At 33.2% G+C, this 104,942-nt stretch overlaps 4 protein-coding genes across 6 annotated transcripts in view; 1 reads left to right on the forward strand and 3 right to left on the reverse strand.

The window, feature by feature from the left end:
- Positions 1-4,261: 4,261 nt before the first annotated feature.
- Positions 4,262-22,265, reverse strand: LOC124541116 (serine proteinase stubble). 2 transcript variants are annotated; one of them, XM_047118953.1, is made up of 9 exons: positions 21,978-22,265; positions 10,734-11,018; positions 9,478-9,670; positions 8,545-8,668; positions 8,200-8,329; positions 7,496-7,616; positions 5,897-6,144; positions 5,511-5,618; positions 4,262-4,725 (listed from the first exon to the last, which is right to left on the reverse strand). In XM_047118953.1, the coding sequence occupies exons 2-9, from the start codon at positions 10,948-10,950 to the stop codon at positions 4,547-4,549; spliced, it is 1,320 nt and encodes a 439-aa protein (XP_046974909.1). In that variant the 5' UTR covers positions 10,951-11,018; positions 21,978-22,265; the 3' UTR covers positions 4,262-4,546. The 2 variants fall into 2 exon arrangements, with proteins under 2 accessions (XP_046974909.1, XP_046974908.1); XM_047118952.1 differs by having other exon boundaries at positions 4,263-4,725; positions 22,018-22,265.
- A 10,026-nt stretch (positions 22,266-32,291) lies between these two features.
- Positions 32,292-93,139, forward strand: LOC124541205 (coagulation factor VII). Of its 2 annotated transcripts, XM_047119074.1 has the most exons (8): positions 32,292-33,217; positions 57,925-58,479; positions 84,445-84,556; positions 86,649-86,708; positions 89,097-89,256; positions 90,340-90,433; positions 91,607-91,774; positions 92,643-93,139. In XM_047119074.1, the coding sequence occupies exons 1-8, from the start codon at positions 32,518-32,520 to the stop codon at positions 92,873-92,875; spliced, it is 2,082 nt and encodes a 693-aa protein (XP_046975030.1). In that variant the 5' UTR covers positions 32,292-32,517; the 3' UTR covers positions 92,876-93,139. The 2 variants fall into 2 exon arrangements, with proteins under 2 accessions (XP_046975030.1, XP_046975031.1); XM_047119075.1 differs by lacking the exon at positions 86,649-86,708.
- LOC124541204 lies at positions 48,710-51,735 on the reverse strand. The gene is made up of 2 exons (XM_047119073.1): positions 51,605-51,735; positions 48,710-51,483 (listed from the first exon to the last, which is right to left on the reverse strand). Exons 1-2 carry the CDS (start codon positions 51,710-51,712, stop codon positions 49,054-49,056), a joined length of 2,538 nt encoding a protein of 845 aa, XP_046975029.1. The 5' UTR covers positions 51,713-51,735; the 3' UTR covers positions 48,710-49,053.
- A 2,661-nt stretch (positions 93,140-95,800) lies between the features above and the next one.
- LOC124541139 (angiotensin-converting enzyme-like) overlaps positions 95,801-104,942 on the reverse strand; it is an 11,052-nt gene continuing 1,910 nt past the window's right edge. The window contains exons 2-10 of the mRNA XM_047118985.1: positions 104,746-104,942; positions 102,432-102,808; positions 101,503-101,691; positions 100,532-100,638; positions 98,710-98,858; positions 98,307-98,415; positions 97,707-98,215; positions 96,980-97,135; positions 95,801-96,027 (exon numbers count right to left, since the gene is read on the reverse strand). The exon at positions 104,746-104,942 is cut by the window's right edge and continues 175 nt beyond it. Of these exons, the coding sequence (XP_046974941.1) occupies positions 95,865-96,027; positions 96,980-97,135; positions 97,707-98,215; positions 98,307-98,415; positions 98,710-98,858; positions 100,532-100,638; positions 101,503-101,691; positions 102,432-102,808; positions 104,746-104,942 (1,956 nt within the window). The 3' untranslated portion in view covers positions 95,801-95,864. The remainder of the gene's footprint in view (positions 96,028-96,979; positions 97,136-97,706; positions 98,216-98,306; positions 98,416-98,709; positions 98,859-100,531; positions 100,639-101,502; positions 101,692-102,431; positions 102,809-104,745) is intronic.

The raw sequence follows: 104,942 nt of genomic DNA on the forward strand, positions 1-104,942 counted from the left end.
TCCTCAAAGAGACGCGATTTGTAAATATGATACCAATAATTATGTTTTGGTAAAATTTCAAGGTTCATATATCAATAAATATAATATATATGTATATGTTAAACTGTATCCTGATATTGTATTGAATAACATATAAATATATCTTAACCTCGATTTAATGTGTTATTTCATTAATATTAAGCTAGATACCGTTATACATTGAACTAATATACGTATAAATAAACGTATTTTTTTTATTCAATCATTTTATATGGCAAATGAGGCTTTTAATGACGTTTGAAGTTGATACTAGTCGATGATTTGTAACGACATCTAGTGATGAGTTACACATGTATAAAGAGATAGCACACTGGTTAGAATTCGAGCATCTTAACTGATGACTACAGGTTCAAATCCAGACAAGCGCCATTGAATGTTTAGTTGCTTAATTTATATTCTAAAACATCGTATCAAATTTCATTGAAATTCTGCCACATCAGTATTCAACGTTGGTGTAGCGTGCTGGAATAGGCTACAAAACCTTTTCTAAACGGAAAAGGAGAATATTTAGAGTCTGTAACTTTCCTCTACAATAGTATAGAATTGTATTATTACTTTCGAAGATGACCTCCTATTTACAAACAAACAACCCTGCGTATATTATTAGTATAGACTAACTGCGCCCGCGACATTTTACGCATTTGAATTTAACAAAGAAATAGTATTATACCCTAAGTTACTTCTTATTATATCAGTTATCTGCCAGTGAAAGTCCCATCAAAATCGGTCCAGCCGTTTTCTCCACTCAATACAAATGTATACAAACATATGTATTGAGTAAAAAGGGCCATTTTAATATTACAAGCAGACTCCAATTTTATTATATGTATATTGAAGCCACGGAAGATCATTCCTGCTTTGTGGCTAACACAATTAGCAATGTGAAGTTATTATAGTACGTTGTTTTATCTAGATTTCTAATCCAGCATGTCCACGCACTGTATCAAATGCTATAAAATTGTAACATTCATAGCGATTGTCAGTTGCGTTAGAATGATACAAATCAATCATTCATCGTTCCTGCATTTATAATTAGATATATAGAATATTGCGTGCAGTTTAATCAAAGGTATTGTGGCATTATAGTGACTAAGCTAAGCTACTTTTATAAAATTAAAAAATAATTGTGTGCTACAAAGTTCCAAATTATTATTCTAAGATCGGGCGTTCCACATGGATCAATTTTAAGTCCGTTTTTATTTTTGATTTTCATAAGTGACATAGATGTTATTTTAAATATTTCATTGATATTTATTACATAATTAATTACATAAAACTATTAAAAGTATACTATCAAATCTAAACTAAAATGTATCTCAGTTATATGAGACTTTCTTATACGAGTAATACCGTATAACAATTGTGGAAGGAGATAGGATTATAAATAAAAAATGAGTCAACGTGCATTTTTAAGCTATTAATATAAGCATATCACTATTTTTGTTTAATTATACAGACTGTTTTTTTTCTGTCTGCAAATTAAAATATATTATCATAAATATTTAATGCTTAATTCAAGATCATTATCTTTTCACTCACTTATATCTAATTTATATTAATTGTAAGTTACTATTAAGTTAATATTTGTAAAGAGATATGTGTTTAGAGATGCTCAACTATGAAGGTTCTTGATGCAAAAAGTTTGTTATATTTTTAGTTACAGTAAGTAGTGTATATGTATTTATATGTATGTATATTATAAGTATTTATATATGTAAACTTTAATGTATTATATATATATTTCTCATTTTTAGTTTAGTATTTGTTTTAGTTTTATTTTGTAATTGTAAACTCTTGCCTGTCTACCTTTCACTGTTCTGTCTATTTTCACTCTTCTGGGTGTGCTGGAAGAAATCTCTTATAGGGATAAGCATACCTTTTAAATTTTGCTTTCCTGTGACTTATATATTTGTATCTGTACTGTATCTGGCAAATTTTAATAAACTGTTTAATAAACGAACAATACTATTTCATATTGTTTTATTTTAAAGTTTTATGACAGGTGTAAGTCCATTATGTTCGGACCGATTGTGGCAACTAGCTGGGAAGTTAAGCAAGGCTGTTAACATATTAATGATGTAAGGGATAGTTTGTATGTCATATAATGCCAACTAATGACAAAGAGTTGTGATGAATATTTACCAAGATATAACCCATTCGTTTGAAGAAGCGTGTTGGAATACACACTCAACTCTTCTTAAAATGAACATAATTAAAGTCTTCGTAAGACTAGATGATTAAATAAAACAAACGAAAACATTTTAAATAATTTATTTTTTTAATAAAAACAAAAAAAACAACATAAATAAACAGAGATCAAATCAGCCAATGAAACAAAATAATGGCAAATAAAATAAGACACGATTTTTCTTGAGATATCTTATAAGTGAAAGCATTATGGTCTATTTTACATTAGTCACTCACAAGTGTGGTCTTAGCCGAGATGGTCCAGGGGTGATGATTATATGATTTCGGGTTCAAGCCCAAGCAAGCATCATTATATATATATATATATATATATGTGCTTAATTTGTAATCATAATTAATTTCGTGCTCGGCGATGAAGGAAAACATCGTGAGGAAACCTGCGTGTGTTTAATTTCATCGAAATTCTGTGGAATATGTTCCAAACCCTCTCCTTAATGCAAGAGGAGGCCTAAGCCCAGCAGTGGGAAATTTACAGGACAGCCTGTACTTCACTTTTTTTTAACTTTAAATGTGGTCAATGATCTGTGTTTAATAAAGAGTAAGATAGTTCTACTAAATTTGAGGACGAATTTAGGTTCGTAAGAAATTATTCGCATTTAATTTGTTTACCTCACCATCACGGTGATTCGTTATGGGAATTTTGCGCATTGATGCCTCGGTTTCTTGAAAGTCCCGTTATAATGACTAAAATTAGCCATGAAACAGGAAGTCTTTATATACTGTCTTTAAAATGGCGACTGACATCAGCTGACCATTCATTATGATTATAAATAATGTATCAGTTATTTAAAAAAATCATCTCTTTCCAAAGTAGAAATTTCATGTGTTGTAACTCGTAACTCGCCTCCTATTACATACAATAACAACAACAATAACAGCCTATAAATTCCCACTGCTGGGCTAAAGGCCTCCTCTCCCTTTGAGGAGAAGGTTTGGAACATATAACCACGCTGTTCCAATGCGGGTTGGTGGAATACACATATGGCAGAATTTCTATGAAATTTGTCACATGCAGGTTTCCTCACAATGTTTTCCTTCACCGCTGAGCACGAGATGAATTATAAAGACAAATTAAGCACATGAATCAGCGGTGCTTGCCTGGGTTTGAACCCACAATCATCGGTTAAGATGCACGCGTTCTAACCACTGGGCCATCTCGACTCCCTATTACATAAACACTTTGATTCATATATGTATATACATATATGTAAATCACTACATATATTTCTATCATATTCACAAGCATTCTACAAGATGAAACAAGAATTTTGCACTGAAAAATAAACAATCCGAAATTAAGCAGAGATTTTTTGCTTAGTTAAATTTGCTGTCAATATAACTTCAATTGGTTTAAGGGCCTGTGCCCTTAAACCAGTTGAACAGATAACACTCCACCTAACACCTTTACATTTAAGTGACTGATGTGTAAATAGACCTTTAATGAGTTGTTAATATTAATTTATATTTAATGACTCCATTAGAAATGCATCTTGATATTCAGTTTTTATTGTTCATTATTACTAATATAATGTATTTATATGTATTGTTACTTCATTGTAAGCACGTTAACATTATGACGTCATAAATACTTGTAACCTGTATTACTGTCACGTGACTTTTGTTTATTGTAGTTTCATTAAAAATTAATATAAAAAATAAATATTGAAGAACATCACATACATTACTCTGATCCCAATGTAAGCTAAAGCACTTGTGTTATGGAAAATCAAACGTAACAACGGTACAACAAACACCCAGACCCAAGACGAATGAACTTTTTTCTACGTCGAATCGGCCGGGAATCGAACCCGGGACCTCGGAGTGGCGTACCCATGAAAACCAGTATATACACGACCACGGAGGTCGTCAAAAAATAACTACTATGATTAATCTGTATTCCATTCGAATATACAATTGATTATCTTTGTATGTGTGAGTCATAGTTTATGACGTCACAAGTAACGAACGCCATATTGCAATTCCTATTATGGTCGTTTGTATCATTTCACTTATTATATTTATCGTATCAATAATCATTAACATTCATGTCAGCATACTTCAACATATCACAAAACAACATTCTTTACAAAAACTACCACTCTTTACTTACAAATGGTTCCGTAGTATAAATTGAAAACATAAATAAATTTTCACTCACACATGCGTACAAAAAATATCCATCTTTTAAAACCATATACATGCTAGTTATTTAGTTACAATAGATAGACAAACATTCAATTATAATAAATGGTACTTCCGAACCCAAGTGACCAGTGACCCTCCCTGCTTGATCTAAATATCAAAAGTCTATAAAATTTGTAGTTGGACTGATGACTTCTTTAATCCAACTTGCAGTGATCTTCACGTTATGGTATATACCGGGCTGGTGGTCCACACCGCAACCGAAACCAGCTGAAGTGATTCCCACTAAGTAATACCTCCCGCTGTCCATGACTATGAGGGGACCTCCAGAATCACCTAGAGAATTACGAACGTATTAGTTGTGAGTAAGACAAAGGATGATGTATCATGACGATGATGATGATTGACACTGTTAACTGTTTAGTTAACAGAAGAAGAGGGTTTCAAACATATTCTACCACACTTTTCCAATGCGGATTTGTGGAATATAAATGTGGCAGAATTTCGATAAAATTAGACACATGCAGGTTTCCTCGCGATGTTTTCCTTCACCACCGAGGGCGAGATGAATTATAAACACAAATTATGCACATGAATATTCAGCGGTGTTTGCCTAAGCTTCCTCAGCTCTGCTAAGGATGATAATAAAAAAGTATATATTGATTTTCATTTTATGAAAGGATCTTAGTTCCCAAGGTTGGTGGAACATTGAGCATGGAAAAGTTAGTCAATATTCCTTACAATACAAATGAGGTAGACTCTTTTTTACTTGATGATAGGGCTTTGTGCAAGCCCGTCTGGGTAGGTACCACCCACTCACCAGTTATTCTACCGCCAAATAACAGTACTCAGTATTGTTGTATTCCGGTTTGAAGGGTGAGTGAGCCAGTGTAACTACAGGCACAAGGGACGTAACATCTTAGTTCCCAAGGTTGGTGGCACATTGACCATGTAAGGAATAGTTAATATTTCTTACAGCGTCATTGTCTATGGGTGATGGTGACCACTTACTATCAGGTGGCCCATATGCTCGTCCGCAATCTATACCTTAAAAAAAAGCTGGATAATTTTCTAATCTGCCTACATATTTTAAATTAAAATTGAATATGTTATTTATTTACCCAAACAAGCATCCTGGTGACCATCGGAATGGCCAGCGCAAATCATCTCAGAGTGGATTTCGACTAAGATTTGCTTGCTTTGGTGCCAGTTTATACATTGTTCAGTACCTGTAAAGTATTAAAATACTTGAATTACTTGGTAATCGTGGGTTATTACAATCACAATAGATAACTATAATTATCGTCACCTACACTTTACAATGGTCAAAGAACTTTTTCTTAATATATAGGAAATAAAAATCGGTTACATGGACTCGACTGGGAATCGAATCCAGGACCTCGGAGTACTCGACCACGGAGGTCGTCAGACGTCAGTAATCATTCATTTCGCCTTTAGTTCAATTGGCATTGATCAATAGATTATTTAAATAAATAAAGATACTTACTCAAGATAGGAACGGTCGCAGACCTCAATAAATTTGTGCCAGTGTGACCATTACTGGTATCAGTTTTCCCCCATCCAGCTATAACTCCTGACTTCCCTCGTAAATCTAGATCCATGTCTGGCAAGCATATTGGCAAGATGTGGCTCGTATAGGTGATGGGTCTTGATAGCTTGAGGAGGGCGATGTCGTATCTATCTGGTTGGGTCATACGGAATTGGAATAGGGGGTGCAAAATCTTCTGAGCGACTCTGTGGAATAACGTAAATGGAATAATCTTTAATCTCACACACATAATTATGGATGAATTTTTCGTATTCAATAGCAATCCTCCCAATCCGAGTCGAGATGGCCCAGTGGTTAGAAAGCGTTCATCTTAACCGATGATTGCGGGTTCAAACCCAGGCAAGTACCGCTGAGTCATGTGCTTAATTTGTCTTTATAATTCATCTCGTACTCGGCGGTGAAGGAAAACATCGTAAGGAAACCTACTTGTGGCAAATTTCATAGAAATTCTTCTACATGTGTATTCCACCAACCCGCATTGGAACAGCGTGGTGGAATATGTTCCAAACCTACTCCTCTAAGGGAGAGGAGGCCTTAAGCCTAGCAGTGAGAATTTACAGGCTGTTGTTGTTATAGCAATCCTATGAAAATCTATACAAATATTACAAATGGTGAAGTAACTCTGACTGTCTGTCGCACTACTCTTAAATCTCTTGATGAAATTTGTTATGAAACAGACTTGAACTCATAAACATGACAATCAACACCTAAAACGAAGCCTGGAGCGAAGCCGAGGACAAAACCTAGTAATCTACTTTTCAGCGATTCAGTTTAACTCAACGCACAAGGGACATAAAAATTTAGTTCCCTAATTTGGTAACACATTGTTAAAATCAGAACTAGTTATTTCTTTATAGTGCCAATGTAAATTATCCACCCTAAGGGACGATAATGTCTCATTATAGACTCATGTTGCAAGTATCTCACCATAAAGTGACTTTAATGGAATTTCACTGATATTCAATCTGATAACTGAAAATCAAATTATCAATATTTATTTCTTATGTGAATATGATCTTTACACAAACGTAATAACTTGCAATATCATATGACCCGATAAATTCGTCAATTTGACGCGTCGATTTACATGCACTTGCTTTCTCTGGTTGGACTGACGCGAGAATATATAGCGACGAATAGCGTCGAATGGCGATAGGGAGCTGTATCTATTATGGTTGTATAAATCAGCAGTAATCGGTTTTATTGAATTTTTCGATGCTACATAATAAATATAATAATAAATATGAGACAACATCACATACATTACTCTGATCCCAATGTAAGTAGCTGAAGCACTTGTGTTATGGAAATCAGAAGTAACGACGTTACCACAAACACCCAGACCCAAGACAACATAGAAAACTAATGGTTATCTACATCGACTCGGCCGGGAATCGAACCCGGGACCTCAGAGTGGCGTACCCATGAAAACCGGTGTACACACCACTCGAACATGGAGGTCGTCAACATCTAAGTTGTGTCGTAGTATACTTCCCATTTAATCAAAGAGATTTAAAAGATGCAGTGAAAACATACCCAAGTTTTTTAGCAGTGTGAGCGCCAGATGTTGTGTCCAGAGCTCCGAGCCAGACTGCGATATCAAAGGGCCGGGCACGGGAGACGCAATGAGCAGCTGTCGCGACGAACCATCGGGATACTGAAATAATTATATATCGTGGAAGCCGAGACGGCCCAGACGTCAAAAACGGTGTATGTTAACCGAACTGGGCTCAAACCCAGGCAAGCACCACTGAATGTTCATGTGCTTAATTTATGTTTATAATTCATCCCGTGCTCGGCAGTGAAGGAAGACATCGTGTAGGTTACATGTGTCTAATTTCATAGAAATTCTGCTACATGTTTATTTCACCAATCCGCATTGGAACATCTTGGTGGAATATAATTTGAGTCTGTTAGAAGCGGTATAAACCAAACAATTTAAATTGTCGTGGTCGTCTAAATAGCTCGCTAGTTGGAGCCACTGGCTTTACAGCTATATTATCATTCTATTCGGTCGTATTATATTTACTCTGTTTCTTGAGTCAACTGTAGTACTGTGCTAACTGTAATTCAAATAAATTTCAGTATACCAATTTAATATCTAGTTATTTTCGCCCAATCAGAGACGCCTAACATAAAAAAAAGTCTCAAGTGAAAATAAGTTATTGCCTTATAAATTTATCATAAAGAATAATTAATTAAAACAGCAATTCATTTTTGATTGTTATGTTACAACTTACTCAATACGCCACCGCACTGGAACTCCGATATCCTGACGTGAGCTTGCCAGGGAAACTCCGCAAACCTCGCTTCTCTTCCTCCAATAATTCTTTTCTGTAATATTCTCGTCGATGGAAGACCGCAGTCCACCTGAAAAATATTTTATCATATATCTTCATCATTTCGCTAATGGCCTCTAATTTTTTACACAAGACATTTATTGCTATTCATTAAGGCTTCTTTAACCTGAGCACCACTGACATTTCTGTCTGTCTAATCTACATTGGAACAGTCTTGTGGAGTAAGCTTCAATAGTTCACCAAAAAAAATCAAAATTGTAAATAATATTTTATGTTTAATAATACCTGACTGATATCATCATCAACTCTTCGTCGGAAGACATTGGTGGGTACCACGTTCCGTTGTGGTACCTGACGCAACTTTGGCGGGACAACTTTATATTCATACCTCCAATCCGCGGATGGTATCCTGAAATTGGAAGAGTTCGATATGATTTCATTGTTTTATTGGTACTACGCAAGTATTTGTATATTTGTTCGCCACGGTACCATGCGTAAGCGATCCCGTGGCGCCCGCTGAAAGACGGAAAGGGTAACGCGTTTAAAAAAAAAATATTTGTAACTTATGTGTAAAATTACCATACATTTGCAACTGTTCCGAGTGTCTTCATCGCTTAATATTGATATAAATATTATAAAAGAAAAAGGTCTTTTGTCTCGTAGAATTTCGTTAAGTTATTGTCTTTTTTTAAACTGAGCTACGTATTGACTACAAACAATTAAGATTTATCTTCTTGTCGATAGTACTAGTCGCACATATTTCTACATTAATTTACCATACAGTATTTTAGTTAAGTGTTTACCAAACTACAAGTAAAAGAAATATTATACTCTGAAGAGCCTTAATTTACTCATGCATTTTTAATTAATTAATTATAATTTGATTATTTATTATTAGATTATGTTTTCTTGATTTAAAAATTAAATTTATATTAAATTAAGTTATATAAATGAATTATATAATTTCATGCAAATATAAAAAATGTCTTGTTTTGTAATTACTTATGATTAATTTATAAATGGAAACTGTTTTGGTTTAAGAATTGTTTTACATTTTTTATTTTATTGTAATTATTTCACTGTTTGTTTCCTGTACACTAAGTAAATAAATAAATACTTTCACTTATTCACAATTCTTTATCTGAGTATACTTCCTTAGTAAGATAATTCTACTTAAAGGTATACCTAATTATAAGTACTTGTCAGAGCCATACATACGTATTATCAAAGTCATTCCTCGCAGGCTCCGCTGCTACACAGCAAGAGAACAGCCATCCGCTACCACACCCCTTCGCCCTGATTCCACCTCGAAGCCAGCAAGTAAGTGACAAGGTGCAAGGTCTCACTTCCGTGCCGATGTTGCACGAACTGGGGTAGCCGAGGAAGTTAGCCAGCACGCGACTCGTAAGACCTGGAAAATACGTTACAACCTGTTTCATTGATGAAGTGTTTGTTGGTAAACCTGTTTTACTATGAAGGGTGAAGCCAGTATAATTACAGGTACGAGATAATTAACATTTTAATTATTAATGTTAGTGGCGTATTGTCGGTATAAAGTATGGTAAATATTCTCTTACAGTATCAATGATTATTGGAGGTAACAGCATCAGCTGATTTGTTATATCATATCGGTTTATATAGAATAAATAAAAATTTTAACAAAAAGAAAAACCGACTTCAAACAAAACACTATTTTAAAACAAATGAATATGCACGAAAAAGTAATAAAAATAATTGCGTATTCAACATATTTTTTAGAGTCTTCCTAAGTTAAATGAAATGAAAAATATTAGACTACTTAAAAGTCGATTAACGATTATATCTTGTAGTTATAGTTATTGTTATATTTGGAGCCGGTGTCAGCCACGGTGCCCTTGCCCCAACAATCAAAAGAAAGAAGCGATACGAGCCCCTTGATTGATCCAGTATATTATTTTGTAAAAGGTAATTTGTAAAAAACATATTTGTTAAAGTATTCTCGTATTGTTTTTTGATAGATATACTGTAGGGTTTTACTGGCTGATAGTATTTCGATAGATATAGATAGTAGTTCGATAGTTTTGTGCCAAAACTTTCGGACTACAAGAGTAAGCAAATAGGGATTGAAACTATGTTAGCACACACAGTTGAGCTCTGTAAAATATCCTGTGGCACATTTCACTGTGGTTCCTAACGCAAATTTGGCAGAAAAACATCTCCAGGGAAGGCGGAGAATCGCCAGTTGACTATTCTACTTCAAGAATTATTGAAACGGGCGAGAAAGATATGAATTGTCAAAAATACACGTTAAATACGTCATCATTTTTAATAAAAAAACATCGTTGATTGAACACAATTTTTTTTTCTGAGTCGTTTAAATTCCCAATCTCATATTTCGAACCGTAAAAAGTTAATCCTTAACATTGTCCAATTTAAAAAAAGAACATAAAAAAATAACCGAATACTCATGAACATATTAAGAAAAATAATCTTACTTTCTCCATGAGTCACCCCGATCACGTTCAAAATCATAAACGATATTAACATCCTCCCAGTCACCCGCCATCTTGTTTTAGGCCGCCATTTTGTGATATTGAAAACATTTTTTCTTTTCTTTAGCACTTTATCCGTATGGGAGTTTCTATTACAAGTTCTATCGTTTCCATTGTTTAGAAAATATATCCATGTATCATCGTGTTTCACCGTCGACATACTGAAGGTTCTTTATGGTGTTCGGACATAGCGTGAATTGTAGCTGGCCGGTCAGAGTGAAATTGTTTCTGAAAAAAAAAACAATAAAAATATACTTAATTGGACCTCATCATATTCCACCGTCAAGCAGAAATACTCGGTATTAATTTGTTACGGTTTGATGGGTAAGTGACTCAGGGTAACTACAGTTGCAAGTGACATCTTAGTTCTCACGGGTGTAGGTACATTAGGAACGCCTGGCATTATTAACATTTGCAATGGTAATATATAGGTGGTGACCACTTACCATCAGGCAATCCAATTGCCCGACTATTATTTATCAATATGTTACTTTAAGCATTTATTATAGTGTTAGAGATGTTTCAAGCGTCAATAGCGCATTGGGTTACAGCCTAGCGATGTAAATGTCTCAGGATCGATCCTGTATCCCTTGGGCTACTGTTTACTCCTAACACAAGATAAACTTAAAAGGAGGGCTAATGGCTAGGTTTCTTAAATAATTGCTAGAATATTTTTTAAAAATATAACAGTCTTAACATTTTAATCTACGTTTTGAAAACGTAATAAAAATGAAGTGTTTAAATAACAATGTATATTCGATATTTGTTAATTTATAACAATTAAATTCATTCACAACTAAAGTGAATGTATTGTTTATGACTTTTATCACTTGGCTCACTTAAGTAAAGTAAAGAAACAGCCTGTAAATTTCCCGCTGCTGAGCTAAGGACCTCTTAAGCTACCTCCTCTTCCATTAAGGAGAGGATTTGGAACATAGGGTCGGCATTAGAAATTCACATCCCGAATTTAATGATAGTAGTGGTTGTTTCTTAAAGGTGTTGCTCCCCTTTCTCGAAATTTATTTAACGTTTTCCTTCACAGTCGAGCATGACATGAATTATAAACACATATTAAGCACATATATATAGTGGTGCTTGCCTGATTTGAACCCGAAATCATCGGTTAAGATGCACGCGTTCTCACCACTGGGCCATCTCAGCTCAAAGTTGAAAGATGAAAGTGCTTCATCAAATCTTTACGATTATTATAAATGCGAAAGTAGCTCTGTCTATCTGTTACGCTTTCACAGCTGAACTGCTGAATCGATTTTGATGTTATTTAGGACGAATCGACCTTGAACTCCAAAGACGGAACTACACTTCACCGTATAAGAACGTAATGTTAATATGAACAAGTTATTAATGGATTTTTATCACACTAAATTCCAAGTGTGCATGTGCCTACATATGTGTCAATATGTAGTGTGTGTTTGTGTGTGTGTGTGTGTGTGTGTGTGTGTGTGCGCCTATTTGAGTATATACGAGGGGTGATCCAAAAGTAATGATAAGAGGGTATTTCTAGACTTCATAAAAATCCAAAAAAATTGTTTAGTTTCTTTATGTACCCACTAGTTCAGGATAAAAAAATCATATAAATAAGTCATCATTCCTTGGAGATACAATCATTTGAATAGCGACGGTCGACAATAATTCATCAATATGGAGAAAGAGATGTCATAAAGTACCTTTGTTTTAGAAAATGTCTACCAAAAACATACACTGCGACTTGGTGGAAACATTAGGGGAATCTGCTCCTCCATATTCCACAGTTGCGCGCTGGGCCAACGAATTTAAGTTGGGTAGAACATCCACAGAAGATAAACATTGCGAAGGACGGCTATCAACGTCTCTCACTGAAGACAACGTCAAAAAAGTCGAAGATATCGTATTGGCAGATCGAAGAGTGACCATCAGGCATGTACCTGAGATCACAGGGCTTTCATATGGCAGCATTCAAAGAATCTTGGCGAATGAATTGCATATGAACAAGGTGTCTGCTCGCTGGGTGCCGAGAATGTTAACCGACGAGCAGAAAAACAAACGAGTCGACATTTGTAGGGCGAATCTCGAGAAGTTTCAATGCGATAAAGACATTTTTTTGTTACGTTTTGTGACAATGGACGAGACCTGGATCCACCACTTTGATCCTGAAACCAAGCAACAGTCTATGACAACGAGCCTCAACACCGACGCCGAAGAAGTTCAAAGTGTCGAGTTCATCGGGGAAGGTTATGGCATCTGTGACGTTGGGACGCTGAAGGAATTATTATGGTGGAGTACTTAGAAAAGGGGGCCACTATTACGGGCTCTTATTATGCAGACCAAATAAGAAGATTGCGGGAGGCCATCAAACAAAAAGTCGTGCCAAACTGCTAGCAGGTGTGTTGTTCCATCAAGACAACGCTCCGTCTCAAAAGCCGCAGTTGCGATGACTGCCATCCAAGAATCCGGGTTCGAAATACTCGAATACCCATCCTATTCCCCAGATTTGGCCCCAGTGACTTCTATCTCTTTCCTCGGCTCAAAGAACAGCTGCGAGGCAAGAAATTTGAAGACAACAGCGAAGTGATGGCTGCAGTTAAAGAATTTTTGGTGAGTCAGAGTAAACATTTTTTTTTAAAGGAATTCTTGGTTTAGAAAAAAGATGGACCAAGTGTATTGACTTATTAGGAGACTATGTTGAAAAATATTTTTTTTAATAACTTTATTCACATTGTTTATTATCAATTATCATTACTTTTGGATCACCCCTCGTATAAAAACACGGCCATGTGATAAATGTCTTCAGAGTAATCTCACTAGATCAAAACGAAGGTCTACATAAAAGCTCGGAAATCGCTGATAAGCTTTATGAAGTTTATCAGTATTGTGTATTCTATGTCATTTATTATTATTATTTTAATTTGCAATCAATAACTAGGTTACTAATAAGTGTATTCCGATAATCCTTAAAGGGGTGTTTATTTGTAAAGATTTATTAAAACGACGTAATATAAAGACAGTTAGAACCTTCGAAGTTATAAGTAATTACCAGTGTTCTTGTATTTTTTTTAATTAGAGATTACCTCTTAAATAAATAAAAAAAAATCTATTCGTTCTAATATTACTGGCGACACTTTGTTATTAATACGTTTACATTATAGTAGTCAGGAATAATGTACTAATGAAAATTTCCCACTGGTGGGCAAAGGCCTCTTCTCCATTTAAGAAGCAAGAGATGAATTATTATAAACACAAATTAAGCACATGAATATTCAGTGGTGCTTGCCTGGGTTTGAAACCCGCAATCATTGGTTAAGATGCACGCGTTCTAACCACTGGGCCATCTCATCATCACCGGTACGAAATCGTCATGGATGCTAGCTTTATTACACGTATAGGTATTTAATTCCGTGTATTCAGAAGATTGTATATCAGTTATAAGGAATAAGTAATCTGATCTTAACATAAAGCCTACTTAAGGCTTCGCACAATTAATGCGAGCGAAAGCGTCTCACGCGTCGATGCTCTTTTAGGGCGTGACGTCTTCGAGAAAATAAGTGGAAATCATTATTAAAAATATATAAATTGAGATATAGATAGATTCATTTTTAATATATAACATACTTGTTTCCGACCGCGGTTTTGTTTGTGAGTGAAACTTGAGTCTGTCGAGCGATAATCCTGTCTTTTTGATGATTTTGACTTGCACTAATTCCTTATAATACATATGTATACATATAACATATATATTATAAGGAATTAGAGCGGCTTTCCGAATGTCATACGTCAAGCTGTCAGATGGCTTTTAAATTCATTCTCTTTTTGCGGAAGGCAGCGCGACATACAAGTCCGGGAGGTAGCGTTGCATTTCAGCAGTGATTTTACGCCGCCTGTTTGAAATTCTTTTTCTATATATCTCGAAATACTTATAACTGAACCAAGCGTCAGCTGGCGCACCCGCGGTGTACGTAGAATTGGGAGGTTGCGGAAATGGTAAAAAAAAAGAATAATTAAGTAATAGCACGCCAGCTCAAACTTTTTCCATGAATAGTTGACATTACAATACTGAGCTGAAAAAAAATCGTCAGTTGCATCGTAGTGGGGGGCCATGCGTCAGCTGCTGGCATGAACGAAGCTCGGTAGTTACTCTTTTCAAGTAAGAGTAAAAAGTAGTTAAATACAACAAAGTCAACAGGTATTAACTCCACGTTTTTTTATCATCTATAAAAAATTGCATCGAATAATATGCCTTTTTGACCAATGTATTTTTTACAAACGATTTGAATTTACGAAATGCCAAAGTAAAAATGTCTGCGGAATTTTATTATAGAAAAGGATACCTTGCCCCAAGAAGGATTAATTGACTTTACGGAGTCGGAAACTTGGCGTTATGAGCTTATCCTTAGTCCTAGTGCATATGCAATGATTATCACTGATTTTATCAAAGTGATCAATGTTACTGTGAATATACATAATTTTGTTGTAAATATACTGTGACGCAACAGTGAATCCTACTTTGTTAAAAACTTCCCGAAGAGAGTCTCTAGCTCCAAGATTATAAATAGACCGGACTGCTCTCTTTTGTAAAATAAAGACAGATTCCATATCTGTAGCGTTACCCCAGAGTAACATTCTATATAACATAATACTGTGAAAATTACAGTTAGTTGTCTAACTTTTCTAACCGCGTATGCTGCGGAGCTGAGTCTTCCTGTTAGGGATGACGAATGAGTACTCCACTGAAGTTTGGAATCCAATTCTATTCCTAAGAACACCGGAGTATCGGCTACATTAAGACGGCCACCGTTTAAAGATATATTATAATTTAGCTTTCTAACATTGGGTAGGGTAAAACCTACACATTTTGTTTTTTGAGCATGCAAAACTAAATTATTTATGAAAACCAATCGTGTATCTGTGATAATACACCGTTCACATCGTAATAGTCAGTTTTTTTTTATTATCAACATTAAAAATCAGTGAAGTATCGTCATTAAACAACACTATATCGCAAATTTTAACACAGAAAGGAAGATCATTTATATATACCAGAAATAGAAAGAGACCCAAAATTGAACCTTGTGGAACACCCATTTTTAATGTAGAAACGTTCCTTGAATTGTGATCACTTGAATAATCAAAATATTATCGTCTGGGTAACTACAAAACACCCATTACATATTCAAGGAGAAGGTTTGGAACATATTCCACCACGCTGTTCCAATGCGGGTTGGTGGAAGGTTCTCTTACCAACGTATAATCAAAATTTCGTTACTGCTAGTTGACAAGTTATCGCGTTTAATGGTAACGCAAACTCACTTTCTCATTTATACTATGAGATATGAGATAAAATTAATTAATAATTATGATAAATAATAATAATACTAATTAAGTGATTAAAACTTGTGTCTGAAGTGTAACAAGCGATAAAGAACTTCGTTTCGACAGCACAGATAATAAATATTTCTGTATGACAGAAATGGAATGTATCTATTGAATTTAAATATGGAACATGAAAGGAGGTTTGTTTAAAAAGTTCCTATAATGCTAATGAGTGAAAAGTTTTTTTTAGTATTGTAACACAGACGATTTCTCTTCTTTTGTTTTGTAAACTTCTATTTACTCGAAATGAACTCTGCATTAGCCTGGCCTATATTAAGCTATGCTTTCTAGTAGTTTTAAAAGTAATTTTACATATATTTTTCATTCTATCACACGCATATCAATCATTCATACACACACACATATATATATATATACACAATACACTCGTCTGACACTAACATAGATGCACTATGACACGGAATATTTTTATGGTATAGATTGGCGGATGAACATATGGGTCCCCTGATGGTAAGTGGTCACCATCACCCATAGACAATGAAACTGTAAGAAATATTAACTATTCCTTACATCGTCAATGTGCCACCAACCCTGGGAACTAAGATGTTATGTCCCTTGTGCCTGTAGTTACACTGGTATCGTATGACATCGTACGTACTAAATTCCTTAAAAAGATAAAAGGATTATATAAGGACAATATAAGGATTTAGTGACATTTATTTCTAATACATATTGGCTTCACTACCTTTATTAAGACATATTAGACTACTTCATATTAGACTACTTAAAAGTCGATTTACGATTACCAAAGTAAGTCTCATAAGTTTTTAGTAGATTTTGTTTTTGTTTTGAGGGAACATCACTCTCATACATTACTCTGATCCCAATGTAAGTAGTTAAAGTACTTGTGTTATGGAAACAGAAGTAACGGACCACAAACACCCAGACCCAAGACAACATAGAAAACTAATGGTAATCTTCATCGACTCGACCGGGAATCGAATCGGACCTCGGAGTGGCGTACCCATGAAAACCGGTGTACACACCACTCGACCACGGAGGTCGTCAATTAACAAAATGGATCACGTGCGTATCTCAATTCAAACGAACTAGGTCTATTGAAATTTCATGAGCTCACATTGTGTTTATAATTTTGTTTTTACTTCTTCAAACGACCGCTACGCATGTATTTAATGCTACTTTTAATTTCCCATTAGGCGGGGTAATTATACACAACACAGATTACGTAAATCATTACATAGTATAAAACAAAGTCGCTTTCCTCTCTCTGTCCCTATGTATGCTTAGATCTTTTAAAAATACGCAATGGATTTAATAGTACACATATTCGTATTTGAACATAAACGAATTCGCACTAAAGGTCGCCCTTTAAAATTCCCACAAGACTTAATAAAAATAACAACCAATGAAAAAAAATGACAATTTTTTAAAAAACGCGATAACACAAAAATGGTTCACTTTTGCCGTATGCATATGGGGGTTAAAATTATTGCAAATAGTCTCCCCTATCACCTCCTAACGGATGTACGTCGAATTACCAATATCCCTGTATAAGCTTCTATTCTAGCATATTTAAATGAATATAGATGGGTATATAAACGTCAAAATTACGCGCGAAACTTAGGAATTTATACACACGTACTAATTTTCCCATATACACACACATGCATACAGTGTGACTAGAAATTGATTACTTGAACACACACAGAATATTATGTTTTAATTGATTTTTATCAGCAATCAATTTTGTGTCAATATAATTAGTAACTGTGTTGATTTTATTGTATGTCATTAATTATAATTTTATTATAAATGTAACAAACATATTAGGATTTGAAAGTGACTTAACCTCAAATTTAATATTAATAATTGACATTTTCAACCGACTTCAAAAAGGAGGAGGTTATCAATTCGTCTGTATTTTTTTTTAAATGTCTTTTTAGCACTGGAGGTAGTTGTAGTAATTGTTTGTATGTTGCGGGAAATTTGATAAGTCCGAGTATTATTAATAATGGCCGGTAAAAGTGATAAATTTATCAATTCACCCATCTCTTGGGCATTATTAACAATGGCCGATCCTTATTAATAATGCCCAGTTAATCAAGTTGCCTGTAACATATATAAGAATCAAATAACAAAATATATTTTATTCAAGCAGAGTCATAAAAGTACGGCGTTGAATTAAATGTAAAACTACCACCATTGATAGTTACTCGTCGTTAAGGACTAACTGTATAATAATAAAACTATAATACATCTTTCTTTATTTTAATAACAGATTTTTTACATACCAGAATATGTTTATAATATTTACGTTTGATAACAATATATGTTAATTTCATTTGTTGCGTTTTTGCTAACATATGTAGAGTCGAGATGGCCCAGTGGTTAGAACGCGTACATCTTAGCCGACGATTGCGGGTTCAAACCCAGGCAAGCACCGCTGATTCATGTGCTTAATTTGTCTTAATAATTCATCTCGTGCTCAGCGGTGAAGGAAAACATCGTGAGGAAACCTGCATGTGACAAATTTCATAGAAAATCTGCCACATGTGTATTCCACCAACCCGCATAGGAACAGCGTGGTGGAATATGTTCTAAACCTTCTCCTCAAAGGGAGAGGAGGCCTGTAGCCCAGCAGTGGGAATTTACAGGCTGTTGTTGTTGTTGTAACATATGTATATATTACAAGCGACCCACCCCAGCTTCGTACGGGTGCTTTATCTGTATCGATATATTATGACCAAATTACATAAAGTCATTATGAATTGTACCCTATGTATTATTCTGGTGTATAATAGATGAAGTTGTAGTGTAAATCCCGGACGGGTAAAGCCGCAGGCTTGATATATTATAAATTAGTTACCCGCCCCGATTTCGCACGGGTGCAAAGCTGAGACGAAATAGACTACAGAATTTGTTTATTTACATCACACTAGAAACGTCTAAAATTGACAGTAATTATTTATTATATTGTCCATGTATTATACACAAAAACCTTCCTCTCGAATCTCTATCTATTAAAAAACCGCATCAAAATCCGTTGCGTAGTTTTAAAGATTTAAGCACACATATGTGTGGAGTGGTGGAATATGTTCCAAACATTCTTCTCAAAGGGAGAGGAGGCTTTAGCCCAACAGTGGGAAATCTACTGGCTATTGTTGAGAAGTTATCACATCAAAAATACTAATTTAACGTGGAATTCCTTTCGTGAATGCATTGATATAAAATGCATAATATAATATATCGCGTAAATATAGCTTGACTTATATAAATAAAGTATGGTAATAATCACGCTAAGCAAACACAGGGACAGATATACATATAATCACTCACAAGCCTTATTACTAGAACGTTACACTATAAAATACAGATTAAAAAACGACGTTAAAGTTTTATCTTCATGAATATAAAATAATAATTACATTTTAACATGTATAGAGCTCGTAATTATTTTGAAAAACTGTAATTTACCGTTACAGAGCAATGTAAGGCAAGAGACTTCCACGATCGCTCTGAACGATAATGAGGTTGAAACTTTATCTGCAAATTTACATGGTGGTATGATGGTAGGCCATATCCCAAGGTCTGGGTAAATACCACCCACTGTTCAGATATTCTGCCTAACAGTACTCAATATTATTGTGTTTTAGTTTGAATGGTGAGTCAGTGTAACTACAAAAGAAATAACATTTTAATTCCATTGGTAGTGGATAGGTGGTGTAACGAATTGATAACACGAATCTGACAGCTCTTTCTTTTAGAGGTGCACAATCTTACTGGATATCACTCTGTGCTCTTCGGGGTAGATTCCATCATCAGATATCGTGATTTAATTTAAATGGTGAGTGAGCCAGTGTAGCTACAGGCACAAGGGACATAACGTGTTAGTTAGCAAGGGTGGTTTTAGTATGGTAATAAGGAATGGTTTTTTCTTATTGCCATTGTCTATGGTAGTGACCACTTATATAGCAGCCCATTTGCTCATTCACTTAAGCCATTATCTAAAGGCGTTGGTGACCACTTAGTGGCCCATTTGCTTGTTCACAAACAATATCACAAAACAACCTGGGGGTGAAATAAGTATAGGTATCTTAACCCTATATATCAAGAAACTAGATCCACATGACTTACTATTTATTTGGTGGTAGGGCTTTGTGCAAGCCGTCTGGGTAGGTACCACTCACTCATCAGTTATTCTAATGCCAAATAACAGTAATCAGTATTGTTGGGTTCCGGTTTGAAGGGTGAGTGAGCCAGTGTAACTACAGGCACAAGGGACATTATATCTTAGTTCCCAAGGTTGGTGGCACATTGACGATGTAAGGAATGGTTAATATTTCTTACAGCGTCATTGTCTATGGGTGATGGTGACCACTTACCATCAGGTGGCGTATAAGCTCGCCCGCCAATCTATACCATAAAAAAATTACAGTCAAATGTATCAGTAATCAGCTTACAGGCTTCAAGGTACCTTTACGTCAAATTTAATAAACATCAGATTACTTTAAACACAAAGATGTAACAAATAAACAGACATAGCTACTTTCGCACACGAGTCTTGTTAATATCTGAAAGTCTGGGGTTTAAGTGAGTCATTATCTAGTATGTTTTTTATTCTCTATAAGAAAGTACTCCCATTAGTACGTTCGAGATAGAAAGACCGTAAATATTATGATTTTTATTACTTTTCATTACATACAACCGTTTTAGATACTATATATATATGACTAGCTGTCCGCGACCTTGTATGCCTTTGAATATAACAAAAAAAATCGGTCCAGCCGTTCCAGAGATTAGCCAGAATAAGCAGATGGATATACCGACAAAAATTGTAAAAAATGTTATTTTGGTATATGTACCGTGTATACATATGCATTGAATAAGAAAGGACTATTTTAATATTACAAACAGACACTCCAATTTTATTATATGTATAGATAAGATTTCGTTTATATACATATTTTTCTTTACATTTATATTCCTTAATGTATGTAAATAGTATATGATGATGATAAAATTGTAAGAGGGAAAACTTTTGTTGTTTGTTGGGAAAAAATCCTGAAATATATGATCCAACTTTAATTTATTTTCTCTGATAGAAAGCTACATTATTCCTGAGTGTTATAGGATAACATACATCATATCGTATTCTTCGTTTAAAATGTTAAAAAAGAGTAACTACTGAGTTGCTTGCCGGTTCTTCTCGGTAGAATCTACTTTCCGAACCGGTGGTAGCTTCATTTAATTGTAAAATGACGATTCAAAAGTGCTTGTAAAAGCCTACTTGAATAAAGTTTATTTTGATTTGATTTGGTTACTCGTGCAAGGTCAGGCGGGTCGCTAGTATTTAAAAAATCAATTAAAACTACTTTATTAACATAACTATTATCATTCAATAAAGAAGAAATGTAAAATGGCGGTTCAAAACAGCTATTTCAATAAAGTATGTTTTGATTTGATTTGATTTGAATATTTTACTTATCAATATGGTTTCCCTTTTAAGCAAAAGTTTCTGGAATATTCCACATATTATTTGGTTATTATTTGTTTTTTTTTTAATATAAGTTGTAAAGTTTTTGTTTATAAGTTTTAAGTAATATGTTAACATTTTAAAAATATAAGTCCATGTCCATTTTAAGAATCGAAAATTCTTTATTCTTTTATTTAAAGAAAAAAAAAACTGTTCAAAATAATAAGCAAAAAAAATTTCATCTAAGATGTCTACGAGAAAAACAAACAGATTTTTTTTTTATAAAAGTTCCGCTACCGTGCAAATAATTTTAAGACAGCAGAAATAATAACTAGGTCAGTAAAGTCATCTTCACACAAACATCTAACCCGATTAAAAGCAAGAACTGGCTTTGAGGACTGTACTCACTCGGAGCGCCTTTCACTTTTAGATCTAAAAACACTTTCACTTAACAAAACTAAATAAAACACATCAATTAATAAATTTTAAATAAATCAAATTAAAAAACACGTATATCATAAAAAACCTCCAAGCATAAAATGTGCACTATAAAGAACCTAGCGTTCGAATTCGCGTTCGAATTTCAATTTTGCCGGGAATATTTTTAATATATAAATATAAATTTTCGCGTAAGACCGTCAGTGCCCGGTGGTGTTCTGAGGTGGACTGTCGCTCGTTTTCTCAAAACTGGTCGTAAGTCAGGTTTCACGATTCGCTGTCACGATTATTATAGCTCTGGTAAAATGGTTTAATGTTTTCATGGCTTAGCGTATCGGAAAGTATGTATTTGAGGAAAAATTTAATGATAAGCTTATATTGATTGCCTTTTAAAATTCTCATATCATTTGTAAATAGTTTTCGATATATAACTTTCTTTTCGGCTGTTTATTCAATTGGTACATATAATAATGAATTATTCTAATTAAAATCTACTATTTTATTACAACTAGACACAGTTATCTATACTCCATCGTTAGTTGTTATCGAATCGAAAACTTGTGCAAATAGCAAACGACTAAAAGTGGTTTATCAAGAGCTAAGGTATTTCAACTAGCCAGTTCAACTTTAGAAAGGGTTTAGGAACTAAGGCATACCTACATTTAAGCGAAATCCTAACTAATTTTGTATGAGAAATAGTTTAGTAATTTAATTTTATTCATTATGAGAAATGGATATTTTACACCTGTCTCTTTCTACTCTCGGATAAATGTAAATTATAATTTACATAAAAATCTCCAAATTTTCATAAAAATTACAGATTTTATTTTCTGCGCATTCTTTAACTACTAGTTTATCCTTCCAGTTCTCAACAACAACAGCCTGTAAATTCCCACTGCTGGGCTAAAAGCCTCCTTTCCCTTTGAGGAGAAGGTTTGGAACATATTCCACCACGCTGTTCCAATGCGGGTTGGTGGAATAGACATGTGGCAGAATTTCTATGAAATTTGTCACATGCAGGTTTCCTCACGATGGTTTCCTTCACCGCTGATCACGAGATGAATTGTAAACTCAAATTAAGCACATGAATCAGCGGTGCTTGCCTGGGTTGAACCCGCAATCATCGGTTAAGATGCACACGTTCTAACCACTGGGCCATCTCGACTCAACTCAACCAGTTCTCAATATATCTTTAATTTGTTTTTTTCTAATCCCGTATGGTAAATCTTTTATTAGAAAATTATTTTGCTGACTTACTCACTAGAGGCAAATTTCGAATTAGATAGATAGGCTCACAAAAATCTAAAGAAATTTTATATATTTCCATTTAACCCATAAGCTATTTATGTTCAGGTGTTTATAACTATTTTAGCAACAGCGATTTCATTGAATCTAAAATCATCAGTTATAAAGATAAAAAATAAAAATGTACTTAGCATTGAACCTTGTGGAACACCCATTTTTCAGTACAAACCCAGAAGAATTAAATCTATTAACGGATTCTGGTTGATATTTCTTTGATTAAATACATTGATAATCAAATAAAATATCCTACCTTCTATAAATTAAAAGTTAAAAGCCTATAAATACACACTCAAAAGAAAACGTTTAAAAGCTTATAACCTTTTAAATATTCCGACATTTAATTCAAACCTAGGACATAACGCTGCTGTTCCAAGGCTCTGTAGACAATATAACAAACTTTCTAGATGTAATATCGAACTCGATATTCATCGTTACAGCTTGTCCAAATTCAGAGTGTGTCTCAATAAAATTCTAACGTGATATTATTATTAATAAAAAGTTTAGTTTATAAGCTTTTTCCTAGTTTTAAGATTTTAATTTGTATTTGTATTTTTACTTCCATTTATTACTTTTTCACTTTTATTTTCTTTATGTTTAAAATATTTTTTTTCCTGTGCATGCTGTGGTCTCCTTTAATTGAAGGAGCACATAACTTGTGTAACCTTTATACCGTTTTATTTTGAATGTGTAATTAGTGTGTATCCTTTGTTGGGGACTCATAAATAAATAAATAAATAAATAAATAAATAAATAAATAAATAAAAACCTTTCATTTCTATTTATAATCTACATACTGTATATTAACTTGATGCCGTGAATATTAACAAAGTAAAAACAAGTTATTTATTTGTTAAACTAATAAAACGAGATGTTTTAAGGTCATCAAATGTTGAATTAATTTTAATAAATTAATTAAACTCAAGGTTATCAAAATCGTAAATCTAAAAGAAGCCAATAGTAAAATGCATCACGCATGTCTTTAGTTTTATGGTGTCGTATAATATATTCAATCTTAAGGAATTCAAAGAAATGTGTTTATGAAGTTAGTGAAAAGCAAGTCACTCTTTGAAAAACAATTTAAATTTTACCAAGAATATATATATTACTAGATAAGAATATTTTGATTAAAAAGTAGCCTATGTCCTTCATTGGAGTTCAAATTTGCTTCATACCAAATTTCATGAAATTCGGTTCAGCGGTTTGATAGTTAAAGAGCGACATACAGACTGACAAAGTTGCTTTCACATTTATAATATTAGGATAGAAGTATAGATTTAGCCATTTGATGGTATGCGAGTAACCCTGTCTTTAGACATTGGCGTTTTGAGAAATATTAAGCATTCTTACATCTCCAATTCGCGACCAACCCAAAAATAATATAATTTGTATGATAGCTATAACGCTGTAAACAATCTATTCGGCACCTGCTCTTTCTAGCATCGTTAGATTAAAAAAATCAAAATCAAAATAAACTTTATTGAAGTGGGCTTTTACAAGCACTTTTGAATCGTCATGTAACAATTAAGTGAAGCTACCACCGGTTCGGAAAGTAGATTCTACCGAGAAGAACCGGCAAGAAACTCAGTAGTTATTTTTCAACATTTAAAAAAATACAATCATAGTAGTTAAATACAATTATATAATATGTATGTAATAAATGTACGTATCCTGTCTGGAAGTCAACAGGTATTTCAGGATTCGAATACCCAAGGTAATTTATATCAGCTGCAAATTTATCGTGACCTACGAGCTTGATGAAATTTACGAATTTCATGAAATATGGTATGAAGCAAACTTGAACTCAAAGAGGAACATTAGCTACTTTCTTTGCCTGACACATGACAACCAACACCCAAAATGCGATCGAAGCTGAGTCTACCAGTACTTGTGTATATATTTATATATGTCTAACTCATATGTTTACTAGTTTTACTAGTTTTATATATATAGTTTTCAGTTCCCCAAAAAATAATATCATTGAATTGTTCGTAACAAACAAAATCACTTAGAAATAATAGGTTGGAGGGAAAGTTCTGCTATATTTTACAGAAAATTTTTGAATTCATTTATAAATAAATCTCTTTGATATTAGTCAATTATATATGCCTCGTTTTTTATTACAACTTGTTGACATCTTTCAGGTAGAAATCCCAAAGGATCACCAGCCAGATTATATTTTCAAACAAAAAAAAATACCGAGGTACCTATTTAAAATACGACAAATTTTTCCTGCAACCTGATATATGATGTAAGTTCATATCAGGAAAAGCTCTAATAAATAAATAATAAATATGGGACAACATCACATACATTACTCTGATACCAATGTAAGTAGCTAAAGCACTTGTGTTATGGAAAATCTGAAGTAACGAAGGTACCACAAACACCCAGACCCAAGACAACATAGAAAACTAATGATAATCTACATCGACTCAGCCGGGAATCGAACCCGGGACTTCGGAATGGCGTATCTTTTAAAAACCGGTGTACATACCACTCGACCACGGAGGTCGTCCACGAATATATAATATAAGTAATACTAAAAACTCCCATATTTTCTTATTCAAATTGCACAAATTTATGGATATGACAAATTCGTCTGACAGTGTTGTTTTCACTTCGACGGCACACTTTCGGGCGCCATCGCGTTATATAACATGGCGCCAGAAGCTCGACTTTTAAAAGCTCGTTTCTGTTAATTTGTAAGCTTTCGTGGGAAGTTACTTGTAATTATGACTCTGTTCATAAATAAATTAAATTACTTTTGAAGGTATATCCGTAACCAAGATACCCCAGTGGATAGTACGTAAATCTTATTTGAAGATACTGCGTTCAATTCCCGGCGAACCAAAATTTATTTTTATATGCTTAGTTTATAGTTGTATACAATTCGGTCTACATGAGATGATATACTATTCGGAAATATATATAAATATCCAAATCACTAAATTAAGTTGTTTAAGTATATCTGCACAGCTTGGGAATAAAATGATCGCCTCCAGGCTATTTCAACAAAAAATATATTTGTATTATTATTAAAAATATATATTGTATATGTAACATGAGATGAAAAAGAAAAAGTTGAGTTTCTTTCGCCGGTTCATCTCAGGTCTGAGGTGTTAAATTCCGAACCACTGGTAGATTTATTGACTATCAATAAGAAAGTGTAATCGCTTCTGTTTTTAATAAAGATTTTTGACTTTGACTTTGAAACAATTTGGGCGTTGAAATTTGTACTTGGGTGTATGGTTTTGTGCAAGCCCATATTGGTGTACCTACCAATATGGGCTTGCACAAAACCATAAACCGCAATTCTTAATACTATTGCGTTTTGTTTTGAAAGGTAAGACAGTGTAACTACAGGCACAAAGAACATCTGAGTTAGTCAGTAGTGAGGTAATTTACAGGCTGTATCTTCTTTACACTTTAACGACATAAATCGTAAAACTTATTTTTAAGTTATCATTAAGCATGCTATGATCAAGATAATTTCTCAGGTGACACTTACAGACGTCACAGTCATTAATTAAAAGTTATTTGGATTTGTTACGTTTTGCCAAAATTAAATGGAAAATGTTTCTGAATATATCAGTGCACTACACATACAGCCTAAAAAGAAGATTGTCTGACGCTGTTCTTTTTTCAACTGACTTCAAAGAGGTTATCAATTCGTCAGTATTTTTTTATTTATTTCCAAAAGTAACTTGTTGTTTATCTTGTTTATTCATAGCTTATATCAATTATACTGATATATATACGTATATATGCGCGCAATGTCTTTTCTTTTCTTTCTCTCTTTCTGTCACCTACAATGATTAAATGTTCCTGCTGACGATGTTGCAGGCATTATATATGTATGTATATATTCTAAATAATAACAACAACAACAACAGCAGCCTGTAAATTCCCACTGCTGGGCTAAAGGCCTCCTCTGCCTTTGAGGAGAAGGTTTGGAACATATTCCACCACGCTGTTCCAATGCGGGTTGGTGGAATACACATGTGGCAGAATTTCTATAAAATTTGTCACATGCAGGTTTCCTCACGATGGTTTCCTTCACCGCTGAGCACGAGATGAATTATAAAGATAAATTAAGCACATGAATCAGCGGTGCTTGCCTGGGTTTGAACCCGCAATCATCGGTTAAGATGCACGCGTTCTAACCACTGGGCCATCTCGACTCTAAATAAACCTGCAGAAAATTTATCAAACTGCACGCATAGCACACAAACCTTCTCCCACACTTTAATACCCTCAAGGAGTTAATTAAAAAAGTAGCCTACGACTTTTCCAACACTAAAACTCCCTCCATATAACAACATTACGCAGTATTGATGTGTTCCGGTTTGAAGGGTGAGTGAGCCAGTGTAACTACAGGCACAAGGGACATAGCATCTTAGTTCCCAAGGTTGGTGGCGCATTGAAGATGTAAGGAATAGTTAATATTTCTGACAGCGTCATTGTCTATGGGTGATGGTGACTGTGATATATATATGAAATTTCATTTAAATTGATTCAACGAGATATAAGAATTATTTTGTCATTTGTAATAATAAATTATTTAGTTATTAACTATTATTTTAACTGATATATGATACAATTTATTCAATCATATATTGAACCTTAATTCGATATGAAACTGTTCATTAGAATAACATTCTATCACTCTATTAATTTATATAAATTAAAAGTTTCTTAATTAAAACATTAATTAATAAATATTTATTTTGATTAAACTATATCTAATATATTGTTGTATACAATCTTTATATATAATTCTATATCTTAACATTTATTAATAATACAACGATTTGTATTATTAATACATTTTCAACCGACTTCCAAAAGGAGGAGGTTATCAATTCGTCTGTATTTTTTTTTTTTTTTTTTTTTTATGTTTGTTACCTCATAACTTTTCACGGGGTGGACCGATTTTGATAATTTTTTTTTTGTTTGAAAGGTAGTGCTTCCCGTGGGGTCCCATTTTTTTTATTTTTTTTTCCGATGATGGTATCCATGTGAAAACGACATAAGTCTTAAATTTGCATTATGTATATGCGCGACAAATAGGTAAATAACTGAAAATCACGTTAACCAATTTTGATAATTCTTTTTTTATTATAAAATATATACTTCAAGGGTAATTTGGTGAAAGTTTGGTAAGGTTCTGAGCACAGGATCCATGACAAAGTAACGGAACGGAAGGGAACGGAACAATTCTGAGGAGCACGTTAGCGATACTCGGTCGAATCTTTTATTTATAGGTTATTTGGATATTTGAGTCACCTTCCGTAATATGGTTATGTTTATGTAATTATCATAGTCGAATATTATAATCAACTAGCTACCCACCCCGGCTTCGCACGGGTGCAATACTGATACTAAATATACTACAGAATTTGTTTATATACGACATCACATCACAAACTTCTAAAATTATCAGTGTTTCTTTACTATATTGTTCATGTATTATATACACAAACCTTCCCCTTGAATCACACTATCTTTTAAAAAAAACCGCATCAAAATCCGTTGCGTAGATTTAAAGATATAGGGACAGAGAAAGCGACTTTGTTTTATACTATGTAGTGATGGAACTCCTATACGGCTCGCAGTTAGGGTGCGATATGGGGCAGAATTTCTTACTATCTTTAATCAAATTTTGTGTATGTGATGTGATGTCATATGATGTACGAAATATAGTTGGTCTTTTTCAAAGTTTTTTTGCTGAGTTCGATTACAGCTCTTTTGAGGGATCCTTGTAGTTTACGCCGCGTGACGTATTAAATCCGCATTTTCGAAAGTCTATTTTTGCTTTATTCGCAAGTTTCCTTTGAAATTGTCCTCGAAGTAGTTTCTGACTCATATAAACGGAACGCTTAATCTATCCATATTAAAAAAAATTAGTCAACATCAGCTTCACTTAAAATCAAAAAATAAATAAAATTTTAACAAAAAGAAAAACCGACTTCAAACAAAACACTATTTTAAAACAAATGAATATGCACGAAAAAGTAATAAAAATAATTGCGTATTCAACATATTTTTTAGAGTCTTCCTAAGTTAAATGAAATGAAAAATATTAGACTACTTAAAAGTCGATTAACGATTATATCATGTAGTTATAATTATTGTTATATTTGGAGTCGGTGTCAGCCAATAAAACCCTACAGTATATCTATCAAAAAAACAATACGAGAATACTTTAACAAATATGTTTTTTACAAATTACCTTTTACACAATAATATACTGGATCAATCAAGGGGCTCGTATCGCTTCTTTCTTTTGATTGTTGGGGCAAGGGCACCGTGGCTGACACCGGCTCCAAATATACCAATAACTATAACTACATGATATAATCGTTAATCGACTTTTAAGTAGTCTAATATTTTTCATTTCATTTAACTTAGGAAGACTCTAAAAAATATGTTGAATACGCAATTATTTTTATTACTTTTTCGTGCATATTCATTTGTTTTAAAATAGTGTTTTGTTTGAAGTCGGTTTTTCTTTTTGTTAAAATTTTATTTATAGAATTACAAATGCATGCTGCATCAAATTTTAATGTATATGTTTATAAATATTCAATAGAACTACAAACTATAAATAAAATTAATGAATTAAGACATTAATTTCGAAATTTAAATTCAAATACAAAATTCCATGTTAAGATGTGATCCCGTTGAAATCTTTTCAACTAACAATAATTCGTAGCATACAGCGCCATCTCTTATACGTACCAGACATCACTGCCTATAGCTTTACAAGCGAAGTGAGAAAGGCTTTGATCAAGACTTTTAAATGATACTGATAATAGATGGCGCCTGTAAAGTGAGGTAAATTTAAAAATGGAAAAATTAACGCATTTTCATTTATAATTGTATAATCTTTTTGATTATATTGGAGGAAGGTATGTTTTATGGCCTATCACCATATCAGCGGTCTCCTCTGCTTTCAACTTTACATTGGATATCATTTTTGTGACTTTCAAAGAGTTACCTCAAATTATTGATGGCACTGGATGAGGTCTGCTGCATTTGACGCTGATAACCAATGATATTCTAATAAACAGATATGTTATATCCATACTAAACAACAGAAAAAAGTGTGCCGCGCCGGGGTCCGTTCATTTTAGTTTATTTTTACATTTCGTTAAAAGTAAAAAGGATAGCTTAATAAAAAAAATAAGTAAAAGGGATAACTAGATGTTTTAATTACGCAAAACGTATTACTACGTAATTATGCTGTATTATAAAGTATTACTACGTAAAACAGCTGAAGGCAAACGTCCCAATTAGGACGTTTTCTAGTCTTCACTTTTTGCGCGTTAATAATATATCTGTTTACTACAACATCATTGCTGATAACTTAATTAATAAATAAATTGATCATAATAATCATCGATGAAAGAAAGACTAACTACCTGTCAAAGACAGGAAAGATACCGTTCTGATATAACTTAACTATAGGCACGTGATTTGTTACTAAGGGAAAGTAAAAGTCTGATGACCTTTTCCTCAAAGAAGGGGTTTTGAGGAGAAGGTCTGTAGGCTATTGCATTATGCTCTTCTAATGGAAGTTGGTACAAATATATGTAACAAGAATTAATTTAAGTTAGACACATGCAGGATTCCTCTGAGAGAATATGTATAAGAGATACTTAGGAGAGATCTTTACCGATGATTGTTGGTTCAAACCCAGGCAAGCACCACTATATATATATGTGCTTAATTTGTATTTATGATTCAACTCGTGCTCGGCGGTGAATCAAAACATCGTGAGGAAATCTGCATGTATCTAATTTCATCGAAATTCTGCGACATGTGCATTCCACCAACCCGCATTGGAACAGCGAGGTGGAATATGTTCCAAACCCTCTCTTTAATGGAAGAGGAGGGCTTATCTCAGCAGTGGGAAATTTACAGGCTGTTACTTTACTATGCAGGATTCCTCACAGTGTTCCTCAGTTCTGAGCTCGAAATGAATTATAAATACAGCTGGTAATTCTGTGGTGGTTGCGTCTGTTTGAATCTGTAACAATCGGTTAAGATGCAAGCGTGATAAAAATATATGAATTATCTTTACAAATATTATAAATGAGAGAGTAACTGTATTTCAATCTAACTGTCTGTTTCTGCTCTGCTCTGCTCTACTTAAATCCTAAGGAATGACTTTTATTTCCTTCACTTAATTTAGGGTAAACTTGGGAATATGTATGCAAGTGTATCAGATTTGAAATTAAATGCGCATATTGACATCCCTTTGCAGACAGACAACGTACGTAAAACTAGTTTTAAATATTTTGGTTTCGTAACAAAAATAAGGTTTTAAAATTACCATAACATTACTTCGAATCAACAGCGATTTGACTAAACTTCAAATATATTATTTCGTAATCTTTAGCAGTGTGTAATATTTTAGTAAAATATTTGCTCATTCTAGGTTTTTGGAAAGCCCCGTTACGAACACCTATTAACACTAAATATTTAACATGCAAATTGTGATATTAAAACCAATATACTCTTAAAGAGTTAATAAGTCTACAAACCCAATAGCTTTTAAAGTTTCGGTGATCAATACGGGCAGACTGACTGACCATATCAATTAAAAATTTATAACAATGCTTTAAAAATTATCATTAATTTGTCGTAATTACATGGCATATAAAAATTATGAGTTTTTAACTTTTGTAATGAATGCCTTATATATACTAAATATATTATAAATATGTTATTTATCAAGTATTACTTAATTGTAATAATTGAATAAATAAAACAATTAACTTTTATGATAGTAAAATTCTTATAGAAGTTTATTTAGGTATCCTAGTTATCCAACACCCGATTCCATCCCAGCGTGACGTCACAGCCAAAACACGGTCGCCGAGCAACGCTATCACAGTTACATAAACCGCTCACGTCAGAACACACACTTTTACATAACCCCAGTCGCCTCTCAGTGGGGGCCGAGATCGCACCCAGTCCGCGTTCGACTCCCGCCCGAACAACACGCGTTTCCTCAAAAAATACAACAAAAAAAAAATGAAAATCGAATAAAAACACAACACACTCACACAAAAAAAACGTTCACCCACAAACAAATAAACAAAATTCGCGTAAAAAGTAAAATGAAAGTGAAATCCTGGGAGCAGTGACCGCATCAACATGTTAAGCGAAAACAGATGGAAAGTGATTATGCTAGCGGCCGCGTCTTTCGTAGCCGCCGAGCCGAGTCGGGCGCTGAGCGTATACCAGAAACCGATGGCCTTCCCTATGTTCATACCCAGGAATTACAGACGCAAGTTCAAATCGAGAGTTATGTTCTTAGACGAAGACGAGAATAATCAACCGTTAGGTCGGGGCGAGATCGACTTGACAGAGAAGGCGCATACAAAAATCAAATTCGATGACACATCTGACTATGAGTTCACCTCCCCAGAGAAGGCTGAAGAACCTTTCAAAGAGGAATATCCATCCGGTAACGAGAGATACTACGATTTGCCGCGACTCCGGCCGTTCGCGTATCCAAAATTCTACCAAGGTAGATTCAGTAGGCCTTACGCTCCCAGTTTTGGTTTCGATCCTTACCAAGTCCCTTACGCTCCACCGCGGACCGGTTTTTATGGACCTAACGTGCCGATCGTTCCCAACGTGGGCTGGAAGGCGCGTAGTCCGCGGGTTGTGTTCCCCTATTCCCCAGACAGTGGTAGCGGTAACTCGGTGCAAACGAACTCCCACGGGGGCGGCGGTTCAAATTTCAATGACAATGTTGTGTTTCGTGATCAAAATTTCGGTAACGAAATTGGTACGGAGGATCAGGGCTTGCAAGACATCAGCAGCGGTACTGACGCTTTCTCGGAGAGAGGTGAGTTGTGTAATTTTTTTGCTATGGGATTGCATTTGGTTTAGATGTTGGCTTTCGAGGAGTCAGCGTGAAAGAGAACGGATCGATCTTAACAAGAAAGTACGTTACATACGTCGTTATTTGTCTTCCGCGATAGTAACACGAGTGAGAGCTTCGTACAAATATGAGTAATATTACTGACGGCGATATTGCGTTAAGTGTGAGTAATATAGAACGAAATTTTACAAACTATATTTGTTAGTCACAATTACGTACAGTCAGAGTAAGAAAACATTCGTCAGTTTACAAATTCATTCCTTTATCAAGTCTTTAACTCTTACTACCTTTTAGATCTAAACATCAAATCATTGTGACGCGATATGTCATTCTCGATCGGTAAAGCAGATTATCGCTCATACTGAGCACACGAAAATAGATCTAAAGGTGACAAAAATTTTCTTACCACGATTGTTCATCATTTGTCAATGAAAGGTATTAAAAATTGGAAACAAAATGTAAAATATACAGATTATAAAATAAATGGTAACTAGACCCAGAATACGATAAAATGGAAACAATTGAAATACTTTTTACTTTAGATAAATTTACTTAATAAAGTCGTAAATATGTATTCTTACCCCGACTGTAACTAGTAACCAATAACATTACACTCAAACTGTTCTGATCAAATATTGTACTACCTATTATCGAGTACGTTAAGTGCATGCTAGTTAAGGGGATGTACGACTGGCTCGACTAGAATGCAAGAATATCCACTAAAAACCAGCAATACACATCCGTTAGAAGGCCTCACGGGATCACTTGCACATGCTTCTAAGATTATACATAAAAGTAAAATAACATCCTGTAAATTTCCCACTGCTAAGATAAGGCCTCCTTTTTCCATTAAAGAGAGGGTTTGGAACATATTCCACCACGCTATTCCAATGCGGGTTAGTGGAATGCACATGTGGCAGAATTTCGATGAAATTAGACACATGCAGGTTTCCTCACGATGTTTTCCTGCACCGCTGAGCACGAGATGAATTATAAACACAAATTAAGCACATATATTTAGTGATGCTTGCCTGAGTTTGAACCAGCAATCATCGGTTAAGATGCACGCGTTCTAATCGCTGGGCCATCTCAGCTTTATATTATATTATACGTACAAAATCAAACTACAAACGAAAAATCAGGCCATTATCATCTAGCACAAATGTATTTAATTGTATCAAGTGATATAATTATCAATTAAAGTATTTATCGCCTTTTCTCTTTTAAATACATTCTATAGATAATTTAAGATAAGATTATCGATGTTAATGCTTAAAGTGTTCTTACGAACAAAGTTACTAACCTCAACTAAGTCATACGTTCAAAAGTGGATAACAAAGGATCTCTTGGTGGTAGGGCTTTGCATCAGTTATTCTACCGCCAAATAACAGTACTCAGTATTGTTGTGTTCCGGTTTGAAGGGTGAGCGAGCCAGTGTAACTACAGCCACAAGGGACATAACATCTTAGTTCCCAAGGTTGGTGGCACATTGACGATGTAAGGAATAGTTAATATTTCTTACAGCGTCATTGTCTAAATAATTTTATCTATATATGTCGAAAACATTCGTTACAAATGACAATTAATTTCGACCCAGTTTTAAATTGTAAAACTATAAAAATAGCCGTTAAAACAATATTACACTGCAATCTTATTTACGAAACACAAAACTGCAATACACGTACAGAAAACATTAAAAAATTATTCACTCTACAAAAGGAGAGTTTCAATTCTATTGTGCACGATCTTTTAAATTAATTTGACAGAACTCATAACTAGTAGTCTTTCTATTGTAACTCCATACATCAGACAGAGATAGCATCATAAAATTCAGTTCTGCTTCAAATTAGTTTAATAAAAACATAGTACAATAGAATTGCCTTTAGTACGTACTGTTTCAATCAAAATCACATATTGTTAACAAATATTTTGTTCCGTTCCATTTTTAAATTGTCTTTGACACTTGTTATTTTTATTTTTACAATCGGATATTCTGACACGTGTGGTGGAAGTTTCAACTTTTGTTTTATATAAAACCTTCTTTAATTAAAATTTATAAAGAGTTCCTTTCAACGGTTCCTTTAGTATTCTCAACTTATTGATCATCCTTACGTTGAATACAGGCACTAGTAAAACTTAGCTCCCAATTTTGGTGCATTAGATCTCCAATGCACCAAAATATATCTATAAGGAATGGTTAATACTTCATACATAACCAATGTACATATATGACCGTTAAAATCACTGGCCTATTTGCCAAACTGACATAAAATTATATGATGAAAATTTTAAAAAAAGAACGCCTCTTTCTTTTTCCATTTCCTTTTATTTGTTTTTTTTTAAAGTACGCTGAAACTTACATTAAGACTAAGTTTTAAAGTACTAGTTACATGAGTATTAAAATTTCGAAATTCCTTTTTCAAATATTTCCCGCCATTCGGAAGTGCGTTCGAGCAAAATCAATCATTGTCGGTTAGAAAAGAAGAAAATGCGTTTGTATAATACTCTTGACAATCCGATGATTGTTAAATACTTTTACCGATATAACTTTTACCGTGCGAACACGTTCCCACACTCGATAACGTTTTGACAATTGAAAATGACAGCTAAATCAATATGGCGGTTTCCTTTTTCGCGGGAAATTGATTCTTCCGTTTGATGAAAGTTACTTGTAAATTTGCGATATATTACTATATTTAATTCGATCAACACATGGTCACATACACAAAATATATATAATGTGGATATATATGTTTAAATAACCATCATACTAATAAGTTATTAAAGTATCCGCACACTATAGATTTGTCAATAGCAAAACTTTTCACGTAAATAAAATAGAAAATATTAAAACTCAGCTATATGCGTTCTACATTACTTTGATACGTCATCATTTTTAAAACAGTTTGTAAACAGTGACACATTTCGCGTGAAACATTTGCCGAGCGAATTTCGACCTTACTTCCAAATAACCAATACGGTAATTAAAATCGCAACCGTTCCCTTCATTTGACTACACGCTACATTTTGTCACGCAAGTATGAAAAATGAGAGTTCATTACATACACACGAAATTGATTCATAATATGTCGTAATAAGGAATATAATCGAGTGTCAGAAATGATAAACAAAATTATTTTTACTGTCGCGAATTGTTTTCCCGTTGTTAAGAGGCTTTTTCTATTCGACGTTTGAAATAAAAATAAATGCGTATATTCATTCTAACGTATAGGAAATGATGTATCGTATTTTTTTTAATCTACATTTTTTTTATAATTCTTTACAATAAAATTATTAATTAAAACAAAAAACATGCAACGTTGATATTTTTAACTGACTAACTATATATATAATAATTAATTATTAAGGGAAGCGATTGAAGAAAAATAATGTGTGATAATGGTAGGGCTTTGTGCAAGCCCGTCTGGGTAGGTACCACTCACTCATCAGCTAGTCTACCGCCAAACAATAGTACTCAGTATTTTTGTATTCCGGTTTGAAGGGCGAGTGAGCCAGTGCAACTACTGGTACAATTGTCTATGGGTAATGGTGACCACTTACCACCAGGTGGCCCATATGCTCGTCCGCCAACCTATACCATACAAAAGTACAAAGCGGCTAGGCTATATATAATAATCATCCTCTTGAAGATTGTTTATTGTTGAAAACCGCATAAAAATCCGTTACGCAGTTTAAAACATCAAAGCGTTCAACCGAAAGTATCTTATACTATGTAGATATAACTATGTTATATATACTTGTAAAAAAATTTGAAATTGGAATACGAAAAGATGTTCCAATGAAACTTCACACAGATTAAAAATAAATAGTTTACAAAAAGCGGCCTTATTTAATATTGATATATCTTCCAGATAACATTGACAGCAGAAAAAAAATACTAGAAACGTAAAGTGTTACAAAGATACGGAAAAATGTTATCTTAATAGTTTCACTTAATTCTTCGTGGTTGTTTACAATTAAATTCTTAGTTTAATGGCTTCTAGTTGAGACAGGGCACTGTTTATTTCGCCAATGTAACTTAAAATGGAGAAGACACGAATGAGATTGATTGGTAAGGTTTAGGAAACAAATACAATTAAATTTTGAAGACTATCATTGTAGTAACAATTTCCTTGTTAATCAAAAACAACACAAACATTATGGGTTAATAATAAGGTACATTAAAAATAATTGTTTCTACTATAAAGTATGTATACTAAAATATATCACGCAATTGGAATCTTCACTACTTGCGGTTATTTACTAGATATATATTTTAAAATCTAGTCAATAGTCTAGAAAAGAGCTGAGATGGCCCAGTGGTTAGAACGCGTGCATCTTAACCGATGATTGCGAGTTCAAACCCAGGCAAGCACCACTATATATATGTGCCTAATTTGTGTTTATAATTCATCTCATGCTCGGCGGTGAATCAAAACATCTTGAGGAAACCTACATATGTCTAATTTCATCGAAATTCTGCCACATGTGCATTCCACCAACCCACATTGGAACAGCTTGGTGGAATATTTTCCAAACCCTCTCCTTAATGGAAGAGGAGGCCTTATCCCAGCAGTGGAAAATTAACAGGCTGTTTTCTTTTTTTTACAATAAAAAATTTAACGTAAAATTAAATATAACAAAAAGGTTTTAATGCCCGAAATTATTTATGTTTTTTTTTTAATTATTCACTTTTAAAAAAGTAGGTCCGAATTATCATGGACTACTTAATACTAAGAGACTACTTACTTTCTAGATTAAATCTTATGCAATGCTTTCCTTGTCAAAAACAGCTGATGTAATCGTGATGTAATCATAGAATTACCCTCATTCTTGTTTTCGTTTAGATGTTTATAAAATATACTTTTAAATTGAATTATACAATATGCATTTAGTATACATATGGAAAGACTAGCTGTACCCGCAACCTTGTACGCGTTTGAATTTAACAAAAAAAAATTATTGAAACCTTAGTTACCCCTTATTATAACTGCCAGTGAAAATCCCGGCAAAATCGATGCAGCCGTTCCAGAGATTAGCTGGAACAAACAGTCAGACAGACAGACATACAAATATTTGGTATATACACATTGCGTAAAAATTTTAATATTACAAACAGACACTCCAATTTTATTATATGTATAGATGTAATTTTCATTTGAATTTTCCCGCGCATCAAACGTCATCGAACGCGGTGACATGACAAATGATTATTTTGAGTTATGAAAAAGATAAACTAAAGTGAGTTCAAGCTTGAGTTTGAGTTCGCAAAGCATTCCTGCGCCTGATCTCTTTAGCGTACTGTACGAGTGCGAAGAGAAAGAATGTATCTATATTTCTGCCTAAACTTATGCATCGTAATATATCGTAAGTATTTGATGCCTTGATAGGCTGTTTTAGTTGAAATCATTTAAAACATCAACATTAAATTACCTTGAAATGCCAATGATTAAGCCATATGAAAAATGTAAACATATCAAACAACTATATGTATCATATTTCGAAGCCTCAATAGCGCAATGGGCCATCTAGCGATATATAAATAATTGTACAAACATAAAAAAATGTACATCGATATATGTGTAATTTGTAGAAAATAAGTTGTCTGTGATTTGGTGAGTATTATTTAAATAAAACTCCGTGTAAAATCGTCTTAGTAGATTGCGTAATTATACATACCCAGCTTAATTGTTTTTCATATCTCTTAAAGTGAATTAAGACTATGTCATTTAGATAACTAGCCTTATTATAATTAACATATAATACATAATTATATTTAAATTTATTTTAAGAGACGCGTAGAAAATGCTAGACGTTATAGATATTTATGTACGAAGACGCTTTTCGCTAAAAAAAAAAGAAAAAATATATATTTTAATGTCATAATACCACTTCATTGTCAGTCCGTCTGCTTGTAAGTCAGGACCCCTTTTCTCGGGAATGTGTTAAGGTATAAAGTTTGAATGGAGTGGAGTCATATGCCTACTGGGTTATATATATACCATTAGATTAGATTAGATTGTAATCTATCTCGAAAATTTGTAAACCGTAATATTGTGAACGGTGATTTAACAAACTAACTTAAAACTCAAAAAAAAGTTTCACGCCATACAACAACAACAACCTGTAAATTCCCACTGCTGGGCTAAAGGCATCCTCTCCCTTTGAGGAGAAGGTTTTGGAACATATTCCACCACGCTGTTCCAATGCGGGTTGTTGGAATATACATGTGGCAGACTTTCTAAGAAATTTGTCACATGCAATTTCCTCGCGATGTTTTCCTTCACTGCTAAGCACGAGATGAATTATAAAGACAAATTAAGCACATGAATCAGCGGTGCTTGCGTGGTTTGAACCTGCAACCATCGGTTAAGATGCACGCGTTCTAACCACTGGGCCATCTCAGCTCAAGTCAAACATCAAAAATTTCGATAGTGTATGTTATTTCGATTAGGTTAGTTTAGTTTTTATAAGTCAGCTTCAGTTAGCTTCGGTAGATTATAAACTACCGAAAAAATATGCGTTACATTGTAAACAGTAGGTTATGGTTCACAATATTTGGACAGTTTACAATCTCGAGATAGATTATAATCTAACGGTATTCGCAATTTTATGGTCACACATACACATATATAGTACGACACAAATTAGATGTAGCATCGGCAAAATTCGTAAAACCGATCACATCAGACTTGAGGACGCTAGTATTTATTTCTGATGTGAATAAGATCTTTACACTACACGTAATTGATTTTGATCTTAACCGAAACAGCTTTCGAGTTGTCACCGAAGCTTCAAATAATTTGAGTTACGCACAAACACTTTCGTGTATCACAATTGTTTATTCTCATGCCGTATCTTGTTTTTTACTCGGCCATCAGTGAAACTTCCATTTTCACCGTTCTTCCCACGATCTTGAGGTGTAGAAAATGTATTGTTCAACTTTTTATATATAAATATTGGTTCAAGATTGTTATTTTTTTTTTAATATAATCTTCCGCTTACTGACTCTTGTGCATTCATAGTTTCCTGGTACTATGTACTACATTAGTTTTAATATAATAATAACCAACTGAGCCCGTGATTTTGTGTGCGTTTCAATTTAACAAAAAGTTATTAAAATAAAAAGTAAAATAACATCTATAAATATAAATATTGGACAACATCACATACATTACTCTGTTCTCAATGTAAGTAGCTAAAGCACTTGCGTTATGAACAATCAGAAGTAACGACGGTATCACAAACACCCAGACCTGACATATAGAAAAGCAATAATATTTTACTTCTTGGACTCGGTCGGGAATCGAACCCGGGACCTCAGAGTGACGTACCCCTGTAAACCGGTGTATACACCGACCACGGAGGTTGTTAATCTACATTAAATATCCTACTGCTGCAGCCCTGGTATCCCATCGCAAGTTTAAGACTTTATTCCACGCCACTCCTAAGCGGTTTAGTGGATGTACTTACATAATGTTGATGACAGCAAAGCACAAGATTAATTAAACAAAATATAAGTTCCTGATTAAATGCTGTTTACCCGTATTTGATCCCACTGTTTTGGGTTAGGTTAGTTTTTTAATCGTAAGTAATTTATAAGCTTAAATGTGACCAAATTCTGCCCTATCTTGATTTCTTCCAAGCAACATTTCTTCTTTTTTTATTTGATTATATTTTTATTTCTTTTTTTTATTTCTTTTAAAAGTTTGTTTATTCTTTAGTTGCTTATATAACACATTATGTTATGGAAGAGTGGGTCCCTCTGACACGAGTATAAAACATGCTAGAGAGACCCAACCTTAAATATGCTATGTAAACTGTGGTAACGAATAAATAAAAAAAAAAACATGTGAAACATTTTTTTATTATTATATTAAAAAACGTCTATTTACTATTGATGTAAAAGCATTAAAGAATAATCTTCTAAGATCAAGAATCTTGTTCCAGTTTATGCACTACTCTAATTGGTGGTAGGACTTTGAATAAGCCTCTGTAGGTACCACTCACTCAACGGATATTCTGCCGCTTATCATCAATCAGTATTGTTGTGTTCCGGTTTAAGAATCAGTGTACCAGTATAACTATATGTTCAAGAGAGATAACATCTTAGTTCCCAGGGTTGTTAGTACATTAGTGATACAAGTAATAGGTAAAATGTTTATATTTATAGGTAAGCATCAGATAGCCCATTTACCATTCGCCTACAATATTAATATTACAACTGGCAACATTACGCAAACAAAAAAATCACCGCGAAAACCTACTTTGTCTGTGTTGTTAAATATAAAAATGTGGACATATTAGGCTGGCGCTAAAATTCACAAAAGCCAATAGCGACGAGTAACTTCCGAATACAACCTGTTTCCGAGCACAAAAGTTTGTTACACAACACGGATTCCGTGACATTTCAATATGCGCCTGCGCAATAGGTTATGTAACATTACAATTAAGAACGTATTAATTTGCTAGCTGACCTCTTGACATAACTTGACTTTTCCGTACTTCAACTTTCTTGTTATCGTGATAAGTCGTCTTTTTCTTAAATTCGTTATATTTAACGTTATTTATAACGACTATTTTTGTTTTTTTTAATTGTGGTTCTTTGGCGCGTTAAGGTTTTTTAAGTCGTTATTTTTAACGTTATTGTAACGTTTCTTTTTGGGGTAACATTTCTTTAGCGCGTTAAGTTGCTCGATAAATTTCCAATTAAGTTTTGTGTAGCTCGAAAGAGTATTGAATTTGTACGATTTCTAAGTGGTCACCTCTACCTATAAAAATTGATACGATAAGAAGCAATAATCATTCCACCAACCAACCAATCTTGAGAGACAAGATATTATATTTCTTGAGCCTGATACTGACTCACACTCACCTTTCCACAAACCGGAACAGGACATAAGAAAATTACTAATATGACGATATGTACCTACCTATGTGATAGAATTGCATATAAGAAGTTATCAAATCAAATTTCATTCAATATATAATACAGAAAAACTAAATTTCAACTTAATTTGTTTACTGTCTGTTAACAAACACAACATAAGGCAAATAAGGAAATAGAATTATATTATGCAAAATAATGCAAATAACTCTCGATATTCCACACCGAACGCATTACCGACTAATTAATGAATTATCTAACAATAATAATTGGTAACTGTTTTTCCAGCTGATTAAATTTGAAATTGGAATGGTTTAAATTTCGAATCAATTGAATAAGATATTGAAAACCGTTGCTGAAAATTTATAATCTTTTTGTCGCAAATATAACGGTATAGTACGATCCAACTTAAAGTAAAGTAACAGCCTGTAAATTTCCCACTGCTGGGCTAATGGCCTCCTCTCCCATTAAGGAGAGGGTTTGGAATATATTCCACCACGCTGTTCCAATGCGGGTTGGTAGGATGCACATGTGGCAGAATTTCGATGAAATTAGACACATTTTTCCTCACGATGTTTTCCTTCATCGCTGAGCACGAAATGAATTATAAACACAAATTAAGCACATATATATAGTAATGCTTGCCTGGGTTTGAACCCGAAATCATCGGTTAAGATGCACGTGTTCTAACCACTGGGCCATCTCGGCTCAACTTATCAATATTTATTTCTTGTGTGAATATGATCTTTACACAAACGTAATAACTTGTAATATCATATGACCTAATATATTCGTCGATTTGACACGTCGATTTACATGCACTTGCTGTCTCGGGTTGAACTGACGCGAGAATCTATAGCGACGAATAGCGTCAAATGACGCGATAACGAGATATTCGGTTGTATCAATCGGCAATAATTGGTTTTATTGAATTTGCCGATGCTACGTCTGAGTTGTGTCGTACTATTATTATCTAACAATAATAATTATTATTTGTTTTTCCAACTGATTAAATTTAAAATTGGAATATTTTAAATTTCGAATCGTTTTAACAAGACATACAAATCCGTTGCCGAAAATTTATAACGTGGGAATGGTTTCGTCGTAAATATAACGGTAAGCATTTCGTGACGCAAGTATTAAAATTTATAACAACATTATATTAAATCTTTTCCCGTAGCGATAGTGCAGCGCTACGGCGATGCATCTGGGCGTGTAAAGGGGAAGCTCTGCCATCATTACATAGTATAAAACAAAGTCGCTTACCACTTTCTGTCTCTATGTATGCTTAAAATTATATAATAAATTTGGATGCAGTTTATTTTTATATATAGATTGATTCGAGAGGAAGGTTTATATGTAATATGTGTTCTATACCTGTCGACTTCCAGGCATCCTGCCTTTCAGGCATTAATTAACATGAGTTTGTATTTTTTAATGTTGAAAAAGAGTAACTACTGAGTTTTTTGCCGGTTCTTCTCGGTAGAATCTACTTTCCGAACCGGTGGTAGCTTCACTTAATTGTTAAATGACAATTCAAAAGTGCTTGTAAAAGCCCACTTGAATAAAGTTTATTTTGATTTTGATTATTTATGAATTCAATTATGAAGGCTTATTTTTTAATAATAATTTTATTTATTGTAATTGAACGACATATCTCAGACGCTGTTTATTTGCTTAGTTGTATCTCTTATTTAATATAGAATATATTGCAAACGCAACTTCCTTCCAATCAGCTGTCCAATGACACCTCTTTTTGTATGTGTGTGTATGTGTGTGTGTGTGTGTTGAGTACTCGGGATGTAATGATTTTATAGTAAATAAATATCTGATGATATTTCATCCGGGCCAAGTTAGAACGAACTACTGCTATAAATATATATAAATTACTGTCTCTTTGGTGGCCTCACGCGTTCCAATCTTTCACGCTACAGTCAAGGCTTCTAATAATTGATTATTGATGGTATTACGACAGCAAAACTTTACGATACTAGAAAATCTTTACTAGAGCTCTTAAAATAAATGAACATATTAATAAGTGAAAAAATGACTGCCTCTTAACAAATTTCACTGTCACGCGCGTTGGCATGTGACAGTACAAACAAACATATAGTTATCTCTTTCACACATCGAATTCCTGTATACATTTTTCTTTCCCTCTTTAATGTCATTGACATTCGTTGAGCAATTTTATTCTGAAGTCGATTATACGAGTTTTTCCTGACTGTGTACACATTTCGTTTCCTGGACTTTAAAATAGATTTCACAATTTCGTTTAATTTAATAGAAAATTCTTTAGTTTCGATCGAATGAGGAAAAAAGTTAAACAAAAATTCGAAGTGATTTTTGATTAATATATCTTTCGCAAAAACCTTGTTGTCTTAAACTAAACGTCAAACGACAGTACTAACCATCAGATGGTGATGGTTAGGGGTCATATACATTGACACTTTTGGAAATATTAATCAAATCTTACTTGGTGGTAGGGCTTTGTGCAAGCCCGTCGGGTAGGTACCACCCACTCATCAGTTATTCTACCGCCAAATAACAGTACTCAGTATTGTTGTGTTCCGGTTTGAAGGGTGAGTGAGCCAGTGTAACTACAGACACAAGGGACATAACATCTTAGTTCCCAAGCTTGGTGGCACATTGACGTTGTAAGGAATAGTTAATATTTCTTACAGCTTCATTGTCTATGGGTGATGGTGACCACTTACTATCAGGTGGCCCATTTGCTCGTCCGCCAACCTATAACATAAAAAAAGAAAAAAAATTAACACCAATGTACCACCAACCTTGGGATCTAAGATGTTATGTCCCTTGTGTACAAACCAGAACAGAACAATACTAAGTATTGTTCTCAGGCGATAGATTATATGAGAACGGTACTCGTACCTTAAGTAAAGTAACAGCCTGTAAATTTCCCACTACTAAGGTCCCTCTCCCATTAAGGAGAGGGTTTGGAACATATTCCACAACGCTGATCCAATGCGGGTTGGTGAAATGCACATGTGGCAGAATTTCGATGAAATTAGACACATTTTGCCTCACGCTGTTTTCCTTCATCAACAACAACAACAACAACAGCCTGTAAATCCCACTGCTGGGCTAAAGGCCTCCTCTCCCTTTGAGGAGAAGGTTTGGAACATATTCCACCACGCTGTCCCAATGCGGGTTGGTGGAATGCACATGTGGCAGAATTTCTATGAAATTTGTCACATGCAGGTTTCCTCACGATGTTTTCCTTCACCGCTGAACACGAGATGAATTATAAAGACAAATAAAGCACATGAATATTAAGGTTTGAACCCGCAACCTTCGGTTAAGATACGCGTTCAAACCACTGGGCCATCTCAGCTCATGCCTACCAAGCATTAATCCCTACCACTAGAGAAAGTTCTAATCCTAACTAGTATTATCATTGTTATATTTAGGGGCAAACGTATGGCGTAATCTGACAAGATAACCATGTTGATTATAAAGCAATTTGTGTGAAATATCAGAAACAATACAATTGGGGTACATGTAACAAAATTCAAGTTTAAAAGATAATTTGTGTAGTTTGAGCTTGCAATCACCGTAGAGAAGTTAGTACCCTTAATCTATAGATGTACATATAATAAAATTGGAGTGTCTGTTTGTAACCTCAAAATAACCGCTTTTTACTAAATGCACCTTCTTAGTATGTATACACAAAAAAAACATTTTTTACAATTTTTGTCCTACTGTCTGTTTGCTCCGGCTAATCTGGAATGGCTGGACTGATTTTGATGGTACTATCTTCAAAAGATAGCTGATTTGATGAGCACTAACTAAAGCTACAACCATAATGTTTTTTGTTAAATTCAAACGCGGACGAGGTCGTGAGCACATTTATTGTATTAAGTAACAATCTCTAAGCACTGTATTGGGTGATTAGAAAAACAATTACATTAATTGTCACTTTAAAATTCTAATTGACCCGGCATTAGGATCACTGTCTGCTCCGGTTACGAGCGATAGAAAGACCCATTAAAACCACCAACGACAAACTTTTACGATCTACAATGACTGCCTTATTTCTCATAAATAATGCAGATAAAGCCATGTCTTTTTAAGTGTAGTTTACTGGTTTAATAATTAATTAAATCAATAAAATGTCAATCCGAATCATTTGATTTTCCATTATTATTTTATTACATTACATAGTATAAAACCAAGTCGCTTACCGCTGTCTATCCCCTATGTAGCGTACATAGATTAATATATAAGATTTCGAAGCGATCACCCCCGGCTTCGCAAATTTGCATTGTTATTAGTAAATATACTGCAAAATTTCTTACAATATTCACAACTTTCAGACATTCACTATATTGTACATGTAATATACATTACTTTTCCCTTGAATCAATCTATCAATAAAAAAAACTGCATCAAAATCCGTTAAGTAATTTAAAAGTTCTAAGCGAAAACGAAAAGCGACTTCGTTTTGTACTACGTAGAAAAAATGGGAAGTGTACTTCAGGAAATATTAAGATATATAACTCTACATAATTATTAATATGTTAGTTTGATTGGTTTTTCGTTATGAGCAATAATAAGTAATAAAAACTGCTTCAAAATCTGTAAGCATAGATATAGATAAGTTTTTTTTTTATTTTAAAACTGTTTATAGAACACTTAATATAAAAAGGTCTTAACGAACAATTCCACAGTGTGTTTTCACTTTACACGCGTTGATTTGCCTTACGTCCCTCTGTGTCTAACACTGTTATTTAGCTATGCTAAACAACTGATGACAAAGTCGATAATATTTTACAATACAATACAACAGAATAATTGTATAACATTACGCGATCGCTACGTGAAAGTGAATCGTACCGTCAGCAGAAAAATGTATCGTTATAAATTATATGTAGTTTAAAATTGTTATTCGATTGCTGTTTTATAAGAGCATATTGATTTATTATTTAATTTTGTTTTATAATTTTAAAGTTTTTTTTTTATTCTGACGCAATAACAAAAATAACTATATGAAAAAAACAGACAGAACAGTTACATTACCTATTTTTCCGGTCTTTATCGGCTCGTTTTTTTTTTTAATTTTTTTCTTGGTATTCTTTATGTGGTCTTTAAATAAAAGTAATACTTTACTACTGTAATACATTAATATATATATATATATATATATATATATAAATATATATATATAAATATATATATATATATATATATATATAAATATATATATATATATATATATATATATATATATATATATATATATATTTAAATCGCCCAAGACTTGTTGCGTCTTTTCAAAATCGAACCCTATGGCGTCCACCATTTGCAATGACTTTTTAATTGTTATTCGAACGAATATAGTTACATTGCTGTCATGTGATTTCTATTGTCGACGAGAAATTTTGTTTAGGTACGAAAATTAGATATTCAATTTGAAATAATTCTTGCTGGTTTTTTGCGTCCGTTCTTGATGGAAATCATGTGACACATTGTATATTTTTGTATTCGTGCCATGCATTTAATCGTTTTTCCTACATCCATCTAATTGTATGGGTATATTGATACCGTATATTGTACTGTATTAATTCCATGCATTCTGCTAATTAAATGACTCCTTACTATATTTGAGATTTTATCGGTACCGTATATCATAATTATGTAAAGACAAGTATGATTTTATTATGTTCGTACGCTCATAACGTACGTTGATGATTTGCACATCAAATGAAAGCAATTTTTTTTCTGTATATCATACGATATACGGTTGCCTAATAAAAAACAGGTCAATAATTTTTTTTTACGAAAAACCAATAATATTAATTTAATTAAAAACACTTGCGGCCACATTTTGTTAGGCAACCTAGTAAATACATATTCTCCTTATCATAAATATGCGTAAAAAATTGAGTTTAGGAAATATTCGATGAGTACATTGATTTTGAAGCGGAATTTCACTAAATTTGATTAGGTAGGGAAGGGTATTCGGGTGGGGGGCGGTAGTGGGAACCTACAGCTGGGTCGCAAGTCCCAGGCTTCTTGATTATTTCGAATACCTTTCTCTACAACGCAATTTGCACGGCACACACACGGCGAATCCTTGGACTGCTAAGATGTTTCGCATATCGATAAATACACAGGTATATAATAGATCCCAATAAATTCATTGCGTGACGTGGTCTCTGTCTACCCCAATGGGGGACAGGAGTGACAACATGTATTTATGTATGAATAGAGAGTCATCTCTTTTTATGAAGTCGATTAAAATAAAATACTTATTTATATAACTTGGAGTACATAACAGACATTAAAAAAAAGTTATCCCTATATTATATACATTAATTAAATCTTAAATTTCAATAAGCTAAGTCCACTAGGCTAATTAAAGAATATTTAGGATATGATATTTAGGTTTATGCGGGAGCATTTTATTTATGTGCACTGATTTCTTCTGAATTTAAGTATGAACATAAAATAAAACAATTGTTTCGATAGTAAGTATTTTTAAGTTTTATTGTTTACAACTCAAAAAGGTACAATAATAAACCCATAGTCATAATAATCAAAGTGTCGGACAAATCAAATATACAGAAATCAGAACATAAAAGTAATTTAAAAAATTAACAATTTTAAGAACGACTAGTTCAGAGGCTGATTTATTAACGAAACTATAAAAAATAAAATAAATCAGTCCAAAAATAAAAAAAAGTACTAATACTGTTATTGAGGTAGGTTCATGTCAATAAATATTAAACATAATTATTAACTAACAAGTCAGTCATTACTTAAATGACAATATATATTCAAATCACTTTGGAAACAAACAAAAATAATAAAAATAAAATATAATAAAAACTAAAACGTTACAATATATTTGGTGAGATTATGCTTTACTTAAATCAGTCCCAAGCTACTATTTCTTAGCGTAAATGTTTTGTATAAATACTTTTATTTTGAGCCAATCTTTATTATGCAGAAGGTCTCGGTGCTTTTCTTTAAGAGCCTCACATTCATGTCTTTTAGGTGGTTGTTTGATTTTTATATGATGTTTAAAAAATGCAGAGCACACTTTTTTTTGTTCTGCAGTCCATGGTATTAGGGTTCTCTTTTTGCCTTTCTTGACGTGATGATCAGACTCCAAGGTATTTGTTTTAAGGCTAGATGGTCCTGGCTGTAGTCGTAGTGTAGGTGTAGGCGATAGTCGTGACGTATTTCCGTCTGTTCTATCTTGCGCTCGTCCAGGTGACTCGACATCATAATCTAAAATTACGTCATTTTCTGTCATCCCTTCATCTAATTGTTCATCTAAATCAAGTTCAATCTCATCCAGGGCTTTGCCTCTGAAAGCGTCTGCTTTCCCATCTTCCATAAGAATGAGTAGTTTAGATATCTTGGCAGTTTGGTAAACATCATCCGGTAGCCGATATGATTTTTTGTGTACATCATTTGTATGGCCCATAAATGTAGCTAACTGTTCCATGTCATTTTCAGACATACTGAATATTTGTGATAACGTGGCTAAATGTTTCCTAAGCCTTGTTGATGAAATTGATTTCGGATTTTTTGCTCCAGATAGCCTCGCATGCCTTTCTAGTACTTTGTAACCATATATTGTATTTTCAAAACCTGGATTACCAAATAAAAAACGATTTGATGCTGACACAAATCTGTCTCTGATCGAGAGCAATAATTTTATATCCTCTTGAACCTCCTTATTAAATAAAACTGGAACCCCACGCCCACGCTTGCCCCTAATAACAACTCTTTTAAACTTCTGTACCAAGATCCTTTCCGATACAGTAAGAGCCCGGTCAAATTCTTCGTATTTATCAGCAGCATTATTACCAGATTCTAAATAATCGTGAACTTTGATTCTCTGAAGCTCTCCAGGTCTGCGTCTGTTCAGTAACAAAACCCTACAATATACAGTCTCTAATAGCTGAATATAAGTCGCAACATTAAATAAACCTTCTTTGATTTTTTTCGCAGCTTCTTCTGATTTTTTGCCGAGATATTCTTTTAGGATTTTTAAGTCATTAGCTAACGGGACTATAGTTACTTTATTCCACTTATTTGTGTTAAGATCAGATGCTGCTTGGCTAGATATATCAAATTTCCAATTAGAGTCAATGATTTGAATTAAAGTTTTTAGGTCTGCCTCTATTTCTGCCGTGTTTGTCTCCATGTAAGGTCCTTGTTTTTTTAATGCAAATAAAATGGCTATATTACAGCATTGTTTTATACTTGTAGAAATGTTCATAGCAAATGTAGGTGATTCAAATCTATCTTTTTCAGAGTCATATTTTCCCACTATTTTTGTCGCTGCCACAATGGTGTCGTAGTGTATCGGTCTAAGTGCGTCAAATAAATCTTTTATGGAAGGATTAATCTTTTTCATTTCTTGCAATAATTTCGCTAATTCCCTCATTTTTCGAGAGATTACGTTAACAAAATGTTTTTCCCTGTGGGTTTTCATGTACTGGGATCCAAAAGAACATATTAGGACATCTGATTTGGCAACAAATGATGTTTTATCGGCTCTCATTCGCAGAAATACAGTATCCTTAAGTTTAGCATCTATTTTTAAATGTCTTAATAATAGGTTTTGGGCTTCAGATTGAATATTTGCAGTAGTTTTATTCGAATTTTGTGTGCACTTTTTCTTATGTTTCCACAAAAGTTTCTTTGAGTAGAAACCCAGACAGTTTGTACAGGGCAAATAATCTGTAAATTTTTGCTTTCGCATGGGTTTAGTAATTTCTACTGAATTTTGAATAAAATTTCCTTTTTTTCGTAGTGCCATGATAAGGTTTTTTCTTTCTTGACTTTTTTTGGGCACCGATAAAATTTTTTGGACTTCAGGTTCATAAACATGATGTCTAGTTAAATGTCTGGCAAAATTTAAAACAAAACATTCACAAAAAAAACAGTAGTCTTTACCTCGGATAACACGGGTGCATTTAGGTGGTTTCTTTGTTATTATAACATCATCATCATTGTTTGTAAGCTCATCTTCTTGGATATAGTTGCTAATGCTAACAGTTGCGTTGTCTCCCGAAACAACTGAATTAGTTTTATCTGTCGATGTCGGTTTTAATAATCTACTATCCACAGTAAGAGCTACGCCAGGTGAGTTACTAATGTCACTTAAAATACTATCACTACAGATTACCGAGTTTTCCTCATTTAAAGGCTGCTCAATGTTTTTGTTATATAGGGGCTTGAGTTTTAATAATGAGTAGTTCTTCTGATGAAACTTTTCTGGTAAATGAGGTGTATTGTCAAATGAGCAAGCTCGATCCAAAATCTTGTCATCGTATAAGTAAGATTCATCAGATGAAGCCTGCAAAAATGAAATTATCATAAAGATTTATGTTTTTAATTTATTAAGTTTTTACAATATGACTAACAACAATATGAAATTTCTTAACTATAAATTGTAGGTTATTTAAACTTCTACTAACATCTTGTGCAGGCGGTGTATAATTGGAATCATTGTCAGAAAAATCAGGACTTGAAACAGATATTTGTTCCTGGAAAGAACACACGGTCGTTAAATAAGACGTAAGCATGAAACGGTTACGGTTATTAAAAAAAATTAAAATTCATTTAGATTTATGTAGGTACAAACCTCATTGAACAACGTTGAATCAAATAAATCAAGTGAATTTTCTTTATTTCCTCCTAAAAGAAAAACAATAAATTCAGTTAAATAAATCATACGTATCTGTGTAAAGACTACTCAAGATATTTTTAAAACTTAATAGTAAACAGTTAAAATAATGTTTATATCAACATCCAATTGCTTGAAATCATACAGGTGTCCCGAAACCCAACGTCAAGTGGTCACTGGGTGACGAGTTAGACTGTAACTGATCTGAAAAAAAAAATTAAATTTTTTGTCTCTTCTTGGTTGATTTTGATGAAAATCAATACCCGTGATGTTAATAAAAATAAAAAATATTAAAATATTGTATTGTAAGTACCAAGTGTCGTACCACCACAAATTCTTGATTAGCTGGGTTAATTTATTTAATAACTTACCTACAGTACTTTATTACATTTTTTTGCGAAAATAAATCTCAAATTTAGCATAGTACATATACTGTTTTTGGTAAGATTTTATGAAACTATTTTTTTTCTATCACTTCATACTCTTTATTTTGTGAATGCAGTATATAAAAAAACAAATTAAAATCTAGTGTCAATCACAGTGACTAAAAACCTTGTCAAGGGTGTCGATTTTAATTTTCAAAAATATTTGTATTATGAATGAACAAAATCACCAAGTCAAGACTTTTTAAAATTTTCTTATAACACTGTACAGCCTAGCCCATCACATGGAAACCACTTGACGTTGAGGTTCGAGACACTTGTATAGACTATTTTACTTCTCATTGCCGTGGTTTTCTAATGGCGAAAGAATTATTTGAATTGGTTCAGTAGTCTCGTAAGTTAAATAGTTTTAAACAATCGATTAAATATTTCGTCACTACAATATTAGTAAGTAGGTTTAGATATTTAAATACATAGTCCCAATTCGCGGTCTAAAGTTAGTCACTGATGGGCTCTTGTTTAAAATGTACAATAGGTACTTATCAACGTAAATTATATACGTAGGTATGTAGGGAGGGACATAGTTGATATAATCCATCCAAAATACTTTTAGACAGGTAAGTACCTATGAAACAGTTCAACAACAAACAGGACACTCCTCGTCAGGATAATGATCGTAAATTGCATATTCACAAATGCTGCACCAGAAAAATGAAGATTTATAGAGCGATTTTATGTTCTTTCGTTTCATAGGTAGAACAAAATGATTTGTAATAATATTGATATTATTCTTGATCGCCGCACCACACTTAAAACATTTTTTTTGTATTACAAAATGGGTCGACGGCCAAAGCCATTTTAAATTGTCTTTAAAATAGGTTTTAAAATCACTTCTTTTAAAAAAACGATCTAAATCAATCACCACGACCATGATGAACTACCACACCACCACAGAATGCAACGTCGCGTCGTGTTTATTTACGCGCGCGCGTTAACCTACTGCCTACAAAGAACATTCATCATTATTGTGAACTTGTATTATAATCAAATACCGTCCTCTTTATGTACAAAACAAATTAAAACTATTATACAGAATTAATACTATTCATTATAGATAATAACGATAATTTATATTTACAAACTAAGTACCTATAACTTAAAACTTAGGTACTAGGTACTTACCTAATCATTATTTTTAATATACTTAATGGAATACTTACTTGCTAATGCGAGTATCCTGGCACTTCTTTTCATAGTGCCTGTTATTTTACTTCAACTATGCAATATTTATACCATAAGCGTTATTACGTCCGCGCTGGCCGGCAGAAATATAAACAAAAACATGCCGCTTGCATGTCGCGTTCGAACACCGCCCCCTCACCTCTGTGACACCCCCCGTCTCCTCCGGGCGATGTCGTTTTGTGTGACGCAATAAAATCACACATTAGAATTGATAAAAACTTTAAATATATACAGAAGCCACATTATCGGCGTGCTATACGAAAACAAAATATCGAATATACGCCACTGATATACGACGCAAAGGAGCGCCCTCCAAAATTCGCGCGCCAAACAGCGGAACTAAGTAATACGCCGAAAGGCACTCCAGTGACGAAACAACGTCCATGCCAATATTTCACCCAGCCATTGTACTAACCTTTGCACTACTTCTGGCTGAATTTGAGAGATGGTCAATCTTGCGTCCGTATATAGGATGCAAAAAGTCAGTCGGACGCAACATCATCGGTAAAAACCGCCATGTAGGACGTAATATCAACTCCGGGGTGAATATATATATATATATATATATATATATATATATATATAAACAGACGTAAGTCCATTATTTGAAAGCAAACCACAATCGACTTTATTAAAATGGGCTTTTGTCTTAAATTTGATATACATTTGATATTTTTTTTAATGTCAGACATACCCTAGTTCCATTTTATATATAAAATACACAAATTTATATATGATGTACAATAAAATAGTTTTAAAATAAAACTTACGTTACAGTTAAGATTAAGGTATAAATAAAGTTGTTTATTTATTTTTTACTGATTAATGGGTCGTTTGACTGTAAGTGGTGACCACCAGTCGTAGAACCTGTGAAAAGGACCATTCCTTACTCCTCTGCGTTTAACTTTGCTGAGTAAGATGGTATGTTCTTTGCGTGCGTGTAATTACATAATCTCTCACCCTTCAAACCGGAACACAACAATACTGAGTACTGTTATTTGGCGGTAGAATAACTGATGAGTGGGTGGTACCTACCCAGACGGGCTTGCGCAAAGCGCTACCACCAAGGCAGGCACAAGGGCCATAACATCTTAGTTCCCAAGGTTGGTGGCACATTGACCTTACAGCGTCATTGTCTATGGGCTATGGTGACCACTTACCAACCTATACCATAAAAAAAATTAATTTGATTTTAAATAATGAAACAAATGCTCTAATTATAGTAATGTGGATATATTTATTCAAATCTCTTTAAGTTATTGTTTTATTTAGCTTATTATTTTATTTCTTTTGTTTTTTTTGTTAATCTTGGAATTAATTATTGATAACCTTATTTCATATACTTTAAGAATATCTAACATTTATTATTTATCTCTTATTTCAATCCATGGTTTTAATGCAACATTGAAAACTTTGTTGGCATATGTTAAAATTATTTTGTTATTAATTGTATGTACTATACTATGATGTATAATTCCCTAAAATAAATAAATGAAGTTACCATCTTATTATGTACCTATTTAAAACATGAAGATTAATTATATGTATATTGGCGCACCGCTAGCGCCATCTTTTAAATTGCGAGGAAACAAGATTTGACAGTTAGGTCTGGTAAAGCGTCGGTATCGATATTTGGCGGGAATAATGAACGCCGCCATTTTTGTGGAATATTCTGCTGTAAGCTTGTTTTTTATTGTGCTATTGAATTTTTTTTAGAAAACAGTAAACAAATGTCTTATTATGATAGAGGTGTTAATCTGCCTTTATATAAACAAACATTTAGAGTAATTTATTAATGCTATCAACATTATTATGTATAAGTATATCTATGTATATATTTTACTTATTTACGTATTCATTAAGTGTTAAACATGGATGTGGTTTGAAGTAAAATTTATCTATATTTTGAAAGATAAACTGTAATATATAAATATAAGTAATCGGTTATCATATTTTATTAAAATATTCAACGAAAAAAAAAGTTAAACTTACAATAAAAAAAATAATAAAACATATATTTTAAGAACTATTAAGATTTTTTTGATTATGGTACGACCCAGTTAGCGTCCGAGAGAGGTGGCGAATATTACGCAACTTATTTAAATAGAGCCTTCTTTACTGCCTCCTCTATTTGGTAGCATTATTATGTTGACATCAAATCACTACATGATATACAAATTTCATACGATTTTCACCAAAGGAAGGATTCATTAGAAAGATTTCAGTGTTCCTTACTTTGTAAATTGGCTTAAATAAATGATGATTATTGAAGATAGACAAGAATAAGCATTGAATTGAAATATATTAAACTAGCTTTTGCCCGCGACTTCGTTCGCGTGGACTTCAGGTTCGTCCCGTCTAGTCTAGTAATCGCTTAAAATCGCTTCGTAAATAAGTCATTATTTCTCGAACAAAGTAAAGGATAAAAAATGGTTATTGTGGGTTATTCCTAAGAGATAAACATATACCATCACGGACTTTTTTGTAGACCTTTTTAAGTTGTACAATACTGTAGTACATTGTTTTGATCTATCTTGTAGGATTCAGTCAGCGTTTGCAATGTAAGCGCAAAAAAATGTGTTTTTTTACGACCTCACATTAGAAACCTCAAAAATTGTAGCCTATGTGTTATTCTGATGTATAAGCTATATTGTGGTAAAGTTTCATTCAAATCCATTCAGTAGTTTTTACATGAAAGAGTAACAAACATCCATACATCCATACATACAAACTTTCGCCTTTATAATAGTAGTAGGATTGTAGTTTTAATTAAACCCTAACTCAAGCGAAGGCAGAATATATAGCTAGTACAAATATAAAATTCATAAAATAATTGTTTACAATTTGTTTTGATCACGGTACGACCTACTCAGCGTCCGAGAAAAATGACGTTTGTTATGAAACACATTTAATTGGTCTTTACTACCGTTTCTATTTAAAATGTATCGAGATATAAAAACGACTGCTGTTTTATAATACGCTCTTTAGAATAAAAATACAAGTACAGTCAACATAATAATTATTTTTATATCATATTTATAAAGTATATATCGAGTATCATTGTTAATATTTGGGGACATAATTGATTATTTAATAAACTATATTGAACCGTTTTTTTTTTCATCAGCATAATTAGAGTGACTACTGTACACAATTCAAATCGCAGACTCAGGGATGCTTCTAGGTTTTCGATGGAATATCTTTTTGCTCTGACTATTAATATTATTCTATCTCACTGGGAAAACTCGTCATGTATCTCCAAATAAATTGGGTATATTTGACTTTATTCCGATGCATTAGGCGTCTAGTGCGCCCTGGTTTTATGAAACACATAGAAAAACCAGCGGTACCCTCTTAATCTTTTGGAGGGTATCACATCCCATTGGCATGCAACCATACCAAATCGGCCTGACCCAACTGACCTTGGGAACTACCTTATATCTTATCTACTAACGAGTCAGTCAAATATTTTATTAAATTAACAAGACCGATCATTTTTATATATATTTGGTGATGGCAACATTTCAAATGTAATCTGTATTATATCAATTTAAACGATTATTCGCAATCTTTCTTGTTCCTTTCTGCAAAACATACATTCTGAGTAGAATGATGGGAAAAATTAATTTTATAATATAATAAATAAATATGAGACAACATCACATACATTACTCTGATCCCAATGTAAGTAGCTGAAGCACTTGTGTTATGGAAATCAGAAGTAACGACGGTACCACAAACACCCAGACCCAAGACAACATAGAAAACTAATGGTAATCTACATCGACTCGGCCGGGAATCGAACCCGAGACCTCAGAGTGGCGTACCCATGAAAACCAGTGTACACACCACTCGACCATGGAGGTCGTCAATTATTAATTTAAGTTATTAATTTAAAATTTGCTTGTAAGAAGTACATATAATACAAACTTGAGCCTGCAATGTATTTTAAACAGAAAAAAAAATAAGAACGTTCACTTGTATTTAAAGAATCTAATTATTACCTTTGTGCAAGCCTAGTACGCCTCATTCATTTTCCCGCCAAATAACAAGACTTTATAATTTATTCCGGTTTGAAAAGTGAGGTGGCCAGTTATAAGCACAATAGACATAACCCATAATTCCCAATATTAGAGAACCAATGACACTGAAGGAATGATTAATATTTCTTACAATATCAATGTTTTCTGACTGTCAGCAAGTGAGCCACCTGATGGTAAAGGTTCTCCCCATCAGGTGACCCAACTGGGTTTTTCAAAAACCAAAGTCAATTTATTATATATTTATTATATGAAATCAACTATTGTACAAAAAATATCATAAATACACACACATCTTCTCATTTCGCTATTTAATCATATATTTCATATTACCCTCTATAACTCATACTATATATATATGCTCATTAACTATTTACTTCTATTTATAATTTACTAATTGTATAAAGTATTGTAAATAATTCAATTCAATTTTTTTATCCGTACAGATGCCAACGAACCACATCGAGCTCGATACAACGATATAAAAAGAATGGGATTAAATAAAAAAAAACACGAATCGAATTATATAAAACCTATGTTCATACAGACTGAAATGAAAATAAAACGTAATCACTACGTGTATCCGAACGCGTCCTACGAATCAGTGCTGCCAGAATTCAAACCGATATCTGACGCACAGATGAAAAAAATTAACGAAATCATAAATGAATTAAGGAGTACAAATAAAGTACAAATCCAAAGTACAAACGATAAGAGAAAAGGGAGAATATTAGATAATGTTCCAGAAACAAATCTTCTAACAGAGAATGCAAAGAAAGATGATGCACAGGTTGATAAAAACTGTTCCCAGGGTGGAACATGTGAGTTTTTCTTCTACTGCTGGATGGTTGGTGGCCTTTTAGACGGTTCTTGTGGAAGCTTGCTAAAGAGTTGTTGCCACAGAGTAGGCAGGGCCGGTTTACTCGGCGTTCAAGATTCGAACAGTATAGAGTACTCAGCGAATGAAGGACACAGTTTTGGTCCAGTTATAAACGATGAAAGTAAGTGTTTCAAATGCTGCGAATTCTATCACACCGTTGCGTAATTATCGAAGAGTTATCGCATCGATTTTTTTTTTCAAATGTTAAGTAATAGTGTTCGCTCTATTTAACTCTGCATTTATTGTTATATACAAATAATTAATTTTCATTTCATATACATATATAAATTGTTTATTTTTAATACAGATCTTTGCTTTGATTTTTGTTGAGAAAAAAGCAGAGTTACCCAACAGTGTGATAAGAGGCAGATAGAATAAATCAGAACTAACAGAGCTCAGATGTGGTCGTGTGGCAAGACATAGCTAGAAGCGTAGAAATTTCTAGAACGTTCCAGATTCTTTTTTAGATCAAGGCGTCATCAGGTATTGGATATTGTATATAAATTTCTATATATTATATATTTCTTTCTAAGCTCTTTAACTATGTCTTGCTTCCTCACATCTATTTATATACTTATATTATTTACTATTATATACTTTAACACATTCTATGCATGTTCTTTAGATGTACAGGTAAGTCATATTTTTTTTTATCATCATAATTCATTTAAAACATTCATTATTTTGTATATTTTATTAACCTTTTTAATTTTTTCCCATGCTCGTTAAATATATACATTAATTAATGTATAGTATTTAATCTGTAGGTTAACTGTCAAATAAAAAAAATAACTGTCAAAAATATTCCTTACATCCGATTTTCGTGTGTTATATATAGTTTATCAACCTTCGCTTTCGATGAGTTATCATCAAACGGACTTTTAATAATACAGTACACTACAGATTTGAAATACGTAATTCAATTAATTTCTTAGTGTAATGGCTTTTAGTTTTGACAGGGCACAGATTATTTCGTCAATGTCAAATAGGATGAGACACGAATGAGATTGATCTGTTAAATTAAGAAAACGAACTTAATCAAATTTTTAAGACTAGTATAGTTGTAGTAATTTCATTGATAACAATTCTTAAACAAAATATATTACGACACCACTTAGATGTAGCATCGGCAATATTCGTAAAACCGATTACATCCGAATTAAGTACGCTAGCCCAAATTATCAATAATTATTTCTTATGTAAATATGATCTTTACACAAACGTAATAACTTGTATTATCATATGACCTAATATATTCGCCAATTCGACACGTCGATGTACATGCATTTTCTTTCTCGGGTTACTAATCTAAGTCGTGTCGTACAAACATATCTCAGAAAAGAAACGTCAAAACTTAACTTTGAAAAGTATAACTTATGTTTCACTTTATTTTACCCTCGAAACATTAGTCTTACGTCAAAAGAAAATTGACTTCACTAAAATTACAAATTCGAAAAATAAATTTAAAAATAACACCGTCATTTTTTATATCGATGTACGAGCAATAACTAAACGTTGCCTAAATTATATTTAAAAAAATAAAAGAAAAAAATACGTTATAAAAATTAAAAGACCAACTTAGATTCATATATCTCAGATAGAGTATCGCACTACAAAAGAACTAAAATGAACGAACCAACTTTATTATCTTAGTGTGCGTGCCAGCTACGTTTGGTACATGTCAAACGTCAAACTATTTTACTATTGTGCGTATACTTATAGCTATAGCGCGTCAAGTGTAAGTTGGCGTGTGGCAAAAACTTGTACTAATTTTATTTTTGTTTATTTAATATATTATTTGTTTTTATTTACCCTTATTAAGAAAACTAACCCAAAATCTATTACAAATGAGACGTAGACAATTATTTTCTAGGGAGATATTGGTAAAATAAACAAAAAAGTGGCAAAACAAAGGTGTAATCAGGTGCTGCCACAGGAACGCCAACTTAAACTTGACAGTCTATAACTATTGAACACAGTTTTTTCGACGCGTTCTCAATTTTGACAGAACATCTAAACAACAAATAATCAAAATAAAAAAGAAAAAACAAAATATACTCTATTCAAATAAGCTTTAAAGAGTATTTTTGAATCGCAATTCAACAAATATTTTAAGTAAAACTACAATCGATCCGGAAAGTAGATTCTTCCGAGAACAACCGGCAAGAAACTCAGTAGTTATTCTTATTCAACATTTAAAAATACAGTCATATTAGTTAATTACAACTATATATGTATGTAATTTATCCCGGCTGAAATTTTACAAGTATTAATTCCACGCTTTTTTATCGCCGTCAAAGGGGGAATATATGCGTTTATGTGTGAGTGTGAATATCAATATAGTACGAAAAACGTAACAAAAAATTCCACCACGGAAATATTATTACGTGATGTTATTAAGCCTAAATCAACAAAATATACTTGACACTGACTTATTTGCATCTCACTCAGCTGTTGGTTGCGTAAGCACTTTCACTGGCGCCGGCGCATGACGATCTAAAACATTATGCTGGGTCCACATATGTAATCAGAACGATCATATGACTTGCATTATTTTTGTATATATCTTTAAAAAATACTTCATTGATTTCACATATGTTCAGATTAAACATATTCAAATGGAGTTTAAACTCATTGACATATTATATTTAATAAAAAAAATACTTTCATTATAATAAAGATTTATTAATCATAATTATAACACAACCTATTTACAATATTACGACATTTTGAAATATATATCCTATAGATTTTATTATTATAATAACCCCTGTTACATATAACGTTTTGACATTGAACGCTAATGTTCTGTCATGAATTTGTGTCTAGTAGTATATTTAAATAAAATTGTAAATATTCAGTCATAACAACTATCATCAAATCATTTTCTCATTAAAACAACAAACAACCAAAAAGTATCTAATAAACTCCAACCTTTCATCTCAAGACAGATACTTTAGTATGCAAATACAATACATTTAGCGTATACAAGTGAAACAGATTAAAAAAAAAACAATAATTTTAAAGAATTAAAACAATTTTCTAACAAATCATAAATAGTTCTAACTTCGAATTTATATTAACATAAGTACTGAATCATACGTATTGAATTAAACTCCTAAATTAGTTAACTTTAAATATCCAAAAGAAAAACAAATTTAATAAATTAAAAATCGCGCCATAACTGAAATGTAATGGCGGTTTCTTGTTTCGCGCGCTTTTCTTTGCTCTATTCAGTTGTACAGATAAAAAATCTCCCAAATATACATAAAAATCTTATATTATTTTATATAAGATTTTAAATTAACATGGTTATTATTGTTATTAAAGTTATTAATTTCGAGATATTTACCATGTTTTTTTATTTTTGTTAGGTGGAGCTCGATATTTCGACATTATCTACGAATGTATTGTTCACGAGACAACTTGTGAACAATTTAATAAATTGTAACTTACCAACCGAAATTAATAACTTCTATTATTTTGTTTCAAAACTTTTTCTCTACGTATTCACATATATGACATAGTGTTACGCGTTCAAAAAAAAAAGCAATTTATCAAGTAGTCGTTCATCTGATGTGAAACCGACTTTATACCACGAGTCATTAATGCACACTCAGTTTAAGCCACATAACGGTGTTAAGTACTCAAAAGAAAAAAGAAACAATCGCTAAATTTTGCTATTTTCTGAATAATAACCCTACTTAACACTTTAATGTTTATTTAATTAGTGTGACGAAAAATTTTATACTATTTTTAAAGAAACTATAGTAAACAATAATTTATTACAATACAACGTATAAATTCATTGTTATAAAACAGATATTTGAACTGAAATAGCCCAATGGTTAGAACGCGTGCATCTTAACCGATTATTACGGGTTCAAACCCAGGCAAGCACAGCTGAAATTTCATGTGCTTAATTTGTGTTTATAATTCATCTCGTCACTGATCGGACATTCGATTTTCTTGTTTGGCACTTAACACTGCAAGAATGATGTGTAAAGAACTAAGATCTTTTTACTTGCTTTGAATATTCGTTTAGCGTTTATCACCGCCCCCCCCCCTTCCTCCGTGCAACTGAGGGGGTAAGTGGAACTCGCTCCGGTATACCGGAATACTCACCACCAAATCAACGGTACGCTCTCCGTCATTTCGGCGGATGCCACGGAATCTTTTTCTCATGCCGTAATATCCAACAACAAGTATCCCATTTCAAGTAAAAATTTATAACACTATAATACGTGCTCTATTTTTGATGAACGATAAATTGAATCTATACTAATATTATAAATCAAATCAAATCAAAATCAAAATAAATATGAAAGTAACTCTGTCCGTCTGTCTCTTTAACTAGCAAACCATTCAATCGAATTTTATGAGATTTGGAAAGAAATTTGAGATCTAAGAAAGGACATAGGCTACTTTTCCCCCCCTCCCTAAAACGCAAGCGAAGCGGTAGGCAACAAATAGTAAGGCAATAAGACTTACTCTATATGTGTATTTCACCATCATGACCGTCGTTAAAATTTGCCCAATCAAAAAAACCGAAACGCACATCGCAACAAGGTTGAACTTTCTCAGTCATCTTGCGAAGCCTTTTCGTAATCAACCATATTTATGATTTATCAACAAACGGTCGGCGTATTTTCCAACTTAGGATTATTGTGTAAACGGATCTTATGAATCAGGTATCTTAAGAAATCGTCTAGTAGTGAAATTGTCTCGTTATAAAGATGCGTTAACACTTATCAGATTCTCTATATTCGCAAAGGAAATAAAGTTATTTTTGGCCTGTCATTTCCCACTGCTGGGCTTATGCTTCATCTCCCCTTGTGGAGAAGGTTTTGAAACATAATCCACGCTGTTCCAATGTGGGTTGACGGAATACGCATGTGGCTGAATTTCTATGATATTAGACACATGTAGGTTTCCACACAATTTTTTCCTATACCGCTGAGCACGACAAGAATTATAAGCACAAATTAAGCACATGAATATTTACTATTCAGGTTCGAACCCGCCATCATGAGTTAAGTTGTACGCGTTCTAAACACTGAGCCATCTCTGCTTCACACTAATATACTCGTATTTATATTCTTGCATTAAACAATGTACCTTATCTACTTGAACATAAGATTTAAATTTATTAATAGCCGAAGATTTGTTAAAAAAATTGGATCCTATTCTGACGTAATTTTTATCATCAATACAGATAGTATATAGTAGTTATCCTCAAACAAATTATGGTGATATTCACAACCGGCTTCGTTCACAGCGGCTATTCTCAACAAAGAATATCATTTCTCAAGAAACTGTATAACATTAGGTCGCTCAAGTGTGTGTAACACAGATGCACTGATCTCTCTCTCTCATAACACGATGTGACGATAAAATGGTATGACCTTTTTTTTTCTCGCTGGAAAAACGCTTTACGCGCTTCCCCCACGTGATGGAAAGTGGGGGGGGGGTGTGGGACTCCCCGGAGCCCTGGACGCCTCGTACGCCCAAGTACGCCGGGTTTACCCACTAAAAAACCAGCGGTACCCTCTCCGTCTTTCGATGGACGCCACGGGATCGCCTACGCATGCTACCGTGACGAAAATGGTATGACCTGCAATTTCAATCGCAACCACCGACCTTTCCGACATGCCATACATATACGAATAGGTTATAATAAGTTTGGTCTACCCTAATTTCGTCTTTGTGGAACAGCCGTATATTCACCAATGAGGTTTTCGAAAAATGAGGTCGGATAAAAATCTTCAAATTAAAAAAAAATCTCCATTTAAATCAGCTCCTTGAACTAACTCTGTACCTTAGGATGTAATGAAAACTCGCTGACTTTCTTTCGCCGGTTCTTTTCAGATTAGGGTATTTTCTTTTCCGAACCGGTGGTAGTGTTTCAATTGACCATCAATAAGAAAGTGTATCTATATATTTTTATTATATTATCTATATTCTATATTGAAAAAAGTAATTTGAGGTTTGAGTTTGATGCTAATTAACTTGGTGGCAGGGCTCTGTGCTAGCCCGTTTGGGTAGATACCTAACATTCATCAGATATTCGACCATTTCGTCCGTTTTAGCAGTACCCAGTATTGTTGTGTTCCGATTTGAAGGGTGAGTAAGCCAGTAACTCCAAGCGCAAGGGACATAACATCTTAGATACATTGGCGATATAAGGAATGGTTAAAATTTCTCACCACTTACCAATAGGTGAACCATTTCGCTTATCCACCTACCTATATATATAAAAAATTACACTGTCGTGTATAATCGTGGTCCAAATATTCATATTTGGATAAATAAATCGATATTAATATTAATTTTAATAATTGTATTTAACTAACATGACTTTGTATTGTTTAAATGTTGAAAAAGAATAACTACTGAGTTTCTTACCGGTTCTTCTCATTAGAATCTACTTTCCGAACCCGTGGTAGCTTCACTTAATTGTAAAATGACGATTCATAAGTGCTTTTAAAAGCCTACTTGAATAAAGTTTATTTTGATTTTTGATTTTGACCGATCAGTTTCTTAGTAGATTTAGTTACTCATACTGTAGGATCTTATAAATCATTTGAAAAGCTGACAGAACTGATCGCATATAGTTACCGTTTTTGCCTCAATATACACACGATGGTGTGACGGTAAATGATACATATGCATCAAAAAACATCCCATAACGTAATGTCCACACATCAGACGATGGGAAATGCTATATAAGCTATCATTTGAAAGATGGATGGGTGAAAGTTATGGGATTTTCGTTTATCACTTATTCTTGAATGAAAGGTAACTAACGAATCTTATCGATTCGACTCGAAACTCATTGCGGAACCCGATCGTGATATGTCAAAAAGTGATGGTCATACTGTAACTATTGAAACTGTTTTCGTTTTACAAATATAAACTACAGTACTATCATAAATTCTTCGTCAATCGTTATAAAATACTTTTAAATGACATTAAATTAACAGCCTGTAGATTTCCCACTGCTAAGATAAGGCCTACTCCCTTTGAGGAGAAGGTTTGGAACAAATTCCACCACGCTGTTCTAATGCGTGTTAATGGTTTTCCTCTTGTGGCAGATTTTCGATGAAATTAGACACATGTAGGTTTTCTCACGCGGAGCACGAGATTAATTATAAACACAAATTAAGCACATAAATATTCAGCGGTGCTTGCCTGGGTTTGAACCCACAAACATCAGTTAAGATCCACGCGCTCGAATCACTGCGCCATGTAGACCTCGTCCAAAAACTTTAAAACCAAACAAAACTAGACTATCATTTTACCAGTACTAAAACGGTTGAGTGATACAATTTATATAAATTTAAGTTAAAATAAATTAAAAACATACTGATTTAATCTAACATACTAAAATCTGAATTTAAATACAAGCGTATAATTACAAAAAATAAAAGTAAATTAAGACATACTAAGCATAATCCTATTATTTATTAGTTTAAACTAAAGTGATATTAATATAAATTTTTCTAAGTAGTTTTTTGAAAAGGAAAATATATTAACAAAGATATCTAAGTGAATAAAAGTAAAGTTAGCACAAACTCTATAACGTTATGCATAAGCAAACAGTGAAAGGCATCGCGGAAACAACGCGTCGTCGAACGCGATTATCGCTTGTTGTGGTCCAAGCGTTATAATAAAATATAACCAGAACTATTCGTCAATAAAAACAATTAAAAAAAAAAAACAAAATTTATTGCAATTAAATACTTACAACAAAAGAAAGAAGACAAGCATATGGACCTGATGGTAATTGGTCACCATCGCCCATAGACAATGACGCTCTTAGAAATATAAACTATTCCTTACATCGTCAATGTGCCGCCAACTTTGGAAACTAAGATGTTATGTCCCTTGTGCCTGTAGTTACACTGGCTCAATCACCCTTCAAACTGGAACACAACAATACTGCGTACTGTTGTTTGGCGGTAGAATAACTGATGAGTGGGTGGTACCTATCCAGACGGGCTTGCACAAAGTAATACTGCCAAGACATTTAAGGCAACACTGTAGCAAGACGAAATACTTTTATGAGCTTGGAAAAAGATCATTTCGGTTTTTAATGTATACAAATAAAAATTAATATAAATAAATAATAAATATGAGACATCACAGTCATACACTACTCTGATCCCAATGTAAGTAGCTAACGCACTTGTGTTATGGAAATCAGATGTAACGACGGTACCACAAACACCCGGACCGAAGACAACATAGAAAACTAATGCTACATCGAATCGGCCGGGAATCAAACCCGGGACCTCAGAGTGGCGTACCCATGAAAACCGGTGTACACACCACTCGACCACGGAGGTCGTCGAATTTATTATTTAACTAAAACGCTCGTAACTTAGACCTAACTTTTAAGTATGACCAAAGACTTCCCGTCAAAATCATCTTTACGAAGCATCAAGGAAAGGACATGAAGCATAATAATATAGCTGAAGAAGCATCAGAGATACTGTCGACATAACCTAATAACCGGAAACAGCAAACCGTACATTAAATACACATTCGTTTGGAAATATAAAAAAATGCCAAGTTTCGCGAATAGTACTAATTTATTACATACGTTCCAAACATTGAATCCTCAATAATAAACCCTCAGTTAAATCGTTATTGAGAGTCCATTCTACTAATTTATAACGGTTATAGTATACAATTCTCGGCATAGAACTTTTGTAAAGATTACATTTCCATTTGATTTCGATAGTGTCAATCTGTTAGTAGAATCACCCTTGTATTATTCTACTCTATCTCTCTCTTCTCTACATCAACAAACAACAATACAACAACAGCCTGTAAGTTACCACTGTTGGGCTAAAGGCCTCCTCCCCCTTTGAGGAGAAGGTTTGGAACATATTCCACCACGCTGTTCCACTGCGGGCTTCTCTACTTCATTTCGTTCTTAATAATAGAATTTTTAAAAAAGAGTGTTATATATCGCTTATAATTTTATATACAGAAAACTTCCTCTCGAATCACACTATCTATGAAAAAATCGCATCATAATCCGCTGCGTAGTTTTAAAGATTTAAGCACACATATGTGTGAAGTGGTGGAATATGTTCCAAACCTTTTCAAAGGGAGAGGAGGTCTTAGCCCAACAGTGGGAAATCTACAGGCTGTTGATGAGAAGTTATCACATCAAAAATACTAATTTAACGTGGAATTCCTTTCGTAAATGAATTGATATAAAATACATAATATAATATACCGCGTATATATAGCGTGACTTATATAAATAAAGTATGATAATAATCACGCTAAAATTATGATTATATTCTGCGTGACAAAGATGGATTGTGGAGAAGTCTCCAATTATTTTTTTAACATATATTATGACTAAGTTGTCATGTGTTTGGGAAGCAATTAATATGAATCCAGTATGATGTAAACATTGATAATGCTTCAGAAAAAATACTATTCACTATAAAACTATGTAGAATATAAAAATGTATTCAGTTTTATGAATTGAATTGTATGTAACATATTATTGAATTAATAACTACATAATTATTTTTCATTCCGATTTTTATCGGTAGTATTTTTATTTGTACCATACAAAAGTGCTTGTAAAAGCATCTTGGAATTATATTTTGATGACTTTTTTATTGTGATATGTATTACATTACTAATATTATTCAAATGAAACTTTATTTATGTATGTTTGTTACTCTATCACGCAAAAACTAACGAATTAATTTTGATGAAACCTCACAACAATATAGTTCATAGAACAGAATAACACATAGACTATAAATTATAAAGATATTATGTTATTAATACCTGGTAACCAATACTAAAACGCGAGTGAAGAAAAAAACTAGTACACGCATATTACAGTAGAAAAGTCAAGAATTTCAACATTACTAGAAAATATACAAGAGCTGAGATGGCCCAATGGTTAAAACACGTGTATCTTAACCGATGATTGTGGGTTCAAACCCAGGCAAGCACCACTATACATATGTGCTTCTTTTGTGTTTATAATTCATTTCGTGCTCGACGGTGAAGGAAAACATCGTGAGGAAACCTGCATGTGTCTTATTTCATCGAAATTCTGCCACACATGCATTCGACCAACCCGTATTGGAATATATTCCAAACCCTCTCCTTAATGGAAGAGGAGGCCTTATCACAGCCGTGGGAAATTTACAGGCTGTTACTTTTACTTTACTTTTTTTAATATAAAACAAAATAATTTAAATCGTTTTTGTATATCAAATCTTTTCATGTTTAATATATCAAGATCATGAAACACAATAGAAGAGGCGTGACCAAAAATTAATTAATGTGAGAATTTAATTACGAATGTTACCTAAATTGTCTTCCTGTGTAATTAACTTGTTTACAATTTCTTTTGATTGCGAAACGAAGTTAACGTAATAGGAACTTCTTTGTTTGCATATTTAACTATTAATTTAATATAATGAGCCGAGATGGCTCAGTGGTTAGAACTCGTGCATCTTAACCGATGAATGCGGATTTCAAAACCAGCATCGCTAAATATTCTTGTGCTTAATTTGTGTTTATAATTCATCTCGTACTCGGCGGTGAAGGAAAACATCGTGAGGAAACTTGCATGTGTCTAATTTCATAGAGATTCAGAAACATGTGCACTCCATCAACATGCAACAGCGTGGTGGAATATGTTACAAACCCTCTCCTTAATAGGAGAGGAGACCTTAGCAGTGGGAAATTTACCAGGCCGTTACTTTACTTTACTCTTTATATATAAACTTGAGGAGAATCCATCATATCCCTAGTGTATAGTTACACTGGCTTACCCTTCAAACTCCAACACAATATACTACAGTATACAGTACAGTTGCTTTGCATTTTGTATAAATAAAAACGCTTACCGCTGTCTGTTCCTATGCATACTTAGATCTTTCAAATTACACTACGGATTCCGATGCGGGTTTTTTATATAGTGATTCAAGAGGGAGGTTTTTATTTAATACATGAATTTAAAAAATGTAAATGTAAAATCTATAGTAGGTATATTTAGTATTAGCATTGCACCCGTGCGAAGTCAGGTCGGGTCGCTAGTTGACTCTGTAATAAAAACCTCATATTATGTTTTATATGAACAGTCTTTATGAGTATTTACAATAATGGACAAATTTGCCGGCCTGCCTTCCTGCAATAAATAATAATAAAAAGTTTGTAAATCTGCATTACAAATGAAGTGAACAGAAAATCCGATAGAGAATGAAGACGACTACAATATTTTTTTTTAAGGGAAAGTTCGACATACATACATTTTAAACAGCCGCTTGTATCCGTATCGACTTATTGTTACGCTTTACCGGTTTTACGAGCGTTCAAAGTCATAAACCTTGCGATACACTGATATATCGCTAATAGCTCTAAATTACATTAATACCCCAACGATAAATCTTTTGGGTTATCGAGTAAATTGCATAAAAAAATCTTGCTAACCGCTCTATGTATGCTTAGATCTTTAATATTACGCAACGGATTTTGATGAGGTTTTTTAATAGATATAGTGATTCAAGAGGAGGGTTTTTTGTATATAATACATGGACAATACAGTAAGGAAACACTGATCATTTTAAAAGTTTGTAATGTGATGTAAATAAAAAAATAATCTTATTTGTAGTATTCTTCATCGATTTAGTACAATCCATCCATGTTTCGAATTATAGCTTTTATTTTCTTAAGAGAATGAAGAGATTCATCTCTTTTTGACATTTGACATTTCATCTCATCCCGTTTAAATATATTATAGCAAGGCATAGCGCTATTAAAAAATAAATTCAGTGGTCACAAAACTTTTCGAGAACGAAACGTAAAAGGTACTTTTTATTTATTTTAGAATACCAAAAAGGTATAGAGAGAACTTTCTTTGTCCTTTTTTGTTAGAATCCTACGCCATACCTTTACGTATTTTATATAGTCTGACCGAACCATCTTGATAGTAGCTTGACTGTGATGACAATAGATTATAACATAATTCCAATTTCAAATCAGTGCTATATTATTAACATGTATTTATTTTGTGGTCTATATGAAGGAAATTATTGTTAGGAAACTTATTATGGTAATCAGCCATACGTATCATTGGAGCTGTGGAAAAGCTTCCCATCAAAAAGAAACAGGGGTTCTAGCCCAGAATTTGACATATACAGACTGTTATCTAGAAGTCTTATAGCCGATAGGTTTAAAATATTGTTTATGAGTGGAAGATAATGTAACACTCTCGTGCCTCAGAGAACACGTGAAGCTGATCCATTGATTTGATACTTAGGTATAGAGGTAACAGTGACAAATGAAAATTTCTTGAAATCCCGTTGAAATTCGATACTCTCAAATGGGTTGTAATACCTTAATCTGTATGTACACAATAGTCATCTAATCAAATAAATAAAAAAGAGATATTATTATTCATTCCACTCATCAGTTATTCTACCGCCAAATAACAGTACTCTGTATTGTTGTGTTCCGGTTTGAAGGGTGAGTGAGCCAGTGTAACTACAGGCACAAGGGACATAACATCTTAGTTCCCAAGGTTGGTGGCACATTGTCGATGTAAGGAATAGTTAATATTTCTTACAGCGTCATTGTCTATGGGTGATGGTGACCACTTACCATCAGGTGGACCATATGCTCGTCCGCCAACCAATACCATAAAAAAATATTAAATAATCTTGATAAAAAAATTTCATTATACAATGTATCGTACAAATGATCTTATCGTTCATAAAATCTCGTCCAAATCAAATCCAAACTCAGGTTCATCAAAATTCCTGCTGAATTCAATTGGGGGCAATCCTACTATTCCATTTCGATCCAACTTCGACCGACTCATGTAGATTTTTGTATTTTTAGAATTGGATAGCTAGACGGCAACTATTGTTTAACGCTTCGTTTGCGATAAAGATACAATCTGTTAGTATATTTGCGTAATAAAGACATATAAATGAAATGAGAACGTCAAAGAGCCAAAGTCATCGACATAGCCCAACAATGACCAGTGGGCTGGTCATATTTGTCGCAGAACCGACAATTGTTGGGGAAAACGTGTTCTAGAGCGGAGACCGCGTCTCGGCAAACGTAGTGTAGGACGTCCTCGGGCACGGTGGAGTGACGATATACGCAAGGCGGCAGGCAGGAACTGAATACGAGTAGCCGGAGAAATACCACAGTGGCGTACACTTGTAGAGTTGGGTACCACCTATGTCCAGCAGTGGACAGAAACGGGCTGATAATGATGATGATGAAATATATATTTTATTCAAGTAAGCCTTTCAATTATGTTTTACGATTACCCCTCAAAGATAAAGTAACAATTTATTAGTAGAATCACCCTCAGGACAGTTTAACGTAGCTACGTAACGTAGTTGAGGCACGTGGGCTTACAATGTTAACTTCCGTAAAACGAGCTACCAACGATAACATCTTGACGGAAACTGGGGATCTTTATAAACTGGTTTGTTATGTCATAATGCCGTCAAAGTCGTGAACGCGCGTAAAAAATGACCAACAGTTGACAGCTAAGTACACGCACACTATTACAGTAGTTTGACGTTTGGTAAGTGTCAAGCGCAGCTGTTACGCGCAGATATATACATATAATAAAATTGAAGTGTCTGTTTGTAATATTAAAATAGCCCTTTTTCACTCAATGCATATGTATTTATACACAAAAAAGGTACCACAATAACATTTTTTACAAATTTTTTGGTGCGTCTGTTTGTTCCGGCTAATCTCTGGAACGGCTGGACCGATTTTGACGGGACTTTCACTGGCAGATAACTGATATAATAAGGAGTAACTTAGACTACAACGATTTTTTTTGTTAAATTAAACGCGTACACGGTCGCTAGCACAGCTAGTACATAACAAATTTGCCTCATTTGTTTTAATTCTTCGTTGCGTGTGATCGAAATATAAAAATAATTAATCCAAGACTAAGAATATACAGATTATATAAAATAAAAAAACAATCATAAAATATATGGCCATTAGACAATAAACCATTAACACGGTAATGCATAAAAAAAAATCTAAAAAAAAAAAACAAAAACATTCTTGCCGAAAAAAATCTCTCGACAAAACGTATCCGATGCCACAATGACATAACCGTTACCTACAAACTCAATAAGTCGGCCATACAAGCTCCAACTTTCTATGTGACATAATATACACGTTACTTAACATATTTTGTATACATTACACGTATACAAACATAGTTAAGTATGTCAAAACATTTGAGGACTGAATAATAATATCGTTTATACCGTGATAATCCATTTTAATTAATTGCTTACTTTAATGACACGGCTATTTAAACGAAGAAGGTTTTATATGTGTAACTGGCAGTTACGTTTAGTTGGTCATTCTTAAAACTTTAAAAAAACTAAGACAAGCCCGCGCATATTCCATTACAGATATTATTTTTAAAATTGGAACTACGATCGTCTTTGGACTTGACTAGAACAAGGATAAAAGAACTAAATATATATTTTTTTTTTAGTACAATTAAAGGTGTTAGGCAAAGGGCCACCTGTTGGTGAGATCATTGTTGTCTATGATACTGCACCAAATCACTCACGCTTCAAACCATAACACGACAATACTTAATATAATTGCTGTTTGATGGGAGATGGTTTTTAACCACATAGGCCTGCAAAGAGCCCTACTACAGAGTAAATTATAATATTTTTCTAGGCTCTATAGAAAGATGACATCGCATTTAAAAATAATAAAAAAATAGATCCTTCGTGTAATATCAATGATCAATTTAAAATAAGAACACTCCTCACTCTGTGTCACGGATGTTATTTTATAGATTAATATTACAATATTTTTAATATTAATCACGTAACTTAATGAAGTAAGCAAACGAGAAAGTAAAGATTAAAAAATTAAATGAATACTAATATCATTCAATGAATTTAAAATTTTCCTTACGCATAACAGATTAAATTTTAAACGAGAGAAATATAATATATTCAGACACAAAAAGGTTCAACTAAGCTTTGTGGGACTAATGCATTATGACCGTTGCTAGAGTTGCACGTAAAAAAAAACTTGTTCTAAAATTCAAAAGCGTTCTTAAAACAATAATAAATTACAAGGACAATGATAAAATACTAATAGATTTTCTAAAAAGTAATCACAAGGTCATAGTCGTCAAGGACGCTAAACGCCTTGAATATTTGAATATTAACATCGACCTGGTTTTATCATTAAAATGCTATATGCCAGCTACTTCCTTACAAGCATCTTATATAATACTGGCGGTAATTATGTTAACTATTGTTTATATATTACAAGCCTGTCACTGCAATGGACAATAAAGGTTTTATAGAGCGATATATAAATATCCAAATTAGAATTTTGATAGCGGTAAAACCTTCCGGTTATTTAAATTTTTTTTTGGAAATATCAAAACTTTGACAGTTTTTGTTTTGACTTCATTTCATTGTAAGCTGCTAGTCACTCATCTACATTTAATAATAATGATTTTTTTGTTTTTAGTTTTAAATTGTATAATTGTATATAATATTATGCAAGCATAAACAAACGATGCATTGTCAAATCTACTGAGATTAAAAATGGTATTTAGAACATTGGTCTGTTATAAAGAAAGCTTTTTTAATTTCGACTTTAAGGACAGAAAATAAAAAGGAGATAGAGGTGGCGCGAGCTATTTTACAATAATCTTGTACGTAATTGGTGTAAGTATTGTTTGGTTGTTTTTTTACCGTACCTGATATAAATTTTATGCTTTAATATAAATACAGATTATTAATAATTATAAGTTGTCATTGTGATTTTGATGTCATTTTGACTTTGACAGTTGATATTATTAAAAATAAAAGATAAATATTATGTTTGGTACGTGACATTGGCGAAATAATCTACCTTTTAGGCACAAATAAAAGCAAAACAAATGTGTTTGGTTTTTTCAAATATTTATGTACATTTTACGTGTTTTTATATCATTGGATATATTTTTTTAGTCAAGATCTAATATATAATTTAAATTATATAAATTTATTTAAAACGTTTCTCGTTGTTACGAAATCCTCACGTCTGTTATAACACAGCACGTGTGTATAAAAATCTATATAAAATTAAAAAAAAAAATCAAACAAACACACATTTATGATTTCTCATAACAAAAATACTTACTTCATGATATTTTAACTTTTAGCCCTGTAAAAGAAATGGGATAGAAAAAAACCTCGTTGCCAAACATATACACGATACAAGTACATAAGCTGATTATATACTGTATGATAATGAGGCATACATCCTATCGAATTGTTTGTTTCGCAACACGTGACTCACAGATTATATAAAAGCCGAGTTCCGATATTGGCAAATTGTTTAAGAATATCATTGGCATCCTTATATAATTGTGATATTCATATGTTCAATATATAAGGAAAAACTAGTAAATATTTATTAATTGGCGTATAAAATATTATTGCTGTTGGTTTTTAATTTGACATTCGAAAATCAAACACACTTTGAACTTTTACTATTTAGATATATGCATGTTTGTTTTTTTTTTTTTAATTTATCAAAGTAAGGCAATGGTGTATATGTAATGGGAAGTGATCCCCAAAGCAATTAAGATGGTGTGTTACACAGACTCACTCAAATCAACTCAAACCGGAAAACAGTAATAAAAATACAACTGTTTATTGTTTTTTTTTTTATTTCAAAACTTGCTTATTTTAGAACGTTTGTTAAAAAAAGTGAAGACTATAATTCCATATTCAAAATTATTCAAAAATTAGTTATATCAAACAATAATAAATACGAAATCCTTTTATACAAAACTCGTAATCAAATTTATGAAGTAATCATTATGGGCCGTATATACTCGACATAGTTAGGTTGGGTGTTTTTAATTTCTTCTTTCGCTGTAAATCTTCTAACTACATTAATTTATAAGATTTCATCCACACACACTAACTTCATTTACAAGATTTACACACACACTAACGAAAACTAAATATAAGCATATGAAAACGCGGCAAAAATGATACCAGCCTTGTAAAGACCATCACAGAACGATACAGACGAGTTCCCGTGTATAGTGTTTCGGACTTGTTACCTTTCGAACTGAATATAAAATAACAAACGTTCATCTTACCTTGCGTAAGATCCGCAACTTTCACCCCGAGGCGTCTTTAACATGTCGAGATAATTAAACATATTGTGCACACATCAACCGTTAACGCTACACTAAATTTAACATGTGTTCTTTATTTAAATTTTAGCTATTTGTAGTCCATTTCAATGACAGAAGTAAATAAACCTTAGATTACCTTTTTCATACGATTTGCTGTTTTTCATTTGTTTTCTTATACAGCCGTATAACGCTCTCTAACCGGCCAGTAACAGTTCTGCTCTCTGATATTAAATATTTGTTATACTTCAATTTAGTTCTACACATATATGTATGGCTACAGCTCTTATAAATAATACCACAATCATGTGCAGCTATCATACTACAATCACTGTGACTATGACTGTGTGAATCAGCCGGCTGGCTCTTCATAAAATGAGGAAACAATCAACTATCAAAATATATAAAAGATAGAGCCTTCGTTATAGACTCATTATCGACATTCAATAGTTTTCGAGTGAAAGACTTCTATATTTAAATTAGCTAATTATTATGAAAAAGTACAAACTTTTTTATCATTCTTTTAAATTTTTTATAATCGTTAAACTTTTACATCACATAGGTAATATCTGCGAAATTTATAAGGATTCGAACACCTGTCTCCAGGAAGGAAACTTCCTTAATTAAAACCTTTTTTGTAAAGACTTTCACTTTAAATTGTCTCAGTAATTTAAAAGTTAGTTTTTACTGGAACTCGTGAGAAAATAAAATTCATATTATTTAAAAAAAAATTAAGTCCTACCTCTTTAAGTTGAGAGCTGAGATGGCCCAGCGGTTAGAACGCGTGCATCTTAACCGATGATTGCGGGTTGAAACCCAGGCAAGCACCACTATATATATATATGTATATATATGTGCTTAATTTGTGTTTATAATTCATCTCGTGCTCGGCGGTGAAGGAAAACATCGTGAGGAAACCTGCATGTGTCTAATTTCATCGAAATTCTGCCACATGTGCATTCCACCAACCCGCAATGGAACAACGTGGTGGAATATGTTCCAAGCCCTCTACATATTAGAAGAGGAGGCCTTATCTCAGCAGTGGGAAATGTACAGGCTGTTACTTTACTTACTTTAAGTTAACGATTATCATAACTAATAAACAATATAGATTATGTTGTGCTGCGTCCATATAGTTGCGAATGATGTAAAAGTACCTCAAAGGTATGGTCTATTCCAATGGAAGTAGGAAAAAACGTAAACAAAATATAAATATACGTATTTCATGTTTTTTGCTGATAACTCAGCTATATAGTACACTACTAAGACTTTGATTAATATATATTAATTATTATAATACGACACTATTACATTTAACCATTTATTTTCACTTTAATTTTACTCCGAAAATTCCGTTAACAGTTTCGTCGATCTCCAAAACGACACGTTTTCGCAAAACAAAATGTTGTTTATTTAAATTTTTCCTGTTATGGTTGGAAAAGATTATAGTTATCTGAATAAGCGTTGCGAAAAACCATTTCTAATGAGAACTTGTGACTTTATACCAATCGAATCGAAGCGTAGTCTTTGCCCTTCAGCCGTCTCTATTCTACTAATAATCGATCGAACGATCCATTTGCATTTAATCGAAGTTGAATCGAGATGAAATCGAGATCGTATAGTGACCTATATATAAGTATAACTATCCCATACTAACAATAAAACCATGGTTTCTTTTTGTAAGCAATAGTCAAAATTGGATCAAAATATTTATTTATTATTAGGTACACAAAGATAATACAATCAGAACATACATTAAAATTAGGAACTTGCACAATTTTAAGCTAGAATACAAGCATGCTCAAAACAATTTCTATTGGGGGTTGGGCTTTGTGCAAGCCCGTCTGGGTACCACCCACTCATCAGTTATTCTACCGCCAAATAACAGTAATCAGTATTGTTGTGTTCCTGTTTGAAGGGTGAGTGAGCCAGTGTAACTACAGGCACAAGGGACATAACATCTGAGTTCCCAAGGTTGGTGGCACATTGACAATGTAAGGAATAGTTAATATTTCTTACAGCGTCATTGTCTATGGGTGATGGTCTTAGTTTTTTCATAATACCCGAAACCAATGATCCAATTCCAAAACTTTTTCAATTCTAGAAAGCTAAATTATTCCTATTATCTTATGTTTTTCTTTATTAATATCTCCACGTTGGGTCGCTGGTATTAATAAGAAACCTGAATGACATACCTGTCAATCCTCTAAATTAATCTGGTAACACTCTGAAGAACAGCTACATTCATAATTTACACGACGCAATTTCCAGGATAAATTTATTCATATTTCAGTTAGTTTGTTGTCCAAACATTTACCAAAAACATACATCATATAGTCATCAAAATCTATTTGTGTATCTAAGTTTACCAATTTCCCAAATGGCAGGAGATTAGTACGACACAGTTCTCGTTACCCTAAATACACTAAATGCACAATTTCAACACGATACACGCAACGCGACTCACAGCATTGTAACATATAACTAACAACCATGAAATTATATTTGAAATGTTATTTTTGCAATCCATATCATGACCTGAAATCTACGTAGTTCCATTTTGCCATAAAAGTCACCCAAAATATTGGTACTGTGATAACCCTTTGGGTATCACCAAGCCAATCTTCGGTACTAAGGTACTATGTCCTTCTTGCTGGTTATACTGGCTCACCCATCAAAACAATACTAAGTATTGCTTTGCGATATAATATATGAGAGGGTCGTACGTAACCAGCTGGTCTTCTCAAAGCTCTACCACTAAGGAAATAAATTTCAATACATTTACAGGATGACGTATGAATATAAATTAGTCATACATAATACGAGCTGTTCATTGTGTTAGCGGATATGACAAACAGTAATACACACACACACACACATACACACACACACACACACACATACACACACACAAACAGTCTATAAATCTCCCACGCCCTCCTGTTTTATTTGATTTCAAAGATATCCAAAAGCAATTTCTTAATATAAGCGTCTACTTCACAAAAGGAGTAAATATCCAAATTTCAAGTCAATCGGACTTAAGGTCTTGTGATGAGTCAATCAGTATAATTTCACTTATTTACATACTAGTAGTGGGCCGCATCTTTGCTCGCGTTTCTGTTTTGGTGATTGTCATGTATCAGGCAAAAAGTAGCCTAAGTCCTTTCTTGGAGTTCAAGTTTGCTTCATACCTAATATCATCAAATTTGTATTAAGAATTTGGCTGTGAAAGAGCGACAGACATACAGAGAGAGCTACTTTCACATTTATATTATTAATATATATAACATATAATCGAAATAATAAGTCGATAAGTTTGGCCCTTGGAGTAGTGGTGCAAAAAGCTTCAGCAAAAGTATAACACTTCGCCTCATTGCCTGCACTGGTGACAGGAGGACTGGTTCGTTTGCCCAGAGGATCGGAATTGCGATTCAACGGGGAAATGCTGCTAGCATTCTTGCCACCATTCCACGCGGTCAAGATTTATATAGTAACTAGTTTTAGTTCATATTTGTATATATTATAACATATATAGGATCATATTATTATTAAATAAGATTCTTGAATATTTCGTTACATACTAATATATTTAGATAATTTTCTTTTACTTTTTAAGCGCAGGAATTAGGCCAGAAGGCAGATTTTAGATGCCCCATCCAAATATAAAAAAAAAATATATATTATATTAAAATTATAACGGATATTTGAGCGTATTCCGAAAAATTACGCACACCCGCACGCACACGCACACGCACACGCACACGCACTACAATTAACTTAAATTAAATTAAAATTACACAACTAAAATTATGGCGGATATAAATAGCTAAATGGAATTGTATTTTATCATAAATGATAATACATCTAAGGTTTCTTCACCATCATTCCTTTTTCGATTGTAACAGTCTATAGACACATTATTCATATTACACGCAATAAAATCAAGTTAAAGACAGTCATACACAACAATTTCTACGTATGTAGACTTTCTGCGTTTCCTTGTCATCGTCAAAACCACAGCGCGACCGCAAATCGTGAAAGTTCAAGTTGAAATCTTTCACCTACCTTGTAAATATTACTTTGTGTATAAAACATATACGAATAATGTTTTATTGAAATATAAGCTTAGTACCTTTGTTGATGCCTTTTCTTTGTTCCGGTCGGGACCGGGACGGGTGTGTGGGTTCCAACCGAGGCCAGGAGGTCCGCGTTTGAGGGCCTAATGCCCTTTCCTACCCATTAAAACCATCCTTGTGTTTCCACCATGCCGCCGAGTGCTAAGGCAACGGGATCGACTTTTATTGATGCCTGAAGTATTGGACTAATCAGACAAAGTGCTTCTCATCACTTCGTTCTTTACTAAATTCAAATTCAAATGATACAGTTCCGCGCGAGCCTTTCGTTAGGTATTCCCTCGTCAGAAATTCTACCACCAAACACCAATACCAATAATGTTAAGATGGTTTGAAGGAGCCAACAGGCACTGTGGATATACTATCGTACATCTCAAGGTCAGTTGCGCAATGTAAGGAATAAATCAATTGATCTATATTAATATTATAAATGTGAAAGTATCTCTATCCTTCTGTTTCTCGCTCTTTCACGACCAAACCGCTGAACCGAATTTGATGAAATTTGGTATGATGCAAACTTGAACTCCAAGAAAGGCTCATTTTGCCTTACCCTACAACCAACAACCTAAAACGCAAGCAAAGCCGCTGGCGACTACTAGTATTTCATAAAACACAAATGTCTATGGGTGATGCTGACTTACCATCAGATGCCTAAATGACTCGACCTCAGAACTATATAATTAACGAAATGTCGTGAATGACTAATTGAAATTTCAGTCACAGACAAATTCTTTAGGTTAGTGGCACGTTAGCAGCTATGAATGAATAATGATCATTGCATGATTAATTTACATACAACAAAGTCAGCAGAACTTGTACAGTCAGATCAAGAAAACCTTCGTAAGTTTTCAAATTCATTTCTTTATCAAGTCTTAAACTCTTATTACCTTTTGAAACTAAACCACTAAGCTGACAACAGCATATAAAATCAAACTTACATAGTATGATAACTTGGATCAAAGTAGTGTAACACCTTTGGACTACGTCTAGTTTTATATCAGCATGAAATCTTTTTAATTGCGTAATTAGACATTCCATATTTAAATTAGACACGATATCTTCTACTGAATTGTCAAAATATACAGATAGTGATATACATATATCAGTGTCATATATGAGCTGAGATGGCTCAGTGGTTAGAACGCGTGAATCACTATAAATATGTGCTTAATTTGTGTTTGTAATTCATCTCGTGCTCGGCGGTGAATATTTCTATAAAATTTGCCACATGCAGGTTTCCTCGCGATGTTTTCCTTCACCGCTGAGCACGAGATGAATTATAAAGACAAATTAAGCACATGAATCAGCGGTGCTGGCCTGGGTTCGAACTAGGGTTGCCACCCGTACTTTATTATAAAGTATTGTACGTTATTTTAGATAATTGTACTCTATACTTTACGAGAACAATAAAGTACACAAAAATACTTTATTTCGCATGATTTGATTTCTTCGAGATTTTGAAAAGTTTAGTCCATTATTTTGTATAACGAAATTTATCGATTGGTGATTTGGTGCTGAATCGATGTCACCACTCGCCCGCTCGGGAATTTTTTATTATTTATTGACAAATCCCTAGAGTACCTGAATAAATGGTTTGATTTTAATAACACAAACTGGTTATTTACACTTGGTAATATAAATTTAAAGAGTAATATAGAATTTGATAATATTGTGAACATAATTGAGAATTTAAATTTGCAAAGGCTTAATCTTTACGGAGAAATCACTTTATTAAACCAACTTTATAATCAGTTATGTACTTCTAAGGGTTTTGCAGAACTATCAACTGCACAAAAATGGCAGCAAGTATTTAGTAAGAGTGATGATATTTTTTTAAACTTGTATAAAGTAATTTCATTTTTATTGTCTATTCCCGCCACGTCAACATTTACAGAAAGAGTGTTTTCTGTGATGAATAACAAATGGCGAGACGAAAGAAACAAAGCGTCTCTGAATTTAATAAAAATGAATTACTTATTTACTTTAATTTCAATATAGACTGTAAATATGCTGTGCAATTATTTAGTAAAGATGCTAATTTGATACAAACTGCAAAAAGCAATAAAAAGTATGTTTTTAAACATAATAAATAGGCAAAATAAATTGTACTTTATTTTGATACTATGTACTTTTTTTTCTTACCTATAATAACCAATGTACTTTAACTGCAAAAATAAAAGGTGGCAACCCTAGTTCGAACCCGCAATCATCGGTTAAGATGCACGCGTTCTAACCACTGGGCCATCTCGACTCTTCATTTGGAGGGACTTTCACTGGCACATAACTGATATAAAAGAGAGTATTTTAGGCTACAATTTTTTTTTTATTGAATTCAAACACGTACAAGGTCGCGGGCACAGCTAGTATTTCAATATAAATACCGAAACAAATTGAATATATTGACCAGAAAATTATATTTTGTAATATTATTAAGATCTTGCGTACATGTTTGCTATAATTACACAATTCACGCGAATTTTTAACCTCAAAAGCGATACATTAGTTGACTTTCTTTATATTTGTATCTGTAATACAATAAAGGTAGTTTACATTTAGGTATAGTACGACACAACATAGATGTAGCATTGGCAATTTCAATAAAACCGATTACTGGCGATTGACACAACCAATAGAAATAGCTCCCTATCGCGCCATTCGACGCTATTCGTCGCTATAGATACTCGCGTCAGTACAACCTGAGAAAGCAAGTGCATGTAAATCGACGTGTCAAATCGACGAATATATTAGGTCATATGATATTACTTTTGTGTAAAGATCTAGGACTCAGGACTTGAATTAACCGGAGCAGTTGACCCGGGACTTCCACGAAGGTCTTCGCAATAAAATTAAAAAAAAAAACAAGTAAAAGATATTCGATTTTCAAACTGAAATGCTTCGTCACATCCCCAAGTACCATCTTTTCGTTAGACTTACACCAGTAATAAGTCAAAAGACGTTATTTTTTTAAATGTCTATTTCTTTTGTACGGTTTACATTTTTTTAACACGTCTAACATTCAAACTGGCTACCTGATTTTAATCAGTCACTTTTACCTTTAGACGTAGGCGTTATAAGAAATTTTAACTTTTCCTTATTGTCAATGCATCACCAACCTTGGGAACTAAGATGTTATGTCCCTTGTGCCTAGTAGTCCTTTCTTACTCACCCTTCAAACCGGAATACAACAATATTAATTATTGCTGTTTGACGGTAATATATGATGAATTACCTACCCAGACGGGGTTGCACGATGCTTTACTCTCAAGTAAGATATATAGATTGTATATATAAGTATATATGTATAATAAATAGTCCATGACCTAAAGGTTTCCGTAAAGTAATACGGTATTAAGTAATAACCAGAATAATATAACTGATTTCCTTTTAGGCGTTATGTATCGAACGAGTTACTTATGTAATTTTTTTGGTGTCATGTTTTCAGTTGAGTTCAATAATTGCAAATATCAAGACGCGTTACGGTATACGTTTTAAAATTCCGTTCGAAATTTAAATTTTATTTTCGTTTTCATTGTCGTATTGGTGCTTACAAAAAGGTTTCTCGAAATGAGCATTTAAGTTGTTTCCTAACGTGATTTAAATAATTTTATATTATTATGTGAAAAGTGTGCGAAATAATCATGAATTTACAAAATGTTTTATTTTTGTTATTATTTTTAAACACAAGTGTTCCTATAAAGTTATTTAATATACGATTTCCCAAATTGCTTAAGAAAATAGAAGAGAAAAACACGCCTTCCGATCAAGGTAATTTCGTACAAAATTAAATATCTCTTTAATTTTTGTCTTATTACTAATATTCTTGTTTTTGACGGAAAGTATACCGTCAATCTAGATTAAAAACTCTTTCGACAAGACATTTTTTGTATATTGTTTTATTAATCTGGTACGCATATACATACATAAAAGAAATAACCAAAAACAAAAATGAATACAACTATCGCAATTATTTATCCGTGCATTATATCTGTATGTATTATAATTCAATTGAAATAAGAATTGTTTCACTAATTTTACGTTTCGTAACAAATGTTGCATTTATTATCGTCATTATCATCATCAATCACGACCCGACCCCAATAAGGCCACAATAAGCATTAGGCTAACTACTGCTTCCTTTAGAATATGTACAATTGATAACGATCAATGGTAAGATTCAATTAGACGAGAACAGACGAGTATCTGTCACCTTGTCTATTAAACATTTTATTTTTAATCTGTTAATGTTTATGACATTGACAGCTGCTCGTCATGGCGGGAAAATTGTTTTTTTGACAGGTATTTTTAACTTTAAACTTTTTTTATCGACTAAAACATTATTTTTAATACCTAATAAACATAATTATATTTATAAGTTAAGCCTCAGTTATAACAAAATTAGGCTGTAGGACAGTTACAGTTTTCAAATAATTTTTGGCATTTTCTTATTATTATTATACATTTCACGTACTAAGCTACCGGTAGCGATACGGTTTTAACAATTGCTAATTATAATCACAGTTTCTATTGCACTATTATATATTCCTTATTTAAGTTCTTCCATTATTAATCTAATTATCTTATTTGTGAATTATGCGCTGATGCATTATATAATTACTTAATGTTAATTAACTTTATACCTTTGCTAAGTTCGAATAAGGTTCCAATTTAAAAAAAAAAATTCATTCGCACCCAATTTTAAAATTCAAAAAAGGAATATCAACGTTCTTTTTATTGGTTTCAGGTTGCGGTGTAGCTGTTGGTAAGCAAACAGCACAAAGGAGAATTGTCGGCGGCGATGACGCAGGATTCGGTACATTCCCCTGGCAAGCCTACATCCGCATCGGATCATCAAGGTTAATGAACTTTGTTATATAAAACCTTTTTACATTCAATTGTTATATATATTTAAATAATACGTAACTATTAATATGGAATTTCACAAGAGACTAACTTTGTTCTAGAAAATATGAAAGATCCGCTTTTAAATAATCTTTAGAGTCTATTGTTGAAATAAATTATGCTAGATAAAGTATGCTGTTTAAAAATCTATTTGACAAAATTCATAGCAGAATAGATAGTTGAACCGTTCTGTAACTCGAAGCTCACCGCAATTAACAATCGTAATGTCAAAAAGTGAGAAGCGAGATTAACTACGAGTATAATAACATCAGTTATATTTGACGACCTCCATGGTCGAATAGTGTGTACACCAGGTTTTATGTTTACGCAACCCAGACATCCCGGGTTCAATTCCCAGCCGAGTCGATGTAGAAAAAGTTCATTAGTTTTCGATGTTGCCTTGGGTCTGGGTGTTTGTGGTACCGTTACTTCTGATTTTCAATAACACAAGTGCTTTAGCTTACACTTGGATCAGAGTAATGTATGTGACGTTGTCCAATTATATTTATTTAAAAAAAAGAATACGCTATTCTGATTCGGTTTTCATTTCACAAATGACATACGAAATGAGTTCTTAGTTCTTACAGAATAGCACAATGAGTGTCGAGTTTGCTAGAATAGTTCAGACGAACACACGATCTTTATTAATAATTTACAAGTCTACGACAGACCCGATCCAAATGTATTGACAAATATAGATTAAAAAATATTTTTTTTTTTTTTTAGTGTAGAATTGACAAATTCTTATTTATTCTTTGATACCAATGATATTCTAATAAACAGATATGTTATACCCATACTAAACAACAGAAAAAAGTGTGCCTCGCCGGGGACCGTTTATTTTACATTTCGTTACAAGTAAAAAGGATAGCTTGATAAAAACAATAAAAAAGGGACTACTAGACGTTTTAATTACGCAAAACATATTTACTACGTAAAACGACTGAAGAAAAACGTCCCAATTAGGACGTTTTCTAGTCTTCACTTTTTGCGCGTTAATAACATATCTGTTTACTACAACATCATTGTTCGATACGATCTCTTAGTTTCTAAAATGATTACCAATATTTTTATCGTTTCGCGTTTTCTGAATATTTTCCAAGACTTCTATATCGTTAACAGTGGCGGATTTACAAATCTGCCCATAGTAGGCTAGTAGGCTATTCAATTCTTGGCGCCCTTACTTTTTTTGCAACATTTATGATTTGTGTTCTATCGTCCTCATTACATCGGTTTTTTCACGTTATTAGTGTGATTATAAACTAGGTGTTATTTCTGTCAGTTACTAAATTATTTTTCGAACCCGCTATATAGTGACGAGTATACGGATTACGGATGTAATGTGTATACATATAATTATAAGTTTTTTTTTAAATTTCTGTAAGATAATAACAAATTTGGGCTATATTTACCGCCCCCCTAAATTTGCCGCCCTAGGCTCCAGCCTACTTAGCCTATTGGTAAATCCGCCACTGATCGTTATTAACAATCATAGATGCAACCCTTAAATCTATAATAGATAGTCCGTATATCTATTTATTACACTTTTAATTAATTACAATTTAAAATTATATCTATTATTATGGTTTTGTCATATAGATTAAAAAAAATCATTTCGTTAACTAACGACTGTAAAAATTAAATATTTTATATATTGTAAATTATTGTAAAATAAAACTTAATCTTACTAAAATTAACACTATAGTTATCATAAAATAGTAACAATATTTAATTTTATTTCACATATTATGTTTTTATTTATAGAATTTTAATTCGATTTAATCATTAATATTAATATTGCTATTTTAACTCAGCTAATCATTGTAATTTATTCCTTGCTTTCTGTATTTAAAAAAAAAAAAACATTCCATTTTTAAATATTTAAAAATAAATTTATATTTATTTTTTATTAATGGCAATGAATATATTAATACAGATTGTAAGTGTCAATTTTGTTTTCTACCAAAATTGTAGTTTTAAGTAGCTAAGATTATGGTAGAAAATATATATTAACATAGTTTTAATAAACTAATTCTAATATTACAGATGCAACATGCTTATGTCAATATTCGAGCTTATCGGTTGGAAGCAGTGTTGGATAGAGAGGTAAATGTGCGAAAGAGACGGCACGAAGTAGATAGTATAGGTCTCTTGCTAGAAAGTAATTGGTTTAATTGTATGAAATGTAGGTAGAAAATGTATTCTTTCTTGTGGCTTTTGTATCTGTATCATATTGTTTCTCTGTCTGTAGTTTTTTTTTAGACTAAGGTACTACTTTTTTAGGCCTTGTATACATAAACTGTTTTATTTTTAATATACAACAATTTATATTGTAAATTTTTAGTGTACAGATTGTTTAGAATTATGCATGTAGTCTTTTAGAAATTTGTCTTATAAAGTCTTAATTAATAATAATAATTTAATTTACGAATATTCTAAATCATCAGTCACAATTTATTCGAATTTGAAATACATTTTTTTTTAACAGAATTATAAATGGCCTTTATTTAAAGTGTTCTTGTGGTTCAAACATTCGGGAAACGAAGTATCTATAGTAGGTCTGGTCCGTAATTACAACAATACCACGCGCCGTGCAAAAGTACATAATGACCAATATAAAAATAAATATGCGGAAATATGTCAAATAGATCGTAATCTCACTGTAAGAGTGGGATAAGTGACATATTTTGTTTAAGTGCGACAAGGATGCAATATACAAGAGAGGTTGACACATGTCAAAACTCTTTTAAAAAAAAAACGATATTATTTAATTTATAATACAATCTTACCTTTCATTCAGGTACGTATGTGACTGATACCTTTGGAATATTCTAAATTATGTAGCAAATATTACAAATAGTTTAATATTGTGATATGAATTAACTTATTCAATCCAATCCGTACTTCTCTCTGGCTTCGCTCAAACAGTAAACTTTCGCACATTCCTCTTCTAAAACATATGCTTATTATAACTGTATATAAATGTATCTTTACTTGCATGTTAATTATAAGAAAACAGGTAAGTTCTTTTTAATTAAGGTAATTTTAATCTACATTAAATGTGACAGGTAAGTTTATGGTAAAAGGTAAAAATGATCTATAGTTTTACAGGATATTCCTTCCATATTATACTTCCATCTATAAAACACACACAAATATGATCATTGAAGCATAGATTATGCGGATGAGTAAAAAATGATTGATAATTTGTACGCAGTCATATAATAGCGTAATATTCAGGAACAATATGTAGTCGATTTTGATTGCGAAATTGCTTCATAATTCGCTAATAGCGGTCGCTGTGGTTGGATGCACGTGACGGAAGCTATTGCAATGACCCACTGATACCTTTACGGATGTTCACGAATCCTGTCAACAATTCACAGAATTATTAATAATTGTTTTAATACGATAATTATTCATTTTGTTATAAAACCTAAAACCTTTGGAAGAATGTTTGTTATGTTACGTTGTTTATACGTGAATTTAATTAATGAAATAACTACATTAAATTCACCATAAATATCTAGTCTAGAATTTTAATGTAAAATAATGTACAATTCTAACAAAAAATAAACCGTTAATAATAAATATTCTTAGAAAATTAATTATAAATTGATCAAAATATTTACCTAGTGGTAGTTTTTCTTCGAATTTAGATATGACTAATTTGGTTACCTACACTATCGAATAATAAATAATATTCGCAACTGGTTCGACTTCTGAGATATCAGACATAAAATCGATTCGATTCTATACATGTTTAAATTTCCAAATTCGATTGTATCGAATCAATTTTTTTTAAAGTCGATTAAAAATATATATCAGCAGTCTGTCAGAGAACACATCATTAGATTTATTTTATAACTTCTTTAAAACAATCACACACATGAAAAAGACATCGCATTCACTGACAATCGAAGACATACAGAGTATGGTGACGTCAGAGAAATACGCCGGAGCAATTTAAAAAATAACTAACGTATTTAAACCGCTGTCGATGTCTATTTTGTAATTACACTGTCCATTGCAAAATCACTTATTATAGCAAAACTATGCAATTATAACATGCATGTTCGGAACAAATGCCTGTTTAGCGTTATTGTATGAATTTCTTTTATACGTGTAGATATGTTTTAAACACGCACACACACATAATTTACCTTTCATTCTGATTCTATTTATGTAATTAGATTAGATGTGATGGCCCAATAGTAAGAACGCATGTTAACCGATGATTGCGGGTACAAACCCAGGCAAGTACCTCTTAATTTGTGTTTATAATCCATCTCGTGCTCGGCGGTGAAGAAAAACATCGTGAGGAAACCTGTGTCTTTCTAATTTCATTGAAATTCTGCCACATGTGTATTCCACCGAACCGCATTGGAATGTGTTCCAAAACCAATCCTCAATTCTCCTTAGCCCAGCTATGTTAAATTTACCGGCTGTTGTTGTTGAATTAGATTTATATGTATTTAATCAACATTATTACAGATGTGGCGGCTCCCTTATATCGCGGCGGCACGTGGTGACAGCGGGGCACTGCGTTGCGCGCGCGCAGCCCCGGCACGTGCGCGTCACGCTCGGCGATTACGTGATCAATTCCGCCGCGGAGCCTCTACCAGCTTACACATTCGGCGTGCGATCCATTAAGGTACAAATTCGTTTTCTAAATTTGCAATTATCTACTATATTTACAACTGGATAAAATTATACATGCAGATGTTTTTTTTATTTTATTTGAATTAACTATCAAACAAGGCAATTTACCAATAGTGAAAATAAAGGATCGTGATAGCTCAGACGCAAACACCGCTGAATTCCTAACTTGAGAATGCTCTCAAAAGTCAATTTTTCCCTGTTTTTGTAATATTGATACACCGCTTCTTTTGGTCGTATCGTAATTGTATCAGTGGTGGATTTACCAATAGGCTAAATAAGCTGGAGCCTAGGGCGGCAGATTTAGAGGGGCGGCAAATTTAGCCCAAATTTGTATTATCTTACAGAAATTAAAAAAAATTATAATTATATGTATACACATTACGTCCTACATGGCGGGTTGGAATACCAATCTAGTAACTGACTGAAATATCACCTAGTTTAAAATCATACTAATAACGGGAAACCGATGTAATGAGGACGATAGAATACAAATCATAAATATCACATAAATATCAAAAAAAAAGTAGGGGCCGCAAAAATCGAATAGCCTACTAGCCTACTAGCGGCAGATTTATAAAGCCGTCACTGAATGGTGTATTATAACCTATAGCCTTTCTAGATAAACCGGCTATCTAACACTGATATAATTTTCAAAATGGACCGATTTCAACTAATCAAACTCTTCAGTTTTATAATATTAGTATTGATTATATTTCACTGGATGATATACCTTGTATATGTCTTAAATCAATCTTGAAACGAAACTTGACTTATGACCTTATAGGTACTCAAATTTAAAACATATTATTTAACACCCCTTATTCCTCTGGCAACACTAGTCGAAACAACACCATAAATTTAAAACAATCAATAATATTAAAGTTAATAATTTCGGGATATTTAACATGTTTTTTTTTTGTTTTTGTTCGGTGGAGCTCGATATTTCGACATTATCTACGAATGTCTTGTTCACGAGATTGAAGTTCGTCATTCGCAGTCCGTAAATATCCCGTAATTAATAACTTAAATAATAAAAATAACCATATTAATTAAAAATCGATAATATCTATTTCAGGTTCATCCGCTGTTCAAATTTACACCACAAGCGGACAGATTCGACGTAGCTGTACTCACTCTTGACAGAAATGTTCATTACATGCCTCATATTGGTAAGTATACTCATTAATTACCTTGGAAATAAATAATAATTTGTAAAAATGAATCGAAGTGTCGAGATGGCCCAGTGGTTAGAACGCGTGCATCTTAACCGATGATTGCGGGTTTAAACCCAGGCAAGCACCGATTCATGTGCTTAATTTATCTTTATAATTCATCTCGTGCTAAGCGGTGAAGGAAAACATCGTGAGGAAACCTGCATGTGACAAATTTCATAGAAATTCTGCCACATGTGTATTCCGCCGACCCGCATTGGAACAGCGTGGTGGAATATGTTCCAAACCTTCTTCTGAAAGGGAGAGGAGGCCTTTAGCCCAGCAGTGGGAATTTACAGGCTGTTGTTGTTGTTGTAAAAAAAGTATTAAAATGGTCTATGACTCAATCTTGATTAGTATCTGTCATATTTGACAAAACGCCAGGATACTAAAGCATGGTCTACACTGTTTTGCTATATCGTATTCTTTAAATATAAAATGTATATAGTTCATATATATTCTGTATCCAGTGTATATTGTCTTCTAATTAGTTAATTGGATGCGAAAAGGCATTATACACGATAATAAAATAACGCCAAAGATTAACAAAAGCTAAAAAACATTCAGTAATGTACTGTGTTCGTATATTGACTAGAACACGAAAAAAAGAAAGTCGTTAATATGGCAACACCGATTATAAATAACGTTAATTTACATGATGATGGCTAAGATGTATAAAATATAGTAAAATTCAGTATAGGTAATTAATTAAAAGACAAAGCGATTTTTGATAATGATAAAATCAAAATCAAAATAAACTTTATTCAAGTGGGTTTTTGCAAGCACTTTTGAATCGTCATTTAACTATTAAGTGAAGCTACCACCAGTTCGGAAAGTAGATTCTACCGAAAAGAACCGGCAAGAAACTCAGTAATTACTCTTTTTCGACATTAAAAAATACAAGGTCATGTTAGTTAATAAAATTATTTAAATTAATATAGATAATATACTAGTATTTGATTTTCAAATGATTATTTTCAGAAGAACGCCTGAATTTTTTGAAAACAATTTGGGAATTATGATTTTTGTCAAAGATATCATTACCCTCAGATTCTTAAAAAACATCATAAATTTTATTTTAAATTTCGAAGACTACACTTTTTAATTGTATTAAAATGATAATTGTTTCAGCTCCAATTTGCCTCCCAGAGCGTGGGTCAGACTTCCTAGGACAGTATGGCTGGGCGGCTGGGTGGGGAGCCCTCAGCCCCGGCTCGAGGCTGCGCCCCCGCACCCTGCAGGCCGTGGATGTGCCTGTCTTAGACAATAGAGTGTGTGAGAGGTGGCATCGAGCTAATGGTAGGTGTCTCTTTAATAACATATATGTCGTGTAGCCTAAGTTACTCCCTATTATATCAGTTATCTGTCAGTGAAAGTCCCGTCAAAATCGGTCCAGCCGTTTCAGATAAAAAATGGTAAAATATGTTATTTTGGTATATGTACCGTGTATGCATTGAGTAAAAAAGGGCTATTTTAATATTACAATAGACGCTCCAATTTTATCATATGTATACACAAGAATCCAACAAAGTTTTCATCTTAGTGCTCTTTCAAAAGTTTTCTCAATCACCTTTCCTTGCGTTAATAACAGCGTTGTAAAACTATTTGAAAAGAGCAACTATGCGAGTTCCGCCGCTTTTTCTCGACAGAGGCTTTTCGAAATTTCGGTAGTTTGATTATTAACGAATCAAAAATGCTTTATTGTAAAGTTAATCATAACATAGTATTAAACAAAGCCAAAATTAGATGTTTAAAATTACGGAATGGATTTTGATGCTGTTTTTTTTTCAAAGATAGATAATATGCCTTTTTACCAATGTAGTTTTTGCAAACGATTTGAATTTACGAAACAGCAAAATTAAAAATGTTAGCGGAATAAAAGAAGGGTTAACTTTGCGGAGTCGGAAACTTGGCGTTATAAGCTTATCCTTATATTGTAAAGCGAACAAGAAGTTTATAATGTAATGTCGTAAATAAAACAAATTCTATAGTATAATTAATTTTAGTATTGCACCCTTGCGAAGACGGGGCGGGTTGCTGGCATTTAAATAAAATACATTTCATTTGTTTTTCAGTTCATTGATACATTTATAGACTCAATTTCAAACGCACACATTATCGTAGAAGCTAACCTTATAGATTCTAATATGTTTTCTCTTTGTTTCAGGTATAAATGTAGTTATATACCCGGAGATGCTCTGCGCAGGGTACCGCGGCGGGGGGAAGGACAGCTGTCAGGGTGACAGCGGAGGGCCGCTAATGTTGGAGCGCGCTGGTAGGTGGTACCTCATCGGCGTGGTGTCCGCGGGGTACTCCTGTGCTAGTCGAGGCCAGCCCGGCATCTACCACAGAGTAGCCCACACAGTCGACTGGATATCACACGCTACCACGCTCTCGTAACGAAGGAACTAAATATTTAGTAGGAATTTATCATTTCTACCGTAAAAAGTGATCACAACATCGAATATACATTGGAATTATTTATTGTGAGGTCGGCAATTATATTCCTTTTATAAAGGTATATTGAATAAATGGTAGGATTTTTTTTTGTAATGGCAACATTACTATGTTTCAAATCATGTGTGTTATTGAAATTTAAATTATTATGTCAAAAAATATTTAGAGAATGTTTCTATCGTTAACGTAAATATGTGATAGTAAAAATTAAAATGAAATTATAATTAACAGCAATAGAAAATACTCGCGTTTTTTCGCAATAGTAATTGTTTAAGCGTTTTTGTAAATAAATTATTGTCTGTAAATAGATTTTAATAATAAAAAAATGTTGAAAGGCCGTCGTAGTTAATATCCAGTTAACCGTAATGTTATTGTAAATATATTGAAATTGTCAATAAATTTAATTTTAACGCTTTAATAAATTATTACACCGACTAATTAATTTAAAAATATTTTAAATATTTTTTTCTATTTTAAGACTCTTTTTCATGTTTCGTAATTAGTTTTAATCGTCAGTGCACTATTTAATGACATTAAGTTAATTAAATATATTTATTGTTAATTTAAAACCTGTTTTTTATTATTATTAAAAACCTAAATATTTTATATTAGAAGAACATTATATTATACTAGTAGTTGCCCGAGGCTACGCTTGCGTTTGAGAGTGTTGTCATGGTTTTAAGTAGTGGTCAAGTGTGTCAGTTAAGTACGTGCCACCACGTGTCACCATCACCCAAAGACAATGACGCTGTAAGAAATATTAACTATTCCTTACATCGTCAATGCGCCACCAACTTAGGGAACTAAGATGCTGTGTCCCTTGTGCCTGTAGTTACACTGGCTCACTCACCCTTCAAACCGGAACACAACAATACTGCGTACTGTTTGGCGGTAGAATATCTGATAAGGGGGTGGTATATACCCGGGCGGGCTTGCACAAAGCTCTGCCACCAAGTGAATTATGTGTCAGGCAAAAAAGTAGCCTATGTTCTTTCATGGAGTTCAATTTTGCTACATACCAAATTTCATCAAATTTTATTTGGTCGTGAAAGAGCGTCAGACAGACAGACACATAGTTACTTTCACATTTATAAGATTACTTATAGAAATATGAGATCAAACTGATTTCTCAGCCACTATAAACAGTATCAAAATAAAAATAAATAAAAATTTTAACAAAAAGAAAAACCGACTTCAAACAAAACACTATTTTAAAACAAATGAATATGCACGAAAAAGTAATAAAAATAATTGCGTATTCAACATATTTTTTAGAGTCTTCCTAAGTTAAATGAAATGAAAAATATTAGACTACTTAAAAGTCGATTAACGATTATATCATGTAGTTATAGTTATTAGTATATTTGGAGCCGGTGTCAGCCACGGTGCCCTTGCCCCAACAATCAAAATAAAGAAGCGATACGAGCCCCTTGATTGATCCAGTATATTATTGTGTAAAAGGTAATTTGTACAAAACATATTTGTTAAAGTATTCTCGTATTGTTTTTTGATAGATATACTGTAGGGTTTTATTGGCTGACACCGACTCCAAATATAACAATAATTATAACTACATGATATAATCGTTAATTGACTTTTAAGTAGTCTAATATTTTTCATTTCATTTAACTTAGGAAGACTCTAAAAAATATGTTGAATACGCAATTATTTTTATTACTTTTTTGTACATATTCATTTGTTTTAAAATAGTGTTTTGTTTGAAGTCGGTTTTTCTTTTTGTTAAAATTTTTATTTATTTTTTGATTTTAAGTGAAGCTGATGTTGACTAACTAATTTTTTTTTAATATGGATAGAATAAGCGTTCCGTTTATATGAGTCAGAAACTACTTCGAGGACAATTTCAAAGGAAACTTGCGAATAAAGCAAAAATAGACTTTCGAAAATGCGGATTTAATACGTCACGCGGCGTAAACTACAAGGATCCCTCGAAAGAGCTGTAATCGAACTCAGCAAAAAAACTTTGAAAAAGACCAACTATATTTCGTACATCATATGACATCACATCACATACACAAAATTTGATTAAAGATAGTAAGAAATTCTGCCCCATATCGCACCCTAACTGCGAGCCGTATAGGAGTTCCATCACTACATAGTATAAAACAAAGTCGCTTTCTCTGTCCCTATATCTTTAAATCTACGTAACGGATTTTGATGCGGTTTTTTTAATGGATAGTGTGATTCAAGGGGAAGGTTTGTGTATATAATACATGAACAATATAGTAAAGAAACACTGATAATTTTAGAAGTTTGCGATATGATGTCGTAAATAAACAAATTCTGTAGTATATTTAGTATCAGTATTGCACCCGTGCGAAGCCGGGGTGGGTAGCTAGTTGATTATAATATTCGACTATGATAATTACATAAACATAAACACATTACCAAAGGTGACTCAAATATCCAAATAACCTATAAATAAAAGATTCGACGGAGTATCGCTAACGTGCTCTTCAGAATTGTTCCGTTCCCTTCCGTTCCGTTACTTTGTCATGGATCCTGTGCTCAGAACCTTACCAAACTTTCACCAAATTACCCTTGAAGTATATATTTTATAATAAAAAAAGAATTATCAAAATTGGTTAACGTGATTTTCAGTTATTCACCTATTTGTCGCGCATATACATAATGCAAATTTAAGACTTATGTCGTTTTCATGTAGATATCATCATCGGAAAAAAATAAAAAAAAAATGGGCCCCACGGAAAGCACTACCTTTCAAACAAAAAAAAATTATCAAAATCGGTCCACCCAGTGAAAAGTTATGAGGTAAAAAACATTAAAAAAAAATACAGACGAATTGATAACCTCCTCCTTTTGGAAGTCGGTTGAAAAAAAAGACAAATGTCAAAATTTCAGCCTCATTTAATAATGGAATACATTTTAATAGATTCGCTTCGATTAATATCCGTTACCAGCCAATGGGAATCCTGTATTTTTCAACCAATCGCATCAGTATTACGTACAAGGGGCGGTAGTGACGTTTCAAGGCCGTTGCAGAAATGTCAACTTCACCGATCGTTTCTTTTAGAATTTGGCGCCAATGCTGCGAATGGCCACGTGACATCAAATCTCTGTAAAATAAATTTTTAGTTATAGACAGTGGCGGATTTACAAATCTGCCCATATTAAGCTAGTAGGCTATTAAATTTTTACCGCCCCCTTTTTTTTTTTCAACATTTATGATCTGTCTTCTATCGTCCTCATTACATCAGTTTTTTCCCGTTATTAGATTATTTTTCCAAACCGCTATGTAATGACGAGTATACGGATTACGGACGTAATGTGTATACATATAATTTTAAGTTTTTATTTTAATTTCTGTAAGATAATAACAAATTTGGGCTAAATTTGCCGCCCTTCTAAATCTGCCGCCCTAGGCTCCAGCCTACTTAAACTATTGGTAAATCTGCCACTGAATATAGATATTAAACAAAACGTTAGATGAACTTCTATATTTAACATTGTACATTTATTCATCATTTATTATTTATAACAGAATCCCATAATATGTATAAAAGTGTTTATATATAATGTTAAGAAATATAAAACGTTTTGCAAATCGTAAATAGAGGTATAATTCTATCTAATGAGTATAAAGAAGAGATCACATGCAAGCCGTTTAAAATTATAAATAAAACTGTACAAAAAATCAGTAAAGAATATCCCACTGAGATTCTTTCAGCGGTTATTTAGGTCTGAGACTTTTTTTCCCAACTCATAGAAGTCCAATACATTCGGTAAGAAATTGCTTTAAAATAATTAATAATAATAAATAAATATGAGACAACATCACATACATTACTCTGATCCCAATGTAAGTAGCTAGAGCACTTGTGTTATGGAAAATCAGAAGTAACGACGGTACCACAAACACCCAGACCCAAGACAACATAGAAAACTAATGATAATATATATCGATTCAGCCGGGAATCGAACCCGGGACCTCGGAGTGGCGTACCCATGAAAACCGGTGTAGACAACACTCGACCAAAGAGGTCGTCAATAAAATTTTAATTAACTTACTTTAATATTCTTCCAGCTGCTTTAGATCCGTATATATCACATCTATTAAGATATATTGTAGGGGGTAAAGGATCCTTAACATTTCGGTGACCAAACACAGCCGCTTTGCAAAGAGCTTCGAAAAGTTGGTGTTGAAGGAAACTGCTCAAGAAATACCTTAAACAGTAAACGAATCATTCGTTTATAATAGCAACTATACAGGCATTAGATTTGACTATAATAGAAGAAACAGAAAAACGTTAGGTCAGGTTAACAACAGTTTAACAACAACAACAACAACAACAGCCCGTAAATTTCCCACTGCTGCATACTTCACCACGCTGTTCCAATGCGTGTTGGTGAAATACACATGTGGCAGAATTTCTATAAAATAAGACACATGTAAGTTTCCTTACAATTTTTTCCTTCAACGCCGAGCATGGGATGAATTATTTGTTTTAGACATATTTATTTGGTAACGAAGGCATATTCTGAAGAATAATTGATACTTGTTGAATTCCAAGCAGGATATATCACATACATATGTAATGGTTTTTAACTAATATGATTGTATTTTGTAAATTTTGAAAAAAAGTAACTACTGATTATCTTGCCGGTTCTTCTCGGTAAAATCTACTCTCTGAACCGATGGTAGCTTCATTTAATATAGTTGTTAAATGACGATTCAAAAGTGCTTGTAAATGCCTTGAATAAAGCGTAATTCTATTTCACTGCTCTTTTCTCTTACCGTATATATGGTGTATTGTCTGGCACATGAAATTTAGCTCCAATATCAAAATACTCCTCGCCCCTAACCCCACTTGGTGCTATACCTTGTAAATCTTGAGCCAATGCCCAAAACTCATCATTCAAGAAATCCTTATCTATACCCCCTTCAAAATATTTCCATCTGTACTCATCCATGAGAAGCGAAAATGGTATTTGTGGTATTTTATTTAAAGCTTGTTTTAGAATGAGGATATCATCTGTAGTTACTCGATATTCGTCGTTTTGATTATGTTTTATATTATTCGAATCGATTACAAATTCTTGTCCACCCTTATAATCGGAATATTTGATTAATTTTCTATGTGAGTTTAATGTTCCTTTTGTTATGTAATCTTCGTCTGAATATGGGTCTCTTATATTATAGAGTTCTGAATCGTTTATGAGACGAATTCTATGTAAATGTTGGGGTGTCATTACAGCGTACATTATTGTATCGCCTATCGTTTCTTGCAGAGCTGAATTCGCTTGCTAGAAAGAATATTAAAAACATTTTAAAGTATATACTGTATATATGTATGTAAACTTTACGTCGAAGTTTCTTTATAATTGAAAATCTTACCCTGAATAGTCCGGGCTGATTTTTATATGCCATATAGTATTGTATATGACCCATTTCATGATGTATGACGTAAAAATCTTCAAACGAAACCCGAGAACAGTAAAGAAGCCTAAAATATTAAAAAACTCTTAAATACAGACATATAACATTGTTAATTTTATCATCACAGAATTTATCATGCTGGAGATATTATTGAGCATGTGTGTGCGTAAACACAGATTCTCTATTCCCACACATATTCCACTTAGCAATCCAATTCTAACAAAACACGACTCAAGAATTTAGGCCTTCCTTCTAAGACACTGGGACAGGATTATGAATATTGTCAACTGAAATATCTGAATTTGTTGATATGGAACAATTAGATTAATTCGGAATAACTTCCGAATGAATAAAGTCTTACCTAAAGTCATCATGTTTAAACATATCTGCCGCCGTACCATGACACCGCGCCAAACTGTGATTGTCTCTCGAAAATACAGACTTCTGCCAAAATGTATCCGTCATTGGAGGAAGTCCTATCGATACGTAAAAGTCTTCAGCGCGTTTAACCTAAAACAATCGACGTTAGACATTTGGGGATTTGAGAAGAGAGCTGAGATGGCCCAGTGGTTAGAACGCGTGCATCTTAACCGATGATTGCGAGTTCAAACACAGGCAAGCACCACTATATATATATATATATATATATATATATACATATATATATATAGTGGTGCTTAATTTGTGTTTATAATTCGTCTCGTACTCGGCGGTGAAGTAAAACATCGTGAGGAAACCTGCATGTATCTAATTTCATAGAAATTCTGCCACATGTGCATTCCACAAACCCGCATTGGAACAGCGTGGTGGAATATGTTCCAAACGCTCTCCTTAATGGAAGAGGAGGCCTTATCCCAGCAATGGGAAATTTACAAGCTCTTAGTTTACTTTTTACTTCTTTTACTGTGCTATAAAAACAAAAATGATGATTCATTTATTATTCGGAATTGGAAATTTACCTCAAGCTTTTGAAACGTTTATCAATATCTAATTAATTGATTTTACTTTAATCTGAATTCTTATTCATCGTTATGAGTGGATTAACACATAATCAGCGGCATCATTTTTTTTTCATTCCTACTACACGGGGTGTTTTAGACCTCGTATAAAAACAAGTGTATTAGACCCCGTAACACAATGTATCGATGTGATCGAATTTTAGTTCTTGAGTGCGATAGGTGGTCAAAGAGACGCGTCACGTATTAGAACTAGCTCGCACGGGTGATTTTTGTCACGGTGACTGTTTCGTCACTCTTGTCGAGTCCATGAATATGTATGGATATCCGCGCACGTTACGACGTGACAATTTGGTGACATTTGTGTCCGCTAGCGACAAATTTGTCACTCTCTTCGTCAGTCTTGTGCTATCTGCACTTTGACTGCCGACTTTGGCGCGCGCAAATGGCGTCACCATCTATTCAAAACGTAAAGATTCGTGAAGACGATACTGATAATGATGTTCTAATAGTAGAAGTGGAAAAGAGACCAGCTCTTTATGATAAAAAATTGAAAGAGCATTCAGAAATTCACGTGAAAATTAAAGTCTTTTTCTGCCGAGTCTCAAGAGTTCACAGAGAACCACCATCTCTTCGAAATCCATAGTGGCAAATGACACTTCGATTTCGAAAATGTTTTGTCATTGTCTCTATTAATAAGCGCACTCCGCTTTGGAAACGTGACGTGACAGTGACAAACACTTTAAAGTCACCGTGACAAAATTTACCAGTGTGCGCTAGTTCTCAAGGTAGGTACACGATAACATTCTTTTTTCAATAGGCATCATATACATATATATTTATCATATTCCTACAGTATATAAAATAGACATGGATTAAATAGACCTCCGCACGACAAAGAAATCTATGTTTTCCTTAGCCGCGCCGCAAAGAGACACGTATGCGGCCAATAAGAACTCGCTCCGCATTGAACGTGTTCATTATTGACCAATGGGTGTGCAGTACTTACATACACACACAAACACACACACACACACATTAAAGTATGAGTGTGTTAAGGAAGAGCGACTTCTTCTGGCACGGGAGCTCACGGCACTCAAACGAACCAACCTTTGAGATGTTATTGTACTGTCTTGGTTATTGATGAAATTAACATTTATTATTTATTTATTTATTATTATTATTATTTAAAAAGTTTAATATATTGACTTGTGTTTCGATACATACCATGTCCTTCACAGTCCAGTTTAAACTTTTCATCCTGTCATCTAAGTTGATAGCATTCGGTACAATCATATCCAAGATTGGTTCCCAGTTTTGCGACCATAAATTTCCTAAAAATTATTATATTGTCAGCAAAAATTAAAGATAACTTTTACCACTTATTTTGAATCTGAAAGATAGCAATGCTGAGCAGCAAGTTGATAAGTCAGTTGCTCTTGTCGAATTACAAATGGCTCCAGATTAGATGGACACATAGGCCTGTATGATGAATTACTTGCCCTACCACGGCTTTGTGCAAGCCCGCCTGGGCTCCGGCTTGAAGGGTAAGTGAGCCAGTGTAACTACAGGCACAAGGAACATAGCGTCTTAGTTCCCAAGGTTGATGACGATGTAAGGAATGGTTAATATTTCTTACAACGTCATTGTCTATGGGTGATGGTGACCACTTACCTTCAGGTGGCCCATATACTAGTCCGCCAAGCTATTCCAAAAAAAAATAAGTTTTGGTAGATCATAAACCCGCACAAAATGGAAATATTGCTAAGATTCTTGCCACCATTTCATGCAGCCATGATTTTTGTAGTAAATGTTGCTGCATAAAATTTGAGTAATGAATATTAAAATATTGGACAACAACACATACATTACTCTGATCCCAACGTAAGTAGCTATAGCACTTGTGTTATGGAAAATCAGAAGTAACACTCGACCACGGATTCTATCATTTTATCAATAAGACATTCATTTTGACGACCTCCGTGGTTTTCATGGATACGCCACTCCGAGGACCCGGGTTCGATTCCCGGTCGAGTCGATGTAGATTACCATACCATTATCAGTTTTTTATGTTGTCTTGGGTGTTTGTGATACCGTCGTTACTTCTGATTTTCCATAACACAAGTGCTTCAGTTACTTACATTGGAATCAGAGTAATGTATGTGATGTTGTCTCATAAAAAAATACTTATACTATACCTAGTAAATGCGCGGGAATCGGTCCTTTTTCTGGTACAATATCCCCATATTCTCGTCTCAGATAATATCTCACGACGCCATGAAGTAATGCATACAGTGGCTTAATGTTTTTGTACAACTTATGACTAATCTCTCGTAAGTTGGGTATCTCCAGTTCATCTCGCCATGACGCTCCAATATCAGTGTAACCTGTGTTCAAAAACAACAATCCATAAATTTCCCACTTCTGGATTAAGACCTCCTCTCCCTTTGAAGAGAAACTTCGGAACATATTCCACTTCGCTGTTGCAATGCGGGTTGATAGAATACACATGTGGCAGCATTTCGATGAAATTAGACACATGCAGGTTTTCTCGCGATATTTTCCTTCCTTCCAATTTATTATTTATTTTAACGAGTAATTTTTGCGTGATGCTAAACATTCTTTCAAGACAATTGTGTTTTGAACTTAATATATTTACTAAAATATGCTCTATGTTGGTGATTTTGGAATAACAGAATCATAAATCAGTAACTTCGCTTTTTCATTTTCATAAATTTTAAATTAGTTGAACTTGAAACAATAAAATATTTGTGTAAAGTAAATTTTAGTAATAAAAATTTAATTTATAAATTAAAAAATTAAAAAAAATAAATAATAATATTGTGAATGTCGATATTATAATTTTTTCCTGCTAGTTTCAAGAATAAATAATGTATAAAGTAAAAATGGAAATAACGCAAGTCTGATTCTAAGTAGAACATGTGTCAGTCGTTAGTTAAATAAAAAACTAAATTTAAATACTCATTCGAATTTGATTTTGAAATTAGAATTCGGATAAATATTATCTATCAGAATACTATAGCCAAAAAGTATACATTATTAGTTCTTTTTACAAATTAAAAGTTCCAAATTCAAATATATAAATGGCCGTTGTTTAACGTCATACCATTTCTCCTAGCAGCTTTGTTTTCTACATAAATCAATTTCTCATACAGCTCCTTCATCAATGTCATTTTTTCCCTCCAAGCTAACCACACCCATTCCAATATTTCCCGTTCTCTAGAATGTTCCATAACTTTCTCGAAATCTTCTTCTCCTTTTAAACATATTCCATCTTTTTTTAAATCTCGTGCAGCTATTTTAGCGGCAAAAGGAACTGAAATCTCATCCAATTTCAGGTAATATTTTATATTTAAAATATATTTTCTGATTGCATTTTCCACACTTGTAACACTTGTTTTATTCTTTTCTATATTATTCAGTAAACACACTTCTGCGTTGGAATAAATAGATTGTAATTCTTCGTATATTTTACTTATTTCTCTGTAAAAAATAATATAAGATATTAAATTAATTACATAAAAAATGTACAATTAAAACTAATTTACCAGTAAATCTCAAAAACACAGAGGATTGTACAGTCAGACTAATAAACCTTCGTCAGTTTTCAAATTCATTCCTTTATCAAGTCTTAAACTCTTAGTACCTTTTGAATCTAAACATCAAATCATTGTGACGCAATATGTCATTCTCGATCGGTAAAGCAGATTATCGCTCGTACTGAGCGCACGAAAATAGATCTTAAGTTGACGAACCTTTTCTAACCCCGACTGTACAATAAAAAGTTAAAGTCAAATTTATATTAAGTCAAAATTAAATTCAATAGGACTTCATTTTTGGTTGTAAGGCTTTAAGTAAGCCAGTCTGAGTACACTAGTCAGATATTCTACCACCAAACAACATTAGTGATGTATTTCGGTTTGAAGGGTGAATGAGTCAAGTGTACAGGCATAAGGGACATAGCTTCCAAAGCTTCCAAGCCATTGACAATGAAGATGGTTACTATTCTTAAAGTACAGGATGGGATGTGGTGACCACTTACCATTAGGTGTACTAGGAACGTACCGTTGTTTAGAAAATGGAAATATTTTTCCATTTTCTAGCACCATTAATTTTATTATGACACGGGAAGTTTATTGCAAAATTTTCCCATAAAAAATGCATTTACTCGATGACGACACTGAGTGAGAAAACAATTAATGCGAAGTTCCAGGCATGGCGTTTAAAGGTTGATAGTCTTAGACACGACGATCTATAGTTATGATAATACACAAAGAATATATTGAAACAAAATGTTTTCTTTAACTTATCTAACATTCTTAGTTGAAAAACTTCTTATAACAACAGCCTGTAAATTCCCACTGCTGGGCTAAAGGCCTCCTCTCCCTTTGAGAAGGTTTGGAACAAATTCCACCACGCTGTTCCAATGCGGGTTGGTGGAATACACATGTGGCAGAATTTCTATGAAATTTGTCACATGCAGGTTTCCTCACGATGTTTTCCTTCACCGCTGAGCACGAGATGAATTATAAAGACAAATTAACTTTTTTTTTTTTATAAATATAATATAAATATGAGACAACATCACATACATTACTCTGATCCCAATGTAAGTAGCTGAAGCACTTGTGTTATGGAAATCAGTAGTAACGACGGTACCACAAACACCCAGACCCAAGACAACATAGAAAACCAATGGTAATCTACATCGACTCGGCCGGGAATCGAACCCGGGACCTCATAGTGGCGTACCCATGAAAACCGGTGTACATACCACTCGACCATGGAGGTCGTCACTTTAAACTTCTTACTGAGATTTTATTGTAAAAAAGAATATTTTTTGCCCTAGTATTTGTTTAGATTAAGTTAACCATTAAGCTTACGAGACAACCACGCGAGAATTTTACCAAACCTAATATGTACCCCCATAGGTACTCATGATATTCTACCGCCAAACAGTAGAACTCAGTATTTTTGTCTTCCGATTTGATGAATGAACCAGTGTTACTACAGGCACAATAGACAACATCCAAGTTCCCGACGTTGATAATATAAAGGATGGTTAATATCTATGGTGCCAATATTTATGGGCAATGATGGCCTCTTATCATCAGTGCCAATTTGCTTGTTTGCCTTGTAATAAAATTGACGACCTCCCTGGTCGAGTGGTGTGTACACCGGTTTTTATGGGCACGCCACTCCGAGGTCCCGGGTTCGATTCCCGGCCGAGTCAATGTAGGTTACCATAAGCTTTCTATGTTGTCTTGGGTCTGGGTGTTTGTGATATCGTCGTTACTTCTGATCTTCCATAACACAAGTGCGTTAGCTACTTACATTGGGATCAGAGTAATGTATGTGATGTTGTCTCATATTTAAATTAAAAAAAAAAATCCAAAATCAAAATACATCAAAATACTCACCTAGCTTCCCTATAAGTATATTTCGGTCCTCTACATAAAAGATACGCCTGCCTTTCTTGAGTTAAATTCAAGGCATGAATTTCGTGAAAATTCACCAATTTTCTACATGCTCTGTGTTGCCAGGAGAGCAGCTTTTCTTGGTAAACAGCTGTCTTGCTTGATAATGCTGGATTGCCAGGGTTCATTGCCGATTGCCA

This window comes from Vanessa cardui, chromosome 27 (assembly GCF_905220365.1).
Source record: "Vanessa cardui chromosome 27, ilVanCard2.1, whole genome shotgun sequence".
Classification (NCBI taxonomy): domain Eukaryota; kingdom Metazoa; phylum Arthropoda; class Insecta; order Lepidoptera; family Nymphalidae; genus Vanessa; species Vanessa cardui.

What these genes read in the sequence shown, in the direction of transcription:
- LOC124541204 (XM_047119073.1), bottom strand. Translation starts at nt 51,712, where the DNA reads ATGCTTACGTCTTATTTAACGACCGTGTGTTCTTTCCAGGAACAAATA. An exon ending in ATACACCGCCTGCACAAGAT is followed by an intron (nt 51,484 to 51,604) that starts GTTAGTAGAAGT and finishes TCATTTTTGCAG; the next exon opens with GCTTCATCTGATGAATCTTA.
- LOC124541205 (XM_047119074.1), top strand. Translation starts at nt 32,518, where the DNA reads ATGTTAAGCGAAAACAGATGGAAAGTGATTATGCTAGCGGCCGCGTCT. An exon ending in ATCCGCATCGGATCATCAAG is followed by an intron (nt 84,557 to 86,648) that starts GTTAATGAACTT and finishes CTAATATTACAG; the next exon opens with ATGCAACATGCTTATGTCAA. An exon ending in AAGCAGTGTTGGATAGAGAG is followed by an intron (nt 86,709 to 89,096) that starts GTAAATGTGCGA and finishes ACATTATTACAG; the next exon opens with ATGTGGCGGCTCCCTTATAT.
- LOC124541116 (XM_047118953.1), bottom strand. Translation starts at nt 10,950, where the DNA reads ATGTCGACGGTGAAACACGATGATACATGGATATATTTTCTAAACAAT. An exon ending in TTGATGATGATATCAGTCAG is followed by an intron (nt 8,330 to 8,544) that starts GTATTATTAAAC and finishes AATATTTTTCAG; the next exon opens with GTGGACTGCGGTCTTCCATC. An exon ending in CCAGTGCGGTGGCGTATTGA is followed by an intron (nt 7,617 to 8,199) that starts GTAAGTTGTAAC and finishes TAATTATTTCAG; the next exon opens with TATCCCGATGGTTCGTCGCG.